The 144179-nt window shown below is 38.2% G+C and overlaps 2 protein-coding genes across 2 annotated transcripts; both read left to right on the forward strand.

Annotated features, from left to right (window-relative positions):
* The first annotated feature begins 11089 nt into the window (after nt 1-11089).
* Sh3bgrl (SH3 domain binding glutamate rich protein like) lies at nt 11090-88746 on the forward strand. Its single transcript, XM_038316395.2, has 4 exons — nt 11090-11332; nt 69105-69290; nt 79493-79573; nt 86424-88746. Exons 1-4 carry the CDS (start codon nt 11288-11290, stop codon nt 86454-86456), a joined length of 345 nt encoding a protein of 114 aa, XP_038172323.1. The 5' UTR covers nt 11090-11287; the 3' UTR covers nt 86457-88746.
* Nucleotides 88747-111087: 22341 nt separating this feature from the next.
* LOC119805354 (TLR adapter interacting with SLC15A4 on the lysosome-like) lies at nt 111088-113528 on the forward strand. The gene is made up of 2 exons (XM_038317315.1): nt 111088-111202; nt 112099-113528. The coding sequence occupies exon 2, from the start codon at nt 112142-112144 to the stop codon at nt 113054-113056; it is 915 nt and encodes a 304-aa protein (XP_038173243.1). The 5' UTR covers nt 111088-111202; nt 112099-112141; the 3' UTR covers nt 113057-113528.
* Nucleotides 113529-144179: the final 30651 nt, after the last annotated feature.

The raw sequence follows: 144179 nt of genomic DNA on the forward strand, positions 1-144179 counted from the left end.
CCATCCACATATTAGGACTGTGGCCTCTAATAGGATTCCTCTGCTCCAGGGGTAGCCCTACGCATCCACGAATTAGGAGTACTAATTGGACTGAGTGGGTTAAAAAAAAAAAGAAGGGGAAAAGTGGGGAAAGAAATGTGATGAGAAGGGTTTGTGAGTTGTTGGAAGGGAGAGTAGTGGGTGGATATGATCAAAATACACTGTTTTCATGTATAGAATCATCAAAGAACAAATACATATATATATTTTTAAGTTATTTATTTTAATGTCTATGGTTGTTTTGTTTGCATTTATGTCTATGCATTATGTTCATGTCGGGTGGTTTTGGGGACAAGGAAAGTTCATGCTCCCTTCTTTAGAAACAGAGTACGGCCTGGAGAATTGGCCCAGTGATTAAGAACACTGGCTTGCAGAAGACCCAGGTTCAATTCCCAGCATTCGCTTGGTTCACAACTGTCTATGACTCCAGTTCCAGAGTGTCAGATCCTCTCTTCTTGACTCTGAAGGCATCTGACATTGTATGTACAGGTTGTCAACATACAAGCAAACAGGCAGGCAGGCAGGCAAAACACAAATATATAAAATAAAAACTCTAAAACAAACAAATTCCTCTCCTATGTAGCCCATGTTGCCCTCAAAATATTTTTTGAGATTTTTAAATTATAATTATTTTATGTGTATGGGTGTTTTGCATGCACATCTGGGCACCATGTGCATGCAGTACTCATGGCATTCAGAAGAGGGCATCAGACCCCCTGCAACTGGAATTACAAAATGTTGTGAGCTGGGAATTGAACCCGTGTCCTCTTGAAGAACAGCCAGTGCTCTTAATGCCAAGCCATCTCTCCAGCTCCATCAAAGTAATTGTTAAAAAGAAGAAAAAGGAAGGTGGGAGGGAGGGAAAAAGGAAGGGAGGGAGGAAGGGGAGGGGGGAAGGAAAGAAGGAAGAAAGGAAGGAAGGAAGGAAGGAAGGAAGGAAGGAAGGAAGGAAGGAAGGAAATAACTGCAGTCACAAGGAGGTCTGTTGGAGGAGGCCGCTTGTTTGTTCCCCGGCCACTGAGATTCCCGAAATAACCATACAGAAACTGTATTAATTAAATCACTGTTTGACCAATCACTTAAGTGTATTGCTAGCTAGCTCTTTTATCTTTGGTTAACCCATTTCTATTACTTCATATTTTACCATGAGTCTCGTGGCCTACTGGCAAAGTTCCAGCTCTAGTTAGAGTCTTTCCCCTCTGTCAGCTACATGGCATCTCACTGACTCTGCCTACTCTCTTTATCTTTTCCGGCCTGGCTACACTCTGTTAAGCCATTGGCTGAAAACAGCTTCTTTATTCATTAACCAATAAAAGCAACACATATACAGAAGGACTTCCTACTCCAGAGGTCAAAGGTTATTTAGAACTTCTTCTGCCAAGGAGGTCAAATGTTTGGACCAAGTAAGAAAGAACATTTTCTGGGACTAGCAAGATGGCTCAGTGGGTTACCAAGACTGATGACCTGTGTTTGATACATGGGATTCACATGGTGGCTGTAAAGAAAAGACTCCCGACCTCTACTCTCATAGCATGCCACTGGTGTGTGCTTATATGCACACATATGCACACACACACACTCATATACAGAGAAAGAGAGAGACAGAGACAGGCAGGCAGAGAAAGACAGGGAGATAGAGGGACTCAATAAACAAACAATATAAAAAAGAGAAAAGGTTTTCTTTTTCTTGGGGTTTGTGTATATAAAGATGAATCTCCCTGGAATTTGAAATCCTGAGTAGGATATGAAAGTATATAAATGGTGTCTGCTTGATGTCAGAGACCAGCTTCGACAAGGATACCACTAACCAGGGTAGGGACATGGTGATTAGAAAAATAAGTAAAGAGAACAAAGATGTGAGTGAAAATAATAAAACAGAAGCATAGGATAGCATCCGGAGGGAGTGCCAGGGAATATTGAAATCCACCCACGTTCAATTTTCCATACACTTGGGGAGGGGAGAAGGCAAAAGACTGTTTTAACATGATACAAAGGACAACTAGAACAGTTACATGCTCCAATACTTTGAGACATCAAGCCATTAATTCATGAGAAAAGCATTCTCTTGTTTAGGCAGTAAATCCACCCCAGACCAAGCATCCTGAAGACAGTCACTCCCTAGGTCAAACCACCTATTTCAAAAGAAGTATGCTAGAATTCTCTGACCTTTGGTCAGGGTGGAGTGGATTCACCTGTACAGGACATCTTAATGTTCAAAACACCAAGTTACCACATCCTAGGTCAAGGTGTGTAGCCACACTTGTCAACAGCTTTGAGCAAGTTAAAACTCTCCAACCTTCAGACAAGGTGGAAATAGGCTCATATTTTTGGGCCTCCACAACTTGAAAAGGAAGGCATGATATTCTGAAGAGAGAATCAGTTCAGACAATGGAAAGGGAAGAACATTCAGGGAAAAGGATCAAATTAGAAGGAGAATCATTTCAGTGGACTCTCAAGTGAGTACAGAGAACACTTTTTAATAGGAGTGATAAAATGGAATCTAGAGCATGATCAGGATGGACACTCTGGGTGGGAGCTTTAATTACATGTAATAGCCTGCATACAATCTTTTCCCCTTAATGTTCTTCCCATTCCATTGTCTGAACTGATTGTCACTTCAGGATAGCACGCCTTCCTTTTCAATGAGACACCATTAATATACTTTCATATCCTACTCAGGAATACAAATTCCAGGGAGATTCATCTTTACACAAACCCTGAGAAAAAGAAAACCTTTTCTTTTCTCTTTGTTGTATTTTGCTTATTGAGTCTCCCTCTTCCTGTCTTTCTCTGTCTGTCTGTCTCTGTCTCTCTCCCCTATCTCTGTCTCTGGCTGTGTGTGTGTGCGCGCGCGTATGTGTGCATGTAAGCATGCTATGGGAATGGAGTTCCAGAGTCTTTTCTTTCCAGCTGCCATGTGAATCCCGTGTATCAAACTCAGGTCATCAGTCTTGGTGACAAACCCCTTTACCCACGAAACAATCTTGTTAGTCCTGAAAATGTTCTTTTCTTACTTGGTCTAAACAGTTGACCTCCTTGGCACAAGAAGCTCTAAATAACCTCTGATCTCTTGGCCTGCACACACAGGAGATCTTTGACTTCCACCCTTGCAGGTGGACTTGCTGATCTAAGTTTGATTCCTAGATGATACAGTGTGGCAGGAGAGAGCTAACTCCCACAGTTTGTTCTAAAACCTCTTGTAAGTGCAAGCCAAAATTCACAAATACACTTACACAGGCATGTACACACACACACACACTCTCTCTCTCTCATACACACACTCACACATTCACACACACACACACACACACTCACACACACCCACTCTCACACACACACCACACACACACTAAATACAAATAAATAAATATAAAAGAATAGTATTTAGACTATTCTTTCCAACTAAATGTAAGGACTTAGCTCAAATCTCCACAATAGAATCATCATAACTAGGGTAACATTTACTAGTTTTTCAATTAACATTCTTCTTCTGTCCTAGTCACTGGTGATACTGGGTTTATGTTATATAACATTGCAACTATAATCTCCAGTGTCTATTCAGTTTGCCAGCAGTTCCGCATTAAATAATAATTTTTACAGTGGTGGTTATTGCTATTATTATTATTGTATGTGAATGATGTGCATGATGTATGTGTGTGAGTTGTTTATGTCTGCATGTGCCATGGTGTATATGTGGAGATCAGAGAAGAACTTTTAGGAATCAGTTCTCTCTTTCCCTTATGGGTTCCAGGAGCCAACTTTTTACTAAGAGGAAGGCTTTTTACTGCCATAGTCATGTCACTATAAAATTCCTAAGAAATTATTAGAGATGTAGATAACCATTTATTGATACATACTATAACATTGCTATATAATGGAATAATTTAAAACAAGCAATATGTTTAATAATAGAGAACTCTTGTCTTAGGTTTCTATTTTTGTGATAAAAATTATAACCAAAAGAACTCAGGGAGGAAAGGGTTTGTTTTGTCTTATATTGTCAGGTAACAGTCCATCACTGAGGGAAGTCAAGGCAGGAACTCAAGGCAGGAACCTGAAGGCAGGAGCTGATGCGGAGGCCATGGAGGAGTACTGCGTACTGGCTTGCTCACCATGACTTGTTCAGCCTGCTTTCTTGTAGCACCTGGATCACCAGCCCAGGGGTGGCACTGTCCCCCAATGAGTTGGGGCTTCCCATAGTAATTGTTAATCAAGAACATACTCCACAGGCTTTCCTAATCTGATGAAGGAATTTTCTTACTTTCGGTGCCTCTTCCCAGATGAATCTAGCTTGATCAAGCTGGCAAATCACTAGCCATGACTATTATTTATATAAATTTTGATGTACTTATAAATTTGAAACACATAAAATCATTCAGAATCATATTTTCTAACATTGAGGACTTACATAAATTTATTTTTGCAGGTAAATTTTTCAAAAATAGCATTTTATAATAAATAAAAATTTAAAATCCCCACCATTATATTCAACTTCTTGTGCCTTGCCCTATCCCCTCGGCCTACAAAAACTGATATGTTGTCATACAGTAGAAATTGTCTTTAGGTACTGTGGCTGTCCTCATTTAAGAGACAAGAACTCATTATGTTTTCTGTGCTGGCTTGGAACTCCTGAACATGGTAAACTTCTTAGTTGAGTACCAGAGACTCTGGGTACATGCCATGCTGTTCAATGTTTTCTATTTTTTTGTACATAGTATGGGTTTATTTTTAATTTTTGAAATGCATTGACAATTGACTGTCTTGGTTTTCTATGGGAATAGATTACATGTGCTATTTGAAAACTCTTTGGTCCACCCCAGTTCATTCAGACTGTAGCCTTTCCAGCCAAATAATAAAAGTAAGTGACCTAGGACAATTTCTCAATTGAAAAACTAAACAGAAATAACCATTCTAGAATGATCATTTCAGAATACCCATCCTAAGGTTAGGTAAATATAGTGAAGAATATCAATTATTGTTACCTTAGAAATAATGGAAACAAAGGCAACAAACTACAGCTTGGGCTGGAGCAGGCCTGAGGCAACAAATTCCACAGGAGTGGGACTGAACCGGTGACCTGGGCCAGTGCAGATCTTGGACAGTGAACTCCACGAGAGCAGAAGCAGATCCAGACCAGGGTCATTTGTGGAAGCAGGACTGGGCCAGTGACTTAGGCCAGAGCAGGCCTGAGGTGGTGAGCTCCTTGGGAATGAGACTGAACCAGCTACCTAGGTTGGAGTGGGCCTGAGAAAGCAAGCTCCGCAGAGCAGGAACAGATCCAGTCCAGGGACATTTGCAGGCCAGGAGTGAGCCAACAACCTGGGCCAGAGCAGACCATAGACAGCAAACTCCACAGGAATAGGTACAGGGGAGCAACTGCTGAGTGAGTAAGCCAGAGACAAAGACCGCTGTGGGTCCAGACATAAATCTGGGACCTTGAAGGGAATAGACCTAAGCCAGGAGCATGAGTCTAGGACCTCCAAAAAACTAGGCCTGAGCCAGGAACTCTGCCAGTCTGGGCATGAGAGAACCTGGAACCTCTGAAGGAATAGGCAGGAACCAGAGATCTCTACAAGTCCAGGTGTGAGTCTGGGACCTCAGAGGGAGTAGGACTGAGCCAGGACCTCTGTGGGTCTGGGCCTTGGTCTGAGACATCAAAGGGAATAGGAAGGAACCAGAAACCTCTGTGGGTCTGAGCGTGAGTCTGGGACCTCTGAGGGAGTAAGCCTGAGCCAGGTCCTCTGAGGGTCTGGGCGCACCCGTGCCTGGGAACTCTGAGGGAGTAGACTGAGTTTTTTTAAAGGACCTACCCCAAGCCAGGGACCTCTGCAGGAATGGATCCAGACCAGGGACATTTACAGAAACAGGTCTGAGCCGACAACCTAGGCTAGAGTAGACCTGAGACAGCAAACTCCAAAGGAGTGGAGCAAAGTCTGGGAGTGCTGAGTGGCCTCCAGGAACACAGAATGACCAACGTGGTAACTAGAACCATGGCACTAACTGTACCATGAGGAACAACCATCTGAGCCTTGGATCCACTGGCAGCTAGAAGATTAATCAATAGAATTAGAGACAGCCCAATCACACCTATTAGAAGAAAAGATGAGTAGAAAAGGTAAGAACATATGCAACACCACAAAGAGCAACATGACACCAGTAAAACCTAAACACCTTACAACAGCAAGACTTGAACAACCAAATATAGATGAAGCAGAAGAAAATGACCTAAAAAATAACATCAAGAGAATGTTTGAAACTCTTAAAGAGGAAATGAGAAATTCCCTCAAAGAAATGAAGGAAAAGACAAACAAAAAATTGGAAGACATCAGCAAATCTCTTAAAGAAAACCAAGATGAAGCAATCAAACATATGAAAGAAACTATTCAAGACTTGAAAAATGAAATAGAGACAACGGAGAAAACACAAGTTGAGGGAATTATAGAAAAAGAAATCATGAGAAACCCATCAGGAACTACAAATGCAAGCATTAACAGCAGGATACAAGAGATGGAAGAGAGAATCTCAAGCTCTGAAGATATAATAGAGGAAATAGACTTATCAGTCAAAGAAAACATTAAGTCTAACAAAAGCTTAACCCAAAATATCCAGGAAATATGGGACACTATGAAAAGGCCAAGCCTAAGAATAATAGGTATAGAAGAAGGTGAAGAAGTTCAACTCAAAAGCACAGAAAATATATTTAACAAAATCATGGAAGAAAACTTTCACAACCTAAAGAAAGATATGCCTATGAAGATACAAGAAGCTTAAAGAACACCAAACAGACTGGATCAAAAAAAGTCCCCTCACCACATAATAATCAAAACACTAAACACACAGAGTAAAGAAAGAATATTAAGAACTGCAAAGGAAAAAGGTCAAGTAACATATAAAGGGACACCTATCAGAATTACATCTGACTTCTCATTAGAGACAATGAAAGTCAGAAGGTCGTGGTCAAGCATTATGCAGACATTAAAAGACCATGGATGCCAGCCCAGACTACTATACACAGCAAAACTTTCAATCACCACAGAAGGAAAAACAAGATATTTCAAGACAAAACCAGGTTAAACCAATATCTAGCCACACACCCAGCCCTACACAAAATGCTAGAAGGAAAACTTCAACCTAAGGAAGTTGGCTACATCAACAAGGACACAGGCAATTGATGGACTCATAGCAGCAAATCCCGAAGAAGGGAAAAGTGTATAAATTAACATCACCAACAATGAAAACTAAATTAACAGGAGATAGCAATCACTGGTCATTAATATCTCTTAATATAAATGGACTCAAATCACCTATAAAAAGGCACAGGCTAACAGATTGGATATGAAAACAGAATCCATCCTTCTTCTACGTACAAGAAACACACCTCAACCTCAAAGACAGACATTGTCTCAGAGTAATGGGTTGGGAGAAAATATTCCAATCAAATGGACCTAAGAAACAAGCGGGTGTAGCTATCCTAATATCTAACAAAATAGACTTCAAACTAAAATCAATCAAATGAGACAAAGAAGGACATTTCATATTAGTCACAGAAAAAATTCGTCAAATAGAAATCTCAATACTGGACATCTATGCCCCAAATACAAGGGCACCCTCATATGTAAAAGAAACACTTATAAAGCTTAAATCATACATTAAACCCCACATATTAATAGTTGGAGACTTCAACACTCCACTCTCACCACTGGACAGGTCAGTCAGACAAAAAAATGAACAGAGAAATAAAGGAACTAACAGATGTGATGACTCAAATGGACTTAACAGACATCCATAGAATATTTCATCCAAACAGAAAAGAATATACCTTCTGCTCAGCACCTTGTGGAACCTTCTCAAAAATTGACCACATACTCAGTAACAAAACAAACCTCACCAAATCAAAAAAATTGAAATAACCCCATGTATCTTATTAGATCACCATGGTTTAAAACTATAATTCAACAGTGATCCTAATTCCAGAAAGCCCACAAACACATGGAAATTAAACAATGCTCACCTGAATCATCAATGGGTCAAGGGATAAATAAAGGGAGAAATTAAAGACTTCATAAATTCAATGAAAATGAGTGCACAACATATGTAAATTTATGGGACATAATGAATGCAATGTTAAGAGGAAAGTTCATAGTACTAAATGCCTACATAAAGAAGTTGGAAAAATCCCACACTAGTGGATTAACAGACCATTTGAAAACTTTAGAACAAAAAGAAGCAAACTCACCCAAGAGAACTAGACAGCAAGAAATAATCAAATTGAGAACTGAAATCAACAAAATAGAAACAAAGAAAACAATACAAAGAATCAATGAGACAAAGAGTTGGTTCTTTGAGAAAATCAACAAAATAGACAAACCTTTATCCAAATTAACCAAAAGGCAGAGAGAGAATATCCAAATTGACAAAATCAGAAATGAAAAGAGAGGCATAACAACAGACACAGAGGAAATACAGAGAATCATCAGGTCATATTTCAAAAACCTGTACTCCACAAAATTGGAAAACTTAAAAGAAATGGACAACTTTCTGGATAAATATCACTTACCAAAATTAAATCAAGACCAGATAAGCAAATTAAACAGACCTATAATTGCTGAAAAATAGAAAGTTGTTAAAAGTCTCCCAACCAAAAAAAGACCAGGACCAGATGGTTTCAGCTCAGAATTCTACAGTATTTTGCAAAAAGAACTAATACCAATACTCCTGAAACTGAGGAGCTTCTGTAAAGCAAAGGACATGGTCAACAAGACAAATGACAGCCTACAGAATGGGAAAAGTTCTTCACTAACCCCATATCAAACAGAGGTCTGATCTCCAAAATATACAAAGAACTCAAGAAATTGGTCATCAAAAGAACAAATAATCCAATTAAAAAATGGAGTACAGACCTAAACAGAGAACTCTCAACAGAGGAATCTAAAATGGCTGAAATACACTTAAGGAAATGTTCGACATCCTTAGTCATCAGAGAAATGTAAATCAAAACAACTCTGAGAATCCATCTTACACCTGTAAGAATGGCCAAGATCAACTTATGACAACTGATGACAACTTATGCTGGAGAGGTTGTGGGGTAAAGGGAACACTTCTGCATTTCTGATGGGAATGCAAGCTGGTACAGCCCCTTTGGATGTCAGTGTGGTGATTTCTCAGAAAATTAGGAAACAACCTTCCTCAAGACCCAGTAAAACCACTCTTGGGTATATGTCCAAAGGATGCTGAATTGTACCACAATGACATGTGCTCAACTATGTTTATAGCAGCATTGCTTGTCATAGCCAGAACATGGAAACAACCTAAATGCCCCTCGACTGAAGAATAGATAAGGCAAATGTGGTACATTTACACAATGGAGTACTACACAGCAGAAAAAAATGACATCCTGAATTTTGCAGGAAAATGGATGGAGCTAGAAAACATTATTTTGAGTTAGGTAACCCAGACACGGAAAGACAGTTATCATATTTACTCACTCATAAGTGGTTTTTAACATAAATCAAAGAAAACCAGCCCACAAAGCACAATCCCAGAGAACCTAGACAACAGTGAAGACCCTAAGAGGGACATACATAGATCTAATCTACATGGGTAGTAGAAAAAGACAAGATCTCCTGAGTAAATTGGGAGCATGGGGACCTTGGGAGAGGGTTGAAGGGGAGGGGAGAGGCAGAGATCAGAGCAGAGAAAAATGTAGAGCTCAATAAAAATCAATAAAAAATTATATAGGGAAAAACAAAGAAATAATGGAAACAGTCTTCCTTAAAAATTTACCAGAAGTGTTATCATTAGTAATCAGCAGATTTTATTTATAAAATCATTTATTGGTTCATTTTTACTAAGACAAATATATCATCTATTAACAAGGGTGTGTGTGTGTGTGTGTGTGTGTACGTGTGTCTGTATGTGTCTGTGTCTGTAGTACCAGAGATCCAACCTTGGGTCTTTGTGTCTCTAAGGCATAGATAAGTCCTACCAGATTCTCTGATAATGCCACTATTCAGTTTTATGGGAATAATTAATCACATTCAATAGTTTATAGACCAAATAGAAATAGTACTTTCTGTTCCTTTCCCCATTATTTTAAGTGCCCAAACAATTAATATAGAACTCCAAAAGGAGAGAAGTTGTTTAATGATAATATAAGTGAAAATATACAGATTTTCCAAAATTATGATTATGATTTTGATTTATAGTTATGAAAAATTTCCTTGTCATGTGATCTGGGAAATAAAATAAGTAGTAGCCGCGATGTCGATATTGAGGATGGTAGCTAGATTATTCTAATTTATTGTACTTGATATTTTCTAGAAAGTTTGTTTGTTTGGTTTTGTTTTGGTAGCGTAGTCTAGTTTCTAATTCCTGGCTATCGTCGCACCCTCCAAGTGCAGAGATTACAGGTATGAGACACCAAGGGAAGAAAGTTCTTTCAAAGTATTTTCAGATTTTTTTTTCTCTGCAATTTCCTCTTTCATCCTAGAGTTGTTGATTATATCTCCTGCAAATTCCCACTAAAGGACTGTTTCCTATTTTAACAAAACTCCAAACAAAAAGAAACCCTAATCTGCCATTTCCGGTTTAGGGAAACTTGAAACTTCTCTCCAGCCCTCCTCCACGTCGCGCAGCCTTTCAGAACACACTGAATTCCTGCGACTAAGGTTAAAAAAAAAATCACTTACTTCATTTAGGCGTCTTAAAATACACAAAGCTTTGATAATGTGGGCTTAAAAAAAATTAAACTAGTGTCTGGATTCAAAACAAAGCTAGCTTTCAGCTGTGTTATTTGCATACATTTCTCAGCAGGAAGTAACACGCAAAACTTCTGGTGTCCAAGGGAAAAGGTCCTTTATTCTAACCGAGTGCAATTCAGGGATCTTTTCCCCCACTCCTCCTTATTTTACTTCCCTCCTCGCCCTCTTCCAGGAGAGGGAATAGTCAAAAAGAATTGTTTCAACAGATCTCGCGGTGCTGTTCGAGATCCTGTGTTTTAAAAAAACAATTTAGAAATGATGCAAATGAGCCCAAGCCTTCCGGGGTTTGGGGCTGGGACTGCAGTGCTGGAAGCTCATTGAAAGCAGCCACTGGTGGAGGCGGGGCTCTGGCCAGTTCCCCTTCCACCTACCCCCACCCTCCTCTTTCAACCTCTGTTTGGCCCCTTGCTCTGTTCCAGTCGTTGCTGCAGCTGTTTCTCAACCCTCTTCAAGACTCCAGCGACCGACCTCAAGCTCTTGTTTCCAGGATGGTGATCCGTGTATATATTGCATCTTCTTCTGGCTCTACAGCGGTAAGGAGAGTGGGAGCCCACCTTTGTTGTTTTCCAACACACTAGCCCTCCTCTGCCCCAGAACCGTTAAACTGCTGAAGTTACACTGGAAGCTTCTCCTTCGAAGACGCAAGCATCGCCCACTACACCCTCCCCCCCCCCCCCCGTCTTTCCTTTCTTCTTTGTTGCGTCGATTTCATTTTTTTTTCCGTGGAGTTAGCTTTGTTCGCCTTGAGACATTAGTACCATATTTCATTTCTAAAAGAAAAATAAAGGAAAAAAGAAAGGTAGAAAACTACTGAGTTTAGGTAGATGGGAGGAGATAACTGCTTTATGGATTTCAAGGTTAGGTAAAGTCAAGTGAAATAAAAAACAGTGCCTTTCAGGCTTTCAAGAGTGAGGCATTTAACAAATATGCCCTAAGTACCGAGTTCAGGGGAAGTGCTGTTTCTGTAAAGGATGGAGGCACTGATGGGAAGGGACTGGAAGACTCCTGAGGCACTCAGATTATTGTGAAATCACTGTAATGACATTATTTTGAGAGCATGTAGACAGGGCATATAACACTAAAAGAAAAAAAGAAAACAGAAACTCAGGAACAGTGATATAAATGGTTTCTTCTTCTTCTTCTTCTTCTTCTTCTTCTTCTTCTTCTTCTTCTTCTTCTTCTTCTTCTTCTTCTTCTTCTTCTTCTTGAATTTCTTTTGGTGTGGGTGGGTGTTTTTATTTACTGTAGTGTGAGACATGTCGCCCATATTGGCTCTTATTTTGACTTTTCCTTCAAAAGATTTTTAAAACCCACTACTTGAAGAGACTGGGGAAAGAACACGTGGCAACTGAGTTGCTGCCTCTTCCTAGGATATGATTTTCTTCCTTGATTCATTTGCCAACTGTTAACTTAGAATACCAGTTTTCAGCATATCTGAGGAGGATTGGGTAAACTGAGGTGAAAGCTGAATACATACTCATGGTAAATGAAAGAGCCTCTGTTCTGTTCTTGCAATCCCAGGAGGAAAAAAAAAAGGCCAGCAGTGGCCAGAGCAGATGTGTGGGCTCTGGAATTGGAATGTAAAAACCTCCTTCTCTAGCTTTAGAGTGGTGGAGATCCCAGGTTGTTGGGTTGTTTATCTTTACATTTAAGAGGATTTGGAATAGAACTGAGGGTTACATGAAATCAGCAGAACCTTGAACCTTGAACTTTGTCTCTTACCAATATGTGTGGGTGCGCATAGACTCTATGTTAGCATGTAAGAAAACTTACCCTGAGACTTATTGAACATTTTGTTTGAAAAAATAGAAATATTTATTATTTCCTTGGGACCCCATTTTAGAAGCTTCTTGGCCTCTATAGATAACATTCTGATATTTCAAAGTAAAACATGCGTGACTGAATATTAATCTACTACAATAGCTGCATTTTCAAGAACCAGTTTAATGCCTTTGGTTAATCCTTATTAGGTTTAACCTCTCAAGCATGTAGGATTTTTTGAATGTGGTGGCTTGCAGTTTCAACACTGCTGTTTGTTCTTTGCTTTCTTTCTCTTCGATTTCTCTTCCACAAGTAAACTCAAGGAGAAGCTGCTTTAAGAATTTCATCAAGTACTAGAGTTACACCCTCTTTCTTTCTTAAGACTTCAATTTCTAAGTGCCCAAGAAGAGATTAAGACTTTTTTTATTAGATTATTTACATGACAGATATTTATGGTATTTGTGTTTAGTTTCTATTGTTTTTTCATGGATTTTAAGGACTTGTCCATTCTTTCACAATTTCCATTTTTATGAAAATGCACATTTTGTATTTCATAGTGCCAAAATAAATGATTGCTTCATTATAATCTTGCATTTTTTTAAAAAAAAAACCTAAAATAGTTTGAAGAGTGTCTTTGAGGAGCCCTTCTTTATGTGAGTGTGGTGCTGGTTATTTATTGGAGAAAGGAAATTTCTTTTATGATAGCAAAACTTTGCTTTAATATAGCAAAAACATTGTCATTTAAATAAATTATTTAGAAATTTGAAGGCAGATGTTCTGATGGAATCTAAAAATATTGAAAAGATACATTTCTGTGAGTTATTATGTAACTGATGAGTGTTTGAAGTTTCTTGGCTTAATGATCTGTATTGAATGTTTTGCCTGAATATGCATATACTATATGCATGCCTGATGCTCATGGAGACCAGAAGAGGGTGTTGGATCTCATGGAATTAGAGTCACAGATGTTTCTGAGCCAAAATGTGGATGCTTGGAACTGAACCCAAGTCCTCTGCAAGAGCAACACATGCTCTCTTGACCCATTGAGTCATCTCTCCAGTCCCAAACCTGTTTCCATATTTTTCCTGAATATTATAAAAATCAGCAATACTATGTGGCTAATTGTTCTGCTACTAATCTAGAACAACAATAATAAACAATGTTATAGCCCAAAGCTTCCTGTATTTCTCATCTTAGCTGAAAAAACAACTTTTAAAATGTATCCTTGTCTCTGCTCCAATACACAGGAGTAGCACTTGCTTCTCAAGATAGAAATAAAAAGACTTTGCAGTGGATTCTTTGGTTGATTTGTTTGTTTTCAGGACAGGGTTTCTCTGTGTAGCCCTAGCTGTCCTAGAACTCACTTGGTAGGTCAGGCTGGCCTCTGGATCTCAGCAATCAGCCTTCCTCTCCCTCCCAAGTGCTAGGATTAAAGACATATGCCAGCACTACCCAGCTGCAGTGGATTCTTGGTAGTAACTACAGTAAGGACAGCTGATAGGAATGCTTAAGTTGTTTTAGGCACTACCTTACGCTTTCTTGATAATAATCTCATGATTATGTTTCTTTCAGGAAAGGAAATGCAGACACGGAGAGGTTAAACAACTTCCCCAGTGTCACATAGCTACGAAAGCCATAGAGTTTTAGCGCAGTGAAAGCTGCTTAAATTTAAGCTTGTGTGTAACCATAAAAAAATACATGCTGACAATGATACAATGCAGTTAGTAGGCATGAGGACAAAAATTTGAACATGACCTTAGATGTTAGGAGAATGAGTAAGCCCTGCAGGTTGAGAAGAAGTGCCTGGGCATGCCCATATGTGGGAATAGCAAAATGGGGAGCAAGGGTAAGGGAGGGATGTTGTGTCTGTAAGTGAATGTAAGTAAGTGGGGTATGTGGCTTCTTCACTCAAGGCTACGAAAGTGAAGAAGACACAGGCACATTTTGGGAATCCTAATATTTTTTAGGTGAAGCTCTGACAGACAATTCAGGCCTTCATTTTATTTCTCTTGGTGGAGGCATCTAGCAAGGATGTAGCTTCCAGTTGTCAACAGCAAGTGAATTCTGCATGTTCATGTTTTATTTCTTATCACTTCCTAGTTGAACTTAACATCTTTTCTTAATATTTTTTTTGAGACAGAGACTCATCACCTAGGCCAGGTGAGACTCAAATTCATGATCCTCCTACCTCAGCCGCCCAAGTACCAGGACTACTGTAGGTTTGTGCCACCACATCTGGCTTTCTACCCCCTCCTTTGTTTAGAATTGTTTGTGCCCGTTATTGGTATGATGTCATGTAACAGCATATGTATACTACATTATATACATAAATATTTCATAGCAGTTGAGATTGCAGTGTCTTGTAAGTTTATATCTAGAAGAAAATGAAATATTAAACCCCATGTCTAAATAACTTAATAAGTTGTAGTAGCTTTTAACTAAAAACAACACTGACCTTTGGTTGGAATTGTTAGAATGATGAGACAAGGTTTAGTTGACGTTGGAGAATTTTCCACTTAACTCTTTCTCCAGGATTCTTATTTGAGTTCCATTTTATGTCCTCTATGCATTCTGTGTGTGTTGGCACAGACACTTGATGGTTATGGTATCTACGTGGTTTCTGAGGATCTCATTTAGGGGATAGCGTATGCAATGATCTCTCTCTCTCTCATTTCTCTTATAACTACTGAAATGGAGCTAGTTTTAGGGTGGATTCTATGGTGGTGCTAACTCACAAGTAATAAAGAGACATGGATAAACCTAGCATTCTTGGTCACCAAATCACAGCTCACTAGTCATAGTATTTTCTTCACTTGTAATAGGCATGCAGAGCAGCAAGCCACTGTTCTTTGTCATGCGGTTCTTAAGTAATCTTTATCTTAGGTCACAGGGTTTTTTTTTTTTTTGCTGTTTTATATTTGAATTGAGCATTGACTTGAAATATGTTTTGGTGCATGCCATAGCTGTCAAGTTTTGTTGAAGTGGTGTTTATTTAAAACTGTTCATAAACTAATTAGAAGATCAAAATCAGAAACCATCAAATGAATAGGCACGTTTTTTGGAAACCCCAAGCAGTGAAGAACGGTGACTTTCAAGTGTCAAATTTAAAGACTGAATGAAGATCAGTACCTTCAATTTGGTACCTAGTACTTGAAAGCTAATTTCTCTAAAACCATAGTAAAGCCATTGGAATAACTTGGTCCAAATTAAAACAGCTTAGCAAACATATTTCCCATCCAAGTACTAACCAGGCCCCATCCTGCTTAGCTTCCGAGATCAGATGAAATTGGACGTGTTCAGGGTTGTGTGGCCATGGACAGGAAACATATCTCAATGGTGGTGGCTCTTGTGCAATTGAAAATGTTTGAAAGTCTAACAGTCTATGGCACAATGTTTTATGAAAGTTAAGTAAGACTCATAACTTTGTATATGAAAACAATAATGGGAATTTATCTTTAGCATAAAGATCTATTCTGTTGAGGAAGAATAATAACCTTAAGGTCAACCCTTCTCTTAAAATGGCCTGTGTTAAAGACTAGACATGGTCAGGCTGAATGTTCTACTTCTTTGTGACTATTCTCAAGTGTCTTTTTCTAAAACATGTATTGCCCAATAAACTATGTATCTTTAAAATATATATTTATTCTTCGAGAAGCTCATATATGCATGCAATGTATTTTGATCATATTCGTGTCCTCCCACTCCTTCACTCTGCTCTAGTTCTCACGCCCAACCCCTCCTAACTTCTTGTCCTTTTTATATTGCCTATCCAGTACAGCTTGCATTGCTCTTGTGTAAATGGGTGTGAACCGTCCACTGGACTATGGTAAACTTACTGGGCACCATGCCTTTAAAGGAAATTATCTGCCAGCAGCAAACTGTCAGGAGCGACTCAGGTAGGGGGGAGGGGCACACGAGCTCCTCTGCCATCCATGTTAGAATGTTGATTGGCTTGAACTTGGTCAGGCAACCACAGCTCCTGACAACTCTGTCTTTATGGAATACATTTTGTCTTAATGGAATTACCAAGGATTAATATCATATTGTGTTATACTGGCAAAATTAAATAAATTAGGAGGGATCTGTAAGTGACTGTTGAAATGTTGGCCTTCAGTTCTACCTTGCGACCTACCTAGAGACCTTTTAAAATTACAACTTAATTACTTCCCTCAATCTAGACCAAGATGAAACAAACATACTTTGAGACAGAAAGAGCAACTCTTTTATGGCGACTGCTTTTGTTAGCATGGGAGACAAAGGTGACATTTAACACTTGACCGGGCCAGAAAAGTTGAAAACAGAGGAATTGTTTTCTAGCCTGGTGCTTTACCTTTTGCATATATGGTTTTTTGAAGTTATAGACTTGTAGAGCGAAATAAAAAATTCACATAAAAGGTTAAAAATACCACAGCAAATTCAGACGCAGTAGATTTAAAGTGTTTAGCACTGTTGGAGTTTTGTTTTCCTTGTGCTACCTTTTTGTTAGTATGGCTGTTGAAGATTTGGCTGCAGAAGTGGTAAAAACTGGCATGGGTTCTTTCTGCGTTGCACACGCCAGGCACTGTGCCTACTGCTTTTCATACATTCTTGCATTTAATTTAACTCTTAAAGTAACTGTGAGGTGCTATTATTAGACCAGTTTATGTGTTTGAAGAGACTTTCACTGAGATTCGAGAGAGATATTAGCTAAGACCGAAGAGCTAGAAATGGCAGAGCTGGGATTACAGCGAATACAGGACGTTGCCTTCAGAACCCCCAGCATTGTTATTTACATAGCCTCCATGTGTAGATAGTACATAGAAATTTTGATTTATGATTAGAAATACAATTAATTTCAAGGCCACCTTGGTCTGCAGAGTGAATTCAAGGGCTACACAGATAATCCGGGCTCAAAAAACAAGTAACCATTTAAGTAGGGAGCATGGGGTATCTATCTCAGTGGGTAAAAGTGGTAATGCTATCTATGTTGATGACCTGAGTTTGATTTGTAGAATTCCCAGACAGATGGAAGGAGACAACCAACTCCTGAAAGTTGCCCTTCAAACACTCACTGTGAGGTGCCTGCATTCATACATACATATCATAAACACACACATGTGCAATACAATAGAAAAAATACTGGGAAGATCCTCTTGCTAGGTAAATGTGTTCTCATCTATGACCCTTGCTTGAGAACAAGTCGGGAAGGAGACAAGTGACTAAGAGAGAGGCCAGCACTTGGATTTTCTTTTACAACTTCATACGCATGCATACACACATAAGCTCCACCAAGGGTGTATTTTAAGTAGTCTTTACCCCTTTTTGTAGGGGCTTGTGCTGCATATTGTACTTCTAGGACTTTGATTCTCATTTGTAAAACTATCCCCTTTGCTTAGCGTGGCTGTGCAAACTGATAATCATAGTAACTCTGGAATTTTGATGTACAAGAATAATAAGTGCGAGGCCAGACTAGGCTCCATGGTCAGACCCTGTGTCGAAGGAGGAGGAGGAGGAGGAGGAGGAGGAGGAGGAGGAGGAGGAGGAGGAGGAGGAAGAAGAAGAAGAAGAAGAAGAAGAAGAAGAAGAAGAAGAAGAAGAAGAAGAAGAAGAAGAAAGGATAAAAGAAAAATGAAGGAAACAAAACATACCTGCCCAACCCCCAAAATAAGAACAACCACAAAAACATGTATTTTGTGGATATAAACTAGCATGGCAAAAAAGAGATGTAGGTTTTTATGAGTCTGTGAGTAAATTCGAAAGCAGTGCTGTTATGATTTATAAACTCTGGCTTTGGATTCTCGTCTTTGAATTATATTCTTTGGTTTAGCTCTTCTGGAAATAAAAATCTATTGCAGAGTTGGGTTGGAGCCAAACATTTATGCTTGGGAGATTTCCAACAACGAGTCAAGACTAATTAAACTTCACTTTTTAAGCGCCAGACAGTACTCATCTCAGGTAACAGCTACTGCATGAGACACATTGGTCTGTGTATTTCACCATCGCCATTCATACAGCTGCTTTCGTCACAAGTGTGGCAGCGTTCTTATTAAAATTGTAACCGTATGGATTTAATCAAGTCATGTGGTTTTGGAAACTGTTATCTCTGGTATAACATTTGAAAGTTGATTTAGAAGGAAAACTTGGGTAGATAATTACTTATTGTTAAAAAAATGATAAACTACGTTGTTTTCATTTCTAATGCAGATAATTAGTCAGATGTAGTTGAGAGTACTATGTAGAGACTCATGGTCTAGCTCGGTGGGGGAACACTGTCCTAGATGGGTGGGATATTGGGCTATATCCCTAGCACTCTATAAAAAAAGTCACGAAAATAATTTTAAGAACTATCTTGCTGTCTGTCATGGAGCACTTAAACATACCTTACACAGAACTTTACATAAAGTTTGTCATTTAATTCTCTAACAACTAAGTGAAATCAGTATTCAAATCTCTTTTTTGAGATAAAGTTTTACAATGTGGCCTAGTGTGGGCCCATAATTTGCCTTTTTCTATCTTTAGCACCCTTATTGCAGAGATGTCAGTCCTGTCTGATGCCAGGGTCTAGTGTCCCCATTTTTATTTCTTGCCATCATTGCCCTGGAGTTCACTATAAGATGAAACTGGCCTTGAATTCACAGAGGTCTCTCTACCTCTGTTTTTTACATGCTAGGATTAAAAGTATGCGCCATGATGCCTGGCCCCCAACCTTAAGAAGCAAAAGCAGGCTAAGAAAGTTAACAAGGCCACAGAACTAGGAAACCACCTCCTAGATTTGTCTGATCTGAAACCAGTGGCTTTAACCTATATGCTAATCTCCCTACAGATTTGATATTTAATATTACTGTGTTTTTGAACATGTCGCTATGCTATTTCCTTTTGCTGACCTTGGAAGAATCATGAAAATATCTCATAACTAATTGGCATACAATAGTATCGGGACAATTAATTCTAAGGATATCTATTATGTCAAGTGGGGAATTTAGGATTTTTTCTTTTCTAATTTTTTTTTTTTGCTTTTTAAAAGTAGTTTTTATTGAGCTATATGTTTTTCTTTGCTCCTCTCCCTTCCTCTTCCTTCCCTTTCTACCTTCTCCCGTGGTCCCCATGCTCCCAATTTACTCAGGAGATTTTGTCTTTTTCTACTTCCCATGTAGATTAGATCCATGTATGTCTCTATTAGAGTCCTCATTGTTGTCTTGGTTCTCTGGGATTGTAAATTGTAGCCTGGTTTATCTTTGGTTTATGTCTAAAAGCCACTTATGAGTGAGTACATGTGATATTTGTCTTTCTGTGTCTGGGTTACCTCACTCAATATGTTTTCTAGCTCCATCCATTTGCCCGCAAATTTCAAGATGTCATTATTTTTTTCTGCTGTGTAGTGCTCCATTGTGTAAATATACCAAATTTTCCTTATCCATTCTTTGGTCAAGGGGCATTTAGGTTGCTTCCAGGTTCTGGCTATGATGAACAATGCTGCTATGAACATAGTTGAGCACATGTCCTTGTGGCACGATTGAGTATCCTTTGGATATATACCCAAAAGTGGTATGACTGGGTCTTGATGAAGGTTGTTTCCTAATTTTCTGAGAAATCGCCACACTGACATACAAAGGGGCTGTACCAGCTTGTACTCCCACCAGCAATCCTTGCTTAATTTTTAAGGGAGTAAGTAAGCAGTGTGACAAGACCCACAATAAGGCCAAACACTTTTGAATTTCTGGGTCATTATTTTTAAGAGGATGTTGAAAGACATGTATGAAAAGAATATGATGAAACTGTGATAAAATATCTAGTTATTATCTAGGCAGATAAGGGATTTGATTTAATTTTGAAGTTGAAATTGAAGAATGGATTTTATTTAGTATGTTTTGCAAATACTGTTTATATTTATATTTTATTGTTTTATATTGTATTATACTGTTACATTTATATTATATGGGAAGTTTATATTTACTGTTATATATTATACTGTTATTTGTTTATACTATAAGAGGAGTTTAAGAGAAGGATGTTTATTACATTGAGAATTTAATCTGACACAACCAGAAAACTGTGAACACCAAACTTCATATGCCATGGGATCCTAGCCTTACCCAAATGCCAGAGTCTCTACGTGAAAGGCCTGCCCTGCCAGCCACATAGCATGTATCTACTTTAAAGTCAGTGTTTCTACATTTTGTGAAAAACAAAAATAACAGAAGCTTGTCTAAATAATAACGTATGCATAGATGTTCAAGTAGATTACTTATAAATCAATATATAACAACTTTTGAAAACCATTAACTTACAGAGATAGATGTTTCCCATGGTTAGGCATGATGTCTTAAGAGTTTTGCTTTAAGATTAAGTGTGATCGTTCATGCTATACTACTTTACAGTACAGAGAAAACATCTAAAGAGCAGCTATTGAAAAAATGAGATACTATATCATGTAAAAGCGCAGCCTAAGAGATCCATGAAAAATAAGCAAAATTGGCCTCTTTGGGTTCTTTAAACATGGATGGATCTGAAAATAATTAGAAGTAAAAATTCTTAGATGATCTCTTAACATGTAAAGAAAGTACTGCTACTGACCTACACTTGAGAAAAGGATCACCACTTTATTTCTTTATATTTTCTGCATATGTGTGTGTTTTACATGCATATATGTGTGTGTAGCATGTGCACGCAGTGCCCACAGAGATCAGAAGAGGACAATGGATCCTCTGGAACTGGGGTCAAACGTGGTTGTGAATTGCTGGGTGCTGGAAACCAAAATGGGTCCTCTGTGAGAGCAAAAAGCAGTCTTACCCACTGAGCCATCTCTCCATCCACAAAGACTACCATTTGGCGTCACAAGATTTCTTTGAAATATTTGAAGTAAGAATGCTAAGCTTTTTTTGTTGTTTTTGTTTTTGTTTTATGACAGAGTTTCCTGCAGCCCCCAGGCTGGCTTTTCTAGGTAACTGAGGCTGAGGGTGACCTTGAACCAACGCTCTTTGAAAGTGCTCACATTACAATATATGCGCAATCATGAATGGCTTGTATGTGTGAGTCATTTATGTGAAAGTATATGATACAGAGACAGTTGGGATATTCTTTTTTTTAAATTTATTTATTTATTATGTATACAGTGTTCTGCCTGCATGTATGCCTGCAGGCCAAAAGAGAACAACAAATCTCCTTACAGATGGTTGAGAGCCACCATGTGGTTGCTGGGAATTGCACTCAAGACCCCAGGAAGAGCAGCCATTGCTCTTAACCACTGAGCCATCTTTCCAGTAGTTGGGATAGGGATATTCTATATGATAACTTTAAATGGGTTTTTCTGAATATTTTCTCAAGCTATAGGAATTCCTTCTGTCTTAATAACTATTTTAAACCCCAGAAGGAAGAGTGCTGTATCTAACAGAATAGATTTTAAGGCTAGGTCAAGTGTTTTCATTTCTTAACTTTGAATTGATGTCTGTTAAGTGTTAGAAGTAGTTTGTAGGGCCCTACTTGAGAACTATTATAAAATGCAACAGAGGCTTGAATAATAATTTATTTACTTTTTCTACTTCTTACTACTCAGAATATAATTAGAATGGAGTAGGATTCTACATATTTGCTGATGCATCAACAGACGGCATGTCACAATTCAAATGTGACGGGCTACCAGTTGGAAATTTGTGGTTGGTGTTCAGAAATGTACGACTGGAGTGGGGCAAAGATGGCAAAGTTAATAGCGTAGGAGTCATTGACAGCGTGTTCTCTGAAACTATGTGAAGGAAGGAACTAAGAGGAAGGAATTGCAAAATGAGATGAGGATCCAGCCTTGCTGAAAATGTACACACAGGAAGTGGTGAAAGTCACAGAAAAGAAAGATTCATTAAGAAAGAGGAGAGAGGTCTGGAATGGAAGCTAGGACAGAGGCCAGTGTTCAGGGAGCTTAGGCATTGTTCGGTAGTGCCATACAAGAATTGTGAAAATTCATAAAATGCCATTGAATTCAAAAGCAGGAAATTATTAGTGATTTTGGGCATAGTAGTTTCAGTGGCATGCTGAAAGCAATAACCTGCTTGCAAGGACTAAGGATTAGAATCCACAAAGAAGGAGAGACAGATATAGTCCAGTTTTTTATTGGTGCGGTAAAAAGAAAGGCTCTCGCTAAGTGAGGAACATGTCAGCTAGGGACGAAGCTATAGAGACGGATGTACAGTGAGACCCTTTCTCAAGTAATAACAACAATGAACCACTATCCTTACTAATTTAAGTTCCCTGTAAAGTGTGTATTGACCATGAAGAGAGTGATTTTATTTTTACTGGCCAGATTTAAATTGCTCTTGTAAGAGAATAAGCAGGAAAGTCACGGCTCTTACATAAAGTATAAATGGCTGGACAATTTCCACTGCCCTTACTTGCCAAACCAATTAACAAAATTGGCTCTTTAGAAAATAATAGTTTGCTGGCAGTACTTGCCTAGTATGTGCAAGGGCCTGGATTTCATCCCAAGCCCTGAAAATAAAAATAAATAAATAAATAAATCCTTGTGGATGTCTGTGTTTTGCACTGGAAGTGATTTAAGAGTTCTAAGAGTGCAGCTCATGTAATGTTTCTTTCAGAAACTTGAATTGTTTATACTTAGTTTCATTCCCAATGTCAATGGAAGCTCCCCAGGCTGCAGGTTGGGTGATCAGTAAGCAGATGTTTCTGTAACCTTCAGATTTGGGGGCTGACTTGGAATCTTGTGCATGGAATTCAAAGATGATAAAGAGATAAATGCAATTCTTTGGGATTCCATATAAACAAAACTGTTAGTGTCTAGATCTGAGTGTTTGTAGAGCCGTGGCTCTCTACTTGTACATGGAACTTACTTTGACAGCATGTGGATGTCTGCAAAGTCATATAAACAGCCGAGAGACCTGAATAAAGAACCTTGTTAAAGACTGGACATTCTGAATAGATTAGCTAGGCCATGTTCTGGCAATTCTCGGTCTATGATTTGCGCTGTGGACTGTTTTCCTTCCACGCTCTAATTCACACATTCATTAAGAAAGCATTTATACCAATCACTGGAGTAGATTATGTACCTTAATTCCCAAGGACAAGACAGAACCTGGAATAAGTGTCTCTCAGATCCTTGAGTGACTAAGAATGAAAAACTACAGGGATTGTCCTTTTAGAGGATGAAGTTATGTGGTTTGGAAATGAGAATATATGAAGTGTTCAGAGTCCAACATCTTTTTGGGGCATCTCTGCTGGTATATTGACAAACGGTCACAGAAGTCCGTGTCTTTAACAGATGTTCAAATACATTTTTTGGTCTACTTTCCATTTATGTCTTTGTGAATAGTTATTTTAAAAGGATAATTTATTATTTCAGCTGAACTTTTACCCTGTTTTCTTGTCATTTCCTTGGAAAGGTGTGGGAATTAGGCCCTAAGTATAATGTTCTATTTTGTTTTTTTTCTGTACTTGAACATGCAGCAGAGGCATGATTAAGGTCAGTTCTGATTAAGGTCAAATGTAGCTGTGATGACAAGCTGAAAGATTTGTGGGTTTTCTGCCCAACTATTTCTGTCAGTTGTTTTGGAATTTCAGGGAAAAACACTAAGATATTCTTTTATTATCGGACAAATCCTATTCAGGCTTATTTTGATTTCCTTCACCTTGGGATCAACCTAGCTGGGGTATATATACTTATTCCTTACAGAAACTTGAGCTGCCTCCCTTAACTACTTATGAAAGCCTAGCTACCATAGGTTAGTCTCATCCTTCCCGCTCTCCTTGGCTCTTTCCTTTGCTTTTCTAAAGCTTATATGATTTCCAAGTATTTGGTTGAGGTTTAATTCAGGTTTCGCACAACTGTTTGCTTCATTATTTATATCCCTGCTAAATTGGATAAGAGTTATATCCTGTGCTAGAATTTCCAACATAGGGGCGGGTTTTTCATCAGTATGTTGTTGGCCTTTGGCCAACTAGATGACCAAAAAAAAAAAAAATAATAATCTGCGTGCTGAAATAGTATTTTTCTTAAGTTTCCACTAAATAATTAGATAAGTAGACAATTTCTGTCTTTTCAACATAGTTGTAGCTCAGTTCAATACAGTGGTTCCACTCAGAAAGCATTTTTGCATTCTCCCTGGGAGTCAGTAGCATCTGAAGCCAGTTATTCTCGTGGATAGGGTTTTCTTTTCAAACCAGGGCTGCTCCTTTTTAACATAGTGTCTCAAACATAAGATTTCTTTTTGTAATTGTACTGCACTGGTGGATTGAAATAGTGTCACCTAGGTAGAAGCATCGCCAGTGTCGCCTAGGTAGAAGCATCGCCAGTGTCGCCTAGGTAGAAGCATCGCCAGTGTCGCCTAGGTAGAAGCATCGCCAGTGTCGCCTAGGTAGAAGCATCGCCAGTGTCGCCTAGATAGAAGCATGGCCAGTGTTGCCTAGGTAGACACATCGCCAGTGTTGCACAGGTAGAAGCATCCTGGTGGAAGCAGTTTGTCTTCCCTACTCACTCCTTTGTTATTAAGATTCCTTGATTATGCTACACAATGTTTTGTGTCTACTGGATAAAAAATCAGCTTTTACTCGCTTTTGTTTTTAGGACCATAAAATTGAAAGCAAGCTATTAGAATCATCTGTCTAGGTGAGGTCATAGGAGGTCGTCCAACCCATTCACATACGGACTGCTTGGGATCTGGCCCAGAAAGATTCTGATCCATTTTTCTCTTAGTAAACTCTCCCAGGAAGGAAACCTTCTGTCCTCCATGGTAATACACTGAGATCCTATTCTATGTCCCTTCTTTCTCTGGACTCTATGGGTACACACGGAAATCTGGGTGACAGTGAAAGATAGTGTGCCCATTCTCTTGTGTGAGAGAGCTCAGATTCTTGAAAGCAAATGTGCTGGAAGTAAAGGACTGTGCTATATGCACACTCACCTGGTAGCAGCTGAACAAATAGTTCCCAAGTAGCCATTAAAATAATATGCAGAGCCTTTTTTTTTTAATTTTCGGGAAGAGCCCGGAACTTGTATTTTGAGAAAGTTAAAAATAAGCCCCATAATTTTGATTTCTTCCCTTCTGTTCTTCTTTTTCCGGGAAGCGTTCTGTGTCTTGCCCATGCCTGTCAATTGGTACATTATAATATCATAGCATAAGATGATATTACCACTACCACGTGGTGGTCCTTTCATGAGGCTTGGAACTTACTGGATTTATATAAATTTTAAGATAGATATTTTAAACATTTAAAATTTGTAGGTCCCTAACGTGCAAGTACTGGGCACAGTTGAATGGCATTACTAATGAAGAAAATTACAGGAGACTAATTTAAGCCCCAGTGCCATGCCTTTAAAAGGTTCAGTTGCTAGAAAAAGAACTGTTGCAAATTTTTGAACTAAACTGCTTCTGTTGTAGAGAAAAATACCTGCCTTAGGACTTGGAACTCCAGGTGGTGAGTTTTTAAGGTAGTTAAATGATAATTTCTTAGCAGTCTTTCTTATCATCAGTTCCTACTCAACTTGGGAGCCCTCAATTGACACTGGGAAAGAAAGGAGCTTAGAGAAGTGCCTTAGGCCCTGTAATGCCCATTCCTTGTGAAAATAAAAGACCTTAAACTTGCGTCCTGGGGAATGCTGGATTAAAAAAAAAAAAGAAAAAAAAAACAGGAGTAGTAGTAACTACTTTGAATTTTGTTGAAAGAAGGAAAATTTTCACCACTGCCCCAATAAATTGGTTCAAATTGTTAGCTGAATAAAATGTCTTCCCTCTTTCCAGATAGAAATTGTAGTTCCGCTTATGTTTTTAGACATGCTAGATATAGTTCATGAGAATGTCAGTTTTTTGTTTTGTTTGGAAATACTAATATTAGCACAGAAGAGAGGCCTGTTATTCCTTTTTAATTGTAAGTGAGTTAGTCTCTTGAGAGAAGAAATAGTCTCAGTCTTCCCTCCCCCCTCCCTCCTTCCCTCCCTCCCTCCCTCCTTCCCTCTGTCCCCCCCTTCTCTCCCTCCCTCTCTATTTTCCCCTTCTTCCTTTATTTCCTGCCCTTGTCCCTTTTCTGACTCTTGCTCTGTTTTTAGCCCTATGGTCATGAAAGAACGCACAGTGTAAGAGGGTCCAGTGGCACTCCTAGGGACAGGGGCAGAGGGAGAAGAATGGCAGGAAGTTTGAAGCCAGCCTGGTTTACATAACTGAATTCCAGTACAGCTGGAGCTACATAGTGAGACTGTCTCAAAAACAAACAATTTTTCAAACGTTAAAAGAAGACTGGACATGTTCCAGAGTACTTTTGGGGAAGCCCCAAATTCAGTTCCCTCAGTGCTTGAAGGAAAAGTAAAAAAAGAATGCACAATGACTTGTGGTCAGTCGAATGTGACATTTGATACAAAGTTTGTGTCCTAAAGAAATTGTACTTCATTCAGGCAAGGCAAATGGCCGCGAGGCGCTTATACAGGATGGCAACCCCAGAAATCAAGCCATTGTGCTGCCTCTGACAGTTTCGTTTCCAAATCTTTGTCTTCTGAGAAGGAATCTTGTGCTATTGGAAATTTGCTATATGGTTTTCTCTGGTGGTCTAGCTAAGGTTTTGCCTGTTTTCTTTCATATCCTCTATTTCTCCTGAGTCTGTTAGCTAATATTTAATGGACACAATATTAAACATCTTTTCTTGACAAGTATTTTACAGCTCTTTCAGTCACATCTGCAGTAGGTTTCACTCTCTAGACTATCTTTAAATTATCTTTAAAAGTGTGAGTGTCTGCCGTACATATCCCAAATATGGCAACCTAAGATTTCCAAGCTGTGGGTGGGTATGTATGTTCACATACAAGTAAGGTATCTTGAGAACATATGCTAGACTAAGACTTCTCTGTCTTCTCACAATACAGAATTTGTTGACTAACAACTAATTATGAGGTTCAGCAGTTTAATAACATCAGTTAAATTTGTCAGATAATCTACCTAACTCAGCAATCTGGCTGAGGCAAACACAGTTCTATTATTTGAATCTCACTTGTTGATATTAATTCCCGTATCTCACAGCACACAATAAATCAGTCTATCCATCTGTCTCTCTATGCATGTATGTATGTGTGTATGTATTTGTCTATCTGCATATATGTGTTTTATAGAGTGACTACAAGTTAAAGATCCCAAGTACACTTCAAGAGGTTTCAGAAGCAGCCTGATAGAAATGCAAGTAGAGTCTTCGTTGATAAAGAGGGGCTCATAAATCTTGGGTTTATAAACGTTTAGAGTAGGTAATGTCAGTACCTCGTTCCACTGAGATTAATATTAATTTTTAATTGTTTGAGTTTCATACACAAATATAGCATTTTTTATCAAATATGCACCCCATTCTTTTCTCTGCAATTCCTCTTCTATCTTCCATTGCCACTGTCCCCTAACTTCTCGTGCTTTATTTTTTAACCGACTGAATCCACTTAGTGTTGCCTGTGCATGGGTGTAAGACCATGTACAGGAGCACGAGTAGCCTCTCAGAGGCCACATCCCTGAAGAGAAGTGACTGTCCCCCAGCGATTGTAAATAGATTCTTACGTAGGGGGAGGACTTCATGAGCCCTTTCCATAGCCACGTTGGTGTTTGGCTGATTTGATCTTGTACAGATCTGTCACAGCCTCTGTGAGTTTATGTGTACCATGGACCTGTTGTTGTGTTCAGCAAATACTATGTTGCTGTAGGTGTCCACTACCTCTGGTTCTTACTGCCTTTCAGCTTCCTCTTCTGCAATGATCCCGAGGTTTTATCGAAGGGAGTATGCCTTTGTTAGAGCTGAGTACTCCACAGTCTCTTATTCTTTGCACATAGATTTATTGTGGGTCTCTATATTAATTGCCATCCACTGTAAAAAAAAGTTTCTTTGATAAGGGTTGAGAGTTATACTAATTTATGGGCATAAAGTTGACAACTAAGGCAGCAGTATATTGCTATGTGCATTTATCAGAATACTGATATTATAAACCACGGCTTTTTAAACTTTTCCAGTTACCATTCTTTCTTCCCTGAGGAATTTTAACATGGCCCCAGGTATATAAATCAAGCATTTACTCTACGGTCCGCACTCATTACACCCTAGTCCAGTGCCTTCCACAGTATACTCAGTAGAATTGTTTTCTGTCTTAAAAAGTCAAATATTTACTGATAAGTCATAAATTTATCTTAAAACAATTTTTGATATATATATGTATAATGTTACCATTTTTTAAAGATAAAAGTAAATTTTCATATAAGGAAAGATGTGCTTGTTTATTTTTACATAAGGTTTAAATACTGTTTAAATATTTGATGCTACAGAATGCAGAGCATCTCCCATGTTTTTAGATCTGATCAAAAGTTTGGTTTAATAAATTAATACTGAATATGCAACTTCACCTAAATGTGTTATATAATGACAGAAATATTTTCAAGGCCATTTCAGAAATGGTTTGAAATTCTGGCTTAATCCCAAGCCAAAATTTAATTAACAGTTTGTTCTTGAAACTCAGGTTTTCAACTCAAAAAGCAATCTTAAAAATCAAACATTCTAACATAATCCAACCTAATGATACACTACTTTGGTACTTATGCTCTAGAATGACATTATAAAAATACTGTTTTCCTCTCTATGATTAAATTATTATGTTTCTATAAGAACAGAGTTTTACACAGTGAAAATACTCACATTTGTAATGTGCAGTAGTCTCAAACCTGGTTATAAAGCAGTCTAACATGGGGTTGTTATCCACAGCTTAAGAAGCTGGGTGCTAGGGAAATAGTTCACCATTGAGCTACATTCCCAACCCATGGCTACTTTAAAAGTCAAGAAGACAAGCTGAGGCACAGATCATGTCCTAACCCCCAAACCACATAGTTAGAGAGGAGGTGGAGGATGAATCATGAAGAGATATTAATTAAACAGCATTGTTGTAGTGATATTTCATTTGTATTTTAATCAAGAAAGCTTGCCTGAAGATCAGAGAGTAAAACAGCCCCACTGGCAAGCCTTACAGACCAGGAAGTGGTGGCAACACTTACCTCAGTAGCCACACAGTAGTTTGCCGTAGAAACTGGGCGGTAGTGGTGCACACCTTTAATCCCAGCCCTAAAGACAAAAATAAGACGGGAGGAGACAGCTCTCACACAGTCTCATTCTGAGATTCCTGGAAGCAGGATTGCTGTTTCAGAGTGAGGTCGAGGTAAGAGCCAATGGCTGGCTATTTTGTTTTTCTGACCTTCAGGTTGAATCCCAATTTCTATCTCTGGGTTTTTAATTAACCATGCTACACATTTTTCTAGTCAAAATTAAACTGAGAATAAGAATTGATATTTACAAATTTCATCTTATATAAAACATTTCCTTTGAGCCTCATTTACAGTTCCATTATGTTCAGCCTAAACTCCATTTTTGACATAGTATCATATAGTATCATAAACGAACCGTGATTCAGCCTTCGTTCACACGTTTCCGTTCACACCTCATTTCATTTCTTGCCTTCAACTCTGGAATTGGGAACACTTTTAAAGAAACGCGTGCTTAAGAAAAACCGTGACGGGCTGTTACAGTTTCTTCTGGGATCTTCCTAATTTAAAGGCGATGCAGGTGTCAGGCCTGGTAGTCCATGTCTGTGACCCCGAACTCGGGGATAATGAAGCAGGAAGGTCGCTGCCAAGTGGGAGGCAAAAACTGACTGAGCTCCAGTCTTTCCAAAGGAAGTGGATCAAATAATGACCAGGTGGATTATATAGAAAGTTTAGTAAATCTAGCTCCTTTCCCAACCATGTGAGTGTGTGCACATGCGTGTGAGTGCATGTGTACAGTATTTTACTCAGTATGCTGTCATTTGGGCCATATCCACTACCAATTCTAGTAATTTTATATAATCAAGACTAAGAGCATCATAATAATTATAGTTGAAATTTTAACCAAAATTATAAGCTATTTCATTTTACATTATCAATTTGGTTTAAGTCAGGTAAAGGCCTCAGAAAGAATGTTAGAGCTCGGCCTCAGCATGAGAAGTAAATTAATTTTCATCTGCCAGAGAGAGTTTCTTTTAAAAAAATGTAACATTTTTGTTTATTTATTCTCTTTCTCTTTGTGTATGTGTGTGTGTGTGCGCGCGCGCACGCATGTGTGTGTCAGGATGTACGTGTAGAGTTCAGAGGAGGACTTGAGGTCGTCAGACCCAGCAGCCTGCGTCTTTACATTTCCCTGGCCCAGGAGTTTCTTTTTAATATTAATACTTAACCAGAGATTTAGAGATCTACATGCAGCTCCAGCTTTCTTTGAATATTCCTTGGGGGAAACAAGTAGGTTTGTAAAAATTAGCATGGCCTTTGCCCCTGTAATCGTTTGTTTTTAAGGTGATATGTGGAATTATATTGATAGTGCTCACTGTAAGGAGGAGGACAAGGCTTAGCAATGTTCGCCTCCATTTGATAACTGCTTCTGTCGCTGAGATTTATTGACTGAATTGCAGCTGAGCTGATCACCAAGCGAAGCATTTTCTCAGTTGTTTCCCTGTGCAAACCATCCTCCCACGAATTCACTTACTAACCAAAAGCACTTTTATAATCTCCATAGATTTATATTTTACACTCCGGTTGCATCTTGCCCACTGTTTTCTTTGTTCTTCAGCTTTTCTCATATGGGTCTTTCTCACAAGTTGGTAAAGTTGCTGGCGGTGATCTCTGTTGTGTTTTCAGACTACCACATCATGCTCGGTCGTTGGGAAGTATAGAATGAATATTCATTTATGGAATTGAAATGCATGAATGAGCGCATGCATGAACAAACTGAGTTATTCTAAACAATAATATAGGTGAAATGGATTTGATGTGCTAATGGCTCAGCTATTACCTATTAGCATAAATACGTTCAATTGAATAAACCTGCTCATTCAAAGCTAAGAATCCTCTCAGGTGCTGTCAGTGGAAACACTGCATTAACGGCACCGTTTGATGCAAACATCTGGGCATTTTACTTTTTGCATAACTAAGTTTTGTTTTCGCTTCTGTGTTTTTGCAAATGAATTTTACTCCCTGTATCCCACAGTTCTTTCTCTTATCCATTGTTATGCTCTCTTCACTAACAAAGTCTTTCTTGGTGCAATTCTATTTACCGCTCAACTCTTTTACCACTTTTTGTCTATATCCTTTTCCCTTTATTCGATTGGCTATTTTTTTTTCTGTAATACAGGATGTATATGTCAGCTATTCAATTAATATGTATGCACTAGATTCACCAATAGAGCACTCTGCTAACTGTTGGAGCCATCAGGGTTAAGTAAACTTCATGAGGGAGTTTCTTCCTTAGCTGGTACCAGGGCTGGTCAGGAGGTGAGTTTTGAGTCTGTTCTTGGCCGCCCTATCTCATCTCCATTATTGCTAGAGGACAGCACAAGGACAGAGAAGTCGTTCTCTTGGTGCTGTCAGTTGGCACTTCTGCTCCCACTTGCTGCTCAGGTCATAGCTGGCATCACCTCCCACCTCAACCTGCCTGTTGGTGTCTTTGTTACTTTCCCACAGCAAGTGCTGTGCTTAAGATGATTACGGACCAACATGACCTGGAGGCTGACAAAAGGGGGTCAGGGTCTCCTGGTCAGGATCTCCTTGTTCGTGTTCCAGAGGACTGTCTGGCTCTGGATCTCATGGTTGGCTGGCAGGCTGTATGAATCCTTGTAGCCTCCCCCAGACCTTATTTCCTGACTGTGGCCTCCACAACTCAGGCCGGTGATGATTCGAGTGTTTTTGTATAATGTTATCCAGGTGGCAGTGGCTTCCTTGCTTCCAATTCCTGACCTCACCCTCATACCCCACCATCAGTTTGCATCACCATGGTTTCCATAGAAACTGCCCCCATGTTGATATGGGCTGAAGGAATCTTCCATTTTCTGGTGGTGGTAATCTCTTCCAAGGCCATGGCTCAGACCTTTGGTTTTGGCAGCTAAGGACAACAGAAGGCTTTGGCAGAAGAAAAGCTGAGCCCTGAATGGTGAACGTATGAGTCTGAGGAAAAGTGGGGAAGGTAGCACAAACCTCCCAAGAAACTGAGGCCCCCCGCAGGGGATAGAGCAGACATTTGAAGCAGACTGAACTGGTGTTTCTGGTCTCTGAATTTCAAAAGGGAGACTAATCCTATTGTCGGTTAATCTCATGGCTACTAAGTAGTTAAACTGAAAAACCGGACTGTGTAATGTATCATCAGTCCCTAGCATAGGAAATATATTCTCTAGTATTTGTTGATGAATTATTTAACTTTCATGATGGCCCTGTTGCATTAACATATAGAGGAATGTTGATGTCAACTTTTGGTGGAAATAATTTGTTAGGTCTGATTCTAGATCAAAAGACTCTTGGAGGTGAAATGGACCTTTAGTGCACCCCATTAAACATCTTGTTTAATGTGAACATCAACTTATATTTGTTTTGCTTTTGAGATACGGTTTCATTTAGTCTAGGCTGTCCTGGAACTCACTGTGTAGCCCAGGATGGCCAATCACAAGAAGCCTGCACTAGCCTCCCAAGTGCAAGAACTACAGGCATGAACTAGCACCTCATCTGACAATTTACAGCTATTTAAATATTTACTTGCTGTATTCATATTTGAAATAATTATTCAGAAAGGAAAGTTTTCCCACTGTTAGATAACCCCAGTTATTAGTGAATTAAACTAAGCCAAATGTCTGTTCTTTCTGACCTCTACCCAGTGCTCTGGATTTTTATATTCTGAGGTCTGAAATGACATTAGAACCCTTCACAACATAAGACCCTGTCATGTCTCCCTCAAGTTTTCTTCTTGTGCACATGTTTGCATGCTAAGTGTGGCATGCGTATGTATATGTGCACGCATGCGGAGGCTGGACGTCAGCCTCAGATCTTCCTTTATTTTTGAGACAGGGTCTCTCATTGGGACCTGGGGGTTCATTGGCTATGTTAGGAAGGCTGGGTCAGTGATCCCCAGGGTTCTGTTTATCTTCCCCTAAGTCAGCACCGGGATTCCTAATGATTGTGCTTGGTGTTTTATGTGGCTCCTGGGGATGGAACTCTAGTCCTCATGCTTGTGTGGTAAAACCCTTTACCAGCTGAGCTATATCCCCAAAACTTAGTTTTCTGGAAGTGGTGTTTGATTATTTGCTTACAGATATGGTGCGTGTGTTTTATATCCACTATTGCAGCTGCCTTGTTAGAATTTGAGTCTCACGAATGATTTTCAAATTTGCTATTCCTTCAGAACTTATTTGGAGATTCCTACCAGGGACTGCAGTTGCTTGGGTACTCATGACCAAAGGACTGTTCTTTTCTCAGGCAGAAGGGTGTCCTTTTCGACAAGTTTCCACATTCTGGAGGGATGTGCAGGAATGCTGGAGGAAGACAGGGCCACCTTAGTCAGCCAGTGCAACCAGATTAAACCTGACAGTGATTGCAGTGACAGATGTTGTGGACAGATTGCCTTCACAGTCAGAATTTTAATTCCCGAATATAACTCTTAAATATCTCTCTGTCACTCTCTTAAAAGGCTTTAATCACCTATGGGTGATTTAATCTCTCTCTCTGTCTCTGTCTCTCTCTCTGTCTCTCTGTCTCTCTATCTCTCTGTCTCTCTCTGTCTCTCTCTCACACACACACGATGTTATATTACAGTTAAGTGTTGTGTTTGTGCAAGACCTGCACAGGTTCAAGCCAGATGGGATCCCAGTACTAAGAGGGAGGAGTGATGTGGGGATTCCACCTCCAGCCAAGAAGCTCTCTGCAGTTGAAACCTGCTGGAAAAGTAGAACTAAGTTCTCCCCATTGGAGTGGCACAGTGTTTATCGGCCTCACTCTAGGGCAGGCTCCAGGCTCAGGAGTAGTTAGCCAACTCAAAACAAACTCAACATATTTTCATGGACTTTTGTTTTGTTTTGGTGGGTTTTTTTTCTCATCTTGCTGGTCTTTTGCCTGTTTATTTAGATTTTCATTTTTGCATTTTTGTGGGGGTTGATGTTTTTTTTGGTTTTTGTTCGGAAAAAGCATAAGGTTGGGTGGGTAGGGAGATGGGAAAGCTCTGTGAGGAGTCAGGGGAAGGGAAAACATCATCAAAATAGATTGTAAGGCATTGTTTTTCAGTTAAGAGTTATACACTGTGTTCAGTTAAGTGGAAAATTATTTTCATATTTCTCATTTTTTAGAATATTTTTATTTGACAACATCATATATATACACACTGTATTTTGATCATATCCAACCCAAATTCTCCTTCTTTTTCTCATTGGATCCCCAAATATGTCTGTCTCCCTTGCACTCTTTTTTTTTTAAATAAGCCACTGAGTTCAGTTGGTGCTACCCACATTGGCATGAGTATGACTCTATCATCCAGAGTATGGGCTATATGCCAACAGACACACTCCTCAAAAACCCTGAGCTCCCACACCAAGCGGTCATCAGTTACCAATAGCTCATCAACATGGGGTAGAACCCCAAGCTCCTGTATCATTCATGGTTAATCATCTGTTGGCTTGATCTGCTGCACGTCTTCTGCAGGTCATCATACTTGCTGTGACTTCATGAGCGTTATGGTCCTGTCCAGCCCCGAAGACAGCACTTCATCAAATGCCCCCATCCTCCAGTTCTTATACTCCAAGTCCTTCTTAGATGATGTCTTTTGAATTGCTTTAGGAGGGCTGAGGAGGTAAGAGAAAGAACTCATTTAGGGATGATGCTCTCAGTAGTACTCTATTCTTGGCATTTTGGCCAGTTATACATCTTTGCAGTGGCTGCTGTCCACTGCAAAAGGAAGAGATTGAGGGTAGGGTATGAACACAAAATATTAAGAAGGCAGTTTGGTAACATGACCTTTAAGCAAAATAACAGTAGTTGGTTTCCCTCAGGGACTATGCCTTCCCCAGACGTGGGCTTTGGACTAGGTTTGCAGAGGTGTGAGTTCTTTCCTGTGGAATAGACCTCAAAAGCAGTCAGCTACCCAGTAATACTTATGCCAAGATTGCACCAGTTCGTAGCCACGTTTTATTTGGTAGGTTCATGTTGTAGCATGCAGATGACAGCACTGGATAAGATTGTCAATATCTTTTGCACCACAGTGACCTGCACAGTACATTTTTGGCACCGTGAAAGCCAGTTAGCAGGTAGGAAGTTTCCAGGGAAGTTCCAACTTGATTTCTGCATGACCTGCAATCGAAGTGCGTGGTATCTTCAATAGGAGTTTGCTATCTATTGTAGTGGCTAACTAAGAGCAGTGGCAATAGCTGATTTATTTGGATAGCCTCTAGTGCTTCTTTGTGTCAAAGATTTATGGGGGGCGTAATCCCATATCTGGCAATGAGATTTTCATTGATTAACCCATGTCTTCTGAGACTGCACTGTCTACCCATGTACTTTACTTAAATTCCTGATTTTTCTTTTTGAGACAGGGTTTACCTGTAGCTTTGGAGCCAGTCCTGGAACTAGCTGTTGTAGACCAGGCTGGCCTCCAACTCACCGAGATCCGCCTGCCTCTGCCTCCCGAGTGCTGGGATTAAAGGTGTGCACTACTGCTGCCCAGAGAAATTCCTGATTTTTAAAAAATGCATATTTTGTAACTAGCTTGCAAATCATCGGCTTTCCATATTGCCTCAGTGTTAGTGGGCTTCTTACCTTCTCCTACCCATGAAGTTTAACTCCGAGGACCTCACCTCTACTTGCATATCGTGTGTTTTCCAGCCTCTACTCCTTTCATGTGCTCTTTCTAGTTTCCTGACCTCTAGGTACTTAGGTGCCATATTACAAACCAAGTCTAAAAATTCAAAGTTAAGAGCTACATATGAGAGAAAATGTGGTGTTTTTCTTTCTAGACTGTGTTATTCCTACTTGGTAATTTTCCAGATCTATACATTTTCCCACAAATTTCCTAATTCTTACATATGTTGCTGATGGTAAAACTTCATTTCATCTTCAGTACTCGGAGGGAATGTCTACCATTTTTTAATATATAGAGATAAGTAAAGCTATCTGGGGGATTGGGTAGTGTAGGGATGAGGAATTTTCCAGTTCATCTCAATGTTTTGAATTCATTAGATAATTAATTCTTTACTTTTGGGCATATTGGTCTGACTTTAGCTTACATAATGTAACCTGGACTATTGACAACCATTTCGGAGCTATAAAAGAATTTATTTTTTTCTACCGTGAAAATGTTTTGCTCAGTTGCATATTTATCCATATTTTCATTATTGTGTTTTTCAAAAGAATATTTGAAGATTTTTTTTATCAGTAATTTCTCTTCAGACAGTGTGTGGGAGAGAGGGGACGGATGACGACTGTGTTTTCTGAGAATCCCAGTCACATAGGAAACCAGTAACAACCTGCCACAGCCATATGGCTGTGGGCAAGATCCTCGTGCCTTAGTGGCTGTATCCGGAGTGTGCATCGCTTCAGTCTTCTGTAGCTTGCTTTAATAATGCCTGCCAGAGATAGCCAGCTCCTACGTTATGGAACCTGTGTGTCTTATATAGCAAAGGGAATGTTGAATGTTTTATTGGAGATTTTCAGATAGGATAAATTTCCTGAGTTGTCTATGTGAGCCATAAACGTAATCAGAAGCATTCTCATAAGAGGGCACAGGGAAACATATTGGCAGAGGGGAAGTAGATGATATTACTCTGGGGGTCCGAGGATGGAGTGATGCGATATAGGGGTCACAGGATGAGGAATGTAGGCGAGCTCCAGAAACTAGGAACGCCAAAGAAAATGGAATCGCCACCAGCTGTTAGAAGTCAACAGCTGGGCCACCACTTCGGTTTTAGCCCTGTCAGTCTAATTCCAAACTGACCTCCAGGGCTGTAAGGTGACAAAAGTCCTCATGGGTTCCAGTCCCACGCCTGGTGGAAGTTTGCTATGCATCTTCCCGGAACCACCATCGATTTGCCATATCTATACGATTGCCAGATCTGTAGCTAGTTGCCGTATCTATATATATGTTATAGCTCATCTATCCTTGAACATTTCACCGAGCTCTGCTGCTCCTTTTGTTCTCTCAAGTAAAGTTCTTTTAACATTCTCTAGTATAGATTCCAAGCCTGTTGGGGAGAAATTCTTTTGCCTTTTCCAAAGAATGCTATTTTGTACAGTGTAGGTACAGAGGGCAAATATTAGACAATCTGTGTTATTAGACCTCTACACCAGTGAAAAACATGATGTGAATTTTTCAGTTTCTCCATGAGTTTAAAAGTTCTATATTTTATTCTGCTATGAAGGGGAGTACATGAGCCACCACTAAAGCCATTGGTCTCTTAAGAGTTCTGTTTGATTTTTCTACTTTAAAACCACCAAGATGCTTTCTTCTGTATACTTCCCACCCCATCCACCCGTACTTTGTAGGGACCTATTTTAGAACACAGGAGTCTGTCCTCTTGCTTGCAAACCCTTGGGCTTAAAGACTTTGCGAAGACTGTGAAAAATGAAATTTGAACAAACTCTCAGCTGAGACTATTACCAGCTTCATAGCCTAAAGGAAACCAGGCCTACAATTTTACTTTTAGATAAGTCTCTAAAAGACATAATGTTTTTATTTAATTTTTTTAAAGATGTAACTAATAATCTGTAAATGTTAAGCTAGTTTTCAAATTGTAGGATTTTATCTATTTTTTTGCTGTTTTTCAGTTCTTGCAAGCTGCACTGTCTGTCCTGAAGTAGAGTGACGGGGGAAGGGCACGTGATTGGAGGGTGAAGGAGAGGACGGTTCAGTGGATTTAAAGTAGAAAACAAGATAGAACTCTAAGTGTCCCTAATGCCCTTCTAAAGATAAAAAAATGGGAGTGGGGTGTGTGTGTGTGTGTGTGTGTGTGTGTGCGCGCGCGCGCGCGCGCGCGCACACGTGTAATTGTGTTTGGTGGCCAGAGGAGAATCTTGGGTGTTGTTCCTACAGAACCACCTACCTTTTTATGAGACAGCTCTTTCGCTGATCGGAAGCTAAGCAGCTAGGCCAGGCTGGTGGGGCCAGAGAAGCCCCAGGGATCTACCAGTCTCCATGCCCCCAGCACTGGGATTCTAAGAGCAGCTCCATACCTGGCTTTTTACTTATTGGTGGGGGTAGAACTCATGTCCCAATGTTTGGGAGGCGAGTATTTTCCCCACTGAGTTATTTCCCTAGTCCCAAATGTAGCAGTTTTAATTATTTACACTAACTGAATAATATGTAGCATGTTTTTAACTGGTGTGTGTGTGTGGGCTACCAGCTTGGATTTGTTAATGTTTGGCCCATGTCATTTTATTTTTCACAATATTCTTTTTGAAAAACCCAAACTATTTAGTCCATCTACAAGTTTATAACTCCCTCTCCAGTGGGCTTGAAATCTGTGATGTGGGCAATGTTGAGAGTAACCTTCCTTGCTCTTTGTCATAGAGGCTAAACCAAAAGCATAATAAATAAATGAATGGTGACCTCATGCTTAGAGTATTAACTCAAACGGTGAAGTATTCTGTTTCTTACATCTCTGTACCTTCTAACAAGGTCATGCAGTATTCCAAATTAGTGTGCGATTCTATTGCTTTTTATTTTGTCATACATTTCAGCATTATAGACAGTTTTAAATAACTATAATTTCAGAAGTAGGATTATCATAGCTGCTTCTAAATTTTTATATTTCTTTCCTGGTGATATTTTTTACTAATAAATTTTTTAGAACAAACAGCCCATTTTAAGTCATAATTTATAATTAATCTATATTGCTTTACTCATCTGTTTTAGGTATATACTCAGAGCTCCATTTCTTAAAAAACTACATCCAGTATCATTCCACACATGCCTTATGGATACAACTGCATGAAATTTAGCTTGAAAGATTTACATATATAAGCCAAAGGTCATAATATTGGCTATTATTGAAGTTTGGTGATTTTATTTTATACTCCAGGATCTTGCAATGTAGTCCAAGATGGTCTCAACTAGGGATGGTTTCTCTTACAGCCTTCCAAAAATTGGGATTGTAGGTGTATACCATCAAGCCTGGCTAGATTAGGAATCTTATGTGGTGGTCTGGCTAGAACTGCAGCCCTCTTTTGAAAAGAAGATAAAAAACTAATAACTTTTAAAAAAAGAATTATGGGACGGGAGAGATGGCTCTGCAGTTAACAGTGCCTCCTGCTCTGGCAGAGGACTGGAGTTTGATTCCCAGCATCTGCATTGGGAGGCTTGTAACTCGTGGGCCAGGGGTCTGATGCCTGCTTCTGACCTCCACAATTACCTGCAAGCACACACATAAATACTAAAACACATCTCTAGAAACATAACTGTGTAATTTGATTTCATATCTACTTCCTGGAACTAATTTCCATAGTCTGGGAAAGTTGTCAGGGATTATACGGTGTGAAGTTGCTAGCAGTTAGGGAGATTTTCATCCTGTCACGGCAGGAAGGACTTTGGACAAGGAGTGGGAAGTTTAGTGGTTGAGTTTTAATTCCATGATTCATAAGTTCCCTAGTTTCTGCTAACCCCCATGACTTCAACTTGAAAATGAGAATATTAGCACTTCCACAACAATTAATTCCATGTAATTGTTGTCATAACAACGAATATATTTTAAGTATTTTCAAAGTACTTGCTTTTGTGTTAGACCCCAGGTTTTTTTCAGGGAACAACATAGATATAGTCCTTAAATTAGGTGTGCATTCCAAAGACAGTCACAGACATCGAAGAAGCAAATGCATAAACGAAAGAATGTGATTTCAGCTTTATGGTTTCAACTTGTGATTAGTGTCACAAAATAAGAGGACAGTGCTTAGTAGGAGAGCCAGCAATATCTCCTGTGGCTGGAAGAGCTTGAAAATACGGAATGAAACTGGTGTGGAAGTCAGAGGAGAGCTCTGTAGAGCCTTGCAGACATAGTGGTGGACATTGCAAGCTCTAAAATCTGCACATTTCCAGCCTTGCTAGTACTACTGACGTTAGTGCTGTTGACAGAAAGCCGTGTTCTCTCCCGTCTGTAGTGAGTGACTCCAACTGGCTCTTGACACAGAAGGTAAACGGCTGGGTGCCTGTCTTTGTGTTTTGACTCTGAGCCAAACTAAGGAAAAACTGAATTTCCCTCACTGGTATAAATTTTAAAGTATCCTGTATTTATTCTGTACTCCTCCCCTATACGAATTTTGTCACTTGGGAATTTCTGACTAGTTTACTGAGTTATTGCTGCTTAGAACAATATGCTAATATGATGAACTAAGTCTCTCGCTAGTTGCTGTTCTGTGTTTCTTCAGGGAGAAGTTAGGAAAGTCACATTGGGTTGTCTTGGAAATTTGTCATGTATAAAACATTCTAACTTTGAGTAGAAGCCGATCAACAGAATCTTTGGGAGCTCCATCGCTCAGGAAAAATTATTTTCTGGTGAAGAGACTGGCATTTCACTAGGCTACTATCTAAAAGATGGACTTAAATTGCAGAGCTGTTTGTAAATTTGGAGTCAAGAAATACTTGCAGGTCCTAACATAACTTACTGTTTGAGATGGCTGGACAGCACTGTTAGATGACAATAATCAATTGCTTGATGAACCGGCCAAGGTTTTTCTGACAGTCTTCAATTGCCTTAAAAATAAAGTGGCACCGGATATGGGGCACACACCTTTAATCTCTGCACTCGGGAGGCAGAGGCAGGTGAATCTCTGAGTTCGAAGCCAGCCTGGTCTACAGAGTGAATTCCAGGGCTGTTACACAGAGAAACCCTGTCTCAAAGAATCAAAAAAGTGTCTATTTTGTCCAAAATTAATGTGCATTAACACTTTTCAAAATTACTTATACTTCAGACTACCAGTGTGTGTGTGTGTGTGTGTGTGTGTGTGTGTGTGTGTGTGTGTATGTGTTCATTCCTGGTGTCTGACATAAAACTCTTACAACCCTTGAAAATTTCTCAGTGGCAAGACTTTAGACTGTTTTTTCTTTGAATTGTTAGGACTTTATGGTAATAAGGAAATGGTGGAGTTATGGCTGTGTGGCTTCAAGGTGGGGCTGGCCTTCAGACAGTGACTGGGTCCCATGACTCCACGTGCTTGGAGGACAAAGTACGCTGACTCTTCAGGTAGCCTCCTGTCCTGAACCACCTGGCTGCTCAGTCCTGTTTCTTATAGCAAATTGTAATGGCAAGTAGAACATTTTTCTCAGCCTTGTGAGCTGCCATAGTGGATTATTGATCCCAAATGGAGGCTGTATCAGTTACTTTTCTGTTTCTGTGCTAAAACACCATAACCAAAGTAGTTTATAAAAGGAAGTATTTGTGTGGACTTATAGTTCCAGAGAGATAAGAGTCTATTAGTGACTGGGCGGTGGTATACACTTGCCTTTAATCCCAGCACTTGGGAGGCTGAGGTAGGTGGACCTCTGCGAGTTCAAGGCCAGCCCGGTTTACAAAATGATCGCAGGACAGTCAGAACTGTTACACAACATGCCTACCATAGCAGGAACTGTTCAATGGTGTTACTTGATATTGTTTACGTTATTATTATGGGGCTATCTGAAAAATTCGTACTATTCCTAAAATCTTTGTCCAGATATGGGATCTTATATGTTATTTAATTCCCTCTAAAACTCAGTAAGGAAAATATAGGTAATACAGAAAAATACAGTGATTAAATAAGGTTAAGCTTGCTATGTAGTCTGTTGCACACAGTCAGCATTAACGAGTCTTAGCAGAGGGTGGCGGTGATGATGATAGAGAAAAAGAAATGTAGGCAACGTGGCGGGCTTTCTGAATCACAAGAGTTTGCTACTTAACTGCCACTCTCCCTGAGCTCTTGCTCTTCGGAAAGTCAGGCTCTCAACGTAAGTCCCCCGCCCTCCCTCCTGCCACCTCTTGTCTTGTGTTCTTACTTTCTTGCCAAGGGAAGCCTTTCTCTGTGAAAGCACCTGCGCTGTGGATCGGCTTACCTTTTTGGAGGTCCAGCTGGACATTCTACTTAACACTTTTTGTATTGTGAAATGTGACCCGGCCTTTCACCCTGCTCTAGGCATTTGAGGTCACATCCTCAATAGATCCCTTCTATTGTACGGCTCACCTCTCTCGCCTCATCCCTCTGCTGGCGCTGCCACACGAGGTCTTTGAGATTTTGTAACTCTGCTCCATATATATTTTTGCTTTAAAATTTTACATTGATTATCCCTTCTGTGGCTTCCGTAGTTGCTAGTTTCCAAATTCATGTTGAGATTTGTCATAGTGGTCGTATTAAGAAGGGGACTTTCAAGAGCTTATGGGGTCTCTGCTTTTTTGTCATCGGTCGATGCTGTTACAGTGGTGAGTTCACCAGAAAAGGATGCATTCAGCCCTCTTTTGTGTGTTTTCTTGTTTCTCCTCCTCCCTCATTTCATTTCCCTCCCTTTCTCCTCTCTTCCTTATGATACTTTTTGCAAAAGCAACAGAAAGGCCTTTAGCAAATGCTAGTGCCTTAAAAGTGGATCTTTGAGCATTCAGAACTTCAGGGAAATAAATTTGTTGTTCATAAACTGTCCTGTGATATGTTGCAGCAGCACAAACTAAACCAAGATGCTGTCTTTAAGACATTTTTATCTGATTATTGAATTTGATGCCCTCTTAAATTTTGTGTTCAAGGTGACTGCCTCAGGCCCCTTAGGATCTCTACAGCTGTATACTGAGATCCAGTTTTTCTTATGTTAGGAAGTATGTAACAGTCATTGAATTTTTACAATCCATTAATTTAAAGAATAAATAATAATTAAAGCTGTCATTAAGTTTGTAATGCTTCTAAATGAACTCAGTTTAATTAATATAATCACATATGTGTGTGTATATATTATAAATTAGAAATAACAGTTGTGTATTTAAATGAAAAACATACACTCTGTGTGTCTTTAAACCTTCACAAACTCCTTTTAATAACTTACTTCTATCTCCCTACTGTCTTTCCCCATTCCTGCTCCTAACTACTATCGATAAATTTCCTAATTCTCTTGCCGGAGCCTCCAGAATGCTGGTATTATAGATTGGAAACCACTACTGTAATAACCACAACACACACACACGCACACGCACGCGCACACGCACGCGCACATACACGCACACGCACGCGCACGTACACACACACACACACACACACACACACACACCAAAATTAAAGAAAAAGAGGCCATCAATTTGAAAGAGAATAAGTAAGGGGTTTATGGGAGGATTTGGAAGGAGGAGAGGAAAGGAGAAAATAATGTAATAGTGTTATGCTGTCAAAAAGTGTATTTTTAAAAACAATCCAGCAGAAGGAAAAATGTGTCTCTGCATAATAGGACTTTGGCAAAAGCTTGAAGCTCAGGTAGAAGAAAAGAGCAATGACTGTGGTAAGACTTCCTACTTACTCAGTTCCTTTCAAGTTCTAGGCACAAAGCCCGACGTTTTTCCATTCTTCCCTTCATTTACTCACGTCCGTATGGATTTTATACAGAAGAAAACCAACTCAAATGCATTTAGGTTGCCTAAAGTCTTAAAGACAGCAATAGCAGGACCAGGATCCATATCTAGGATTTGGCATGGTTGAAGTTAGCACTTGGCTGAAGTTAGCTATAGTTAATGATGGTAAATAGAGTATTACTTTGAACTGATACGCTTGGAATGTGCAGCAATTGTTTGCTTTTATATTTCCCCATTTGGCAGGCACATCTTACTGCCTCCGTGTTTTTTTTGAATATCCTGTTGAGACATCTGCTTTTCCTATGCCATCACTTGACGGATTGTTTCATCTTCCATCCACTTCAGTGTTGATGTTTAACTGCTCCCTAGGCTCCTTTCTACATCTCTAGCGAAGGTCTGAATACAAGATTTCAGGCTTGCTGGACCAGTGATCTTTTGCTGAGCTATGTCCCCCAACCGCCTGCCCCCTCTGTAGTCTCACTCTGCAGTTTGGCCAGTTTTATTAAACTCCCGATTCTCCTGCCTCAGCTTTTTAATCACTGCTGGTATTACAGGCATGCGCCATCATCCGCGGCAACCCTTCTTCCCTTTTAAATTCTTTTGGGGTTTTGAAGACAGTAGACTCAACCATATGTCTCCGACTGGAATGCTCTACCATCATGTCTATCTCTCTTTTAGGATTTGATGTGGTCATTCCAGAATGATCTGCTTTTTTTCCACAGGCTGTATCAAGCAGGTCATAATAATGTAAGTGCTTCCTGATAGGTCTTTCTTTGTATTCAAATTACATTTGAAAGAGCAGGTTCCCATTGCAAATAGTTGAGCCACTTAAAAATGCTTTAACATTCTCACTTAAACAAACTGAGAAAGAATATAAAATCAATTTTGTGTTATGTACTAATAAGATAGAATAGAGATCTGCCTGCCTCTGTCTCCTGAGTGCTGGGGATAAAGATGTCACCACTATGCCCAGATTCTTTTAAATCTTTAAGAAAATGTTTTTATATTCAATGTGCATAAATATGAAAATACATATAAAGTAGCATGTCTATGCAGTGTGTGTGTGTGTGTGTGTGTGTGTGTGTGTATCACAGCACATGTGTAGAGGTCAGAGGAGAAGTTGCAGGAACCAATCCTCTTTCTACTGTGTGGGTTCAAAATTGAACTGAGATGATTATGTTTTGTGCCAATTGTCTTTATTTCTTTATTTGCTAAGCCATCTCACTGGTCCATCCTTTTTTTTGTATTTTTCATCTTTTTTCCTCACTATTTTATTTTTTTAAAAAAGAAAACAATCTTTTTTCATTATACATATCAATCCCAGTTCCCACTCTTTCTCCTCCTCCCATCCCCTCCACCTTCCTCCCAACCCCACTCCCCATACACTCCCAAAAGAGGGTCAGGCACATTGCTTTGGGGAAGGTTCAAGGCCTTTCCTACTATATCTAGGTTGAGCAAGGTGTCCATCCAATGAGAATAGGTTCCCAAAAACCCAGTACAAGCAGTGGGGATAAATCCTGACACCACTGCCAGTGGCCCTACAGTTTGTTCCAGTCATACAATTGTCACCTACGATTCAGTGGGTCTAGTTTGGTCCTAAACTGGTTCCTTTCCTGTCAGGCTGGCTTTGGTGATCTCCCATTAGCTCAGGTAAACTGTCAGTGGGTATCCTCATCTTGGTCTTGACCTCTTTGCTCATATTCTCCCTCTTCCCACTCTCTGACTGGACTTTGGGAGCTCAGCCAAGGGCTCCTCTGTGGGTCTCTGCCCCTGTCTCCATCAGTTGCTGGATGAAGATTCCTTGGTGACATTTAAGATAGTCATCAAACTGACTACAGGGCAAGGTCACTGGTCCATCTTTTTCTTTCATGACTTTCACAATACATTTATGAACATTTAAGTGTAACTTTTTTAAAAGATTTTTTTCGTTTGTTTTTTGAGACAAGGTTTCTCTGTGTAGTCCTGGTTGTCCAAGGACTCACTGTGTAGACCATGTTGCCCTCAAAATCAGAGATCTGTCTGCTTCTGTCTGGTAGAAATAAAGGCATGTATCTCCATACCTGGCTATTTTTAAGATTTTAATAATTCTCTTCTTCCAGTGTTATTTTGATTTTCCTGTAGTAAGTATGGCCAGCAGAAGTAATTGTTAATGATACTGCTTTACCATTTATGTTAGCAGCAAAATGTTCTTTTTTTTTTTTTTTGGTTTTTTCGAGACAGGGTTTCTCTGCGGCTTTGGAGCCTGTCCTGGAACTAGCTCTTGTAGACCAGGCTGGTCTCGAACTCACAGAGATCCGCCTGCCTCTGCCTCCCGAGTGCTGGGATTAAAGGCGTGCGCCACCACCGCCTGGTTTAGCAAAATGTTCTTAATCATGTTTTAATCCTATAACATGGATGAACTTCATTTACTGTAAGAGGATGTATGATATTGCATAAAAGCTGACTTTACAGGAATGTCAAACTTCTTAAGCGGGGCTCTGTTAGAGCTTTTCATCCCTTCATTTTGAAAAAAAAAATCTATTTCTCTTTGAAATCATTAATGCACTTTTGGACTTAAGGCATATAAATAACAGTTTGACCAAGACCATAAGTGCCTAGTTATACTAATTTCCTGGGCATGTTCAAATATCATGAAGGATTGTAATTTGGGGCTTTGGACCATGTCCCTTTTTGTTGCCTTTCAGATATTTTTATTAAACATTTTAAATTAATCTTTAAAGTTAGCACACAGTATAATTGGTCTTTATGATGTTTCCATGCATAATATATGAATATATATTCACCCCTCTTTCTCATTGCCTCATTCCAACATGCTTGTAGTCTTCTTGCTAGTCCAGTCCAGTCTTCAGCTCTAATGTCACATCTATTCTCATTTCTCCCCCACTTTTTCCCTCTTTTACTATCTCATCTTCCCTGCCCATGGTCCCCATTATAGTTACCTGATCGCCATATGCACATACACACAAATTTAAATGTCTACTCCACAAGTGAGAGAAAATGTGCAGCACTTGCCTTTCTGATTTTTGCATTTCACTTAACATAATGAGTCTTAGCTCCACCTATTTTTCTGAGACTATCATTTGTTTTTCGTCATGAGTGAATAATTCCATTATGTGTATCTACCATATTTTTAAATCTGGTAATATATTGATGAACCTCTAGACTAGTCATATTTCTTAGTTATTATGAAAACTGCAGAAATGAGTATGGATGCTCCATAGCTAGATGATAGTACCTAAATTCACTCCAGTAGTTATTGCTGATATTTATTAGCCGGTGAGTAGTCATGAGACATTTAGATTACCACACCGTAGAATTGAGAAATTCAGAGCATAGTTTTTGACTACGTGGATTCAGATCTTTTTGGTAGTTCAAACTACTCTTTACTGGTGGTTAATTTGTTTCATCCTAGAAACTGTCTCCTTATACGGGATTTTATATAGTTCACACAAGCCTCAAACTTATAGCTCAGGCTAGCCTTGAACTTTTGATCCAAAACTTCTTTCTCCTGAGTGTTGGGATTACAGATGTATACCACCAGGCCAGGTTTAGATACTATTTCTTTATCAAATGGATACACTAATACCAACCTTACGGAGCTCTTTTAAAGTTTAAAGGGTAATGTGATACATTTCACACTGTGCGTAGTATATAGTAGCTACTCGATAAATGCAAGACTAGCTTCATTATGGTGGTGATAGTGTTTAACTTCAGCACAGTTTACATTCTTGTAATTTGGGACACAGGCTGCTAATTTCTGATCTTTCTCAGAAAGCACGTGCTCGTTGACAAAGTTGTGAGGGCTTTGAGGCATCAGAAATCAGAGCTCAGGTGGCACAAGAGGAAAGGTGCCTTTTTAGTACTTGTGCTTTGTAGGGGGCTGAGTGTGTCTGAAGGGCTGGCATTGGAACTCACCTTAGTTGACAGAGGTTAGGAAGAAATGAGGAGCAGACCAGTGTCTTAAGTGAGCAATGAGCTACAGTCGTCACTATTTTCCATGTGATTCACTGCCTGTCTGTCACCACCTAGAAGGCTTCTTTTTTGTTGTTTTTTTGAGACAGGGTTTCTCTGTAGCTTTGGAGCCTGTCTTGGAACTAGCTCTTGTAGACAAGGCTGTCCTTGAACTCACAGAGATCCGCCAGTCTCTGCTTCCCAAGTCCTGGGATTAAAGGCATGTACCACCACCGCTCGGCTAGAAGACTTCAAAAATAAAAGGTCCTAGTGCTAGCTTGATACTTCCTGGTCACATTAAGACTTGGAAATACTTTGGTATAATGAAAGCATGCTGATCTTGGTTTGAATATTCATTTGGCCACTTATCTGGCCTGTGTCCTCTGTCCTTCTGCTATGTCACATCCTACATTGCTCCTGCCTACTTGTCCTCACCTTTTCTGTGTTCTAATACAAACTGTACTAACTGTGGAGACTGAGTTAACGTAGTTATGCGGCCAGCCGATGCTTGACTATAGCTCCCTGAAGGCTTATCCATGACTCTGCCTTACTGAAGGGGGTCTAGTTTTCGGGCTGATACTTCTTTTTTATTTCTTTACTGCACATCCTCTTCCATCCTCATCTTCTCATCCTCGGTCTTCTGGCTTCTGGTTGTTTCCATTTTCGTTGTGGTCTGGGTTTCTACCCTGACCAGTCATCTGGCCAGTATTAGTTTCTTTTATTAGTGTATCTGATTTAGAACATTAGTAGTCAACTCAAGGTGACAGTCTTTATACAAGGTCACAATCTTTATAATCATTCCTTGTTTACTTCTTTGTGCCCCATGTGGACAGTGGCCTCCATCTTGTTCCCTGTGTAAGAGCACATGTGCCGGGTGTGGGAGAAATGGCCCAGGAGGCTGCCTTGGAATTGAAGCAAAGAAATTGAGCAAGACCTTCATTATTAGGTGGAGGGAGTGGACATTGCTGAGAGCAGTAACAGGAAGAGCAATATTGAGTGTCCTGTAAACATTCCATTGTCTCTTACTGTGCAATATGAGGGCCATCTGCTTGTGAAATCTTGGAAGACCATATTCAAAATTTTATTCATGAGTGGTGTAGACTTAATAGATTAGGATCTATGTTGTATTTTAAACAACAGGTACACCATGAGAAAAATCTATTAGTTAAATTAGTCACACACACACAGAGGGAGGGAGGGACAAGGAGAGAGAGGGAGAGGGAGAGGGAGAGAGAGAGAGAGAGAGAGAGAGAGAGAGAGAGAGAGAGAGAGAGAGAGAGAGAGAGAGAGCTGAGGACTTGGGAAAACTAGGCCAGGTCTTACAGGCTGAAAGCAGTATCACTTTGAGAACTAGTAGTGGCTTTCAGAAAGAAGGGTCCATATTTGGAACTGGTGTTGGTTGGGGGAACAAGTTGAGCAAGAATACATAGGCCTGTAAGACAAAAGCAAATACATTCTAAAGAAACTCCAGTAAGCTCTGTGGTGGTGGTGATGGTGGTGCTGGTAGCAGTATTTGTAACCAACAGAGACAAAGAAGTTAGAATCACAGTGCAGAGAAGCCTGCTAAGTTTGCAAGCACTCAGGGAACATCTTACAAAAGGCAGCAGAAGGACGGGTTGATGTGCAGCAAGAAGACATCTTCTGGCCATGACATGGCTGTTGCACTCACGAAGTTACTGTAGCTGTGGTTTCTTGGGCAAGACTTGCACAGTATCAGGCGTATCAACATTTCATTATGGATAGGCTGGGGACCTTGTAAGGTTCAACTCTTTCTGAGGGAATACTAGCAGTTAATGTTTACTGGGGCACAGGCTATCATTTCTTCAGTGACATGAACATTGATAAGTTGCCAGCAGATAACCTCACACCCATGCTCAAGAAGCAGCTCTAATTAAACTCCGTGGATCACACACAAACACAAAAGACAGAAATGGAGAAGAGGGTCATGGGAGAGCATTTGTAATATCCTGAGAAAGATTCCAGCAAGAGAAGGAAGGGGCAGCAGAGAGGGGATGAAAATGACAGAAAAGCCAGGCGGTGGTGGCTCATGCCTTTAATCCCAGCACTTGGGAGCAGAGGCAAGCAGAGCTCTGTGAGTTTGAGGCCAGTCTGGTCTACAGAGCGAGTTCCAGGGCAGCCAGGGCTGTTACAGAGAGAAACCCTCTCTCAACCCCCCAAAAGAAATTGACAAAAAATTCACTTCTTGATTCAGACAAAATAACTCAAGTTTAGTGTTCCACCCTCCCTCCAATTTTTTTTATAGTTGGGAATTGAATGCAGGGCCACATAGTTGCAAGATAAATAATTTACCAGGGAGCTATGTCCTTAACCCTTGGTTTCCACTTTAGTTTTTAGATAGTCTCCCTATGTAGACCAGTCTGTCCTTGAGCTTGTGTTGATACTCCTGCTTTAGCTTCCTGCCTGTTAGGATTTACTGACATGCACTGTGGTTCCCAGTTCCTCTTCCCATTTAATAATAAATTATTAATTATAGCACCATTCATTTATGTGTATAAGCCTGATTTATGGAAAGGCTACAAAATTTAAATTGTCTTCTTTCTGTATACAAAATTTTAGGACTAAATGCTGGTTCTTTATAAGGAGAGCCATACATACATTTAAAAAATGCAGAATTTCCTTACATATTCTTTTTCCATGGTAAGTAGTGTTCACAAGTGGGCGAGAACCATGTTCTTCCCAATGGTACCAGATTTATTGGCATTAAGCATGTAGTGTATATATCCACAATTTTTCCTTCTCTCGGTTGGATGACAGGACATGAAAGCTTTTTTTTTTTTTTTGGTCTGGGACTGGATATGTTGATGAAACCAGAGACGTTGCTTTCTAGATTCAACCATTCCAAGGAAATACATTTTTAGTCCTGAAGGAGGTGTGGCTCTCCCCTCTGTGCAAAGCCAAATTGGAAAATTACTGCAATACCCAAGGCGTCTCGGTAGAAAACGGGAAAAATGATTGCAGCTGTCCTTTGCATGGAAAAAATTGTAACATTACCAATTAACGCCTACACATGTAGCAGTTAGAGCAAATATTTGTGCCTTAGCTTTTGGTAAAAATTGGCTGCCTAGGGTGCTGGAAGAAAGCAGAATTCTCAGGTCCTCACGAATTTCACCTTCATGTAAATGAATCCCATAGGGTTGCAGTGACAGGATAATCTGCACTATTCATCTCAACTGAGTGTGCTCATTAGAGATGAACTGAGTATTTATGAAATCAAAACTAATCAAAGCAAAAAAGTTCTGCCTGTGTTTTAGTCCTAACACCGAATATCCTTATGTCATATGCTTTAACTTTCCCTAAGGACTTTGTAGTGCAAATGGCCACTTCTTTTCCTTTGAGTAGAAATTCTCTAGTAGAATTTGATTTATTTCAGCAAACATTTTCTGAGTGCGCAGAATGTGTGTCTTGATTTGGAAAATGGATGGATTCACTGTAGCCTCAAGGGGGAAAAACGTATTTAATAGCGTACCATTAGGTAAGAGAAAAAAACATATTATTTCATTATACCAAGCTCCAGTCTGGAGTTTCTGATGTAGATCTCAAAATCTTATTGGGTATAATGAACACCAAACAATTAAAGAAATTGCCTAAGACTTTCCTGAAGCAAGACACACCTAATACTCTTCTAATTATGAGAAGAGTTTGGTGCACGACTTTATGCACTTAAAGTCTATCTTTAGTTTCAGATTTGGACTTAGAAATAAATGAATCCTGGAAAATGGATATGACAACATGTATATTATGTGAAATTAACTATTTCCTGTGTGGTTTTCAAGTAAATACAACACTTTGTTTTAATTATGTGTTTAAATGTTGACCTGTTTGGTTAGAATTCTCTGCTCTACCACTTTCTGACTGTGTTGTTTTGGCAAGAGAGTTAACTACTGTGGAAACTGCTTTCTCATTAACTCGCACGAGACAGGCAAAGTGCTTAGTGTAATAACAGGCATGGCAGTATTTAGAAGTGTCTTACTGAAGGATGGCAAATTGAAATTTTAAATGTTTATGAAACATAAATAGCATTTGCATTTCTTATTCTCCCTACAGAATATGGGGGGGGTTACATTGCAGGGTGTTGCATATAAACATGGACTGAAGAAAAAAACATAAAAATTGCTAGTTATTTTTCAAGCCCTAATTTAGGTAAGACAGTAAAGCAGGAAACGTTAAGTAAGTTTTTCTTTCAATACTTTCTGTGTTTTTATATCAAGACAAAAATACAGTTATTTATTAGGAGTACCTTCATTCTAGAAGAGTGTTGCTTTTGCTCTGTTTTCCTACAAAGTCACCAAAGAGTCTTAAAGGCTTACTGTATTCTCTAATGACTCATTGACAAACATTTGTCATATAGGTCTTTTCAAAGAGCCATATATGTTTAAGCAAACTGTATATTTACCAAGAAACAAAGCAACATAATTTTTAGAATGCTGAGATTGTCAGGGACCCCGTACCTGTCTGTGGTTAATTATACATACGATGCTTTGCAAGACAGGTGATTGGACTGGGGCAATTAGATACATTTCAACAAATCTCCTCTCATCAGATCATGGGGTGATGCCTTCTAAGCCTCTCCCTTAGTGCAGTTCTTAGTGAAGGGAGCTAATATATATCTTACTGTCTTGTCATAAAACCAGCCTCTCTCTGTCTTTGGGCTATATGGATTCTTATTGGAACCTTAAAAGATTTGAGGTACATTTATAACAATCAGTTGAGCACTTTTAAAAACCATAATATAAATTGAATATTTTAATTCCTGTAATTTTATTCCCTCTAAATTATGCATATTCTTATTATTGATAAAATAACAACTAAACAAAACAAAAAAAGTTTTGTTTGTGTAACATCTCAGTTCTTACACCAGTCATTAGAGTCTGTCTTTCCTATCCTTTATTATTTTTATTCTTTCTAGTGCTGGGATATGAGCCCAGGGCCTAGGACATGCTAGGCAAAGTACTCTACCACTGAACTACACTGCTAACCCCATGCACTTTACTTTTAATAAGGGCTTTCTTTTAGTAATTGCCAGTTTTTTAAAAACTTGAATAAAATTAGACTTGTTTCAGCAACTCCATAGTGACCCAGGTTCAGAGTGCCTAAGACGGAAGTGCTTATAGAGAGAATAAATGCTTTTTCAGCTTGTCTAGACTTTCAATGAGGTCATGATTCACTTTCGTCTTTTGGCACACAGAGATTTGGTTTAGGAGTAAGAAAAGTTAAAGTGTAACATATCTCACAAGAAATGATTTCACGAAAAAACACCTTACAAGGGTCTGTTGAGTGAATGCGTTATGTCTGGAGGTAAAAAGTTAAGTCTTCTCCATGAATTTTTGAAGCATCCATGATTTATGTTTTTTAATTGAATTGTTGTACAAATTAACTCCCACAGTGTTTTTGCTTAACCAGGTGGTAAAATTATAGGCTTTCATCACCCAACAGAGCATTTGATTCCCAGATTAGTTTCACCTTGGAAAACCTGTAAGACAAGAATGAGAAGCTATTTTATAGCCAAAGTGTATTGTAAGTGGTAGTTGTTGGCAACAGTAACCTTTGTTGATCTCTTGCTTTGGTGCACAGCTTGTGGGCAGAGCCACTGGCTTCAGCATTCTCTTCTTATACATCCAGACACCATTAAAACATACTGTGATTCCTTCCAGAGCAAAGGGCATGTTTGCTTACTGCTCATTCTAAACGACACAGGTCTCTTCGTTGGACCCTGTTTGTCGCCTGTAGAACAGGAAAGAGGTACAAGGAAATACTGAAGTTCTAACTACTGTAGTCTTGGGTGTTCTATGTTTTCTTACAACACCTTAAAAATTATGACAGGCTTTCTTGGTAATAAATAGGATAAAGTTTCAGACCCTTCAGTACTTTCGCCAGTAGTACTTATTGCTGGACATGCTGTCATTTTTGATAGTCATAGGCCACATAACTATGCCAACCACTACACTGTACAGTGTTTGCAGGTATAGCACCCGGACTTCTTTGGTCTTAGCCATCTTTATTTACTATCTTACTCACTTTCTGGACCATTTGCTTCTGGTCTTGCTTAACTAATTAGGCGCTATAAGGCAGCTCTTCTCAGCTGGACAGCTTGGAACGTGTTTTATTGGCCTGAGTGTGGGAGGACGTTTGTGGTGCTCTCTGGAATGTCATCCGGGGCACTCTGTTCAGCTCAGCCTTCAGACTTGCCCTTTTTCCTACAGCAAATGAATGGGCCATCATAAGAACAGTATTTTCTGGTCTGTGGAAGTAAAGTCTTTTTATTCACTTTGTAATGATAGTCCCTCACCAGTTGTTGACATAGTCCAGGAGTAAAGTCTTTTTATTCGCTTTGTAATGATAGTCCCTCACCAGTTGTTGACATAGTTCAGGAGTGGGGGTACAATACTGTGGCTATGACAGTCATAAAAAATAATATTTGGTATTTTATGTTTGTTTAAAAGTGCTTTCTGTACAAATGAGTAGCCTTTGAAGTATGAGAAATATGACAGAGATTCAGCACCAGTTTGTATGTATTTAGCAATTATTTCTGGAGAAAAGCCAAGGGAGAATGACTTTGGACATACTGAGTGCTTTCTTTTTTCTTCTGAGACAGGATCCCACATATCCCAAACTGACTCCTGGTTGGTTGTGTGGTTCAGCACGACCTTAACTCCGCCCCTTATCCTCTTGCCTTTACCTTCCAGTGCTAAGCAAACACTCTGCCAACTGAACGAGATCTCCAGTCTGTTTTTTTTTTCTGTTTGTGCATACCTCGGTGTGTGTGTGCTTGTGTGTGTGTGTGCAACTAGACCTATAGTTGTTCCCAACTCAGCTTTTGTAGTCTTGAAGAAGCATTGAAATAAAAAATTAGATTGTTAAACATTTATCAACTATATATATATATATATATATATATACATACATACACACACACACACACACACACACATATATATATATATCCCTGTGGAGATTTCTAACAATTTTCTTTTAAAAAGAAAACAAATTACACTGTCAAATGTTTGCATAGAGACACGTGAACTCCTTTACCTTAAATCAACTACACCTGATGAGGACTTTCTTGGGCAGCAGCTTCTAAATTTTTCCTTGTACAAAAATTCTATGATTAAAAACCAAAAATAAATAATGAAAAATGACTTGCTTTTTAGCTAGACAAGGTTTTCATTATTGGAAATATTGAACACGTGATATACAAAATCAAAAAGAAGTACTTGCGGATATTATCGAATTATAAAATGTATACAGAGATTTGAGGTCCCTCTCTATTGGGCATTTAAATAGTAATGATTAAGGATAAATAAATTGAATTATAAAAGTTGAACTGAAAGCCAGACAGGCCTGCTTATGCATAACTTTAATCCTAGCATTTTTTTCTCCCTGAGGCTAAGGTAGCATCTTAGTGAGTTTAAGACGACCTGCTTTACATTGCATTTACTAGGCCAGTGAGGGAAGGATAACAAAATCTTGCCTTGCAAAGAAGCAAAAACCCAAAACAGTAACAAAAAATGGATTTGGAATTGTGATCCATTTCTAGGGATTTAATCATAATGGCAAAAGACTGTCTGTCCTGGCTTGATTGTTCAATTATCAATTGTTCAAATGTCCTTCAATCTTATTCTGTTTTGCCTCTGATTTTCTTTCTGCCATAATACTACTTTTGAGTTTGAAAACGTTATTATCTTAAACTATGGTTATTATATTGGGACAGATTCGTGTATGGGAAAGTATTTTACATGGCCTAAAGCGCAGTGCGACAACTGTGAAGGCACCTTCCTTTCCCTCCGGACAAAGGGATAGCGGCTATTTTTTTTTCAGGGGACAATCATTCAGAACTGCATTTCTGAGAACTTGTATATGGCTCTGTGGCTATTATTGGTATTAGTTCTATTATTCACAGAACGGTTTAGGGAACTTTTTGAGGTTAAAGCAATGGCTTTCGAACTCCTTGTTATTTCACAATATTTTCTGTACCTCTTCTTCTCAGACAAATGTTGGTGGAATTTTACCAGTGACAAATTGACTTGGTGGTCTTTGAGGATGGAGATTCAGATTGACTTAGGAACTCTCTACTGCTGCTTACTTACCTTCAAGCTGGGAGTGGCAGTTCTTTTCCTCTTGGAGTAAATTGCCACAAAACATAGCCAATTTAAGAAAATGTAGCAATTTTATAACATGGCTAGATAATTTTTATGTGATGATTGACTTTGAAGCTTAAGAATTGTTTTGTTTATCAACAGTAATGTTTGACAACATTTAACTTCAAGTCCGCTTTCTGATTGAGTCTTGTTCCAACTACCTTGTGGATTGTTCTTTAAATGATACAACTTCTAACCCTGTGCTTCAGGAGTTTTGTTGTAATTTGCATCTTTCAAAGCTTCAGAAGGAGAATTTGGTTGCACAGTGATCCTTCAGACTTTTCCTGGGCTTTTGTTTCTCAGAGCCCTGTGATATGATAAGCCAGGATCGTCACTAGCTCAGGCATTTGCCCAGCAGGTCACATATCATTTGCCTTACAGTAAGTAGCTTCCTAGCAACCCCATTGTTCCCTTTTTAACATCTTACATCCTCATGCGTAGTTTTTTGTGTTGGTACTGACAGCATCTTTGGAAAGGTTTTATGAGTTCTACATATAAATCATATTATGTTTGGTTTCAAAGTCTGATTCCTCATCTACACAAGTAAAATCCTAGACAGGATTTTTTTCTGTATTGTGGCCTTTTCACCATGGAGTCATTCATTATGTTTAAAATCTTAAGGGCAGTGATTCTCTCTCTCTCTCTCTCTCTCTCTCTCTCTCTCTCTCTCTCTCTCTCTCTCTCTCTCTCTCTCTCTCTCTCTCTCTCTCTCTCTCTCTCCCCTCTCTCCCCTGTCTCTCTGTCTCTCTGTCTCTCTGTCTCTCTCTCTCTCACACACACACTTGAGCTTACTTTCACTCATTTGTTAATTTCTTATCACATATTTATAAAATAATTAGTGAGTTAAAGAAGTAGCTTTTGAAAATATGCTGAGCAAAATAGAAAAGATCTCAGCTATGTGACAACTTGTTATTTACAACCTAGCTAATTGTCTAGTAGGTAATGAAATAGGTTCATAGCTTTTCTTTTTTTTTTTTTCTGGTTTTTCGAGACAGGGTTTCCCTGTAGTTTCTAGAGCCTGTCCTGGAACTAGCTCTTGTAGACCAGGCTGGCCTCGAACTCAGAGATCTGCCTGCCTCTGCCTCCCGAGTGCTGGGATTAAAGACGTGCGCCACCACTGCATGGCTGCTCATAGCTTTTCTCATGTATGATTTTTTGCAACTTTTCTGAGAGGTGGGTATTATCATCATCATTATCATCATCATCATCATCATCATCATCATCATCAACAAACATGATGAATTTGAGACTCAGAGGGTTAATCAACTTGCTCAGACATACACAATAGGTAGACATTCTCTGAGAGATTCAAAGCCAAGTTAGTTTGGTCCTGTATTGTTTTTTTGTGCCATAGAACGGATTATTGTCATTTTCATCTTAAATCAACATCTATTCATTATATGGTGGCGCCTGTGGGTGTATTGAGTTGAATTCTCTACAGTCAAGGTGTGAGCTAGTCCCACCTTTTGACTGGGAGGCTGCACTAAGGCCAAATCCACTTCCATGTCCACATGCTTGTTGATAGAATTCATTTTCTTGAGACTCCGGAACTTGTTTTCTTCATTGTGAACAAAGGAGACTCCAGTGTAAGTCTTGTAAAGAGAACCTTGTCGAACATAACATTATAGTGACATCCTGTCACCTTTGTCGTACTCTCTGGATGATAAACAAGAAGTTCTCCCTCTCTCAGAGTGAGGGGATTCAACACAGAAGCATATTTCCATAGGGCTTCTGAGGAAGGAACACATAATAATCTTTCAATTCTTGCTTGTCTTTTAGGACTATACCTTTGGCCGGGTCGCGGTGGTGCATACTTAATCCCAGCACATAGGAGGCAGAGGCAGGTATATCTTTGTGAGTTCGAGGCCAGCCTGGTCTACTAGAGTTAGTTTCAGGACAGACCCCAAAGCTACAGAGAACCCTGTCTCGAAACAACCAAAAACAAACAAAAAAAAACCCCACCCAAACAAACAAAAAACCTCTTTCTTTCTTTCCTTCCTTCTTTCTTTCTTTCTTTCTTTCTTTCTTTCTTTCTTTCTTTCTTATTTTCTCTTTCCTTCCTTCTTTCCTTCCTTCCTTCCTTCCTTCCTTCCTTCCTTCCTTCCTTCCTTCCTTCCTTTTTTGCTTCTCACAGTTGAAACCGCAATATATGTAATTTTTTAGATTTTCCTTTTGGTGCTGTAGATATTTTCCCATGTTGTTACATAATCATACAGCACGTGCTTGTGTGCAGTGTGTTGCAGTGTGCATACAGTATTCTTTCAAGTAACCACATTACAAACATTTACTTACGTCTAAATGGCTATATATGCAGAAAACTTCCAAACCTTTACTGTTGAAAAGAAACAAATACCAAAATTCACCAGAATATCACATCCAATTTCTTCAGGCACATACTTTTGCCCTCTTTTATTTATTTAAACAAGGAATCTGAACACAAAATCACAAAATTAAGAATTATGACTGTTTCCATGTCTGTTTACCACACACCGGGAGAAAACTTTTGATTTTCCTTCACTTTTTCTGAATTAACGCCCTTCAGCAGCAGCAGCAGCAGCAGCAGCACGCTTGCTCATACAAATTGAAACACTACGATCACTGAAAATCAAGATGATGCCTGTGTGCGCTCTTTCAGCCTCATGCTCTGCTGGAGGGGAATGCGGGGTGTCCCGCCCTCTTCAGGGCCATGCAGCAGCTCTCTCAGTCTGGCTTTACCTGTAGGTGAAGAGAACATGCATCCCCTCAGGACTTAGTCTTATTGAATTATGTCATATCTGAGGATTTTTTTCCCCTGGTCACGGTGAGCTTTTCTTGTAGTGGGACAGAGCTAGTTTCCTGAGACACTTGAGAAATCTTATTTGCTTCTTTCTGAGGAGGTAGATTGAATGGATTACTCACTCAGATACAGCATTCTGATGTTATATGCATACCCCTTGGCCACACATTTCACAATAGCCTGCCAATAGAAAAGGAAAAAGCAAAGGTGGCCAGCTAATATGACACACTGTAGACTGGGTAATAGTTGTTATCTTGTTAACAATATTGCTTTTCTTGTGATTCAAGAGCTGATAGGGTTGATGGTTCCAGCCTTCTCTTTTAAAAAGGCATCTTGTGAGCTGCAGATTTTAGCTACCATATTTGGTTCTCATATGCCTGCCCTGTGACTTCACATCAGCTGTTAAGGATTTGTGTTTTTGCTTATCCTTATATGGGAAGGCTGCCTGGTGACTTTGTCTGACCGGAGTTAGACGCCCTGCAGCATTAGCAGGAAGTGACCTTAGGACACAGTTTCCTTACTACTGGAATCTGTTACATAGAGAAAGGGATAAGATGAAAAGCCTTTTTTTTAAAAGAAGATCATCATTTTGTTGTTCTTAGTGCTCCTTACAACCATTCAAATTCCCTTTATTCTATTATCATGATGCTGTTCTCCTAAAGAGGATTGAAATCTACACAGAAAACCATTCTGCTGAGCTCTTAATAATAGTGATTAAGGCAGGAGAGTGGGAGCTGAGATGAGCAGGTTTATTTTCAAAATCTTTGTGCAGCACTAGTCTGGAATTTTTGAATGGAAGATCTGCAATGTTAGAATAGCCGTGGCTCCAATTATTGAGCTTTCAGAGTTGCTGCTAGCAGTGTGATTCATTTGAAGGAAGGGTTTTTCTTTAAGCATATTCCCAGAGTTGCAAGAATAGCCTAGGGCACCTGTTAACCCCGTTTCCTCTGCCTAGTCATTTCCTGTCGTCTGGTGTAGTCATAAGTCTCTGACGCTTTTGTGGAAGCATGTCACAATGCTCTTCATTTTACACTTGAATTTGTCCTTGCCCATGAAAAAGGTTTCAAAAGAGATAGCATTATATGCAGGCAATGTGATTCATAGGACATCCATTTCCTGCAGAAACCTATAGGCACAAGCCACTAACACTGTGCACAAATGTCTTGGGGAACTGGGGAATGGTGGTACATGCCTCTAATGCCAGGACTCAGGAGACTGAGGCATGAGGATCATACGTTGGAGATCAGTGTGGACCATGAATTGACACCCTGTCTCAAAAAAAAATGCAGTAAGGGATAGGGATGTGCTTCAATGATAGAATACTTGCATATGGTCCATGAGACCCCGAGTTTGATCCTCAGCACTGCAAAACAAGAGCAGCAACAACAAAAATCTTAAAGAGAAAAATGTTGTAATTAAATTCCAATCTCAAAGATAAACAAAAATGACACTACGAATAATCTCCAGGTTTTCTTGCTGTTACTTTAGACCAGGCTTTGAAATGAAGAATGATACAAAAATTATTATGAGCCACATCTGTGCTCAAGACAACTTCAGTAAGTCAACAGATGATCTAATTAGCGGGAGGCACCAAGCATGGCAGTACATTATTTGTTATTCTGTATACTTAGTTTCTAAGTGGTGATTTTTACTCTGGCAGAGATTGGACAAGTATGTGATTTGGAACAAGTTCCTTAATCCATCTGAGCATTAGTTTCTTTGTCAGACTGTCTGGAATGAAAATAATACCAGCTGCTTCAGAAGATTATGGTGAGAATAAAATAAAATAAACATGTAAAGAGCTTATCACAGTGCCTGGTTCATAGGAAATGCTTGATAAATAGTAATTATCACATTATACTTTACAACGAGCTTACATGTGGTGCGGTGCCAAAAGGGACCCGATGCGAGTAGCCTAGTGCTAGCTCATTCAGCGTAACTGGGCTTTCCCCTTATTATTCTAGTCTTAGTTCATCTACTTCCCTGAAGCAGCGTCATGCCAGACTTGGATTAAGGGCTGGTTAGAGCTAATCATTTACAATCATGGATTAGTTTAGTATTTATATTTTATAATTTCCCTCAGATTCAAAAATTGCTATTATTATTATTATTATTATTTAATTGTATTTATTTATTTTTGTTTTGATTTTGAATTTTTGAGACAAGGGTTCTCTGTGTAACACTCCTGGCTGCGTGGAACTGGCTCTGTAAATCAGGTTGGCCTCCAAATCACAGAGATCGGCCTGCTTCTGCCTTCTGGGTGCTGGGATTAAAGGTATGTGCCACTACTGCAGGCGTTATCCTATTTTTATTGTATAAAAGTAGTAAGTGACTTTGAGGCCTAAATTGTATTTAAGAGTAACATTTTCAATTAACTGGTAACCCTATAACATTACCAGACAGGGTCAAATATTGAACCCTTTCTACCATTAGAGGATCCTGAGTTGGAAGTGTGTATTTCAGATTTTTTTTTGAAAAATTTGAATGCTGTGGAAATTTGTTCATTTGGCACATATTCATTTGAACAATAAAATTAAACTCTATATATGGAATTTGCAATTAACATATAAAAAGAACACATAAAAAGCATTACCTTTGTGATAGTGTCTCCCACTATGCTGCCCAGGCTGGTCTCAGGTCCTAGGCTCATGTGGTTGTCATTCTTTAGTTCCTCAGGTACCTGAGACTATCACTTGCATGCCGCTATGCCAGGGAGTATTATTCTTTATAAGATTTCTTTTCTTTTTGTTTGTTTTTTTTTTTTTTTCTGGGGCAGGGTTTCTCTATAGTTTTGAAGCTTGTCTTAGAAGTAGCTCTCGTAGACCAGGCTGGCCTCGAACTCAAACTCACAGAGATCTACCTGCCTCTGCCTCCTGAGTGTAATCTATCTATCTATCTGTCTGTCTATCTATCTGTCTGTCTGTCTGTCTGTCTGTCCGTCCATCTATCCATCATCTATCGTGCATGTGTAAATATCAGAGGACAGCTTGTGGAGCTTGATTCTCTCCACCATGTGGGACTTGAGATTCAAACTCAGGCTGTCCGGCTTGGCTGCAGGGATCTACCCAATAAGTCATATTGCTGGCCTAAGAATTTCTTAAGAAAATAAATGTAGAAGGTAAAATGAGAGAAGACTGGCAAATGTAGTGAAATAGTGTAAGATTTGCTGTTAAAGGATGCCTAAATTTGAATTTTAGTTCTGTCATGTACTGGTCTTATGAATTTCGGTAAATTTCCTTAACCTCTTTGAACCTCAATAATCTAATTCATAACATGAAAAATCAGGATACCTACACCACAGGGTAGTGTGAAGATCTAGCAAAAAAAATACACATAAAGCACTAGCTATGTTAACTTTCACTTATTTGCTATTTACAATGATGACTAGTATTGATCGGAATAAGAAGCCAAATCCATTTCCAATTTACTTGTTTATTTTGCTTTATTTTATATGTATGGGTCTTTTGCATGCATGTGTGTCTGTGCACCACGTGACTGCCTGGCATCTGCAGAGTCCAGAAGAAGGTGTTGGATCTCCACCTGGAACTTGAGTTACTTGTGGTCTTAAGCCACCGTGTGGGTGCTGGGACGTGAACTCAGGACCTCTGCAAGAGCAGCCAGTAGTACTCTTCACTATGAAGCCATCTCTTTCACTCCTTTAAGGCTTTTTTGAATAGCTGCAACTTGAAATCTGGTCCGTTTGGAAATAGCAGGGAACACTTTCTGATAGTCCAAAGTTTCTCTCTAGTCAAGTGAAACCATAGCTTTTAAGACAAGAAGCTCTAAATCTTGTAAAACTTTTTGGACTTTATGCTTCCTGTGTTTTTGCTTAGGACAGCTTCAATCTCCTTGATGTGGACTGTGTTAGAATTTAGGGACTTTATAGAACTCTGGAGATGTGTAAAGGTGCAAATTTTTCAACAGCTTTGTTCTAGGACTTGCAAGTGTTATTTTGGGAAATCGAAGGATGGAGGAAAATCTGTATGCAAACAATGATCACTACCACTATCTCTGTGTACAAGAAGTCTTGCTGGAAGGAATGTATGCTGGCTTAAAAGGAACGTCGGTTGGCATAGTTTGCATTTCACAGGCAGCACTACTTCAAGAATAGGTGGAGTAGCTTATACCGAGAAAGGTGACTGGGGCATAACTAAACTCCGCTAATATAAACAGATGTCTCTCATCAGTTTTTAAAGTACCAGTCACTCTAATTTGATTAATAGGATACCTGAGGTGTTTAATCCAAGGATTTCTTTTGTTTTTGTTTTTGTTTTTGTTTTTGAGACAGGGTTTTTCTGTGTAATAGTCCTGGGTGTCCTGGAATGCACTTTGTAGACCAGGCTGGCCTTAAACTTACTTTAAATCCACCTGCCTCTGTATCTCACGTGCTGAGATTAAAGGTGTGCACTACCATCACCCAGCTGAAGACACATTTTCAAATAAAAACTGAGTTGTGAGAAAGCCACCATATTTAACCTCAAAGATGGATGTATATCACTTTTCAGTAATCTTTTAAATGTTGCTAATTATAGCCAGCTGATATTTCTCGAATTTCCCAGGCTCTCTGACTAAGAAGTACTGTCAGATTTTCACTATGAAGTTGGAGTTTTAGAAAGAATACTTTGTTCGAGTGTAGGCTGTTCTTACTAACTTCCAAATACATAGTGTGGAAAGGGGGAAGTACTCAGTATGGAAAAGGAAAAAGTCAGGAAGAAACCTGTGGGGAGCCAACTTCAACAAGCATACCACTTACCAGGGTAAGGCCATGGGGATTAGAAAAATAGGAGAATGAGCACGTGAGTGGAAATAATGAAACAGATGTGATAGTACGAGGGGAGCTCCAGTGAACACTGAAATGCCCCCCCCCCCGCTTAATATTCCATACACTTTTATACCCCAATACAACAGGGGGAGAAGACAAAAGGCTGCTTTAACATGATACAAAACGCAACTAGAACGGTTAATTGCTTCAAACGTGAGACATCAAGTCATTAATTCTTGAGAAAAATATTCTGTTGTTTAGGCAGTGAACCCATCCTAGACCAAGTATCTCTGATTCTTCAAAAGGAGGATCAGAAGTATGCTTGACTTCTCTGATCTTTGGTCAGGGTGGAGTGGATCTACCTGTATGGGCCATCTTAATGTCCAAAACACCAGGTAACCACACCCTAGGTCAGGGTGTGTAGCCACACTTGTTGTCAACAACTTTGAGCAGCCTCAAACTCTCGGACCTTTAAACAAGGTGGAAATAAGCTCACGTTTTTGGGCCTCCACAAAACCCCGACACATATTCGACTTACCAAGCAATCAAAGTCAGTATCTCCCTAGTAAGTTATGTTCTTAGCAGATGTGTTGTGGAGTGGTTGAATGGGAAAGTTGTTCATCCTTTATATCTGACCAGTGTGCTGCAAAATTGCCACGATAGTGGGGAAAATTGTCTGAGAACTGTCACAAAGGAAACCAAGGAGACATGATGACTGAATATAATATGTTGTCCTGAAAGGCAGCAGAAACATCGCATTATAGGAAAAAATGGTGATATCTAATCTGACTAGTCTTTACTTAATGACAGATATACTTCTTCAAGGTGAGATGTCAGTAAAAGTGGAAACTGAGTGTCAGATGAATGGGAACTCTGTGAATTGAAGATAATTTGCAAATTAAATTTGATTTAAATTAAAAAATAAAAACATGCCATTTGGTTGAGCTAAACCTAGAGTAAAATTATAATAGATAATTAAGTACTTAACATTAACTTCGTTATTACCAGACCCATGCACTAAGTACATTGAAAGACAGAAGTTAAAGGCATGGTACCTATGCCCAGCTGCCTTATCAGCTCACGAAAAAACTATAGCATCAATGTATGAAATGATTGGCAAACACCGTCACCATTAGCCCCCTAGTTTCTATGATTTTATTTTCTAGCTATTCGTGACAAACCACAGTCAAAAATATTGACCGATCCAGAAATAATAGCTCATAAAATTTAAATTGCTATCCAGAGTAATGTGATGAGATCTCATGCCATTCTGTTTGTCTCAGCCAGGGTGTGAGCAATCTCTGTCCAGCACACCCATGCTCTATGCACTACCCTTTGGTAGGTGAAAGAGAGCATATTTACATAACTTTTGTGATACTGTTGTAATGGTTTTATTTTATTATTCTTATTGCTTTATTATTGTGCCTAATGTATAACCTACACTTTATTATGGTCATGCACATTCCAGAAAAAATGGAGTACATGAAAACTCAATCTTATCTACAGTCTCAGTGATGAACAGGAGCCTAATGCTATGTAGGTACGGTGGGACTGCTCCATGTTAGGTAAAGTAGACTTCTCGAAGTCAGAAGGAGACTGTAGAGATCCTACTGAGAGAGACCTTCACACAGGGAATGGAGTTGGATGAATATGTTAGAATGGCATTAGTGGGGGCAAGCAATGTAGGCGTTCTTTTCTTTCCCACCCACCAGTTCCCAAATAACAGACAGGGAGATTTGATATTAATTATAAATGCCCAGCCAATAGCTCAGATTTATTACTAACTAGCTCTTACAATTTAAATTAGCCTATTTCTATTAATCCATGTGCTGCCCCAAAGCTCATGGTTTTTTACCTCTTCTGTATGTCCTCCTTCCTTTTTGTCTGGCTGACAACTCCTATGACTCTGCCCTCCATCTTCCCAGCATTCTCTATGTCCCGAAAATCCTGCCTAGCTATCAACCAATTAGCTTTTTATTAAGATAAGAAAATTGCATACTTACAGTGTACAAAGATTGTTCCACAGTAAAGCAGTAGTCTCCCTTCTTAAATGACCAACAATACTAGCATAAAGAAAGGCTTAGGAATTACTTCTTGGAATTACATGGCAAAGCATTTTCTGTACCTTTACCATGTGGCATTTAGAATTTATACAGTGAGAATTCTACGCAAAAATCCCAACTGCTAACCCAGGCTAGCCTCAGACCCAGTGATCCTTTGGCTCAGCCTCCTGAAGTGATAGAATTACAGGCATGGACCACTCTGCCTGGACACAGGAGTTCTTTCTTTCTTCTCCCTCCCTCCCTCTCTCCCTATCATCTTCCTCTATTTTGTGTGTATGTTTATGTGTGGGGTGCATATGTGTTTTTGCATATTTTTGGCCGAGTGTAGGCACACATGCACATGTGTGTGCGTGCGTGTAGAGGCCTGACGTGGCTGTTGGGATTCATCCTCATCTGATCTTCTCTACCTTGGTCATTGAGGCAGAAGTCGCTCAGTGAATCCCTTAGCTTGGTAACCAGCTTGCTCTTGGCATAGGGGAATTCTTACTACTCACCTCCCCTCAGAATTGTTGCATTGCTGTAAACCAGTGGTTTACATTGTGGTTTTTATTCACATGCCTGATTGTGACCTGAGTATTTTGAGAATACAGTGAACCAAGCAAGGAAAGGGAGCTCTCACTGCCGTTCCTTCATTTTCATACACTGTTAAACCCTTAACACTAGTATGCAAAGATGGGCTTTTTGTTGTTGGGTTGCCCTTCCTGAGAACAAACAGAACCAACTAGAGAGAATTTTTATATCTGAATTTGTAGATGAGGGAGTTGACTGTTACAAATTTGAATTTGCCCGAGAAAGACCAAATATTTAACCACACATTGTTCGTCTATTTATTGATTCAATTGTTTATTCACTATTCATTGTTATTCATTTGTAGATTTCAGTCATTTGTAAGAAATGTAGTAACAGAAATGGAGCACATTACCAAGCTTATCCTGTCCTATTAAGCCTTCAGTTTGGTTTAAGTGTAGTGTGTTGTCACTTTGGGGCTAAATTTTCATAGCTGGCCAGTGTATGTGTGTGTGTGTGTGTGTGTGTGTGTGTGTGTGTGTGTGTGTTTGTGTGTGTTTTCCCCCTGTCTGCCTTGTTTTTAAGAGCAGTCCCACACTGTCTCATAGTTCACAAATAGACGAGTGAGCCCCAGGGATCTGCCCATCTCTGTCTCCCCAGTGCTGGGAATTCATGTGAGCGCCATCATGCTCACCATTTTTTTTTTAAATTTTTGTTTAAAAGTTTTTTTTTTTATTTTACATACCAACTACAGTTCCCCCTTCCTCCCCTCCTCCTGCTCCCCCCACCTTCCCCCACCCTTCCCCCCATCCACTCCTCGGAAAGGGTAAAACCTCCCTTTGGAAGTCAATAAAGTCTGGCATATGGAGTTGAGGCAGGACCAAGCCCCTCCCCCCCCCATCAAGGCTGAGCAAGGCATCCCACCATAGGTAATAGGCTCCATCCAAAAAGCCAACTCATTCAAGCTCAGCTTTTTAAAAAAGACTCCGTTTCTCGGTAAAAATTTAGAATCCTGTGCTTGCAAGGCAATTGCTCTTCCAAACCCCGGTTCTATTCATCTTTACTAAGTTCACCTTCTTTGACTAAAAACATGAAGCCAGGTAGAGACTCTTCCATTGGTGCTGCGGTTATTACATTTTCCCTAAAGGCACCGATAATAGCTCCTAGTGTTTGCTCTCGGTTTCTCATAGCTTTTTAATTCACTGGCCGCTTCTCACTTAACCATCCTGCACTGTTCTCTTAGCAGCTCACTTAGTGTGTTACAGTTGAGCTTATGTCTATGTCTTAGCTCTCCCAGTAGATTGTAATATGCAGGGGTTATATTTGCTGCTTTTCTTTAGACATAGAGACTCTGGTAAAGTGCTTTATCACTAAAGATGTATCTAAAGAATACATACTATTCAGTAATTGCTAGAAACTGTTTCGGATGATAATCTGCCAGGGCTGGCTAATTCTTATTGTTGACATCCTAGGTTCCTGAAAGTACCACATTTTATATCTACTGAGATCTAGAAATAGGCTAAGAGTTCACAAGTTGCTTGGTACATTTCATGTTGCCTGAACTCCCCAGTTATGTGGCAAAGGTTGGAAGGCACTGCATTGAGCCTTCCTGTGAGTCTATTAGTGCACTAGCTGCTTGTACTTAATGGCTCTAAGTCATAGTTTTGCTTCAAGTTTTCCATTTAGAAATAAAAGTTTAATTTTATATATCAGTGAAGAAATAGTACTATTAGAAAAATTAATTGTGTGGTACATTTTATTGGGAAAGAATTGGTCTTTTTAAAAGGACTTTTAGTATTCCACCTAAATAGGGACCAAAAATTCTAGTTTCTACTGGAGTAAATTGAGAAACTTTTCTTGAGTTTTATTATATAAAATAAATTATGTAGCCATAATCACAAATACTTTGGACCAAAATATAACTCCTGTGTGTCCACACACATCCAGGAGGGAGATGTGAATTGAGAAGGGCTTTGCATGTGAGATTTTTTTTCTTCACAATGTCATTTCCATTGCATGGACAACTACTTTATAATAGATATTGCTTTGAGGTTTTTGAAATGCTTCTGCCTTGTGTGTCCTTTGAGTATTATTCCATAAAATCTTTTTTTCTTACATATTCTTTATATAGTTCAAGTATGTTAAGAAGTGGCGTCAAACATAGTTGTATGAGCATAGGTATATGAAGTCAGGTTCTCAAATAAATGCATTTCATAGGGGAAACCTAGGAAGTATTACCTTGGTGGGATAAGGCGGCAAAACAAACACGTAATCTCTACGTAATCATTTAATGAGGTAGCACAGACATGTGAAAGGGTCCTACATGTGCATATTATGAGCAAATGAGTAGTACAGGTTATGTTACAAACTTAGTATACAGGCAGGCTTAGCTCTTCTGTGTTATACATTTTGATCTGAACCATAAAAGCGAGGCTTAAATGATTCTGAGGCACATGGTGTCATTTCTGCTGACAAAGGTGCAATTAGTGATATACAGAGTGAGAGTTAGTTCAGTGTTATTTGACATGGGAACTTTCAGTGCAAAAAGGAGCAAGTTAGATGGATAAGAGGACCTGCAGGGTCTTCACTTGTGAGACAGCATCAACAAGACAGTGTTGACGGCAAGTGTATCTTCTGCACTGCAAATTTGATCTCTGTCTAAATTCATGTCTGTGGGCTCAGAAGCATTGACTTTGTTGAAATGTCTCTCACTAGAATTGAAAGGTAGACTTTTTTTTTTGCCTCTTAGTAATGATATCATTACTTTTTCTTAAGACGTCGTCATTTTTTTTACATTGCTTTCTTCCCTTTCCTCCGTCCAAACAAGCTCACACATTCCCTCCATTCTCCTTCCAATTCATGGCCTCTCTGTTCATTAATTGTTATTGCATGCATATATGATTTGAGTATACATATACATTCTTTAAAAACTGTTTAGTCCAAAAAAAAGGAAAGAAAAGAAATAAATGTTACTTGCTAAACAGTGTCAATTTCCCCCTCCCCTTTGGCTCTAGATTAAGAAGAAACAGCAAGATGTACTTGGTTTCTTAGAAGCCAACAAAATAGGATTTGAAGAAAAAGATATTGCAGCTAATGAAGAGAATCGGAAGTGGATGAGAGAAAACGTGCCTGAGAACAGTAGACCAGCCACAGGGTACCCCCTGCCACCTCAGATTTTCAATGAAAGCCAGTACCGTGGGGTAAGGAAGCAATTTAAATCTTGTCTCTTGAAATATATTGTCTCAAACGAACTTAGACCTTTCAGCTTTACCTCCCAGCCCGTGTGTTGTCATTTCTTCTGCACACGGTCATTCGCTCTCTGCAGCCACACTAAGCAGTTCGTGGTATTACATAGTATTTTGCTTTCCAGGAACAAAAATCAAAGGAAGAAACAAAACATATAAATGTATAAGGACAGACATGGGATGTATGTTTTCAGTTTGGTTCCAACCAGACCATGGTCTGCTTGTTGGCTGGAATTTGGACTCTCTTGTGCTCCTTTCCTGGTTCCTGGGGTGGACATTCTCCACCGGAAGTTCCTCCATTATGGGACTTCCTCTTTTACGAACAGTCCTATTCTCTCCTCTGAGGCTTCCTTTCTAGATCTATTATTTTTGAGACAGCTGAGACTGGCCTCAGATTCCTTTGTTGCTAAGGGTGAATTTGTACTTCTGATCCTTCTGCCTTCATCTCTCATTGCTGGGATTACAGGGGCTTTCCACGGCACCCAGGCTTGAATAAACGTTTTCAGAGACACCAGTAAAAATCCTCTACATCCCTGGTTGATGTAAGACTGAAAAAGTTATCTTTTCTCCAAGAACCTCCTATTGCTAATTAATGCTGTCTGGGGCAAGGGTATAGACCAAAATGGGAAAGTTCTGTCAGTGCTGTTGCAGGTTTCGTATGCTATCAAGCACAGGGCCAATATGTAAATTACACCTGAAGATAGGTGAGGTACTTAGGCTATTCTTGTGAAATTCTGCAAATCATTGACTCTCAGCAGCTAGAAGGGGCTGCAAACATCAGCCAGCCCATGGCCAGTTTGTATTTGTGTATGTAGGACACAGACACACCACACACACACACACACACACACACACACACAGACACACCACACTCATACATACATACACACATTTATTTATCAATTAAAATAGAGGTCATGAATTCAAGGGGGTGCATGGAAAGGAGAAAAACAATGTAATTGATATTTTAATTAAAAAAACAATAAAAATGGTTAGTCAGTCCTGTATAATCCAGTATGTGATTCTGATTGCTCATTTTAGAACTATTATTTTTTAGTGGCGTAGAAGTTGGTTCATACTCTTATTTTACCATGTGATGTTTTGATCCAAGTGTGCATTATGTTCAAGCCACAAAAAAGATGAGTACATCTTCTATCTCCAGCATGTGTTGAGCACTTTCAAAATCCCCCTAGTTTTTATAAAATATAAAATATTATTGCTACCTCCTTTTTGAAATGTCTGTTGTTTGATTTTGAAAAGAAAACTGCATGGATCACAAGAGTACATAGGGAAGCCACATCTGTCTGGTTTGCCTCTTCCTTGGAAGCTACATTTCAGGGGAATGAATTATCTTATAGGAAAAAAAGGCAAGTATCACTAAGAATTTAAGTGAAGCTTCAGAAGGTGAGACTCGGTAAACCAAATACATATCTGTTAGTGGAAAAGGAATCCATTTTCTATTTAGTGCTGCTCTGTGCCTATCAGACAGAGGGGTTTAATGACAATGAGAATTAAGATTTTGATTTTATAAAGCCTCAGAGAGAAGAACTTGTAGCAGTCATTCACAGAAAACATATCCGCTAGTGATTATGCTCTGTGCTTTGTGTGTTATAGTAATTCCCATACCAATTTAGAGTGCCAGGCAGCTCTGCTAGTAACAGCTTTTTTTTGGTGTTTTGAAACAGGGCTTCTCTTACACCTTGCAGTTGCTAATCTCTGGATTCTCGCTATCTCCTATTTGCCTTTTCTAACTAGGAGATATTGAGTAATTAGCTTTCCGGGTTAATTTGCTTTTACTTATCTGAAGATTTCCCCATCTTGGTCCTGCTGACACCTTTTGTTGTGTAGATTCTCTGTGCATTGTAAGCTCTTTCATAGGAACCTTGGCTGCGACCCCTGTAATGACAGTAGCACTCAGTTGCTGAGTAACAAGAAATGATTCTAGGCATTGTCAGCCCCTGTGCGGAAATTACCTGCTGCTGAATGCCACTGGACTGTAGCACAGGATTTTATTATCTGACTAGATGGTGACAGAGGCCACTATCCAACCTTTATATGTGAAACTCGGCTATAGTAGATAGAAAATTTGTAAGGGGAATCCTTGTTCTGAAAGTCTTGTACATAAGAATGAAATGAGAATTAACATGTAGCAAAATATGGTGTCACACAATCTTGGTTAATGTTAAAATTTCTTTACACTTTCTCCCTTAAGAGACTTGTTCCAGAATGCAAACTACCTTGTTTAATGTTGTATATTTAACACCAAGAACACTGCTTATGCCAGGCATGGGGGCATATACCTGTAATCCCATTTCATTTGGGAGATAAAGTCTGGAAGATAAAGACTTTGAATGCACCCTGGATTACATAGTGAGACCATTTCTCCAAATAAAACAAACAAAAAGACCTGTTAGTTTATATAATTCTATGCTTAATAAATATTTGTAGAACAATTGAATGGCTCTGGTTTTATTAGGAAAGGAAATATTCTTCTTCTTTTTAGATTCACAAGCATTTTTGGTTTTTCTGTGTCTGGAACCAACAAATGATAATATAACTTGACCCTGAAATACTTGAAATAGACAACTAGATCCTCTACATAGCATCATATTGCCAGATTTTATTTATACAAATTGAAGAACTTCTTAATTTCACATGAATCTAAAGGCTTATATGAGTTGTTTTTATTAATTTTTGATAATAAGAATACTTTCCTGTGTGGTTTCTATATTTTTTTTTCTTTTGAGAACAGGATCTCCAAGATCTCACTTTGAAGTGCAGGGTGACTAGAAGATGCTGTATGCCCCAGGCAGGCCTAGAATTCATGATTAGGCTTTTGTCAGTAAAGTGCTAGGATTACAGGATGTACCACAATGCCTGGTACACTGGCTTCTTTTAAATTATATTTTGCCTATTTACAACTGGTTAAGTGTAGATATCGTATATGTTTTTTTAAAATCTTCAGTTACTTACAGGTCTCAGCATAGAATTGGTGTTAGAATCCTGATAGTTTTACTTTTGAGGAAGGAACTCAAAAGTTTATCTAAGAGGTAAGAAAAATACATTAGTACCATTCTCTGCTTTTGTAAACTTCATTGGCTCAAATTTCACGTGTGAGTGAGAACAAATATGTTGATGTATATCAACAGATAAATGACCAAAAATAGGATAAAATGGAATTTTTTCCAGTCATAATGAAAAACAAATACATGACATTTGCAAGAAACTAGATGGTATTAGTAATAACTATTATTTTCTATTGAAAATAATTTTTCAGCTGGGTGGGGTGGCACATGTTTTTAATCCAAGCATTTGGGAGGCAGAGGCAGTAGAATCTCTGTGAATTTGAGGGCATCCTGGTCACCAGAATGAGTTCCAAGACAGCCATGACTGCTGTACAGAGAAACGGTCTCAAAACCAATTAATAGTAACAGTTATAGTAATAATAATAATTTTATGCAGTATATTCTGATCATAGTTTCTCCTCCTGCAGCTCCTTCCAGATCATGCTTATTTTCCCTTCCATCTGACTTCACCTTCTTTCTCCGACTTTTAGAAAATAAACAGGCAAATAGGAGACTAAGCACTAGAGACACCCAGGCAGTCAGGCAGACAGAAAGACAGACAGACAGACACACACACACACACACATACCATAAAAATACAAGACCGGAACCACAATATACAAGCAAAAGACCACTAAGATAAAAAAATGCCCAAAGTATTACGACACACACAGAAAACTCTCCAAAAATACCATCAAGTTCATTTGTTTTAGCTCTCTACAGCTGGCCATGAGGCCTGCCCAGAAATGGGGTCTATCTACCCAGTGAGACTATGCTAGAGAGACCTAGTATTTCCTTTGCAAGCTGTTGTCATCTGGAGAGAGCTTCTGGCTTAGGGATGGGGGCCATGCCCACTTCCCCTCTCAGCACTGGGACCCAAACTGGCTTAGAACTGTGCAGGCCGGCTTGTCCCAGTCTCTCTGAGGTCATATGAGCTTTGCTCATGTTTATTTAGAGGTCCTTGTATTCTTGGTGTCTTCAATCCCCTCTTTCTCTTACATTCTGCCTCCTCTTCATTATAGTTCCTTGAGGCCCGAGGGGAGGGATTTGATGGAGACATCTCACTTCGAACTGAGTTCCAAGGTCTCACTCTCTCCACATTTGTACAGTTGTGTGTCTCTATGTTAGGACTGGACATTTTTATCTTAACCAATAATCCAGAAAAGAAAGTTGAATACTCATGTTTCTCATGTGGATTCTGTTTTTTAATGTGTGTGTGTGTGTAGATACAGGTCATAAACTAGATAAAAGATGATGGGGGAGGAGACATTTTAAAGGGCATGTGTGGAGGTAAGAAAAAAAGCAAAAAGAGAAGGTAATGGTATACACGTGACATAAAAGCAGAAGAGAAATAGCGGGAGGAGGAAGGGGACAAGCAGGTTGGGGAAGGGAGTAGAGGAAGCAAAGCAACAAAAATTCCCTCTGAAAAATCCCATAATGTGAGGTTGGGGAAATGACTCAGTTAAGTTTTTACTGCACAAGTATGTGAACCTGAGTCCAGCTCCCCAGTTTCCATGTTAAAATGCGGGCTAAACAGAGCATGGTGCCTTTAATTTTAATTTAATTTAATTTTGGAGACCCAGTTCCAAAATACAAGGTAGAGCGCATCTAGCAATGAATGACCTCTTGCCTCTACACACATGTACAGAAGTGTATGCACACACAAAAAACACTTACATACAACACACCCAAAATTTCCATAATGAAATCTTTTACTTTGCATGCTCTTTAAAAATGCTAACCTTATATGTAAATTAATTAATGTAAATGTCAAAAATAGCATGTATGCCTCAATGGTGATTGCTGGATCATGGGATAGTTTTTTTTGAGACATGGCATCTCTATTTAATCCTTGCTGTCTCAGAACTTGCTATGTAGGCCAGACTGGACTAGGGTAGTTCTATTTTTAATGTTCTGAGGAAGATATATATATATATATATATATATATATATATATATATATATATATATATAATTTTCCATAATTGCCGTACTAATTTGCATTCACATGCAATAGTGTGGAAGGTTTTACTTACTCTACAACTTTCTCAACCCTTGTTATATTTTTGTTCTTTGGAAAAACCTCATTCTTGCATGATTAAAGATAGCATCTCACTGTGGTTTTAATTTAGACTTCCTCAATAATTCATTTTGATGGACTTTTTTTCATAAGCCTAATGACCTTTTGTAGATACTCATTTGAGTCATGTCTTAGGCATTTCAGTTCATTTTTAATTGAGTTAACTAGAATTTACATTTATTTGTATTTTTAGTTTTGTCAGCTTCAATTCTCACAATCAGCTTGGTGAAAATAGATGCATTTTCACCCTCCCCCAACACACATATTTCCAGTACTTACTTTTGTTTCATTTATGGATTTTAATTTTTGTCATTTTCCTTAAAATGTACTTATATTACTTGTCTTTTTTATCAGTTTAATGTTTGAAATTTTAGACTATAGTAGTGACTTTTTTAGTGTGTGGTTTCCTTTGAGTTTTAACACATGCATTGCTTTCTATAACTAATGCTATAATTAAAATATAAAATCATTTCTCAAACTCTCAAGATACTCCTTTATAGGTATATGCTAAGCCTACCCCTAATGCCTGGTAAACACGAATCTATCATCATCGCTATACTTTTGTTTTTTGATAAGTTCATATAAATGGCTTCATATCACATGTAGTCTTTCAGTGCTGGCTTCTTTCAGTGACTTGGATGTATTTGAGTTCCAGGTTGTTGTCTACACCAACACCTGCTCCCTCATATAGCTGAGTGGTGGTATATCATTATACGGGTACTTCATTTAACCACTGTACATTGGTAGACAGTTTCATCATTTTCAAATCTGAGCCATTGTAATTATAAGTATTTAGAGCATTTATTTTCTGATTTTTGTATGAATACTAATTTTCATTTCTCAGGGGTGAATGCCAGGATTGTGTTTACTGCCTAACCCAGTGATTATATTTTTTATTTGTAAAGGATTTGGAGTGTTTCTGGGTTGATTGTTTGTGTTCTTGTTTAAGAATTCCTGATATTCAGCCTTTCTCTTCAACTCTTGGTATTGTCAGAAGTTTTGTGTCTGTTCTTTATTGATGTTGCTGCATATTTCATCCATATTACACACATGCTAGGCAAATGCTGAAGCCCTGAATTACTTCATAGCCCTATTGTCAGACTTTTAAATCAATCCAAGGTAGCTTTGTGTTTTGGTACCTTCTGGTCATTTTAATTTATATTTATGTAATGATCAAAATTATGATATAAACACACATTTTGTGCACATTTTATCATCCTTTTATCCTCCTTAAGTGTTTGTTTAGTCATTTTCTCATATTTTGTTTTATTAGTATTATACCTTATGATTTTTATGTATTTTATATGTGAAATTTTGCCACATACACAGTTTTCAATTATTTTCTTCCATGTTGTTGCTAAGGAATATTACTTTAACTAGTAAAGATGTGTTACATTTGTTTCACCTTGCCTGCCTAAGGCACCTGATTGGTCAATAAAAAGATGAACAGCCAATAGCTAGGCAGTAAAGGGATAGGTGGGGCTGACCAGCAGAGAGAAAAAGTAGTAGTAGGAATTTAGGCTCAATAAGAAGAGAGAATGAGGGAGAAAAAAGGGAGACTCCAGGGGCCAGCCATCCAGCTAGCTGCTAGTTAGCCAGGCAGCTGTCAGGCAGCCAGACATGGAAGAAGCAGGAAAGTAGGACATCCAAAAGGAAAGAAAGGTTAAAAAAAAGCCCCGAAGGAAAATGTAGATGAAGAGAAACAGGTTACAATAAGTTTTAAGTTCTAGTGGGACAGCATAAGATAAGGCTGAGTGTTCATAATCAATAATACCACCTCTCCATGTCATGATTTGGGTGCTGTGGTCCAAGAAAGCCCGCTACATGTTGTAATTCATCTTTTTATTCTCTTAGCATTATCCTTCACAAAGCAAAATTTCTTTTGAGACTATGCAGAATATGAGGGAAAGAAAAGACTATGTTTTAAAAACAGAATCTCACATAGTCTGGGCTGGCAAAAACAAAAACAAAACAGAAACCCAAAAAAAAACAAACAAACAAGGAAAAAAACAAAACAAAATATATTACTATGTAGCTGATGGCCCTGAACTTCTGATCCTCCTGTCTCCTGTACCTTCCAAATGCAGATTACCGATTGTGACACCATGCCTGGCTCTATATAGTCTGATATTTCTTGAGGTTAGATCCAACTGTTAGTGTCATCAGTGTCTTCTAGGTCCAGATCAAGTGTGGAAAAGTAATGTGCTTGAAAGCAATCTTGTAAAGACAATCTGTTGGTGAGGCATTTGTAAGCCACTCGAGGCACATGAGTGGCCAGCTTCCTCCCCTGAGGACCTCCAACTGCCAGGTTCCACCCACAAAACACTCCAACTGATATAACAGCTGGACTCAGCCTTTCCAAATGGAGGCAGCCATTTCTTGAAACCCCACCAATCCTCCATCCTAGAATGTACAAAGATGTTTCTTGTCCCAACCATCTGTTCCCAAATACCAGGCAGCCATTTCTCAAATTGCCACACAGAGGCTTATATTAATTACCAATGCTTGGCCGATAGCGCAAGCTTGTTACTAACTTGCTCTTACATTTTAAGTTAACCCATATTTCTTATTACACTCTGCCACATGTTGGTACCTTTATTAGCATGGCACGTTTATCTCCTGCTCTCTTTGCATCTGGCTGGCAACTCCTGACTCCACCCTTATTCCCATAATCCTTAGTTTGGTCACCCCACCTATACTTACTACTTGACTACTGGCCAGTTAGTGTTTTAGAAAACCAATGTGAGTGACAAATCTTTACATTGTGCAAGAGCATTATTCCGTAGCACTAGAAATCTCCATCCTGAAAAGCTCTGTCCCCAAAGAAATCTTTTATTAACCCTGCTTTTCCTTGGTTCTCTGCTACTTCTTATCTGAGCAGAGGCAGCCACCCTCCTGCATTTTTCCATCCCAATAAATCTCTCGTGTGAGGTTGTTGTGTGGTATGACTTTGTGGTCTGTCTTGGCTCCCTACTGCCAGGATACCTTTCCCCTTAGAGCTGTTAACACAGCACTCTCTAGAGAATTCAGCACGTTTTGAAAATCTCAGGTTTAACAAATCAGCCAAAATGTAAGAGTTCTTGTGTAGGTTTAGAAATCACACTAATCAAGGCAACATACAGAAAATGGACAGTTAAGTATGTTTGCTGTTAATTGCAAGTTACAATTATAGCCAAATCTACTTGCTACTTTTGGTGAAGGCTTAGTGGCTTATTGGACAGCAATGTAAAGCTGAAGCAAATTGAGATGTGTCAAGTATTTTCTCTGGTGGTCTCAGGTTTGAAGTTTCTTTCGCTCATGTTTTGAGAACACTTCATTCTCCTTGCAAAGAGAGTACAGTCTCACTGGTCTTCTGGCCTTATGCGTATATACCTAATATTGTTTTTATTTCAATCAGAGGAAATCAGTATTAAATTCAGTAATAAAAGAGAAATATGGAGAACTGGAATTAGTCTCCCACTGGAAAAAGCTATCTATTGCTGAGAAATGCTTGCTTTGGGTGGTGAAGGAGGAAGGTGCAAAGAGATGTAAATCCTATGTTATATGCAATAAACTATTCTTCATTTCCTGCCCCAAAGGCCTATGTACCTTCTAACACATTAAATAGTATCTAGAAGCCCTCTCTCCCTTTCTCCATCCTCTTCCCTTTGTATTTTGTTGTTTTGAATTGAACTGTATTTTTTCAAACAGTATATGATTACAATTTCCCCTCCTGCAGATTCCTCCAGTGTCATCTTCACATTCCCACTCACCCAAATCCACACCCTCTCTTGCTGTCTATTGTTAGGAAACAGTTATCTAAAAAATAGAGTAAAATAAAATATGATTAAATAAAAAGCAAACAAACCAGAATAAGATAAAAGAAATAAACAAATATCAAGAAAGAGTCAAGGAAAAGGCACAAACCCACTTATAGATGCAGAGACATAGTGATATTTTGTTTCTTATCTAAAAAATAAAGCTTGCCTGAAGATCAGGGAAGCAAAACAGCCAATCACTAAAGAGCTCTTCCCTCTATGAAATCTTTTTTTTTTTTTTTTTTTTTTTTTTTTTTTTTTTTTTTTTTTTTTTTTTGGTTTTTCGAGACAGGGTTTCTCTGCAGCTTTATTTTTAGAGCCTGTCCTGGAGCTAGCTCTTGTAGACCAGGCTGGCCTCGAACTCACAGAGATCCGCCTGCCTCTGCCTCCCGAGTGCTGGGATTAAAGGCGTGCGCCACCACCGCCCGGCTTTTATGAAATCTTTAGACTGAAAAGAGAGTGGGTTCCTGTGTCATCCAGCCTTATAGTCCTCTCCAATGGGATTAAAGGCATGCACCACCACCACCTGGCCTCTATGGCTAACTAGTGTGGCTGCTTTGCACTCTGATCTTCAGGCAAGCTTTATTCATTAAAACACAAATATCACTATATTTGTCTAACATAAAATAAGGCAGGATGAGACAAGAACTCGTTCTCTTTTCAGTCTGAAAATTTCATAGAGGGAAGAGCTCTCTAGTGGTTGGTTGCTTTGCTTCTCTGATCTTCAGGCAACCTTTGTTAGATTATCAACAAAATAACACTCTAGAGACATACACATTCATGCTCAGGACCCTCATTAAAAATGTCAAACCAGAATCTATCACAAAAAGAACTCAACTGATACTTTTGGAATTTTTTCTTTTTGCCTCTCTCATAATGCTTCCTCTGGGCTTTTTTTCCTTTTTTCTTTCTTTTTGTTCCCCTAATCTTACAGGACTTTCTCTCTCTCTCTCTTTTTGAGACATTGTTTCCCTGTGTAGCTCAGTCTGGCCTGAAGTAGCGATCCTTCTGCCCCAGCTTCTGAACCTGGTATTACACACTCACAGTCTCAGAAGCCAGCCTGTCTCTTTGTTACTCCTTGCAGAATTTCAGCATTATGGAGCTTAGCCCCCGAGAAGACAGCTGATCCTGTCAACCAGTCAAGTCATTGTGAGCACATCTCTTTCCTTTGTTCCGTTGCAGACTGTTAATTCTTCTTGTCTTCTTTTCACAAAGGACTATGATGCCTTCTTTGAAGCCCGAGAAAATAATGCAGTTTATGCCTTTTTAGGCTTGACAGCACCACCTGGTTCAAAGGTATGATTCCTCTATTTACTTTGTTGTTGACGATCTTGTTGCTACTCAGTTGTTTAACCAGTTAAAGTTCTCCCGGTTAACTATTCATAATAAATCTAGAGCCGCATGTGTTCTACGTACATTTAATCCTCAGTAGGTTAGACTAATGTGCATAGAACACAAAGTGTGTATGCAGGAAGTAGAGTATTAAGTGGAACTTCTCTGTCAAACTGCCTGAGGCAGTAGACATAGAATTATTCATTCCCAAATAAGAGATTGTCAGCAGTAGGCCTCCATCATGCCAGCTCTCATGCACAGTTCTATGTGGACATCAAGCATCTTAGTTTATGATAATCTCCTTAATAGCATTTATTAGCTGTGTGAGAATAAATGATTAAATGATAGAGTCAGCTATTCAAGTATAATAAGAACATTTGAGTTACAAAACTGGTCACTAAATTGCCAGCTAAATTTGGTATTTTATTCCTTGCCAAGATAAATTAATTTTTCAAGTGACAGTGTTCCCTGGAGAGCCCAAATAAAGCAGGAAAGCAAAAGCGAAATTGCCTGTCCAGTGAAATGCCCCAAAGCTATGGACTTTAAGTAGACCTTTTTCTTTTCCATTTGGGCTTTTCATACCAGCTCATTTAATAAAAATATGTTTCCCCCATGGCACTAATATGTGTTCCACTCTTAACAATAGATTTTATGTTGAGCAATTTATTTAAACTCTAGTTCCTTCTTCACTCTTGAGAACCTATAATACCATCTACGTTTTCACCAAACAGGATTTATAAATACGTTTGTCTCATTATGACGTTCTATTTCCTTGCCAAGCATTCCTTTCCCATGGATAAACGTTGTATTTTAGGCTTTGTAAAACCTGAGTCAAGTAAAAAGAAAAGTGGCCTTTTTTGTTTAAATAATTGGTGAGATCAAGTTAAACCATTAATGCAGATCAGAGGGAGGGCAGAAGAAAGGACAGATTATTTCCTGTGGCTGATGACTTTGCCCCTGCAATTAAAATCAGAATTCATTCACTCACCAAATATTTATCAGTTGTCAAGCACTGAAATTAATGGCAGAAAAACATAAAGTATGACATAATCCTTACATTCTTCTTAAAACCTAATGAGTTTAAAATGTGCAAAAGATTATATAATAAATGTGTGTATTGAATTGTAATTGTAATTGAAGACATACTATGGTAAATTCTATGAAACTATAGTGTAATTATAAATAAAGTGCTATAGGGATTCAGGAAAATAATCATGATTTTTTATTGAGGATATTAGGGAAGTTTTTAACAGAAAGGTCATATTTAAACTGCTGGAAATGTCAAACTATTGAGGTGACAGTCATTTTTCACAGGGCCAGCAATGAAAAGCACTGCGCATGGGCATATCGTTGCGCATGCTGAGCTTCCGTTGAGGGAACAGTATGGCTTTGGAATAGGGACTGTGAAACAGAGGACTGTGTTAGGAGGTTTAAGATAGGCTACGTAGGTTAAGACCACGTGATGATTGCTTTATCTGGTAGCTTCACCTTTACACGCTAGGCACCCAAAAGCTACTATAGACAATCTGGGCAAGCAGTGGTGAGATTTTTGTTTCGTTGTTTGTTTGTTTGTCACCGTTTCACTTTGTCCCTAGCTGGTCTGGAACTCGCTGTGTAGATCAGGCTGGTCTCAAACTCACGTTGATCTTCTGTGCTCACCACACCCAGATACTGGTATGATTATTTCAGCATTTTAAGACATGGTTTAACTTAATTTAATCTTCATATTTTTTCATTCTTATTTTGAGACAGGATCTTATCCCAGTCTGCCTTGATCCTAGCACCCGCTTCCCCAGTGATGGAAGTACTTGTCCACTTTGGTACAAAAATTTGTCTTAAGAAAGTAAATTTAGGAGTGTGTGCTGCACAATGAACATTCGAGGGATGATACTTTCTAGCCAGATTTCGACTTCAGGATGTCTTAAGGGTCCACGAAAACAATTGAGAGAACCTCAAGGTGAAATAGCTTTAACAAAGAGAATGATGGATTTAGAAGGCAAATTAGCAGAAATATGTTATATAAGCTTCTAATGGCTTTTTTTTCTGTCCTGATTTAAACCTGAAAGTAGAATACAGTAGCACTGTGTGTTATGAAGGGTTGGGCAAAAGAAATTAATATACTGGGTTAACAAAAAGTCATCTGGAGTGGATTAATTAAAGAGAGATTTTTGAATGTTGACACATCTTTGCCAAGACCAAAAGTGATCAATTTGATGTCTGAAGAACATTTTTCTATTCTGGTCACTTTTTTTGTGACAGTCACCATGGCATTAGACCTTGAAGAAAGACTTGGCTAAACAGAAAGTTCACCAGATAAGAAATTCACATATAGTGGCTGGAGAGATGGCCGAACAGTTAAGAATACTGACTACTCATCCAGGGGACCTGAGTTTGGTTCCCAGCACCCTCTGTCAGGTGGCTCTTAAGCAGATGGTACTCTAGTACCACACCTTTGGCCTCTGCGAGCAGTGACACTCGTGTACACATACATGCATACTGCGCGCACAAACATGCGCACACACACACACACACACACACACACCCTAAACGTAAAATTAAAATAAATAAAAATAAATCTTGCCAAAAAATAGATTCAAGTAGTTAATCCATATTGGAAAAGTATACTGATAGTAAATGAAATATGGTAAAATGAGATGCAGTTTTCATAAGTGAAATTAGTAAAAGTAAGACAAAATGGTAAGGCTCTGTGCTGGGAAAGTATTTTGAAACAGACAGAGCTTTAGGCAGAGGAAGCTGTTACTCTCCTTTGAAAATGAGAAGAACAAATATTTGTTAAGAAACTCAAGAATATTACTCTACACCTTCACCCAGAAATTTCATACTGATTATTATATAGTCTGATGAAGTAATCCTAGATACAGAAACATGGGTAAAAGCATGAATCCAAATATAACCCAAGGTCTCAAACCTTTGGAGAAAAGTTAAATGTTTCAAAGGAGTGTTAACTAAATTAATTCATCAACAAACTTTCTGGATAAAGTAAGAGAGTCACATATAATTTAAAGATTCATTCATGTATATGTCTGTTATCTATAATGTTGGAAAAAATGTCCAACAAAAGATCCAACAAAAAATATTAGTCCATTTAGTGAGCTCATGTTGACATTTAAAAAATTTCATCATGACTTTGTCTTATACAGTTTCGCTTTCCATAGGTCTGTCCACTCTGGTCTGGAAATACTAATTGAAAATTCTAGAACAAACAGTGTATATGTTTTCGTCAATCTGAATAGTGTGGTGAAATCCCTCACTCTCCTACTCCATTCCATACAGGATCTGAATTGCCCTTTTGCCAAGCTCATCCAGTCTCTATTCATCTCCTGCTCAATGGCAGTAAAGAAGCAAACAATTCACATAGCCTTAATTAGAGTTTATTGTTATAATGTACCATTAATAGATATTGTTAGTAGTTTCTAACTATGCTTATTTTATGAGCTAAACTTTTTTATAAGAAAAAATCCATATCTACTAGGATGTCTATGGTTTCAGGTGTCCACTGGAAGTTAGAATATCTCCTGTATTGAAAAAGGGGAACTATTGTAGCTTGTGGCAAAAATATATGAAACTGTGTTATAGATTTGTTTTTTACTAGATAATTTTCTAATTCTTTTCAGAATAGGATAAAAAGAGCCTGGAAGGAATACTAGCCAATAGAAATGACTTTCTCTCATTTCTTATTTTCCAAATAACTAATAGTACATACCCTTTAAAATTATTGAAAACTACCCAGGTAGTGGTGGCACACACCTTTAATCCCAGCACTCAGGAGGCAGAGGCAGGCAGATTTCTGCGAGTTTGAGGCCAACCTGGTCTACAAGAGGTAGTTCCAGGAAAACTAGAAGTGTTACACAGAGAAACCCTATCTCAAAAACAAACAAACCAACAAACAAAAATCATTGAAAACTAATGCAATAGAGAGCTTGCTACCTAAAAGAACTGAACTGAAAATTGTTGTAGGAAGGCTGCTTGGTTGTTCTGGCCACCTGGCAGCTCAGACACGAAACAACCACACAAAAACTGTATTAATTAAATCACTGCTTGGCCCATTAGCTCTAGATTCTTACTGGCTAACTCTTACATCTTAATTTAACCCATTTCCATTAATCTGTGTATTGCCACATGGTTGTGGGTTATTGGCAAGTTTCGGCATCTGTCTCTGGCGGCCGCTCCATGGCTTCTCCTAAACTCCACCTTCCTTTCCCCAGCATTCAGTTTAGTTTTCCCCACCTAAGTTATAGCTTGCTATAGACCAAGCCAGTTTCTTTATTCATTAACCAATAAAAGAAACACATAGACAGAAGGACCTCCCACACCAGAAAATATTTCCATAAAGCATGTTCTTGTAGAAGACATTCTGCTTTATTATCCTGTTGCATACGTGGTGGACTTAAGAAGGAAAGAATATTGCTAGTTTCTTTTTTTTAATCAATTCAGAAGTATTTCTTAGCACAGGCAGTTCTTACTTTGTAGTGAAAGTGATAATTTTAAGATAGGAAATATTATTTAGTTTATTAAACTAGTTTGTACTTTGATGGAAAAAATAAATCCAGTGATGCTTGTCTTTAAGGAGAAAATGGTTTGCCTAGAAAAGGCTCTTGCAGTAGCCTTTTAACAGAGTTGAGAGTTACGGTTAGAGAATCGTTTTCATTAATTTTGTGTGAATCATTTTGTGGTGGAAAGTGGCCATGGAATCTGCCTAAGCTGTGGTATGTGAAACAATCCTATTTTCATAGAAAATAATCTACCTAAGAGATTACTAACCAAGATTAATAACATCTAACTGTGTACTTGGTTCTAGTCAAAAAAGAGGAGAGGAGGAAAAGAAAGAATTGGTGCCCATAATGGATCATGCACTGAGCCACACACACATTGTATATATCTTTATATCATCTTTATGAGCTAAGTATCTGTAAATAATTTTACAGAAGAAACTAATACTTAAATAACTTTGTTCAAGAATGCATAATTGAGTGCAACAGATGAAATTTGAATCCTGAATTAAGTCAAAACTGTGCAGGTACAGAGTGAAGTTCATATATTATCCTTCTTAAAATTAAATTTTTTTTTACTGTGTGTATGTGCACGGGCACCCATGTGTATATGGAGGCCAGAGGACAACTATTGCTACACAAATGAATATATTTTATGAATCTTGTTTTCTTTCTTTCACTATTCAGTGTGTGCGCTCAAAGATGTGTGTGCAAAGGGTGTGTGAGGGGGGGGAACCACTAGTGCCACAGTGCATATGTGTAAGGAAGAGGAGTGAGTTCCAGGATTTGAACTCAGATCATCAGGCTTGGACAGTTTTGCCTGCTGAGCTTTCTCACTGTCCTATATTATATTTTATTCCTAAAATTAAATACAAACTTGCTCTAGAAACCAGGCTGGCCTTGAACTCAGAGAGCTCTGCCTTCCTCTGCCTCTCCCGCGTGCTAGGATTGAAGGCTGGGGTATCAAGCCTGGTAATATGACGCATTTTAATGGACAGTGACCTAGAACGTAGAATACCCTTTTGGTTTACATGTCCATCGCAGTAATTTCTTTAATTATGAAAGCCAGAGTATGACTAAGGGAAGCTAGGCTCTTTCTTAATACTGCTCACTTGCAAGTGATGGGCACTTATGTGAAGAAACACATGACAAGGATATACACGTTATTACATAACTACTTCCCCAACTGCATATGCTAGTTGCTGCTCACAGTTTTGTTTATTTTTTAAGTATTTTGGTAACTTCATATGTGTATATAATGTATTTTGATCATATTTAGCCTGTACCTTGTCTCCCTCTCCCTGAACTGCTTCTTTCCATACAGTTCCACTATTCTGTGCCTTTGTGCATGACCCCTTGAATTTCAAAAGGGCCTGCTGGTGTGAGCATAGATGGGGAGGCTCTTACCAGAGCATATGCACCGTTTAAGGAAATTTACCTTCCCCTACCCTCTGCAACTGTTAACTGCCACCTTTAACAGCCAATATCTTCTCAAGGATGAGTGGGGCCTGACAAGTCTCTCCCTAAATTCCATAAGGGAATGTTGTCAGGGTGCCGTCTCCACTAGGTAACCACCCTGTGAGTTCATGTTGTGCCTACCAGACATACTATAACATTCCCATCCTCTTGCCCCCTTTTCCCCACTCTCTTTTCCAAATTGTCCTTTCAGACTTGGAGAGGGTGGTACAGATGTCTCCTTTGTGACTGAGCATTCAACAGTCACTTTCCCTAGTACTTTTGCCAGTTATTACTTGTTGCTCACTGCTAAAAGAACCTTCTCTGACCAAGTTTGCAATCGACTCTCATCTTTGCTCATAAACACAAACATTTAGAAGGGAGTTTGATAAGCACAATATAACCATTTAGCAGAACAATAGAAAGCTCCTTTCTTCTAATACTTGTGACCTCCCAGCCCATAAGCTTTTTACCAGGATCACAGAACCAGAGGTGAATTTTCTCTTGTGGAGCAGGCTTCAAATCCAACAAGAAAGCTGCTGCTAAGCCCCGTAAAAGTCCTTCCATCATTTTACCAGCATCTTGCTTCCTGATTGGCTGTGTGGTATGCAGAGCGCACAGCTGAGTAAGAAGAAGTTGATACCTACTCTCTCTCCCAGCAGCCTGCCCAGCACTTTCTGACGCAATGGAAGCTTCTGCTAATGATTTTAAAGCCTTTTTTCCTCTGGACATAATTACTGTTCTTTCGAATAATCTTAGGAATTTGAGCTAACTGATTTTAATCAAGATGCATAGGAGTAACTGCCTTGTGATATTTAAACGTATGTTTTGTTTGTTTTTGATTCCAGGAAGCAGAAGCCCAGGCAAAGCAGCAAGCTTGAACATTATGCGTTCTTCCTTCAGCATCTTGGAAAATAATGAATCTCCATTGCTTTTATAAAAATCTTTGCTTCAAAGAAATAGGCTTAAATGTTGCAATAATAGATTAGTTGATGTTCTCGCATGCAAACAAGCATAATTAAAATGTGAACATGATGGTGAGAAAAATGAGAGACGAAGTTAAAACTTTAAGTAGATATCGTAGAATAGTATTCTTATCTGCCAAGATATTTTATGTTCTGTAAGGATTTTACAAAAAAAAAAATGCTTCTTTTTTGATATTACTGTTGCTTAAGGATATCTTCATTTCAACTTCAAGGAATTAAAAGAGGAGAGAGAGTGCAAAACTCTTATTCCAAAATTGCCTCATTAACTTTAGTGAACATGAATATTTTGGTGTGATGTTACTGTTGTTGAAATGTATTTGCAGGTTATGTTTATGATGTGATGTGGTTATTGTGACATTCTCATTCTCCCGTAGGAGCAACTTGTATGCCCTGAACCTCAAGTTTTCCAGGCTTCTCAATGTAACATTTCATTGCACATTCAGTGATCAAGATAGTTGACTTCCCACAAGAAAAGTATCAAATGCATTCCACTGTTTCTTGTTTACGTATACAGTTATAACGTAATCGTGCTTCTAAGTGGCTTGCCTTAGTGAAAAATGCGGATGTGTAAGTCATGGAATGATGATGGCAATTAATTTTAATTTGGCCCTTCTTGCAAAGAGCTCAGGCTTTTAATTAACCATTACATAATATCTTGCCCCTAATTGTTAAATATTATTTTTCTTTGGTGTTTGTTTGCTAAAAGAAGTCTTAGTGGCCCCCTTCTCCTGCTTTAATACAGCTGGTGATCATGAATGCCACTGTGTCTTGATAGCTGAACCCTTTGCTTCAGTTTGGGCAGATTGTGTCAACACATCCGTCCAAGTAGAAAGAATTACAAAGCTTTGATTTTGTCAGAAAGCACAAGTATCAAAGAAAAGGAACAACTTTTGAAATATTTTGAAGATAAGCATGACCCACATCACTCAACCAGAAGGTACTGATTTTGTACCTTTTTCTTTTATTACTTTATTTTTTAAAACAATCACCTTTTACTTCAAATTGCTGTATCATATCTGCTGTTTGCAAGACTGTGTTCTCCAAAAAACTCCAACATATAATGAAGCCATAGCTTTGTTTACTGAAATTCAAACTTGATTTGATGCTTTAAAATAAGTGGTTTTAAATATTGTTACTGGATTCTAAATAATATGCAGTAATTTTGATGAGTAATTGTCTTTTATAGTTGGTTAGAAAGGAGAAAAACAAACAAAATATCAGACAAACAAAAAAACAACTTGAAGGCAGTTTCTCAGTTTTTTTAGTGACCTAAATTTTGGACTATGTATTGGAGTCAAGAATATTCCATTTTTTATTTATTTATGTTTCTTCATTTTGCAAAAAAAAATTTCTCAGAGAACTCTGGAAAACAGAGTGCTTTTTAATGGATTCTGGAGTGAGCAAAATAATTTTAGATATTATTTCTTACTTAACATTGCTAAATGCAGCAGGTAATACTTGGCAATATTCTAGTGGACAATTTAACTTTTATATTAAATAATACTGTTTTGGACAGGCATTATTCAAAAAATAGATGCATTGGGTGATGTTTTTATCCAAGGGTTAGTTCCCTGAAATCAACTTTAATCTGTAGATTTAATGGAAAAGTTTGGATTGAGTCTTCTCCAATTGAAGCATTTTATTTCTGTTAACTGAGAAACTTGCCAGATAGATGAGAGATAAAAGAAAAGCAAATGAAATTCTAAGGATTAAGATGAATTTTGAATGAAACTCTACAGTATGTGCCTGGGAAATAACATCCTTGATGCTTTTTACATTATGTTTGGAATATTTGCATTTATAAATCAGACCATGTAATTTGGTAATTTCATATTTTGGAGCTCATTTGCCTTTTAGAATTTTTGATCCTCAGAAAGTTCCATTTTCACAAAACACTATAAATTGTTAATTGTATTGTTAAATGTAAACACCTCTTTGGGAATTCGAGCCTAGGTGAATAGAGAATTTTGAAGCAAAGATTGCTTTGATTGGGAAAGACTAAGTAAATACAGGGAGTTTGAGTGAAATCAGATCTCATTCATTATGTAAAAAAGGTAGGATTCAAATGTATTTTGTTAACCACTTATTGGTGTTTAAAATATACAAAGTTCATCATTAATTCTTTTCCATGTAACACAGACACTTCTTTTCTTCTGATGAATTCCAATAAAAATCAATTAAGTGATTTATGTTTGATTGATTTGAATCTTCTGGTCTTCTGCTTCCTTCCACAATTCCTGTTTCTGAATATTACTAGTCAATCCCATTATAAATGAGTTTTGAATTTCTACATAAAAAGTAATCGTTCTTGGGATTCGTGAGGTGACTCGGTGTTTTAGAGCATTTAGGCCTCTCCCAGAGGAATCATGTTCTGTTTCCAACACACACAGCAGCTCATAACTCTCAGTAACTACAGTTCCAGGGGATCTGATGAATTTTCTTGGTCTCTGCTTGTACCAGACATGCACATAGTATACCAACAAACATTTATACACACAAAACAAGGCTATTTTTGAAAGAGTAACCCTCCTCTTAATGTAATTATTATTTTGCTATGAGTTTTTTTTAACAGATTCATTGAGGTATTTTATACACCTTAAAATTTATCCATTTAAACATGTGAAATTCCATGGGTTTTGCAGTCATCAACACTGCAGGATCTAACATCCTTACCTATTAGTTCTTATTCCGCAGCTATATCTGACCAGTGATTTAATTTTGACCTTTATGAACTTAACAGTTCTGCACATGTCACATGAATAGAATTATAAAGCATTTTATTTTTGGTTTCCATGCTTTTGAATTTCATCTGTGCCACATCTTGTAGTAAGTCGCTGGTGAATTCAGCATCCATTTTCATATTGTCAAATAATATTTATTGTATAGATAGAATATCATTTTTGCTTCATTAGTCATTTGGTATAAATTTTACATGTATGCACCTTTGTTTATTATGCATAGTGCTACTATGAATGCCAATGTACTGTTTTGTTTGAATACCTGTTTTCAATTCTCTTGCATATATGTGCAGATGTGGTTCATTGGTACTGCTGTTTAAAAATTCTAGTAACTACCAAATATTTTAAAATTGTCTTCACTATTTTACTTCCCCACTACCAGGGTATGCATTTTGTAAATTCTCTAATGCTGGGGAAATTTTTTTATTTTTATCTTTTTTTAAATTTATAAGCATTGTAGTTGCCATTATGTGGCATCTCATTAGAGCTGTGGTTCACATTTCTTTGGTGTCTAAATATGTGGAGCATATTTTTATGCTGTTATGACCATTTGTGTATCTATTTTTGGAAAGAAAGTCTTCCATTCCTCTGTTTAGTTTTGATGTCTTTGTTTTTAGATTATAATAATTCGTTTTATAATAGGATTACTTGTCTATTATTGTAGACATGATCTAAAATATATTTTCCATTCCATGAGTTTTTAATTTTTGTTTTCTAGAAGGTGAGTATTTGAAGTTCAAGTTTTTCATTTTGACAAAGTCAGCTTACACGTGTTATTTCTTTTACTTTTTTTTTACATCTGTTATTTCTTTTACTTTTGCTATCATAACTAAAGGGGGAGGCAATCGTAAATCAAAGTTATGTTGATATTACTCCTATACTTTAATTTAAAAGTTGTGCTTTGCACACGTATGTGTGATATGCTTTGAATTACTTTTTGTGTATTATATAGGGTAAGGATTCAATGTAATTTAATTTTGCATGTGGACTTTCAGTTTGTCCAAGTACCATTTGCTGAAAGAACCACAAACGTTTTATCCCTATAGAATTTTCCTGACTTTTGTTAAAGTTGAGATAAAATAAGTGTATATTTTTAAAAGTTATTTCTACAAATTATATAATTATGTAGCATTGTGTTTCATTATGGTGTTCAGGAAACAGAATGATTTGTAGTGTGGAATGATTAAGCTAATTAATATAACTATTCCCTTAAATATTCTTTCTTCTGGCATAAATGTAACTTTACTTTTTTTCCAGTATCTTTCTTCCCATGCCCTCCAGTACTACCTCCTAGCCTCTGGTAATGGCCATTCTCCTGCATGTCTATGCATTTGGTTGTTTTAGGTCACAAACATAATTGAAAACATGCCGTACCTATTCCCCTTAGTTCATTTGTGCTAATGAAAATGACAGAATTTCCTCCCATTTAAAGACTGAGTAGTATTTCATTGTGTGTATACAACACGTTTTCTTTATCTGTGTATTTACGGATGGATGCATAGATCAGTCCCATAACTTGGCTACTGTGAGTAATGCTGCATGTTATAGTATGTTTCTGAACAATTAATCTTACTTCACTGTGTACTGCTTGTGTACATATGACACTTCTACACTATTTTGATTTTGGTTGTTTTTTGTTCAGTTTAACTTTTTTCAGGTATTCTTTAAAAAGATTTTTGTGAAGTAATTAGGAAAATATTACAAAGTGCAATCTGATTTTTATTTTACTATTAATTGCATTTTTAATTTAATATCACAACCACAATTTCCCCTCCCTCCTTTCCTTTCAGTCCCTCCCCCATCTCCTCTCTGCCTCCTCCCTCTACATACACTCCTCCTCCGTTTCTATTCAGAAAGGGGCAGGCCTCCCATGGATATCAAAACATGGCGTATCAAGTTGAGGTAGGACTATGTACCTCCCTTTGTATCAAGGCTGAGCAAGGCAATCCAGTATGAGGAGTGGGTTCCCAAAAGCCAGCCAAAGTGTTAGGGACAGCTCCTGATTCCACTGTTAGTCCCACAGGCAGACCAAACTGCCCAGATTTCACATATATGTAGAGGGCCTAGGTTGGTCCCATGAAGGCTCCCTGTTGTTGGTTCAGTTTCAGTGAGCTCCTCTGATCCCGTATTAGTTGATTCTGTGGGTTTTCTTGTGATGTCTTTGACACCTCTGGATTCTACAATTCTTCCACCCTCTTCAGCAGGATTTTCCAAACTTGGCCTAATATTTGGCTGTGAGTTTCTGCATCTGTTTCCATCCATTACTGGATGAAGCCTCTCTGATGACGATTGGGATAGGCTCCAATCTATGAGTATAGCAGAATATTGTTAGGCATCATTACATTGACATTTTTCTCCCATCCTGTTTGGTTCTATCCTAGGTCTCTGGGTCCTGGCACTCCAGGTAGTGTCAGGGATTAGCTCACTCTCGTGGCATTGGTCTCAGGCTGGACCAATCATTTGTTGGCCACTCCCACAATCTCTGAGTCACCCTTACCCCAGCACATTCCATAGGTAGGACAGAATGTAGGTTGATGATTATGCAGCTGGGTTGGTGTCCTAATTCCTCCACTGGATGCCTTGCCTGGTCACAGGAGATGGCTATGTATCTGCTATTGCTAGGAGTCTTAGCTGGGTCATTTTTGTAGATTCCTGGGAGTTTCCCATGCCTCAGGTGTTTTTTGTTTGTTTCCATACCACTAGCTCTGAAGCAATCAGTAGGTCATGGTTTCAAAACCTGATCCATTAAAAACTTTTCAAGAAATAGGGTGGGTAAGGTTAGTGTTGAAGACATATAGTGGAGTTTGTTTTGCTTCAAAGCACCATGCAAGTGTTTCCTGAGATACTGTATTTGAGTAACAAAAGATTAGCTAAGAATCTGGTAATTTCACACATTAGGTAGTTTTAAAAATACTTGTTTTTGTTGGCATAATATTTTTGTACACTGTAAAGATATCTCTGTTTTATCTCATTTGCCTAAGACACCTTCTGAATGGTTTATATAAAGAGCTGAATGCTGACTAGCTAGGCAGGAAGAGGATAGGCAAGACTTCCAGGCAGAGACAGGAACTCTGGGAAAGACTCTAAGGCAGGGGATTTGTCAACAAGACACTGAGATATTCAGACATATGGTACTGAGGAGAGGCAATGAGTCACATGGCAGAAAACAGATTAATATAAATGAGTTAATTTAAGTTTTAAGAGCTATTTTAAAGCAAACCTAAGCTAAGGCCAAGCTTTCAAAGTTAATAAAAAGTCTCAGTGTCATTATTCGGGTGATCCAAAGAAAGACATGATACATATTTTCCTGTGTTTGTGTGCACATAACATGTGTGTGCCAGAGGAGGATAGAAGAGCAAGTCCTGTGTCCTGGACCTGAAGTTACAGGAAGTTATGTGTTGCTGAGAACCAATTTCAGATCCTTTGCAAATGTAACAAGTGTTCTTAACTTTTGAGCCATCTCTGAAACCCTGATATCACTGCTTCTTCTAATTTAAAGGCCGATGGTTTGATGTTTGATTCACATCATCAAATTAAACCAATTGATTAGAGATGTATGGTTAGATAGTTAAATTAGATAGGTGGGTAGATAGGTAGAGCAAGCTAGCTAGCTAAATGATGTAATATATATAGACATTTGTTACAGATTTATTTCTGATTGATTTAATTGTTAGCCTTAATACTGTATCATTATTTAAGATATGTTACTGAAATATAGACGTGTGTAAATAAGGTATGATTATTGAATACAGCAGATCTATCAATTTGCTCCTATTATAGTAAATTCACTTTATACTGATGTGTTACATCATTTTCTAGAACTGTTTTTACAATGTAGTCTAACTTTAGTGTGATATCTTTATTGAAAGAAAACAGAGCAAGTCATATCTGAAGTATATAGCTAGTTACTCCCACCTACAATCTCTAAGTATATAAAGAAGCTAATTTATTTTTTATTTTTTTATTGAAAATTTCCATCTCCTCCCCTCCTCCTCCCCCTTCCCTCCCCTCCCCTCCACCCATACCCCCCCTTCCTCCCTCTCCAGGCCAAGGAGCCATCAGGGTTCCCTACTCTATGTTAAGTCCAAGGTCCTCCCAACTCCCCCCAGGTCCAGGTAGGTGAGCAACCAAGCTGACAAGGCCCACACAGAGCCCGTCCACGCCGTAGAATCCAAGCCCATCGCCATTGTCCTTGGCTTCTCAGTCAGCCTCCACCTTCGGCCACATTCAGAGAGTCCGGTTTGGTCGCATGTTCCATCAGTCCCGTTCCAGCTGGAGTTGGTGATCTCCCATTAGTTCTGTCCCACCGTCTCCATGGGTGAACGCACCCCTCACGGTCCTGACTTTCTTTCTCATGTTCTCCCTCCTTCTGCTCCTCATCAGGACCTTGGGAGTTCAGTCCGGTGCACCAATGTGGGGCTCTGTCATTTTCTCCATCCATTGCCAGGTGAAGGTTCTATTGTGATATGCAAGAAATTCATCAGTTTGGCTATAGGATCTGGCCTTTTCTGGCTCCCTCTCCTCAGCTGCCCAAGGAACTAGCTGGGGGCATCTCCCTGGATACCCGGGAACCACTTTAGAGTCAAGTCTCTTGACAACCCTCAGATGGCTCCCTTAATTAAGATATATGCTTCCCTGCTCCCATATCCACCCTTCCTATATCCCAAGCATCCCATTCCCCCGTGCTCTCCCCATTCTCCCCTTCACACTTTTCTCTCCCCATCTGCCCTTGGCCCTGTCCCACCCCACCCCCAAGTTCCCAATTTTTGCCCAGCGATCATGTCTACTTCCAATATCCAGGAGGATTACTATATGTTTTTCTTTGGGTTCACCTTCTTATTATCTTCTCAAGGATCCCAAATTAAGGCTCAATGTTCTTTAATTATGGCTAGAAACCGACTATGAGTGAGTACATCCCATGTTCATCTTTTTGGGTCTGGGTTACCTCACTCAGAATAGTGTTTTCTATTTCCATCCATCTGCCTGCAAAATTCAAGATGTCATTGTTTTTTTTACCACTCAGCACTCTAATATGTATATATTCCACAATTTTTTCATCCATTCTTCCACTGAAGGGCATCTAGGTTGTTTCCAGGATCTGGCTATTACAAATAATGCTGCTATGAACATAGTTGAGCAGATGCTTTTGCAGTATGATTGGGCATCTTTTGGGTAAATTCCCAAGAGTGGAATTGCTGGGTCCTGGGGTAGGGTAGATTGATCCCGAATTTCCTGAGAAACCACCACCCTGCTTTCCAAAGTGGTTGCACAAGTGTGCATTCCCACCAACAATGGATGAGTGTACCCTTTACCCCACAACCTCTCCAGCAAAGGCTATCATTGGTGTTTTTGATTTTAGCCAATCTGACAGGTGTAAGATGGTATCTCAAAGTTGTTTTGATTTGCATTTCCCTGATAGCTAAGGAGGTTGAGCATGACCTTAAGTGTCTTTTGGCCATTCGAACTTCTTCTGTTGAGAATTCTCTGTTCAGTTCAGAGCCCCATTTTTTAAATGGGTTAATTAGCATTTTAAAGTCTAGTCTCTTGAGTTCCTTATATATTTTAGAGATCAGACCTTTGTCAGTTGCAGGGTTGGTGAAGATCTTTTCCCAGTCAGTAGGCTGCCTTTGTGTCTTAGTGACAGTGTCCTTTGCTTTACAGAAGCTTCTCAGCTTCAGGAGGTCCCATTTATTCAATGTTGCCCTTAATGTCTGTGCTGCTGGGGTTATACGTAGGAAACAGTCTCCTGTGCCCATTTGTTGTAGAGTACTTCCCACTTTCTCCTCTGTCAAGCTCAGTGTGTTCAGATTAATGTTGAGGTCTTTAATCCATTTGGACTTGAGTTTTGTGCATGGTGATAGATATGGATCTACTTTCATTCTTCTACAGGTTGACATCCAGTTATGCCAGCACCATTTGTTGAAGATGCCCTCTTTCTTCCATTGTGTACTTTTGGCTCCTTTATCAAAAATCAGGTGTTCATAGGTTTGTGGGTTAAGATCCGTGTCTTCTATTCGATTCCATTGGTCGACTTAAAGAAGCTAATTTAAATATGAATTATTTTTTACAACCCATGTGAGAAACCCAAACTTGTTACAGTCTCCAGTAAGGAGTCCATTTTATCTATCATGGCCTTAAATATATGTCTAAATGAATAGAATTTGTGAATCCATCAACTGATATGTGTGTATATATATATATATGTATATGCATGTATATATGCATTTATATAAGTACAAACATCTTGGCTATATGTATTTTATTTGTAATTGTTTCATTTCTAATGTATTTTTATTGGCATATGTAATGGGTTTCATATATCATGCATCTGATCATACTTGCTCTCTCCAACCCTTCCCCCTTTTTTTCCAACCCTTCCCCTTTGCCCTCTCCCCCTTCCCGTTAGTTCCTTCCTTCTCCCAGTTTCACTTCTACTTTTTTACTTTCATGATGCATATTCCCTAAATAATTTTGTCTACACAAAATCTTACGAAAGAAAAATAATTTGCAATATTTGCCTTTATGAGTCTCACTTATTTTTCTGTGTGTGATCGTCTTCAATTGTACCCATATTCCTGAAGATGACATTGTTTCCTTATTTACTACTGACATTTTCTATGTGCATTCATCTGTTGTTAGACAAGTGACTAACTGCTATTGTGAACAGTGCTACAAGTAAACACAGGCATGCAATATCTCTGTGATGGATTGACTTTGGGTTTTCTTCGTTGTCGGAAGAGTTTTTTATGTTTTATTTTTAAATGATACATATATGTGTATATGTGCTTTTGAACACAGTACCCACAGAGCATGTGTGTGTGCACATATCTATAATGATTAAACATACATATGCATTACATTATTTTTATAGCAAATGCTTGAAAAATAATTTAAATACAAGATCTATATCAGAAGACATTGTACTGTGTAGTAGCACACCATGACATATTAATTCTGCCAAACTATATTATACAAATTCTCCCCATTGTATTCTCCTTCCCAGTCTCGAATACTGTTCTCTTAATTCCAGGTGTGCTAGCTCTTTTTAACCATTGCATCTTTTGAAAACTATTTTGTGAGATTATAATATAATAACATTATTTCCCTCTTTCTCATCTCCCTAGAACATTTCCTATATACCCCTCCTTTCCCTGTTTTAAATTCATTGCCTCTTTTTAATTAAGTATTGCTGCATAAGTTTGTGTAATCAACGACTCTTTAATTGCATTTACGACCCACTCAACAAAAGGGAAATCATTCATAGTACTGGAAATCTAGGCAATTACCCAGGGGTAGTGAAATCATTGTTCATGAAGGAGGATCTACAACCACCAGTTTACTAACCCAGAATAGTCTCTAACTACATTCTAAATATGTTAAATTTTATTTTTGTTAAGATTTCATTTTCTGTGTGTGTGTGTGTGTGTGTGTGTGTGTGTGTGTGTGTGTGTGTGTGGTGGCTTCTGCAGGTGTCTATGCGGGCCAGATAGATTAGTCTCCCAGATGCTGAAGTTAGAGGCCACTGTGAGCCACCCAATGTGTGTACTAGAAATTAAAATCATGCCCTCAGCAGGAGCAGTATATACATTTAAACACTGAGCCATCTCTCCAATCCAAATCTTTAAAAATTTTTGTAATTACATATATATACATATATATGTATATGTGTGTGTGACAGAGAGAGAGAGAGAGAGAGAGAGAGAGAGAGAGAGAGAGAGAGAGAGAGAGAGAACATGCAGTCATGCTGCCCTACATGTGCAAAGGTCAGAGAACAACTTGAAGGGTTCTTTCCACCATGTGGTCCTGGGGATTTAACTCAAGCCATCACATTTGACCATATTTTCCCCCTCTGTTTTACACCCCCCTTTCCCCTATTCGAATCCCTCCCTCCCTTCCTCCCTTCCTCCCTCCCTCCCAATTTTTGCTTTTCTGTTGCTATGATAAAGTAGCATGGCCAAGGCAACTTGAAGGCTAACTAACACAATAGCTTTTGCTGAAAATGTCAAGGTTCTCAGTATATACAATTGTATTTATCGGCATGACAAATGAACTTATTTTCCAAATAAGATGCACTTCATTTCTTTCACTAAATTAATTTTTCTTGCTAGACATCTAGCACTGTGTTGAATAAAAGTCGTGAGAGCGGGCATCCATCTTTTCCTCATTCCAGGTCTTACAAAGAGAGATTTCAGCTTTTCCCACCCAGCACAATGTTAACTGTGGGGACTTGCTATAAATGGCCTTTGTTATGTTCCTTCCTACTTCAGTTTTTATCATGGCAGGACGTTGATTTTGTCAGCTGTTCTGTTTGCATGTATTGGAATCATCAGAAGTTTAAAAATTTATTTTGCACCAGGTGATGGCACATGCCTTCAATCCCAGCACTGAGGAGGCAGAGGCAGGCAGGTCTCTGAGTTCAAGGCTAGCCTGGTCTAAAATGTGAGTTCCAGCCAGGGCTGTTATACAGAGAAACCCTGCCTCAGAAAACCAAAAACCAATTTACGTTGACCTACAATCTGCCCTGCCTACAAAATGTGCTGGGGTAAAAGTGGTGCAGAAATTGTGTGAGTGGCCAACCAATGAGTGGTCCAGTTTGAGACCCATACTGGGAGAAGCAGCCCACCTTGACACTGCCTGGAGGGCCAGCAACCAGAGGCTGGCTAGCCCAGACACCTAGGAGAGACCCAAACAGATTGGCATAAACATCAGTGAAATGATTCCAAATGATACTCATAGATTGAAGCCTAGCTCAGTTGTCATCAGAGAGGCTTCATCCAGTCAGTAACTGATGGAAACAGATTCACAGACCAACAACCAAACATCAGGCAGAGCTTGGAGAATTCTGTGGAATGGGGTGTTGGGGGAGAGGAGCCAAAGGGTAAAGGGCACCAGGAGAAAACCCACAGTATCAACTAAATCTGAGCTCATAGGGTCTCACTGAGACTATTGTGACATTCGGGGAGTCTGCATCTATGTTATGGTCGTGTAGCTTGGTCTTCATGTGGAACTCCTAACAGGAAAGCAGGAAAGGGGGCTGCCTCTGACTCTTACCTGCTTTTGTGAGCCATTTCCTCCGACTGGGTTGCCTCATGTGGGGAGGGGAGGTACCTAGGGCTTTATTTACACAAGTATACATGTATGCATATTTGCCTAAGGGAGAAACTGTCGGATTTTTTTTTAAACTGTGGCTGTTCTTTCTCTCTACTTACTGGTTACTAGGTTCACAGTTGTTTCCCACCATTTCTTATATTTTTGGTTGTGAGCCTAGCCTTTAACGGCTGAGCCATCCCTCCAGCCACCATTCATTTCTTGAACTTCAGGAAGCCTTCCATATCTTCATGGTCACAGTCAGTTTAGAGCCTCTCCAGGAGTGGCCAGGTCTTAAATTAAAAACAACAGCAACAAAAACCAGAACACTGGCCTGTAACTTGTAATGATCAGCACAACCACACCACGGTCTGTTTGGCAAATCATTCGTGAGTCCGAACTGCAGTCTCTGTAGCAATCAGTCCCAGACGTTCAGGGCATCATCAGTAACTGCTGACTTCCCTAACTGTTGGTCTTACTTGGAGAAAATCAGTCATAACATAGGGTTGCCTACTTCTAGTTATGCTTCCAGCATCTCAAAGCCAATAGATGTCAATTGGCACATACCTGGTCTTCCCTTTAGCTAACAAAATTTCCCATTCTTTCGCCTGCCTTTGAAAGTCTTTGTAAAATACAAGTGGCAATGCCCAGCTCCTAGCAAGTTTTGAATAATCAGGTTTTAGTTGTTCTCATGGATGGTCTCCATTTATTTTCCCTGGAGCCCTGGCTCTGTGAGGCTACTTTCAGTTACATCATCTGAGACTCACTTAGACACCATGGCTATTGCGGTAATGGTGCAATGACAGCCTGTTGGACTTCTCTAGAGAGACCTGAAATAAGATGAAGCCTTTATTTCTGGTCTTATTACCCTCAAAAGCAGCTAGTTTCCAAGATTGGTATTCCTCTCTCTTCCCTGGAATTTTGCCTAAAATACGGCAGAATCTAGAATGGAGGGAGATATGGCTCAGCAGTTAAGAACACTTGCTCCTCTTCCAGATGACCGTAGTTCACCACCACCTTTCAATCAAATTCCAGGATATCCAGTGCCTTCTTCTGGCTTCCAGGGCATGACACATGCATGGTGCACAGATGCACATGTAGGCAAAGTGCCCATACACACGTAAAATAAAATCTTGGTAAATGTCTTAAATCATAGAACTTCTTTTTATGAACCCATACTTCTGATTCCCCTTGCTGCTTTCTCATCTTCTTACCTTCTTTGCTTAGGGAGAAGTTGCAAATCCTGATCATTCATTAGCTGTGTAATCTTTCGTAAATTTCTATTTTGTAACTTATTTTCCTCATACATAGGTCATAAAATTGAGAGGGTTAAATGAAGTTGCCATGCATAGTACTTTAGGGCCCAGCACATAGTATTTAAGAAATGTTGACTATCAACTGATGTTGTCTTTGTTCAGATCTAACTTCCTTGTTCTAGATAAAAGACACAACCTCATAGAAGACAATTGGCCTTTGACTGTTGCAATCTTTCTATTTCCTCCTTTTCCACAATGTTCCCTGAGTCTTTGGTGTATAAGTTGTATTGGAGATGTATTAACTGGGGCTGGGCATGCCATGGTCAACTGTTTTCTGTGCTTTGACTAGGTTTTATGGCTTTCTATAATGACCTCCATCTGTTGAGAAAAGAATCTTCTTTGATGATGAGTGAGAGCTACATTTACCTGTGGGTATAAGGATAATATTTAGAATTGTTAGGAATTACTGTTTTTCACAAGGTCCCACCCCAAGATGAAGAACTTGAGGCAAGTCATGACTGCTGAGAGTTGAAGAATCGTCTTTCCCAGGGATGAGCTCCTTAAATGGTTATCCAATACCAAGTAGTTGACCCTAAAAGCATATGCACACAAGCAACACTAAGTGGACTCAAGCAGGCTGTATTTATATGTATGGATACAGGCAATAAAAATAATGATATTTTAAAAAGAACTTTCCTAGGGAAAGCTATCAAGGCAAGCCACACTACTTGGCAATTACTGTCAGGGAAACCACTGTGCCTTGTGAATTTGTTACTATTATTCAACAAAATTTGACATTGTAGAAAGACATGAAAAAGTGTTGGCTGATACTATTTTTAAGGAAGCCTACCATTATAACCTGTTATTAGTGTTATGAGAGAAGCAGATATTAGATTATACCTGAATCTTAAAGGAAAATTAAACTACATTCTGTTAGGGTAGGGAGACATCACTGAGACTTGCGAAGGACTTAGACCTGAGAGATCAATGATGCATTGTCAACAGATGACAAGACAATGTACAGATGGAAATGACTAGGAAATGCAAAGCTGATGTGTTTAGGAAGCCACAGAGAGCAGAGTAGAGGCCTGGAAGGAAAGTGTAGTTGTAATTAAAGAGTGGGAGCAAAGTGATCCATAGGTGCCAATTTCCGAGAATGTGTGTGGAATTAGCATTAGGACTTACATTTCTCAGATATTACTGTATTTTAGAATCATCAAGAGTGTCTCAGCAAGTTCCTATATCTTTACTCCAATTTTTAAAATGTAATAAAGGATTTAGGATTATGAATAGTTAGTAATACTTGAGATAATTATGAGGAATTTGATTTTTTCCACATTATGCGATTTCAAATGCTGTTGTAGATTGTTAGACAAAGAAACTTACCTTTAATAAAAATATTTCTAAATCCATTGTCAGTCTCAGCTGTGCATTTAAAATGTTACTATTTGGATTGTGACATCATCGTTTAAAAAATTTCAATACTCACTCAGAATTGAAAACACCAACCTAGCAATATTGTGAGTGGCAAATGCTATAATGGTAGAAGTGGACAACAAGAAGTTGAGATATAGTCCCAAGAGTACGCATTAAAATAACGAGGCTATGGAGAAAGGCAGCAGCTGAAGGAGCAGAGGATAACTGAGATGTTAAGACCAACTCATCTCGGGCTTGGTAGTTCATTTCATATGGAGCTGACTCTATGGTTTCTGAAATAGAGTTGGGGTGGATAAATTTGCCTGTCAACAAAAAGAAATGAATAGAGAAACAGATTGGAAGAAGTCTGCTATTTTGTATCATGTAGCAGGTAAGAGGTGATCTGAAATTGTTTTCAAGTATTGGGTCCTGATTTTCATGTAGGGAAAATCACCTGAGAATATTAAGAAAGGCAGCTACTCTTCCTCTTGTGTTTCTTTTGCATGAGAATGTAGGATGAGAAACAGTGCCTTTGTTTTTAATTTTATGGAACATGACCATTATTTGATATGCACGCCTATATTAAATATAGTGACAAACATTTGAAAAATAAAGTTTCATGTTTATGGATGCTAGTCAATTTTCCTCTCTCTAAAGTGTTCTCGGCTGTAGCTGAAGAGATGGCTTATCAGTTAAGAATGGTTGCTAGGCCAGTTCCCAGGTGCCTGTAACTAATAAGAAATCTGACACCTTCTCTGGTTTCTATAGGCATGTGTGTATGTGTGTGTGTTTGGGTACACCCCCTACACACACTGAGAGGTGGGGGGAATAAAAGCAAATCTTTAAAATGTGCAGTTTAAAAATCATATTAATGAAACATTGAAAGAGTAGGAGCCCATTAGTTTCGGTGGCTGCTTTAATGGAGCTGTTGGGAGCAGTTGTTTTACAGTTAAGAGGAAGAAGTGGCATCAATATTTATCATTACTCTCCATTTTCTCCATCTTCAGGAACTTTAGAATCTCCTTGTTCTCCTTGGCATTGTGGAAAGTATCAAAATCCTAGAAATGAAATAGTAGTTAATCAGTTGTGATCATTCTTAATTACAAATTAAATTCAAGTGTTGCCTGCTAATTATTATGCCCAGACTTTCGCAAACTTCTGCTAAGAAAGATAGATCATTTCCCCAGAATATCAGTTACTGGATATCATAAAAATGATAAAAACATACCTAATTATCCCTCCCTCACCAATAAGTAACAATCTTTTTAGGATTAAATATTGTCTTGTTGTTAGAAACACAATTAAGTTATTCTGTGGATAAGTAAACCTGACTTTCATACATCATGCATTGATTTTTACCCACATATATAACTTTAATTTATGAAATATAACCAACTAAACAAGTATTCATTCTTACTCCACAATATTCTTGACCATTGAATATCTGAGGTGGTGCAGCCTTAGGAGAGTCAGCCTTAGTCCGCATTTCTTCCAGTGCTTGGGGACTGACAGTTATATCAATTAACTCATACTTAATGTTGTACGAATCAAAAATCCTCATAACTTCACATTGCTTCTGTTTTACCTAAATAGTAAAAAAGAGATAGAAAGTTCTTCATTGATTTGCTCTAATACCTTTTATGTTTTGTTGTCTTGCTTATCCATTATGTTATGAAAGAGTTACAGCCATTGTTGGTGGCAAGTTTGGATACAAAAACAATTTTGTTGTTAGATCATGTTTGTATATATATATATTATGCATATAATATATATTATGCATATAATATATATAACATATTGGTCATGTCTATTATGTTACACCACACACACACATATTGCACAATATGAAACTGAACAGGACCACAGATTTTTAAAAGAGATGTGTGGCAATATAAGATAACTCATATATAGATATATGTATATATATATGTTTGTACAATCAATACATACTAAAAATTAAAAAGATGATCATAGTGATCAATTTCTAGGCTAACTTGGATCACTTCTTGAGATCTTGCTTTGAAAACAAACAACCTGTGTGTCTATATGGCTACATATCAAATAGGGAAAACAATAATCAGGAATTAAATTAGAAAATAGAGTGAAAAATTACCTCCCTCATGAAGCTAAGCTCTAAAAGAAGTGAAAGAACAAAAATGACTAATTTGTGCTGTGTGACTGAATTGCCAAAATTTGTACCCTATACTAACAATGTTTGTCAGACTTTCCTTTCTGTTTCCTTTCTGGCTAAAGTAAAATTACAGCTGCTGGTTGTTTTCCTAAACTTACTTTATAACTAAAAACTGAATAAACACAACAAATATTAGGCAAAGTTGAGGTTTTTGTGTTTTCATGTGGTATCTTGAGTCATTTTGTCAAATACTATTTCTGATACCAGAATGTGATAACAATTGGACAAGCCCCAACCCCAACTTATTGAAGTGGGATTCCTGTAAAAAAGTGAATGTCAGTAAGGTTTTTGTTTGATGTTCAAAGGTGTATGTAACTCAGCCACACTTCAAAAACGCTTGTCTGAATCCAAAAGACAGCAGAAAATTTTCTAAAACTCCAAAATTCAGTGTTTTCACTTTCTTATTGCTTCCTTAAATTGCAAAATCTGTTGTATGAGACTTAAGCCATCATCTTATAGTATTTTTCTCAGTCTTTTCAGATGAACCCATTAAGAGAATGGTTGCATAGAACAGTGATATTCTGTGCAGGACTCACAGTCTGGCAGCATCAGCATCAAATCTACAGTATTAGCAATGCTGAGGATAGTACCAGGAGCAATGCTGAGGATAATACCAGGAACAATCCGTTCTAGCATCCTTGCCGGATGATGGTTATGCAACAGTTTGAGTGTCGGAGATCAGCAGTTTAGTGTATTGCATTCTTTGTGGTTCTTACCTGAAATCATCAACTTTTACAGACTGGGATACCCAATAGCATATAAGGCACATGCTGTTTGTTGCTCTTTGAAAACTAGTGAAATATCTCAACTTTCTTTAAAAGTTTTTAAACTTTTCATTTTTGTATAAAAACGCTAACACCCTTGACCAGGCTTTATATAACAGCAATCTACTTTTCCTAGGCTGAGATAAAATCTCATTCCTCCCTTCAGATAGAGGGTATGGCATGCAGCAAGGGCATAATGAATGCTTGGTAACTATTTATTTGTTGTTGGAAAAGTGATAAATTTAAGGGCAAAAATTCTAATCCTTCAGTTTTTATGTGAGCACAGTGCATGCTGAATTTGAAGACAATGCGATAAAAGAACATGTAACATGCCAACATTCAGAAAGATTGCATTTGGCAATGACATTTTGAATATTCTGTGTTAAATATACTAAAATTCATCTCACTCTTTTCTTCTAATAAATTTAAAGTTTCATAAGTGGCTTTCATTATGTTTCTATTTGGAAGTGATGATCTATAAAATAATCCATCTAAACTTTAATTTGTGACCTATACAAATACATCGACTTCTTAGAAATAATTGGCCTTTTTACGGGTTGCTTGGTTTTCTCTGGGGATTTTGGCTCTACAGTAAGTGCCATTTTTTCTCTTCCATCCTAAATGGAGTTCACTATTTCTTGTACATTTGAAGTACTGACAAAATGATTGGGTTTTTTAAGGTAGTTGAGTTCAAGATACCAGAAACTTGCAACATCAGTCAATTCTTAGAGACAACCTGAATAAGAGAACTAAGCACCCTTCTAGTAAGTCCTTACATGTCCCACGTTCATGCAGCACAGTAAAATAAAATCAAATTTCAAAAGGCAGAAAGGCTATGATAGTCTGAGCAAAATCTGGAAGTCCGACTACACAGTTTCGCTCTAACCCCCTCCTGTTTCCTCCCTCCAGCTGAGGCCCTTCCCACTCACCTCCCTAGATCCTGATACGCTGGCATAATAAATTTTAATGTTACTCATGGTTTCCAGTCTGCTGTTACTCTTCAAAAGCAACGGGTCTAATACTTTATTGGGGACTGGCTTCCTGGAGACTGAACACGGAGCCCTGGCTGAGCCTTGCTTTCTTTGTGAGGGTTGCTAAGGGCCTGCACTCAGGATTGGCTAAGGAGCAAATGCCCCTTGTGGCGCAGGCTGGTGCCCATTCTGAGGAAAGCTGGTGCCTAGAGACCAGAGGGCAGAAAGCTCCGCCCATCTGCCCTTGAAGGGAGGGGAGAGGAGGCTGTGCTCCCTAGAGTGACACACTGGCTAACACCTCTCAGCCCATCTGCCAAGTGCTGGGGTGGAACAGGGAAAACAAATTCACTCTACAGTGCTGCTAGGTCTTTCCTCTCCTCTGTTTAGGAAGGGAGGCCAGTTGCTTCCTTGCTGGCCACTAAGGCCTCCTCTGGGACAGGAAAATCATTAAAATACAGTGTGGCATGTGGCGAAAAGAGACTAATAAACTCACGTTGCCTTAATTTGTAAGGACAGTACAAACAGATCCAGGCAAGACATTACCGACATAGCGCCATTTCCCCCACTCTTAACACAGGAGAGTTCTCTCCTCTTTTCTCCCACTAAGCTCCCTTGTTGAAATGTGCTTTGCACGCTTGCCTGTTCCCTCTTGAGGCCAACCAACCCTTCAATTTGTGCAATACTCCGTGTCCTTCTCAGTACTTCCTCTTCTCCACCGCCCCCTTTGCTCCCCATGTAAAAGTCTGCTTCCTCTTCGAAATATTCATAGTTCATTTTATCAGTGTATATTGTCTAGTTACAACAAGTTTTAGATTTATAACAATTATTTTTAATTATAAATCTGCGCCTGTGTGAAGGCATGTGCATGGGAGTGCAGCCCCCAGAGACCTGTAGTTACAGGCAACCACCAGAGCCACCAGACACTGATGCTGGGAATCCAACTGTGGTCTCAGTACACGTTTGTAAACGGCCATCTCTCCAGCCCCTGGTTTTGTCATTTTAATTGTGGAAGATACTGATAACATTTGTACCTTAAGGAGTTTGCCAAAATGAGAGATTTGCCAGAATGAGAGTTAAGGTCTTAAGTATCCTATTTTTTCTTTAAGACAATGGCGATGGGCTTGGTCTCTACGACATGGATGGGCTCTGTGTGAGCCTTGTCAGTTTGGTTGCTCACCTTCCTGGACCTGGGGGGAGTTGGGAGGACCTTGGACTCAACATAGTGTAGAGAACCCTGATGGCTGTTTGGCCTCAAGAGGGAGGGAGTGGGGGTGTGAGTGGAGGGGAGGGGAGGGAAGGGGGAGGAGAAGGGGAGGAGATGGCAATTTTTAATAAAAAATAAATAAACTGGGAAAAAAAAGACAATATTGTATTAGATGACTCTATCCACAAAGCAGAATGGCTTTGTGACTGGGCAGGTAGCTCACGTGGTAGAGTGCTTCTGAGTTCCTGGATTCGTGCCTAGCACCATATGTAGCAGTGCTGTGGCACATATATGCAAAGCCAGCACACAGAAGGAGATGGGAACAGGAATAGCAGGAATTTGAGATCATGCTTACATGCATATAGAGTTACAGCCTAGTCTCGAAGGAGAAAGAGGTGCAAATGAGTTTGTTAAATTTTCATTTTTGTTTCAGTGAGGATGATGGTACCTATCTAACAATTTATTTTTTATTTTAAAGCAATCTTTTCTCATTTTACATACTAATCCTAGCTCCCCCTCACTCCCCTCCTCCCGCTTCCCCCTTTCTTCCCACCCCACCTCCCCATCCACTCCTCAGAGAGGGTGAGGCTTCCCATGGGGAGTCAACAAGGTCTGTCATATCACTTGAAGCAAGACCAAGCCCCTCCCTTCTGTATCTAGGCCCAGCAAGGTATCCCTCCATAGGGAATGGGCTCCAAAAAGCCAGTTACTTCATGCACTAGGGATAAATCCTGGTCTCATTGCCAGTGGCCTCACACACTGCCCCAGCCACACAACTGTGACCCACATTCAGATGGCCTAGTTGGGTCCAAGGTAGGTTTCCCTGCTGTCAGTCTGGAGTCAGTGAGCTCCTTACTAGCCCACTTGAGCTGTTTCTGTGGTTATCCTCATCATGGTCTTGACCTCTTTGATCATATTACCACTCCACCCTCCCTTCAACTGGACCCTGAGAGCTTGTCTCAGTTCTTAATCATGGATCTCTGCATCTGCTTCCATCAGGTACTGGATGAATTTCTATGATGACAGTTAAGGTAGCCATCAATCTGATTATAGGGAAAAGCCAGTTCAGGCACCCTCTCCACTATTCTTTAGTGTCTTAGCTGTGGTCATCCTTGTGGATTCCTGGGAATTTCCCTAGTGCCTGGTTTCTCTCTAACCCCATAAGGGCTCCCCCTATCAAGATATCTCTTGTCCTGCCTCTATGTCCTTTCCCCAACTTGACCATCCTGTTTCCTCATGTTCTCCTCCCTCTTCCCTCCTCCCCATAAGGAGTTGCTCAACATCCTTAGCCATCAGGGAAATGCAAATCAAAACAACTCTGAGATACCATCTTACACCAGTCAGAATGGCTAAAATAAAAAAACACTGATGGTAGCTTATCTTGGAAAGAATGTGGAGTAAGTGAAACACTCCTCTGTTGCTGGTGGGAGTACAAGCTTCTACAGCCACTTTGGAAATTAGTATGGTGGTCTCTCAGAAAACTGGGAATCTATCTGCCTCAAGACAGCAATACCACTCTTGGGCACATATACAAAGGATGCTTAGTCATACCACAAAGGCATTTGCTCAGCTATTTTCATTGCAGCATTATTTGTAATAGCCAGAACCTGGGAAAAATCTAAATGCCCCTCAACAGAAGAATGGATGAAGAAAATGTGGTACATTCACACCTATTTAACTATATAATTTTAAAGACTAAATGAATTGACTATGTGAAAGTATGTGGCTTTATTAGATGTTGTACAGAAAACAAGTATTATTAATATGGGTGTTAGACTTGGCATACTGCTAGAGATCACATCAATGGATAAGACAAAGTATTTATTTTCAAGGAACTGAGTGAAAATTCATAAAACGAGATAAATACAATGCAGATAAAAATCAAACTATACTACATGGGTCAAGGCAAGCATCCTGGAATAACAGAACTTAACAAACTTGAAGCATGTATAGTGCCGGAAAAATATGAGAATAAAGGATTTTAAGGTAGAAGAAACATTCATGAATGCTGCATTCTTGATGGCATCTGGAAAAACCAGTAATGTGCAGGCTGTAAATGTGTTTATCAAAGTTATTCACCAGAGATGAAAACAGACAGTAAAATTGAGGATTTATTGAAATACATTGCAAAGATGATGTGATGATTTTACAGCAAAGAAATCACAAGGCTGAAAAGTATGTGGGAGTCTCATGGCAGTTGAGAGGGAAGTTCTTGGTCTTATCTCAAGGGTCATTAGTACAATGCATACATAAGTGGCTATCTTCTTGTCTTTTTAGTAGTAATTTTGACAGAGTAGCTTATCTGTTTTGAAGCTTGACATTTTGGTTCAATTACCACTGGTCAGTAAAAAGTTAGGATCCAAATGTTTACCAAAAAAATCCGTGATATTAGGCTCAAAGTAGATGGCAGGGTTGTTGAATGTGATAATCTCTGGCTTTTAGTCTTTGCAATTAAGTTACTTGATATTTAGAAGCACATGGAGAAATTAAAAGATGGAAACTGGATTGAACAGAGGAAACAGAATCTGATTTCATTTTGAGTTTTTATATTTAATACTTTTGAGAATTTTTACTATTGTATAAAATTTCAGATAATTATAGCTTGAGATTTGCTGTGATGGTTAAATGAAAAAAGACCAAGAATATTTTATACAATTATAAATTACATATATTCTTATTAATCCATGTGTAAACAAAGGCTTTGAAGATTTGGGGTTTATATAAAAGTTAGTATGGCAAATGTTATGGGGGACAAGATTAGAATCAGTTATTGTAACCGAAGTATGGAAAGGTAGACATCTTAAGGACAGGACATTGATATAACTTGGACCTGTGAGATGTAGGGTTAAAGGGAATGAACTAGATGGAATATAACTAAATGATGAAATCTGAATTAAGAGGCATTTGAAAGTTCTATTTTCTTTCAATGGTCTTTTGTGGTGGCATTGCCAGAATATATCTTCTAATCTCTTCCATTCTCTCCTGCTGTGAGCTATTGCCATATCTCCTCGTGTCACTGGGTGCTCTTATAATGCACTACTTCTCACAGGAGGATAATTGACATCCTGAAAGGAGTTGATAGGAGCAACATACAAAATGAGAACTAACTATAGGTTGTTTTTGATTTATTTAATGTCATTAAATAGAATCAAAAAGAAATACTAATTCAAACCCAAAATATAATGGATATTAAAACTGTGCTTGTCAATCTTCTTTGGCAGTTTTTATGTGTTATTAAAAAGCATTCAAAAATGGATGAGACCTTTGTAAGGCTGGTAAGACATATTCTAAAGATGATAGAAATCTTTTTCTTGACTTTGTATGTATGAGAATTATTTTGTCTTTCAGTCATCCCAGTAAAATATAGATACACAATAATTATACAAGCATTCAACTCATATAGAGATATGAAAAGTAAGTTGTGAAATTATCCCTTTGCCTATTTCCTGCCACATTCTTTACAAAGGAAACTACTATAAACAATTTGATTTGTATCATTTTTTTCTACCAGCATGTTGACATATATTAAGGCATCGAAAAGCAAAACTTAGTTCAGCAAGGAAATTGAGCATGAAAGTTCTGATTCAAAGCTTCTTGAATTCAAACCCAAACCACTCCTTATACATCTCTGAGATTGAACATGTTCCTGTGATTCATTTTTCTATAAGGAAAAATGATATATGTTCCCTGGAATTTTATGAAGAGTAAATTGGTATGTGTGGAATATTCTGAATAGTGTTTGACACATTGCACACACATTCACGGTAGAGTCAAACTGTGTAGATTCCCCTGCAGTGCACCTACTTTACACACATACATAACATATCCTGCAGTGCTCTTAATCTGTTTGTTGATAATTCTGAATCTATCACTTACTAGATTTGTGACAGCCAACAAATGCATAGCCCCTTTCTCTGCCTTTGTTTCTATGTAAAATGGATAATATTTCTTAAATTAATAATCTGTATGATAATTCAGAATGATTGTCATGTAGCCACATGTGTTGATACATGTTTATAATCCTGTCTCTTAGGAGGCAGAGGCAAGAGGATTGTCACAAGTTTAAGGTTGTTTTGGTCTCCATAGCATATTCTAGCTCAACCGGTGCTACCTGTTGCAAACAACAAAATAAACAATCAATTAAGTATAAAAATTAAGTATAAAAAAGTATAAAAAATTATTAGAAATGCTCCATTTACTCAGAGGCAAATCATGGAAGAAAGCATAGAAAGATTGTAACATCTAGAGATTAGGAGGGAGCCGAGGAAGATAGTGTTTTCTGGACAGGACCTGGCCAGTGCACTCACGAGCACACAGAAGCTGTGGTCACCTGTACAAGATCAAGCTAGTCAACATTCTAACTGAAGGGCAGAGTGGGTAATGACTCCCTCCCCCAACCATAACTGAAGATCTGCTCACAGTTGGTGGCTTCTGGGGAAGAGGGAGGGAGAGACAGGTTTTTTTTTTTTTTTTAAAGGGTGTAACCCTTGAAAGAACTAATAAAATAGTTTCAGTTTTTAAAGAAATGCTTAATTTAGTATTTCATGTCATAGTTGTATCACAATTTATTGATTCATTTTCTTTTTGATGCTCATTTGGTTTCTTTCAAATTAATTATTTTTTACAAAAGATGCTGAGACTGTTTCACTCTTGTCCTACTTAAAAGTGAAAATAATTTTATCTCTGTCTTGACGTACATGTAGAACTCTGTCGCTGTTAGCATTTTCCCACTCTCTGTCATTGGGAACTTGAACAAACACTTTCAGATCCTCTTTTGGTACGTGGTCATTACCGTACCACACATGGGACCAACCCACATCATTTTCCTACTAGGGTTTTAGTCCTGGGTGTGAATGGAAAGCAGAACCAATTTATGTGACTAAAGCTGTCCTCCTTTGTAAGATGTAAGCAGACACTGAGACGTAAACCAGACAGAAAGGACTATTTTCTGAGTTTGGACTGTCGACACCTCAGAAGACCAAATTCTTACGTATCCTGATATTTGGAAAACATCGTAAGTTTAAACTCTTATTTAGTTTGATTTGTGTTGTTTGAATTTCTTCTTAAATTCTTTCACACTGTAGCATAAATGGGTTTCCTGGAAACGTGTAATATATGCCATAGACCTGTGAGATGAAAGCTGCATTTTGAGTAAAAGTGAATGATGTTTTTCATTCTTACATAGTTTATTTTTATTTTGGTATGTAAGAGGAAGGTTTTGCCACTTAGCTCAGGCTGACCTTGAGTTTTTGATACTATTGTCTCAGCCTGCTGTTTGCTGGGATTACAGGTGTGAACTAACATGCTTGGCTTTTTACATAGTAGCTCAAAGGGAAATTTTAAATTTTTAAAATTACATTAACGAGTGGCATAAAAGAATGAAATAAGTGAATAAGGAATAAAGATTTGAGTGCTGAAGAAGAAAAAGAAAAACTTAAGAAGAATGGGAAAGAAAAAATAGTAAATCTGAGAGACCTGCATTATTGAAAGAATAGATAGCTATGTTTATGGTTTAGTTCAAAGAATTTTCATGAGTGTAAGTATTATAAGTGGACTTTTAGACAGTAATTTAGCAATTTCTAAATAAATACTAAAAGACAGCTGACATAGAGAGCTATCAACACCCCTGAATTTGTGCTTTTTAAACACTTGTATGGGTGCTATGTAATATTCTCACAACAGACCCATGAAAAAGGTAAGGGATAATATTATCTTTTAACTGTTGAGAAAACTGAGAGCCAGAAATATGTAAATTCCTGATTGGTAAACATTAGTAAGAAGGAATCAACCTATTTCTAGTTGTATTCTCTATTATTTGAGCTAGAGTTCTCAAAAACATGGTCTGTGTAGGAGAAAATTCTTATTGGAATTTTACTGTAAATTGCCTTAATTAGGTCTTTTATATTGTAGGAATATAATCCACACATATTGTTAGAAGAACTTGCCTAAGAAAATGCTTGGAGAAGCCTTCCTAACAGAATTCTTTTACAAAGAACATAAACATGCAAAATTTCATAAACCACTAAGATGTAAGAAGACACCAAATGATGAAAAGGAAAATTGGGAAAATAATCTTCTAGATATACAGAACAATTCACCTCCCCCTCTTAAGATGGGAAATCAAGAGAAAGTTGTAGAAGGAAGTCTAACTAAAGATAATACATCTCAAATGGAATCTGTGGATGAGTTACCTGTTGCAAAATTCAGAAGTACACCTCTTCCAGGAAATGTATCCATTGCATTGCCCATTCCAAAGAGGGGACATGATGAAACACAACTGGATTTATATCGGTCTTGGTCCTGTACAAGTATTTGCCAGAATTACCCTGACCTACAGATAGGAGGTGACCACGTTCGAAACATGTATGATTCTGGCTGCTTTGTGGAACAAGCCCATGATGATGTCTGTAATGGTCCTCTTTTACTTTCAGCGGATATGCCATTGGGCCACTCTCATAAAACGGGGCCTCTGGAGAAAACAACTGCTTCAAAATTATTAAATGGGGATGAGATTCGAGAAAAGAGTATGCTCTTACATAAGCAACCCCTTTCTAATTCTATGCTTAATAGTTATATGGAAAAAAAGGTGGATGAACTCTACAAACAGTTTTTGGAAGAAAACCTTACCAGGTGTCTCTCTATAACCAACCTTCTGGCTTCTAATATACTGATGAATAATGTTAATCAAATTAGCCTTCAAATCTCTCAAGACCAGAACATAGAGGCATCCAAAGCCCGAGAAGCCCTACTCCACTCTTTAGCACGCTGTAATTTTCGTAATTCTTCCAATAGAAATAGCACTGAATTAAGCACGCCTAATCTACAGATATCAAACCAGACTAGTCGGGAACTTGTAAGACGTCTGTAATGGGGAATCAACTAAAGACTGGCTGGATCAAATAAGAGATCACAGTAACAATTGTGTTCTTTTGCTTCTTGTGTCTCTTTGAGTTTCCTTCGTGGTGGTGTTACTTTTCAGAGAAAAAAATCTATCTTTGTGCATATAAATTCTATCATGTAATCCACATGAAAAGACATTGCTGTTAAAGACTGTAGGAGATATGTACATCAAGCACAAATTCTGAACGTTTATGATTTCTTTCTGTTTTGACTCCTTCAGTGGTTGCCACAGTCAAGCTTGTATGCTCTGGATGTACATATTGTCACTAAGTTTTGTTTACCAGGAAAGTGCTATAAGAAGTCCATGAAGCTACTGAAGAGGTCACAGAAGTTGTATTAGAAATGGTTAGAGGCATATTATCAGTGTTTAAATAACCTTCCTCTTATTTGTGGTACACAAGATCATTTACATTGACAACCAGATTAGCCTTGGTACCTTTTTTGTATGTATATAAGCCATTATCAGATGTAGATTGAGAGACTCTGTAGGAAGAAACATGATTTGGCTGGCATTTGTAAGACAGGTAGAGGAAAGATTAAGAAAGATGGAGAATCTGTTGATCCTGAATTAAACATGATACTTTGAACTCTAATGGCACAAGGATTAACTCTGGTATATCACAGCTCTAGCATGGTTGTTTTCAAGGCTAACAAAAAGGAAGGCACTCTGGTTAAGTGTCTGACATGTGTAGCAAACCAGCATCTGCTTCTGAGATTCTCTTGGCAATGTTTTATACTCATAATGTTGACTAGAAATGAAAAAAAAGTGCAAAATTTGAAATTTAAACTAAACGAACACAATATACCTTATGCAATGTTGTATTTTATTGCCAAATTGGAAACAAGATCTCATGGCTAACAGTTCACATTTCTCCTATGAGTAGTAAAAGGATCATCATACACCATAGCTTGTAAAACAGTTCTATGGACTTCTGTTTTAAACGTCTTTTTAATGTGTTATATATTGTTTTGTGTATTTATAATTCCCACTGAACAAGTACTTGTTCTTTATTTAATTCTATAGAATGAACCAGTTCAATGTCTTCATTGCTTCTTATTTTAATCACATTTTCTTCATTTCTGTAGCTTTAAGTTTTATGATGTAGTAGTAACTATGTAAAATAGCTTGCTTTTCTCTTCATCACTCCTATCTTATCATCATCTGCCAAACCTTTTCAATCAATTTCAGTCTTTCAGATGTTTGATTCTGAAAGACAATGGACAAAAAAATTGGGGAATATGATTTACTGTCATGTAGAGACTAAAAACATTGTAATACTGTCTTTTGATTTGTTCTATTTTAATATTTTAATATAGATAATCCACATGAAAAGATATTGCTATTAAAGACTGTACTTTTGAAAGTTGAATAAAATGTATTTAGACAACATTCATGTTGTGGATAAATTTCTTAGGTAGCAATATTTTATTTATATAGCAGATATAGCCATAGTGTTGAGATTATATAGTACTATATAAACCAAAAATGTTTAGCATTTATAGCTTCAGATTTAAAAATCCCACTTTCCTATGCTTATTTTCCTATTTCATCAAAATACCTATTAAATACTGATACACAATTAAAATGGCCTAAAATTAATGCAATTTTTAGATAAAAATAATGTGTCTGTACTATTAATGTTCTATTCAGGAAGTTTTCTCCTATACCAATGCATTCAAGGATATTCCCCACTTTCTCTTCTATCAGGTGCAGTGTGTCTGGGTTTATGTTGATGTCTTTGAGCCACTTGAACTTGAACTTTGTTCATGGGGATAGATATGGAACTATTTGCATTCTTCTACATGTCAACGTTCAGTAGGACCAGCACCATTTATTGAAGATGCTTTCTCTTCTACATTGTATACTTTTGGCTTCTTTGTCAAAATTAGGTGTCCTTAAGTGTGTGGATTTACATCTAGGTCTTCAATTTGATTCCATTGATCCACCTGTCTGTTTCTATGCCAATATGATGTCATTTTTATTACTTTAGCCCTGTAGTAGAGTTTGAAATCTGGGATGGTGATATCTCCAGAAGTTCTTTCATTGTACAGGATTGCTTCAGCTGTCTTGGGTTTAATGTTTTTCCATGTGAAGTTGAGTATTATTCTTTCAAGTTTTGTAAAGAATTGTAATGAGATTTTAGTGGTGATTGTGTTGAAATTGTAGATTGCTTTTAGTAAGATGGCTATTTTTACTATGTTAAGCCTACCAATTCATGAGCATGGCAGGTCTATCCATCTTATGCTATCTTGCCAGGCTTGATACAAGGCAAGGTGGTTGGTTAGTCTTAGTACACCTTGATACGCCATATATTGTTGATATCCATGGGAGGCCTGTCATTATGTGAATAGAAATGAAGGAGGAGAGGTTTAGTGGGAGTAGAGGGGAAGTGTGGGGTAGGGAATGAGAGGAGAGGTGAGACGGTAAACTGTAGTTGGGTTGGAAAATAAATAAATAAACAAATGAAATAAAGATTTAAAAATTTATGGCTAGACAAACCACAAGATTTAGATTAGAACCTGCTACTATTACTCTGCTAATATGATAGAGCATTAAATGAACTTCTTGCGATTTTTCACTATGCACATAGATTATTGAATCTCTTCAACCTCATCAGATTGGTCTAACAAGCTCCAGTAAATGGCCATACTATGAAGACTATATCTACCTATGCCTATACCTATATCTTTATCTATCCCCAATACTAATGAGACTCAATGGATTTAAAAAGAGAGATAAAGACACAAAGAAGGATAGTTATGATATGAAGATTTGCTCTGTGAGTCATTGGGGAATAGGGATGAATATGATGAAAATAAAATCTTATCACACACTGAAAAACTTAAAAAAATAAAGCCATAAAAAGTAGAAAGATGATGTGTTCAGTGTGCTTCTTTATTGTGACCTCATATCTGCTTACTTCAGTGCTTGAAATATTCATATATGACTGGTTTTGTATAGTTTGGATTTTAACAGTCTTCATGTTTTTTCATTACACATATGACAGTACTCTGTTTCAACGCATGTTTGATATGTGTGGGATAATCAATTTCTGTCTCATTGCTCCAAGTGAAAATAGTATTAATTTGAATTTCTATGGAAATTGACAATATTAGTAATTCTAATCATATTTATTATTACTTTTATTATCGTTATTCTTTTGGTTTTTCAATACTGGGTTTCTTTGTGTAGCTCTGGATGTCCTGGAACTCACTCTATAGACCAGGATGGCCTCAAATTCATAGAAATCTGCCTGTCTCTGCCTCATGAGTGCTGGGATTAAAGGTGTAATCATGTCTTTTGGCAGAGAATAACTTTAGGAAGTTAAGAGTGATTCCTAGTACATTGTTAATATGTGCTTGTACAGGTCAGTATAATTTATAATTGTCTTTAAATATCAGCTACCAATTGTAGGGCCCAGAAAGGACTTTAACCAATCTTGGGTAACTTTTTTTTTTGGTCAGGAAACACTGAAATAGTGGACATGAAGGATAGAGCCTATCCCAGATTCTTGGAATTTTCATACTTGATTCTTCTCATGCATTAGTTTTACAAAGAAGTAAGTCTCCCTGGGGTTCTTAAGACTGAAGCTAACATTGAAATGGTACATTCAGTTAATATATCATTACTATATAATGTGTGCTTGGATGAAGAATGAAGGGCTGATTTGATGAGAATTATTATAGCAGAATAAACTGGAATAATTGTGCAGTTCAGTGCACAATTGTTTTTCATAAAAACAAGAAGAAAAGAAATCAGTCAGCTAAATCAGAAATGATTTAACAGCTATGCATGTGTGAAAATCATAAAAAGAGAAAAATTATTTGTAAGTAAAATGAGAGAGAAGGATTGTCCAAAAATTATCATAATGTTAAAACTTATATATTTGTCATCTTAAAAATGCCCACAGATAGATTGGAACTTCAAATCCCAAATTGCATTGCTGTGTTCTTTTCCTAAGGGGCTAGGAGAGACCTTCTTGCTTTTGTGTATGTGGTATAGGGGTCTACATCAAGTTCTCTTCCACCGAGTCACATCTCTAGTTCCAAAGTGATCTTATTATGTCTGGGTTTAGCAGTTGCAAATGTGCAACATCACATTACAATTTTACAAAACATCCTTTAAATAAGTGTACCTAATAACATATTTAAAATGCAGACAACCAAATCAAGGTATACCGATTCCAACTTTGAAACTATTGAATCATTGTTAATGAACAGATAGGTTCTTCAATTGTTCTGTAATTTCTCCTTAAAGTCTAAAGAAACTGGTAGTTCACAGACTTGTGATATAGTTCTTACTTTCACTTCCTTAAATGAACTAAGGTAGTTTATCATGTGAAACATCAGTTGTCAATGAGCCTGTGTTTTTTATTGGAGAGTTACTGAGACACATGGATGTGCTATTTGCTGAACTTCATCTTTCCCTATAATTGTAAATGGTTCACATTTCTAGTAAATAGACTCTGAGTAGAGTTGGAAAAAAAGGAGAAGACTCCTAGGGACTTATGTGGTTCTTTTTTTTGTTTAAGGATTCAATTCTACTTTAGTAAATCCATAGAGTATTCTTGTAGGGTTTTCAGTAGAAGACACATAATAGCAGGGAATTTTCCTACTACTTGAGGTTAGTACTTCTCCTTTAGGCAAGGCTTTGTGTCTTAAGGCTCAGGAGGATAGAGTTAGATGGCTTTTGTGAGTACATGACAACAATATCAACAACATTTTTCCTCTAGAAGACAAAGAAAATAATGCATGCGCTTGAAAGATAACTGTTTTCTATATTAGATACTAGAGAGTTCTGGAACAATACAGACATTAAGACCCATGGGGATAGTCCAGTTGGATTTTTTTTTTACTTTAACAAATTGAGAAAACTATGACTACTAAGCTCTTTTATTATATTCGTGCACATGAACTCATGTGTGAGTGATAAAAAGTAGTAGGACTTACTTTGATCTGAGAGAACAAAGGTTCTCTTTATTCCCCTTAGCGCATTTAGTAAACAGTTGAGGTGTCTTAGTCTGAAGATCAAAGCTTTAATCAATGCTATTATTTTATACATGGAAAGTAGATTCCCAAAGAGAAGGAAAGCAATTTCATAAATATTTGTGAGTAACCAGACTGGCATTGGAAACCAAGGCTTCCAAGGTCCAGCCCTGTTTACTTTCTTCTCAAATCAATCAAATGTTAAGCCTTCAATATACTATCAATGTGGTGATTTGATAGACACATGACATTTCTTATCATTCTAGAGACATATCATCATCATCATCATCATCATCATCATCATCATCATCATCATCATCATTGTCATCATCATCTACCAACACAGAGTGAGCAATATATGTTGCAGCATGCATGCTGGGAATGGTACATGGGCTTTCAAGTTCTGCTCTAGAATGATGTCCTAAAACTGCTGCTTCTAGTCACCCTCATCCATAGGGCCAGCTTTTACACAACTCCTGTCATTTGTTATACCTGTACTAAGACTAAAGGTTGTCTAACCATGTGTGTTGTAGATTTATTCAACTTGGGCATGGTTTTCTTTTAATAGAAATACCGATGGAGAATTTTTTAGTTGCTTTGACATGGTTGTTTTGAGGAAAGAATTGAAATGAGAAATATAAAATGCATAAAGTAGAAATTATGTTGATGTACAAGTATAGAATGTCCATAGAAAAAAGAAAACATACTGCGAATAAATAGAAGCACCATTGTTTGTAAGCAGTTAAACACATTTGTTTGTCTCCTTCCTGGTCATTTCAGAACGTTAAAACATCTTTAATATACAAATGAAGAAACCCTTTAAGGAAGTCAAAATCTATGCTGTTGGGTGCATATTTTTTATGACTGCATTTCTTTCTCTATGTTTCTTTCTCTTATTTAAGTTTATATTAGCATACCTTTAATAAGACCCCAACTCTGCTTCAAAAGAAATCCCATAAAGGAAACAAAATAGATCTCATTACTTGTCATAGTTAGCAATCTTGATGTTCTTATTATGACAAATGATGTCTGGTGAAGTAACTAGTGTGAAGAATCCACAGACTTACAAGATCTGATCAAGACTGGACATTTTCAAATGACCTATGGAGAAATTACAAGTATATGGATTGTAGATTTCTTACAGCCTATGTTTCAAGGTGGTGTCTGCCTCAAAACCATAGGAGGAACTTTCCTGAAATAAACTTTTATGGCCTTTTCTTCTGTGCAGTTAGTCAGTGTTCTGTTGCTGTGAAGAGACAGGCAGACATGATACTAGATAGGAAACTGAGAGTTCTGCCTGTGACAGGAATGACCTTGCTTCTTCTTGGTGGAATGTGGATTTTGAGGTCTTGGATTAGCAAGACTTTAAGTGGGTTTAATGGTCCATACTAGTAGGAGCAGGGAAGACAGTAGGTTGAGAGCAGTGTGGATTTTGACTGTATAGCTCAAGAGCTTTCAGAGGAGAAATATATTAATAAGTGACCTAAAGATCATGCTTCTGATATTTTGGCAAAGAATGTGGTTGCTTTGGCCCTTGTTTGAAAAATCTGCCAGAGAATAAATTGAATTAAGAGTTTTGGATTAGTGATATTGGTAGAGAAAATTCCAAAGCAGCCTAGTATTGACTGTGTTTTTAGTGGCCATGTTTATGCGTATCTATAACAAAAAGGAGCAAACCAAGCAAGGAAAAGCACAAATTGTACAGTTTGAAGAGAAAGGGAGCACCAGGAAGTGTAATGATACTAAATCCAGTGCTCAAGGAGATAAAAAATTTAAAGTCATTTAAGTCTGAGGCAAAATTGAATAAAGGGACTGGTGACATTAGGGCAAAATCCTATCCAGCTAAGCTTCCAATTTGTAAAAAGGAATTAAAGGAAAATATAGGACTGGGCATGTTGTCACCTGCCTTTAATCCCAGTACTCAGAAGTCAGAGGCAGGCAGATTTCTGAGTTCAAGGCTAGCCTGGTCTATATAAGTGAGTTCCAGAATAGCCAAGCTGCGGCAGTAAAGGAAACCATTGAAAACACAAAGCTGCTGAAAATGTATTTGAAAAGGAGGTTCATGTTCTGGCCCCAGGAAACAGCAGAACTTGGTAGCTTTGGACATGTGGTTCTGGCTTTAGGATGAAGGATATAAAAAAGGATCATAGAATCTCCCTCCACAGCTAAGAAAAGCTGCTGAGGCCAGGCATATGTCAGGGATGTCTGCACGATCTGTGAAGGTGAATTCTAGACTGCCTTGGGGAACCAAGATGCTGGAGACGCCAGAGTTCTGGGCTACCTATGCCAAGGAGAGCTGCTAACAGGAGTGGAAAAGCAGTCCAGGAAAGAGATGTGTGCTTCAGTCAGCAACACTGAAAGCAGCTGGGGATCTGAAGAGTGCTTTGATGTCAGGCAGGGAGATACAGAGTTTGGAGTTTGCTCAGCTGCGTTTTAGCCTTACTTTAGTCAAGCATTTCCTCATTATGCTCCGTTTCCTCCCGGTTTGAATGGCAATGTATATTCTGTGCCTTTATATGGTAGAAGCATTTGATCTGCTTTGCAATTTTAATTTTACAGGGTTTGCAGTTGAGAGCTTGTCATGAGTCTTAGAAGAGACTTTGAACTTTGGACTTTGAAACAGTGTTGAACCTGGCAGTGTTTGGTGGTGCATGCCTTTAATCCCAATACTCAGGAGCCAGAGACAGGAGGATCTCTGGGAATTCGAGGCCAGCTTGGTCTACACAGCAATTTCCAGGACAAGTGCCAAGGCTATATAGAGAAATCCTGTCTTGAAATATCTAAATAAATAAATAAATAAATAAATAAATAAATAAATGTAGACAGTTTTGAGAATTTTACAGATTATGGGGACTTTTGAAGTTTTTCTAAATGTACTTTTATTTATTTTTTTATAGGCTCGATGTCCTTTAATTATGGCTAGAAACCGATTATGAGTGAGTACATCCCATGATCATCTTTTGGGGTCTGGGTTACCTCACTCAGAATAGTGTTTTCTATTTCCATCCATTTGCATGCAAAATTCAAGATGTCATTGTTTTTTTACTGCTGAGTAGTATTCTAGCATGTATATATTCCACAGTTTCTTCATCTATTCTTCCACTGAAGGGCATCTAGGTTGTTTCCAGGATCTGGCTATTACAAATAATGCTGCTATGAACATAGTTGAGTAAATGCTTTTGTAGTATGATTGGGCATCTCTTGGGTAGATTCCCAATAGTGGAATTGCTGGGTCCTGGGGTAGGGTAGATTGATCCCGAATTTCCTGAGAAACCTGCTTTCCAAAGTGGTTGCACAAGTGTGCATTCCCACCAGCAATGGATGAGTGTACCCCTTACCCCACAACCTCTCCAGCAAAGGTTATTATTGGTGTTTTGGATTTTAGCCAATCTGACAGGTGTAAGATGATATCTCAAAGTTGTTTTGATATGCATTTCCCTGATAGCTAGGGAGGTTGAGCATGACCTTAAGTGTCTTTTGGCCATTTGAACTTCTTCTGTTGAGAATTCTCTGTTCATTTCATCGCCCCATTTTTTAATTGGGTTAATTAGCATTTTAAAGTCTAGTCTCTTGTGATATGGCCACAAGCCTTTTGTGGTCCAGGGAGTAGAATGTGGTGGTTTGAGAAAGAATGGTCCCCATAGGCTCATATATTTAAATGCTTGGTCATTAGGGATCCGTGCCACTTGACAAGGATTAGGAGGTATGGCTTTGTGGGAGAAAGTGGGTCACTGGGGTGGGTTTTGGAGTTTCAAAAGCTCAACCCAGTCCCAGGCTTTATCCTTCCTGCTGCCTGTGGATCTGGATGTAGAACGCATAGCTTGTCTATCACCATGTCTGCCTGTGTGCTGCCATGCTTTCTGTCTCCTGATAATGGACGAGACCTCTGAAAGTGTAAGCAAGCCCAGTTAAATGTTTTCTTTTATAAGAGTTGCCGCAGTCACGGGTCTCTTCAAGACAACCCCAGATCTATCAAATTTGACTGTTGGTTTTTGTCTTTTAAGATTTTTCTATGGTCTAATACATACAGATCAACTCTTTCAGTGTAAAGATAATCAAACAGGGCCTGGAGGGATGGCTCAACCATTAAAGGCTAGGCTCACAACCAAAAATATAAGATAGTCAAACAGGACCAGAAATGCTAAGTGACTTGCTGAAAGTCATTTCCCACCCTTTTATCTATGTTCCTGAACAACCAGTGTTTGAAGACAAGGAAAGTAAGTAATATATATGTGTGTTCCTAAACAGGTTACAGTCTCAGTAGAAAGATAACATATGCCCATTAAAGTAGTGAAAAAAAAACAGTATCATATTTTCCCTCAACAAGTAGTAGATTTGACACTGGAGGACAGGGATGCTTATGCTTACTTTTGCTTTGCAGAGTTAATCATAGAGTATTCGAGGGAAAGTATAGAGACTGAAATGTAGGCTTTATTTCAATATTACTTAGCATATTCATTTTTTAACCTTCAGATATAGTTTTTCAGTTTATTATATTGGGAAAGTCAGATGTTAAGGCACCCTTACACTGGTAACTCTTTAGACTGATGACTTAATGTGTTACTTTTTATTTAATCATTAGTTTTTCAATTATGAATATTTTTTGTATATTTGCCTTGAGAGTACAGGAATAGTAATAACACTAATATAATACTTTAAACAGACAATTAATGTGGTTTATTGATGTGTCGTGTAAATCACAGAGTAATTACACCAGATAGAAAACAAAATATGCTAAACGGTTAAATTTTCCAACATATTGCTTTCAAACTTCTGAAAGTTTAAATCTTTAATTCAGAAAAGTAGTTATTTTATTGTATTATTATTTTAATGTTTCTGATGAATAAATATTTAGTTGTATGTTATGGTGTTTTATTATTAACCTAGTGAAAAATTATTTCTTATGTTTATTGTTTTTGTTGTATGTGATGCCCAAGGATACTCAAAGTACCCTATAAACTATCTTTTAAAGCCTAAATATTTTAGGGGAGTCATTTTCCAGCATAAATGTTGTAGATGAGCCTTTTCCACTGTCGTCTTTAGTATTGATAGGCAGATAACTTAAGAAATGCCATATATTTAGTGCCCTTGTAACAATAAAATTTTGATGAATTTGATTGAAAATGGTTCAAGACCCAGTGTTGGGTAAGGAAGCCAGATGGACAATTAGTGACCACATATACTATTTTTCTGAGAGTGTAGGATGCTTTCTCATCAAATAGCAAAATATTTGGTGACAAAGGCAAAAGAGATGGAGTGTCTCATGTAAAAAAAGAGTAAATTCTCATAAGAATAACTCCACAAAAGACAGGAACAATAAAAAGCAGTTTAGGTAAACAGGTATCAAAACTATGAAGTAAGCCAGAAAAGTCTTTCTTCAGGGAATTTTAGAAGTCTATTATACCAATGTTGTCAAGACAACAATGATAAGGTTCTGAGTGATAAATTTAGAATTTCTTAGTCACCATTTTACCTTAAGTTTGGACAAGTTCCCTTTTTCATCCCTATTATAAACAATCACCAGACATGAGTCCACATGATTCAGGCTTGCAGCTTGTTTCTTATTAGACTTTCTGGAAAGCACTTCCTTCTTTCTCCAGCAATATTGTCTCTGTTATTTATAGTTTATGTAAATTTCTTTCTTTTTTCTCTCCCCTGTCCTCAGCAAACACACACATGCACATGCACACAAATAATGTGCATATATGTTCTACATAAGTGTTAATATATTCTTTCAGTTTTAGCTTCTGGCTGTTTTGACTCTTTTCAGAGAGCACGGATTTAAGATAATGGTAGCATAATAAAGATGATAAGAACATTGATAAAATACAACTATTGAATAGTTATCATGTGTTGGGCAAATGACCTAAAATAACTCATTAACAATAAAAAAATTAATCTAAAGATACAATATTCATTGATGTTCTAGGTTGATAATTTCACCTGTTGGGTCTGCTGTAATTAATTACCACAATGTAACAACAACAGACACATTTTTACACATTTCTAGAGGCTAGACGCTATGAAAAAGGTACCACTTGATTCACCTCATTGTTAGAGTCTTCTTTCTGGTTTATAAGACAACTGTCTCTCTTTACATGGCATAGGAGCTATTGTGTCTTTTTATTCTTCTTATTTTTTTTGATATAGGTTTTCTCAGTGGAGCCCTGCTTGTCATGTAACTCACTCTGTAGATTAGGCTGGTCTTGAACTCATAGATATTTGCCTGCCTTTGCCTCTCAAGTGCTGTGATTAAAGACATATGCCACCACTGTCCAGCTGTGTCTTCTTATCCTTAAGAGGATCCCAACATGGCAACCTTATCCACATTATCATATCTAAACAAATTCACCTCCCAATACTTCTGCCTTCAAATACTACCACAGTGGGTTTAGAACTTGAAAAATCAATCAATTGTAAGGGGGAGTAAGAATTCACTCATGACAATTGGAAGTGGAGAGACCAGATCAGCTGCAGTTTTTTTTAAAGATGTATTTATTTATTGTGTATACAGTGTTCTGTCTACATGCATGCCTACAGGCCAGAAGAAGGCACCAGATCTCATTACAGATGGTTGTAAGCCACCATGTGGTTGCTGGGAATTGAACTCAGGACCTTTAGATGAGCAGGCGGTGCTCTTAACCACTGAGCCATCTCTCCAGCCCTCAGCTGCAGTTTTAACTACAGAGATTGCATCACTGAAGTGACCCCCCAAAATGTTCCACTTGTATAAAGTATCTTATTTCCCATAATGTTCTAACTTCCTAGAGTCCTTATATAAACATTCTCAGTGTAATTATTCTTTATGCATGACCCATTGAAACCTCTGATTAGTTTATATCAAGCATCCCTCACCTATTTTCACTTTTATCTTCATTTACCTTAAATTTGATGAACAATATTTCAACAACGATCTTGCCAAATATTTGTAGAAAGTTTGTTGAATTTATGAAAAAATAAGTCATGAGTTTGAAAGAGAGGAGTAGTAGTATATGGAAACTCTTAAGGAGGACAGGGAAGGGAGGAATGTTGTAATTAGAATTTCAAAGCTAAACTAGGAACATTTAAAATGATACTATTTTTTCAACAAAACGCGTCTTAATTAGGTGTTTATTGCTGTGAAAAGACACCATAACTACAGCAACCTGTGGAAACCTTTAATTGGGGCTGGCTGGCACTTCAGATGATAATGATCCACTTTCATCATGGGGGGAAGCATAGCATCATGCACGCAGACATGACACTGTAGAAGTAGCTAAGTTTTGTTTCTTGATCTACATGCAGCAGAAGAACATTGCCACACTGGGTGTAGCTTGAGCATATGAGACGTTAAAGCTGGCCCCATAGTGATACACTTGCTCTAATAAGGCCGTACCTATTCAAACAAGGGCACATCTCTTAAAAGTGCCACTCCCTATGGGCCAAGCATTCATACACGTGACTCTATGGGGGCCATTCGTATTCAAACCACCATAAACCATGATGGTAGAAAACCAGGAAAGAAATCATATTGTTCCTGATTACAGTCTGACCTTTTATGATACTTGCCTATTTTATTTCCTGCTGTAACAACTATGCATGGAATGCATATTTATTATATGAATAAACAATCTATGTAGAAACTAGACTAGTTGTAATACATTAAAGATTGATTTTGTAGCATCAAAAAAGAATCTGGAGAAATGGCTCAGTTGTGGTTAAGAGGACATACTGCTCTTCCCAAACACCAGAGTTCAGTGCCCAGCACTTACATTACTCAGCTCACAACTGCCTCTAGCTCAAGCTCCAGCAGATCTGACGATATTTTCTTATGGCCAGCATGGATACTGCACTTATGTGCACATATGCTTGCTTATACACAGAATAATATGCATAATTAAAATGAACAAAGCTTTTAGGATGTAAAACAAGATAATAGCTTAGTAAGATCTTGAGGAATAACTTTTCATAGACACAATTTATGTGTCATATATCTACTTTTATATGAAATCAAAGAATCAGTGGAGAAATAATGGTAACTGCTTTCAGTATTGCAAAGTGAAGAAGACATTAAAGAAGGGAAGAGGAAGAACCATATCCTACTTCCCTCAACTGTAAGCAGCCCAGTTTGAATAGAGGTGTTTTATGCCTGAGATGGGGAGAGAAGTAACTCCAGATCTTAGATTCAATATTCTGTACCAGGCTGGGTATGGTGAAACACTATTTTCAGCAAAGCACCAGTGCTCATACTTTCAGGCCTATATCCACACATTGGACCACTGATGCTAACTACTTAGCCTCTTCTCTGATACCTACTAGCAGATAAGGGAACATGATTCTCTTCACTGGAGAGCAGGTTACAATATTTTGCAGATATTTATCTTGAGGTTCTCTCTCTAGTCTACTACAATGAGATGAAGCACCCTATAGAAGTCAGAAAACGTGGGCCAGAGCTCACAAATCAAGCCTATAAACCAGCACTGCCATCATGCAAAGGTCTTCACGCCAGTGAGACAGACACAAGTTTTGAACTATAGCATTTCTATGTATGGAATGGGCCTGGAGCATACTTGTCATGCTCCCAAGATTGTGCAGGTGTCTATGACTGTGAGAAGCAGTTGAAATGGGTCGCATTACTCTTGGCAGCCAAAGGATTATCTTTCCCACCCATCTTCAGGTAGTGCAGGTAACAGCAGGAGACTGCATACTGACAGCTCGAAAACAACTCTGTTACCAGACAGTGTCTAGCTCTCAGGGAAACACACACATACTCATATATACATGAGGCTTGGTGCTCTGAGACCCTCTGGATCTGTTAATCTGTGAAATTCAAGGTTAATTGATCTTAGCATCAGCTTAGTGCTCCAAATGACTGCCTTCACTGACACCACCCTAATCTTCATAGCAGGGTGTAGTATTAGACTCATTTCATGGCCTTAAGGCAAAGTAGTAAGGATAGGACTTGGCTGTGGAACTTAGTCTTTGGTTGAAGAAACCCAAGACAAAGGAGATCTTAATAATCTTTGCCTTTAGAATGGGGCCTGTGGAAAGATCCAGCCTCATGGAAAGCATGAGAGCCTAGGTTATAAGATAATTTAGTCAGCCCTACCTGTGGTTGACTGTGGGATTGTTGAGTTCTGTATCTACTCCAGTATTTGGCAGCCCATAATAATGTAAGTCTCAGCCTTCCCTTGGTGTTCTACTTATGTGAGGACATGTGCATTGGCAAATGACATAAATTGATGGATTTGAAGACTATAGGAATGACAATAGATCTTGAGGATGGGGTATATGGCCACTAAAGATGAGGCATGTGGAAATACTCCATACCTAATAAGAGATTTGTGTGGACAGACTGTAATTTTCAGCTATTCTCCTAGTTCATTGTAAACAACAGAGTACTTGGAAAAACAAGCTTGGAGTGTCTTTGTGATGTAAATTAATATGATTCTCAACTTGGCCATGTTAGGTTTCATACCTGGTACAAATGGCTAAAGTGCCTATTTAACATATCAAAGAGACCTGGACACCAGTTTTTCCCTGGATCCCTCAGTCCCTACATGGTTACAGGGCCCTCCTGGCTGGCATACCCCACCTCTACTCTAAACTTCTCCAGCCTGGGGTCTAGGATGCCCTTTCCTTTCCCATATAATTCAAACATTTTGGTCACCTGGCTTTTTCATCTACTCTCTTTGGGCCTCCTGGCTGCTGCTTCAGATTCTCCTCTCTCCCCCTCCCCTCCCCTCTCTTCTTACCTGGCTCAGTCTGGTCATGTCTACTCTGGACTCTATCAGATATCCCTGAGTCTGGTTATGCTCTCCCATATTTCTGTAACAAAATTTGTGCTCCACTACACCTAGGGGCAGTCATGTTCCTTTCCTTTTATTTATTTATTTCTTTTTTTCATTCAGACAGGATCTAGAATTACCTAGAAACATGTCTTTGAGCTTGTCTGTGAAGGATTTTCTAGACTGAATTTATTGGAGTAGGAAGACCCTCTCCATAACTATGGGATGCAATATTCCATGTGATAGACTAATAGACTAAAGCAAAAGTAGAAAGTGTGCTGAACTGTGGAGGCCCAAAAATGTGAGCCTATTACACTTTGTCTGAAGGTCAGAGAGTTTGAGCTTGCTCAAAATTGTTGACAACAAGTGTGGCTACACACCCTGACCTAGGGTGCAGTTACTTGGTGTTTTGGACATTAAGATGGTAGATCCACTCCACCCTGATCAAAGGTCAGAGAAGTCAAGCATACTTTTTCTCATTTTTTTTTTTGAAATAGATTTGACCTAGGGGTTGATTGCCTTTAGGATACTTGGTGGGTTCACTGCCTAAACAACAGAATGCTTTTCTCATGAATTAATGGCTTGATGTCACAAAGTATTGAAGCAAGTAACTGTTCTTATTGTTCTTTGTATTATGTTAAAACAGTCTTTTACCATCTTCCCCTGTTTTTTTATTGGGGTATAAAAGTGTATTAAAAATTAAGCACGGGCATACTCAGGGCTTAGAACTCAGAACTCAGTATGCAAGAGGCTCTGTATGGGCCTCCTGATACTATCCTGTATCTCTGTGATTCTTTCCTAAATCTGTTCCCCCTACCTAACATTTCTTTTTCTTTTTCTAACTTTTATTATTGATTTTATTGAGCTATACATTTTTCTCTGCTCCTCTCCCTTCTTCTCCCATTCCTTTGTACCCTTTCCCATGGTCCCCGTGCTCCCAATTTACTCAGGAGATCTTGTCTTTTTCCACTTCCCATGTAGATTAGATCCATGTATGTCTCTCTTAGTGTCCTCATTGCTGTTTAGGTTCTCTGGGATTGTGAATTGTAGGCTAGCTTTTTTTTTCAAAAGACACTTATGAGTGAGTGCATATGATGTTTGTCTTTCTGGGTCTGGGTTACCTCACTCAATATGATGTTTTCTAGATACATGCATTTGCCTGCAAATCTGAAGATGTCATTATTTTTTTCTGCTTTGTTGTACTCCATTATGTAAATGTACCACATTTTTGTTATCCATTCTTTGGTTTAGGGGCATTTATATTGTTTCCAGGTTCTGGATATGAGAAACAATGCTGCTATGAACATAGTTGAACACATGTCCTTGTGGTATGATTGAGCATCCTTTGGATATATAACCAAAAGTGGTATTGCTGGGTCTTGAGGAAGGTTGTTTCCTAATTTTCTGAGAAATGGCCATACTGATGTTCAAAAGGGCTGTACCAGTTTGCACTCCCACCAGCAATGAAGGAGTGTTCCCTTTAACTCCATACCTTCTCCAGCATAAGTTGTCATCAGTGTTTTTGATCTTGGCCATTCTTACAGGTATAAGATGGAATCTCAGAGTAATTTTGATTTGCATTTCTCTGATGGCTAAAGATGCTGAGCATTTCCTTAAATGTGTTTCAGCCATTTTATATTCTTCTGTTGAGAGTTCTCTGTTTAGATCTGTACCCCATTTTTTTTACTGGATTATTTGTTCTTTTGATGACCAATTTCTTGAGTTCTTTGTATATTTTGGAGATCTGATGTGGGGTTGGTGAAGATCTTTTCTTGTTCTGCAGGCTGCTGTTTTGTCTTATTGACCATGTCCTTTGCTTTATAGAAGCTTCTCGGTTTCAGGAGGTCCCATTTATTAATTGTTTCTCTCAGTGTCTGTGCTACTGGGATTATATTTAGGAAGTGGTCTCCTGTGCCAATATGTTCAAGTGTCCTTCCCACTTTCTCTTCTATGAGGTTCAGTGTGGTTGGGTTTATGTTGAGGTTTTTGATCCATTTGGACTTGAGTTTTGTGCATGGTGATAGATATGGGTTTATTTCATTCTTCTACATGTTGATATCCAGTTATGCCAGCACCATTTGTTAAATATCCCTTCTTTTTTCCATTTGATATTTTTTGCTTCTTTGTCAAAAATCAGGTATTCGAAGGTGTGTGGATTAATATCTGGGTCTTCAATTCAGTTCCATTTGTCCTCCTGTTGTTTTTATGCCAATACCAGGCTGTTTTCAGTACTCTAGCTCTGTAGTAGAGTTTGAAGTCAGGGATTGTGATTCCTCCAGAAGTTCTTTTATTGTACAGGATTGTTTTGGCTATCCTGATTTTTTTTTTTTTTTTGCCCTTTTATATGAAGTTGAGTGCTGTTCTTTCGAGGGCTGTGAAGAATTTTGCTGGGATTTTAATGGGCATTGCATTGAATGTGTAGATTGATTTCCCTAAGATTGCCATTATTACTAAGTTAATTCTACCTACCCAAGAGCATCTACCTAACATTTCTAATCCTCACAGCCCTACCCTAGATCGTACAAATCTGCTGTGGCTAAGAGCCCAGCAGAAATCACCCAACTGTGGCAGCTTACAATATATGGCATAATTCATGACACTGAACAGCCGCATTCATCTCTCTGCTTCTTGGTGCTAGATATAACATCACCAGCTGCTTCAAACTCTGCCTTACCTGTAATAGTGTGCTATATCCTGAACTGTGAGCCAAAGTAAACCTTCTTTCTTTAAGATGCTTTTGTCACTTATTTTCTAGAGCAAGAAAAGAAACTATTGTTGTCTTCTAGTTCCAAACACTGGGAACATACCATCACTGTACTTCCGAAAACCTAAATCTGGGGGGAGGGGGGACCAACAGTGCTGAGACGGTAAAAGTAGTTCAAGGCTCAGAGAAAGAAAGCAGCCTGCTTAGAATTTTCTGAGAGAAAGTTACAAACAGGATTAGACTAATCATTCAATTTCTGGGAAATGCTTCACACCAGGAAACCATTATCTCACATAACAGTAAGAATTAGGTAATGGAAACTGAGTAGATAATAGCAGAGAACCCTCACAAAATTTAAAGGTTAGTTCTTCTAAGGAAGAAAATGAGCTTGAAGAAAATACAAAGGTGGTTCCAAAGCTGAACAGAAAAACTTAACAGAGATGGCAGTGACTTAGCTTAGTGAAATGGTGGATATCTGTTACTTTAGCACATGGAAGGCTAGATCATGAGAATCTTGAGTTTTCTGTTATCTTGGGCTACATAGTAAGTCCAAATTCAGTCTGTGCTACATGATGAGATTCTTTTTCAAAATAAAATAATAAAATAGAAAATTAAAGCAGTAAAACTGAAATAATTGAGCTGAAAAATACATATTTCAAGATTGAAAGAAAATACCAGATAGTATGAACGTCAACACAGAAGAAATAGAAGAAAGAATCAGCAAGGTCAAAGGCAAGCTACTGGAAACTGTATCATGGAAAGACAGAAAAGGTAAGAAAGAATGAGCATGAAAGAAGGAACCTCCTAGGAATCTCAGGGCAGCACTAAAAGGAGACATCATATTCAAGTTACTGGGGATCAAGTAGATCTTGAGAATGCTGAGGGAGTAAAAGTCGTCTTCAATGAAACAGTAACAGAAAAATTTCTAAAGCTGGTGGAGGACACACACATGCCTAAAAGATGAAAGTTTATATTCATATTTAACTCAGACGAGTCTATCACAAAAAATTTTATAATAAAAATCTAAATGTGAGAAACAAATAAAAAGAATAAGAGAATGGGAGAAAAGAAACAAATACATTATAATACATTATAATGCCTAAGTTTGTCAAAGAGTACATTGTCAGTAGAGAGTTCCCTGGGAATTTTACAGTATTGAAAGAAAAATCTTATTAACTAAGAAGAAGAGTGTATCTTTCAGAAATAGAGAGGTAGAGACAAAAAGAAGATGAAAGAGTAGCTTTATTGTTTATCATATAAGAAATACTGAAGAAGACTGGAAATATAGCTTTGAGGAAGAATGATTGCACTGGATATACCTGTAGAAGCACCAGAAAAAGAAAAAAAGAATGAGAGAAAGAAAGGAAGAAAAAACAAAGTAGAGAAAGAAGAAAGGGAGGGAGCTGAAAGCAAGGAAGGAGGCAAGGAGAAAGTGAAAGAAATGCTGGTGGGAAGTGTTCAACTTGAAACAAAGAATTGGAAGGAATTAAGAGTAAGAAAAAAGTGTGTTAGAAATGTCCCTTCTAGGGCTGAGCAATCAGCAGTCTCATCACTGGGATCAGATGTATTTGTCACCGTTTCTGGGATTTTTACTTTTATATGAGTTCTGGAGATCAAAACCCAGATCTTTATGATTATGTGTCAAGCAGTTTACTTACTGAGTCACCTCCATAACCTCCCTGTTTTTTCTCATTTTTCATCATCATGTTTAGTTGTTATTTCAAAATTGCTTATTATAATCAAAAGCTGATTTTTGTAAGCTAAATGGTACCAGCAAAGAAAAAAATTACACAGGACAAATAAAAAATGATAAGGAAGAAAAAAAAACATACAGTAATAAAGTAAATCGCTTAGCCAGAAAATGTTGCAAATGAGGGCTAGGAAGAACTTTAGCAAAACCAGAAAACAAGTAACAAAATGAATGTCATATGTAGCCTTGCATACCAGAAAATTTAGGCAACTGTGATGGACAGCTGGAGACTTGTCCAATACAGACACAATATAAGCACAAATCATGGTTCAAACTGTAAGCTCAAATAACCTTTCTCCCCAAATTTCAAAGACCCAGAACAAAGCACTTTAACACTTAATCATCTTTTTTCTTCATCTTTTTGGGGGTTTGCTTCTTGCACATAACCTGTTTTCATATATTAGTGTGCTTTTACTTTATTATATCTTAAAATATTTTCTGTTTGTGCATTTCAAAATATACCTTTGCACACTATGAACTAATTTTATAAATGTATCATAAGCCTAATGATAAAGGTGGATAATGGCACATCAGCAAATTAAATATAGGCCAGTATGTCTTATGAATACAAGCACAAAAATTCTCAACAAAATACTTGCAGGCTGAATTCCAGAACCGATTACAAAGATATTACACTAAAGACAATTTGCTTTCATACAGGTGATGCAAGGTTGCATCATACTACGCAAATAAATAAATAAAATTCTATATATAGGTGGACTTAATGATGAAATCATATGGTCATCTCATTACAGACAGTAAAGTCATTAAAAATTGCTCAATATTATTTCAAGACATTAAGCTTTAGAGAAACTAAGAGAAGTAAAGTAACATAATAAAGGCTATATACAGTAAACTTTTAGCTAACATTATACTGAGTTGGGTAAAACTGAAAAAAATTTTTCTCTAAAGTCAGGAACTCAAAACTGTTGTCCATTATAGTACTCAAACCTTACTTAAGCAATAAGAAAAAAATAGTTGAGACTGGAAAGTAGAAGTATGCTTATTAGTAGATTATCCAATACTATACTTAAGAGACGCAACCAGAAAATTACTAGAATTGATGCACACTTTTAACCAAGTAACAGCATTAAAATGTTTTTCAACATACCAAATGGTAGCCTTCCCATACACCTGTAACAAACTTACCAAAATAGAAGTCAAGAGAAAGTCTCATTCACAAAAAGTTCTTAAAAATATCTAGTAAAAAAACACAACCAACATGATAAAAGACCTCTTAAAATGAATATCTTAAGATACTGAAGAAAATTTAAAAGACAGTAGATGTTGAAAAAAACCTCCCATCTGTATAGCTTGGCATAATTAATATTGCAAATATTACTATATTTACAAAATTCATTTACATATTCAACAAAATTCCTATCAAAACTCCAAGGACATTTTTCAAGTAACTAACAGAAATGATCTTAAAATTCATAAGGAATCACAAAAGACCCCAAAGAACTGCAGCAATTGTAAGCATAAAGAACAGTGCTGAAGTTCTTACAGTATCTGATTTCAATAGTACTAGAGAGCCATAGTAGCAAACTCTATGGTATTAGCAGAAAAACAAATGTATAGATCAATGGACTAGAACAGAAACACCAGAAATATAAACAAGAAAACATGACTATATTTTCAATCAAAGTTCCAAAAACATGCATTACATAAAAGACAACCACTTCAAAAAATGGTGCAGAGAAGCATAGGTATGTATGACTAGAAGAATGAAATAGGAAATGAGACGAAATGAGTTAATTCTGCACAGCAAATGTAATGATCACCAGAGGGAAGAGACCGCCTACAGAACAGGAAATCCAGAGGTGAGTGTGCATTAGAAACTAGAAAGGGATCAAGAAAGTTGTGAAAGGGATCCTAAGATGTAGGCAAAAAGAAGGTCATAGAATACATGTGACCTGAAAGCAGGAGGGTCTATGAGGATGGAAACCAGATACTTAGAGGCATAAGGGAGGTGCAGTGGAGGGAATCAAAGGAAGGCATGCTATAGAGCTACGAAAATGCATAACTAAACACACACACACACACACACACACACACACACAGTGCTTTGCATCTAATGAAAGTTAATTTAAATTGCAAAAATTTCTCTACTTGCATATAGAAGAATCTGTACATTAAAAATCTCAAATAAACTCACCAAATAATTAAACCTTTTCAAAGCATTTAAAAATATTCCAAATATAAAATTCAACATTTAAAGCATAGATTGTCTTTCTATATAACTTTGTCAGCTATTGCTTCAAATGAAAAGGAAAACCGTTTATTCTGAAGTAAAAATGAGTAACCATGGAGATCCAGAAAAAGGATTCAGGCTAATGTGAAGTACATATTACATTGTGCAAGAGGTCCCATGAAACTCTAGTCACAGAATAAAGAATGCTAGGAATCTTTGCATCGGGGATGTAACCCATCTGCCTGATACCTCCTAAAGTAAATTTAGTAAATTCAGATTCACTCAAAAAATAGAAAGTATTTGATATGGCCCAGAATGACCTTGAACTATATATCTCCAAAGATGATTTCAAACTGATGTTCCTCCTTCCTCTACTTCCCTAGTGTGTTGCCACACTAGTTTAGCTAGTGCTGGGGAGTGAGCTCAGGGGCTAGTGAACGGTAGGTGAGAACTCAGCTAGCTCTGTTATAGGTTTCAGATATAATGTTCACAGTTTTATATAAAAGTCACAAAAATGGTGAGTCAGGTATAGGTATATAAATGGCTAGTAAGGGAACTATTAGGGTAAATCTATGTTGGATTAGGCAAAGCCTTTTCAGATATGACATTAAAAGCACTAACAACAATAAAAATACATAAATTTGACTTTATTAAAGTATATTTGTGCATCAAAGATTATAATAAAAAAGTAGAAAGGTGACACAAAATAAAAGAGCACTTGCAAGTCATTTATCTGATAGTTATCCAGTGCATAAATTCACTGTTCAACAATAAAAGATCAAAAATTCAATTTAATGGTGAGAAAATATTTTTAGACATTGAAAAAAGAAAATCTATAGAAACTAATAAATTCATAAACAGGTTGTCAACATAATCAGCTGTTAGGAAAATACAAAGTAAAAAATTCTACTCGGTATCACATAGCTCTAAATTGAATGTCTCCATCAAATCCTTTCCCTCAGAGCTCCGGGAACTCTTCAGAAGGAGGTAGAGAAAGTGTAGGAGATGAGGGGATGGAGGACAAGAAGAAGACAAGGCCCTCAAAATCACCTGAGCAAAGCTCATATGAACTCACAGAGATGAGACAGCAAGGACAGGGCCTACAGTGGTCTTCACTAGACCCTCTGCATATATATTTTAGTTTTCAGTTTAGTGTTTTCATGGGATTCCTGAGTGTGTGAACCAGTGGGTCCCTTTTGTCTTCTCTTGGGGTCTTTTCCTTCTATTGGTTTACCTTGTCCAACTTGATGGGATAGTTTTCATTTTCTCTTATATTTTATTTTGTTACGTATATGTTTTTTTTTTCTCTTAGAAGCCTGTTCTTTTTTAATGAGAGACATAAAGGGAGTTAACCCAGATGGGAGGGGAGGTGGGGAGGAACTGGGAGAAGTAGAGGGAGGGGAAATTGTGATCAGGATATATTCCATGAGAAAAGAACCCATTTCCCATAGAAGCGAGAAAAAGATTTTAAAAATATCTACAAGATATCAATTCATACCAATAAATAGCAGGTCATGTCATTTAGATTGGTTTATAAAACTGATGTATGGTTGGGGATGCTGCACTATAGTAGAGCATTTTTAAGTGCATTCGTCTATTTCTCAACACTTTAGTAAAAGAAAAAAAGAGAGAGACTCATAGATTATGGAGGCTAAACATCATAGAAAAACATTATGGTTTGATTTTAGCAATTTACTTAGAATGGAGCCTCAGAGGAGAGTATTGGAGAAATAAAGGAACTCACACACGTTTTCATATTGAGAGAATTGGAAAATAATAACTTCCCTGAAGCTGCCTATGTTAATATATTATCAGAATGAAGAGGAAAGAGAAGGAACGCAGAGAAGGGGAGAGTTGTGATTCTTAGTTTGAGTATAATGTGGATAGGGCAAATAAAAGACTGGTGTAACTGGAGCCATCTTCTTAGCCAGTGCTGACATAGCAGGGAAGCGTCAGTTTAGGAGAAATGAATTTCCGTGCTGAAGTATGCCAATGTTCACAGACAGTGGTGAGTCAGTGACTCTCCCAGATGCTATGGTATTATTTCAGCATCTGGGGTTTTCTAAACTACCCCGAGGGAATGGATGAGGTGAAGAAAACAATTCTAAATGGAAATAATTAAACTCTGAAATAATCTAGCAAATTTGAAAGTAATATACGATTGTCTAGAATTAATAGCAAGCTTCTGCCACTAGGTGGGTAAAAGGTGCAAGTTTGAAATGACTTTGGGGTAGAAAAATAATGACTCTTGTAAGACTAAAATAGTTTGTGAAAATTATAGCTTGCATAAAGTTTGTTTATATAATGGAAAAAACAATGAATAAACTTAAATGTACAGTCAGAGTCTATTCCTTTCATTACGCAAGTTCCGCACAACAGGATCCGGTGTTGGATAATACTTCAGGAAACACTTTGTCTTACCTACAATGTTCTTCCTATTTTCTCTTTGAACAACCATTCATATAAAAGTCTATAATTAATTCAAAATTCAGGTTTAGTTTTGACTGTTTTAGTTGCTGCAATGCTTTAAGAGTTTATTTTAACTGATTAAAAACCATGAAAGCATATGTGCACTTACGGGGCACATGGTATTTTAATATGTGCATACATTGTATGATGTTTAAATACTAAGAACAGAAGTATTCACATTTATATTCCCATTATTAAGCATTCTTTATTCTTGAATTTGAGTATAAAGTGCTTTGTGGGTTTTTTTTTTTTGTTGTTGTTCCTCTTTGTGAAAAAAAAGGAAAACAATACTTCTGTTGCTCATCTGTGGTCTCTGCTCAAGGTTCTTGTTGAAGTTCCTACCTTGACTTCCCTCAGTAATAGATTGTTACCTGGAAATGTGAGCCAAATAAAACCCCCTCCCCCTTGCTGCTATTGGTAGTATTTTATCACAGCAACAGAAAAGCCAAGTTTTGAGAATTTTTCTGTTTTTATATGTAAGTTTTCAAACATGATTTCCAGTGACCCTCTGGATTGCCCTGGAATCTGCAGAGATTTCTCTCCTTTCGTCTCCGGTTTTATTAATTTGTGTCTTTCTTTTGGGTGGTTTGGCTATGTCTTTGTCAACCTTATCAGTGTCCTGATGATTTTCTCGGACGTTTGCTACTTTTCTGTGTATAGGTTGCCCCCATTTTTTGGTTGTTGTTCCTCTGCTCTGCAATACTGAGTCAGACAGTTGATGACTATGCCTAAGTTCTCAGTTTTTCCTTGTGTTAAGTACCAAAGACAAAACCTCCTGAAAGCAAGGTCTTGGGATCTTTTTTCATGAGCAAGCACACAGGCTTGAGCGTATATGCAACCATACATATGCATGTAGCATTGTATAATTTCAAGACTACACCAAAGTTATTTTTTTTTTTAAAAAAGCCCCATGGAAGCCTCACCATGAAAATGTTCACTTAAATTTTTGGTTAGTCTTTTTTTTTCTCATCCCAACTAGTATTGTTACCTCAGGAGGTACCATTTTAACAAATTGCTGTTATTTTCTTTTAAAATAAATGCCCAAGAATAGGTTGTTTCCCACTGTGTGAGCTCTGTGTCAATCAAATAAATTATAGCCCTGTAATAGTGTTCATGGGGAGCTGGTACTCTGGCCAAATAATGACAATTATTTGGAAAAGGCATTTGTGGGGAAGAATTGGTCAAGCCCCTTTTAACCTCTTCAGTGTTTGTAAGGCTGAGTATGTTTACAACTATCATAAATACACATTGTTGAATTTTTAAGGGAAGTATGGCATGAGGAAAACTAGGATGAAAATAGGGAAAATTAAAATACAACAAAGGCCCCTGTTCCTATTAAAGTCTGCCCAGTTTTCCTGAATATGTACGTGCTTCACAGATTATCTTTAAGTCTGTGGGTATTTGCCAAAATCATGATGAAATTTATATCAATAATTGTTTCCATTGTTCTTGTTTCTTTTGCAAAGGGTTATATTCTAGGAGATATGAATGCCCTTACTGGGCAAGCATTGTAAATACCTAGAATTTTGAGATACAAAAATCATTTCTCTCATAAAATATTTTAATAATGAGTTTCAAGCTTTTCAATGCTGCACTTAATCATACTCAAACAATTGTGCAATGAGGTTACATGCTGTAAACATGTGAATATTTATTTTGACTTTAAGAACGAATTAATGCAAATGTATTTACAAACCATATCAAGTGTACTATTGTATACTATACCAGGCACTGTGGTTAGGTACAGAGATTAATGTGCTATCCATGACATTTACATTTCTTCATTTAGTGGGAGGTCATAGAGAGGCAGATGATGGTACAAAATGATGAAGGTTTTTAAGTGGGAAACAAAAATGACTTTTTTAAAAAGACAAGTATAGCATAGTATAGTAGATGCATTAAAATTTGGCAAAGTTTTAGGAATATGATGCAGAAAGTTGCGCATTATCCAGACAGAAGGGGAAGCCTGTAGCAGAGCTTGTGGCTGTGAAGTGAGAAAATAAGACTGTTGGGGGAAGGTTGTTTGTTTGTTCCCTGGCAGCCCAAACTCCCAGAATAATCACACAGAAACTGTATTATTTGAATAATTGCTAGGCCAATCACTTAAGCATATTGCTAGCTAGCTTTTACATCTAGAATTAACCTATATTCATTATTTTATATTTATCATGAGGCTTGGGCCTACCAATAAGGTTCTGACTGCAGCTTGTGTCTTTCTCTTCTGGTGTCTCCCTGACTCCGTCTTCTTTCTCCCAGAATTCAGTTTAGTTTTCCCTGCCTAGTTCTATTCTGTTATGCCATTGACTGAAACAGCTTCTTTATTAACCAATGGCAATAAAACATGTTCACAGTATACAGAGGGGAATCCCACATCATAAGAAAGTTTCTAAAAATGCAAGATAGGAAAGGATGGAAACTATCCAGGAAAATTTTATACCCAAAATGTATTGATTCAGTGGATATGTGTGCAAAATGATTCTTATTTTTTTGTACTTCAGTTTTTAGATAGTAAAGTAAAATTCAATATTTGTCATGTTTTCCCCTTTTCTTGATCCTTGAGTTCCAGTTCCAATTTCCCTCAAAACTCACTGGAGAATTTCATTTGAGTGAGTATTTTATATACTGTACAGCATATATTTCTGGGCAATTTAATATACATTTAAAGATGTGAGGGCATAGAGTATAGTCCTTACATAAAACAAATCTCAATTTTTACTATAATAGCTTATAATGCTGTTGTAAAAAAGAGCAATTACTGTGTTAAAATGACCACTCAACAAGAGTACATTTCTTTTCAATCTTCAATTGCATTCATACACTTAACTTGCTAGTAGCCATAGAGAACATGTGATTCAGCTACAGATTTTTTCCTTTAAATTGTAGCCTTTCATATACATTTCTACATGTATATATATCATTTTCAAATTTATTATTTTTGGACTGTACTTATGACATGTTAATGTGCTGAATTCATATGCAAAAGTTACATGAACAACAGTTTTTCTCTTTGGTCATATAAGCTTGTTTCTATTTTAATTTTTCTAGAAAACAACTAATTTTGCACAAATTCATTCTCTTTTGTTTTTCTTTCTTTTTTTAACTGTTATGAAAACTTGTATTCCAAAAAAACCTGGTAAATACAGAAGAAATTCATTTGTCTGTCTGTCTGCCTGCCTGCCTGCCTGCCTGCCTGCCTGTCTGTCTGTCTATCCATCTATCTATTATCTATTTCTTTCTGTCTGTCTATTATCTACCATCTATCTATCTATCTATCTATCTATCTATCTATCTATCTATCTATCTATCTATCATCTACCATTTATTTCTCTATCATCTGTCTATTATCTATCTCTCTGACATCTGTCTGTCTATCATCTCTCTGACATCTATCTATCATCTATCTATCATCTATCTATCTATCTATCTATCTATCTATCTATCTATCTATCTATCTATCTATCATCTATCTATCTATCTATCATCAATCATCTATCATCTGTCTATCATATCTATCTATCTATCTATCTATCTATCTTGCTATCATCTCTATCTATATATGTCAACTATCGAAATTAGTGAAGAGCTCATTAGAGAGTCATAACAATTGAAGATGATGAAGCTATAATGTCTCCTAACATTTATCCTTAACCACAGATAAGTATAGTCTTCACCTCTCAGGGGAGCTGGGAGGACCTTGGACTTAACATAGTGAAGGGAACCCTGATGGCTCTTTGTCTTGGAGAGGGGTGGAGTGGGGGTATGGTTGGAAGGGAGGGGAGGGAAGGGGGAAGGAGGAGGGGAGGAGATGGAAATCTTTAATAAAAAATGAGAAAAAAGAATTTAAAAATAAAATACAAAATGTAAAATATATTTAAAAAAATTTCTGCCCCACTTTTGCATTGTACCCTGAGACATAAATGTTTTGTAAATTAATCCACTGGGACCATGCTCCGCAACTGTGCATTTTGATTGTTTGTGGTTTCTGTAGTGGTCTCTGTTGCAACAAGAAGTTTCTTTTTTTGTTTTTGTTTTTTTGTTTTTTTTTTTTTTGATTTTTCGATACAGGGTTTCTCTGTGGCTTTGGAGCCTGTCCTGGAACTAGCTCTTGTAGACAAGGCTGGTCTTGAACTCACAGAGATCCGCCTGCCTCTGCCTCCGGAGTGCTGGGATTAAAGGTGTGCGCCACCACTGCCCGGCTCTTTTGTTTTTCTTATTCTATTCTTATTTTTGTTACTTCCTTCTTCTAATTTTCAGGACTTTTCATTAATTTTTTTTAATTCTTTATTTTTTTTATAAAAATTTTCCATCTCCTCCCCTCCTCCTCCCCCTTCCCTCCCCTCCTTTCCACCCATACCCCCACTCTTTCCCTCTCCAAGCCAAAGAGCTATCAGGGTTCCCTTCACTATGTTAAGTCCAAGGTCCTCCCAGCTCCCCCTAAGTCCAGGAAGGTGAGCAACCAAACTGACAAGGCTCACAGTGAGCCCGTCCATGCTGTAGAGGTCATGCTCATTGCCGTTGTCCTTGGTTTCTCAGTCCTCCTCCACCGTCAGCCACATTCAGAGAGTCCGGTTTGGTCCCCTGTTCCATCAGTCCCATTCCAACTGGACTTGGCGGTCTCCCATTAGATCTGTCCCACCGTCTCAATCGGTACACGCACTCCTCACGGTCCTGACTTCCTACGTATAGCCCCAGCAGCACAGACATTAAGGGCAACATTGAATAAATGGGACCTCCTGAAGCTGAGCAGCTTCTGTAAAGCAAAGGACACTGTCACTAAGACAAAAAGGCAGCCTACTGACTGGGAAAAGATCTTCACCAACCCCGCAACAGACAAAGGTCTGATCTCCAAAATATATAAGGAACTCAAGATACTAGACTTTAAAATGCTAATTAACCCAATTAAAAAATGGGGCACTGAACTGAACAGAGTATTCTCAACAGAAGAAGTTCGAATGTCCAAAAGACACTTAAGGGCATGCTCAACCTCCTTAGCAATCAGGGAAATGCAAATCAAAACAACGTTGAGATACCATTTTACACCTGTCAGATTGGCTAAAATCAAAAACACCAATGATAGCCTTTGCTGGAGGGGATGTGGAGTAAGGGGTACACTCATCCATTGCTGGTGGGAATGCAAACTTGTGCAACCGCTTTGGAAAGCAGTGTGGAGTTTCTCAGGAAATTTGGGATCAACCTACCCCAGGTCCCAGTAATCCACTGTTGGGAATTTACCCAAGAGATGCCCAATCATATTACAAAAGCACTTGTTCTACTATGTTCATAGCAGCATTATTTGTAATAGCCAGAACCTGGAAACAACCTAGATGCCCTTCATTAATTTTTTTATATAATATATTCTAATCCTGCTTTCCCCTTCTCCAACTCCTCCCAGATCTTCCCCACTTCCCTACCCATCTAACTCCATGTCCTCTCTCTGTCTAGAAAATGAAGACAAAAAGAGAAGCCAAGCAAACCATTAAAAACCTAAGGAACACACACGTACACACACCACAAAAACATAGTATCAGAAGCCATAACATACAAGCAAAAGATCAATAGGTAAAAAAAATGCCAAAACAAATAATGTAAGATAAAAACATCTACAAAAATAGCATAAAATTTGTTTTGTGTTGGCAATCTTCTGCTGGGTATAGGACCTACCCCAAAGTGTGATTAATGTATCCAATAGACTCCATTGCAGAAAACTATCTTTTTCTTTGCAGCCAGATGTCACTTGCAGATAGCTTTTCAGTTAGTGGTGGGAGCTTGTGTCTACTTCTCCCTCTCAGCACTAGGAACCCATCTAGCTTGAACGTGTACAAGTGTGAATAAAAGAGCATTCCCTTTTTTCAGTTTTCTTTTATTATAACCCAATGAGCACCCTCCAAGTTTGGTCTACTAAAACACTCTCTTTTGCCTGCTAGACTGGCCAGTATTAGACTGTATCATAAGTATGTAAGAATATTTAAGGACTCAGAGATGGATTAGTAGGAAAAATGCTCACCATGCAAGCACGAGGACATGAACTGGAATCTTTAGCATCTACATAAAATGTGTGGCCAGTGGTATATGCCTGTAATACCAGCACTGGGTAAACAGGGGATCCCTGGGGCTTGTTACATAGCTACCCTAGCCACGTTGGTGAGTTCCAAGTTCATTGAGAGACGTTCTTTTAAAAAAAAGATGTAGTGTGACTGAGGTAGACACCTAATGTTGGTCTCTAGCCTTTACACACACACAGGTCGATTTGCACACCTCCCACACACATGAACCCTCTGGTTCAGTGGAAGACACAGGCCTCTAAAAAACATAAGGTAGACAATGAGATAGAAAATCCATTTGAGATTAAGCTGTAGTTCCCACATGTGTGTGCATAAGCCCCTCCCCCAAGTAATTAAATATTCCCAGTTCTGCGTAGACTTTGAGTATAAATTGGTAATGGTTGTACCCTAGGTACTTCCCCCATCTACCGAACAAGTATAATTTAATTTATAATTTATCCCTAATATTTCCTATTCTGTGGAACATACTTCTATCTTGAATCCAATTGTACAAATTTACTTTCTTGAACATTATGGTTTACTTTAATGACATGAATGTACCATCTTTTGGGAAGCTACCAGTACAAGTTTTAGCCATTTCCAATGCTTTCCTTTAGTGAAAGGATAAACTCTCACTTGTCTTCTGGAAAAAATGCATCCAGGGACATTATATTCTGGCTATATATCTCTTCCACCAATTCGTTGCCTGGCAGTTGCTACTTCTCATCATGTATATTATTCACATAAACTCTATGTGACTAGCCTTTGCAAGTAAATTAATTTCTAATACTTTCTATTAAGTGTAATTTCCTCCTGATTGGCTTCTATATTGTATACCTTGTAGGAGGAGGGTCTGCTTGTTCATCCTGGCTGCCCGGTGAGCTTAGTCCCGAAATAACCACACAGAAATTGCATTAATTAAAACACTGCTTGGCCCATTAGCTCTAACCTCTTATTGGCTAACTCTTATATTAATTTAAACCATTTCTATTAAACTGTGTATCACCACGTGGCAGTGACTTATCGGGTACAATTCACAGCGTCTGTCTCCAGCGGATCCATGACCTCTCTTGACTCTGCTTTCTTCCTCTCAGAATTTAGTTCCGTCTAAAATATCTAGTGTAAGAATCTGTCTATTTTTTAAAAATTATTTTTACATACTAGCACCAGTTTCCCCTCC

Source organism: Arvicola amphibius, chromosome X (assembly GCF_903992535.2).
Source record: "Arvicola amphibius chromosome X, mArvAmp1.2, whole genome shotgun sequence".
NCBI lineage: Eukaryota > Metazoa > Chordata > Mammalia > Rodentia > Cricetidae > Arvicola > Arvicola amphibius.

What these genes read in the sequence shown, in the direction of transcription:
- Sh3bgrl (XM_038316395.2), top strand. Translation starts at nt 11,288, where the DNA reads ATGGTGATCCGTGTATATATTGCATCTTCTTCTGGCTCTACAGCG. An exon ending in CTTCTTCTGGCTCTACAGCG is followed by an intron (nt 11,333 to 69,104) that starts GTAAGGAGAGTG and finishes CTTTGGCTCTAG; the next exon opens with ATTAAGAAGAAACAGCAAGA. An exon ending in ATGAAAGCCAGTACCGTGGG is followed by an intron (nt 69,291 to 79,492) that starts GTAAGGAAGCAA and finishes CTTTTCACAAAG; the next exon opens with GACTATGATGCCTTCTTTGA.
- LOC119805354 (XM_038317315.1), top strand. Translation starts at nt 112,142, where the DNA reads ATGCTTGGAGAAGCCTTCCTAACAGAATTCTTTTACAAAGAACATAAA.